The sequence below is a fragment of the Amborella trichopoda genome, chromosome 4 (genome assembly GCF_054954075.1).
Source record: "Amborella trichopoda isolate Santa Cruz 75 chromosome 4, AtrichopodaSantaCruz75HAP2 v2.0, whole genome shotgun sequence".
Lineage (NCBI taxonomy): Eukaryota > Viridiplantae > Streptophyta > Magnoliopsida > Amborellales > Amborellaceae > Amborella > Amborella trichopoda.
This window is the reverse complement of record NC_142339.1, coordinates 5,869,110-6,013,288: the sequence shown is the minus strand read 5'-3', so window position 1 is coordinate 6,013,288 and position 144,179 is coordinate 5,869,110. Positions and strand designations below refer to the sequence as shown.

General features: G+C 35.1%; 9 protein-coding genes and 1 long non-coding RNA gene across 31 annotated transcripts; 7 read left to right on the top strand and 3 right to left on the bottom strand.

The window, feature by feature from the left end:
- The first annotated feature begins 1,561 nt into the window (after positions 1 to 1,561).
- LOC18439214 (uncharacterized) lies at positions 1,562 to 5,120 on the top strand. The gene is made up of 3 exons (XM_006849386.4): positions 1,562 to 1,801; positions 2,423 to 2,760; positions 2,842 to 5,120. The coding sequence occupies exons 1-3, from the start codon at positions 1,754 to 1,756 to the stop codon at positions 5,015 to 5,017; spliced, it is 2,562 nt and encodes an 853-aa protein (XP_006849449.2). The 5' UTR covers positions 1,562 to 1,753; the 3' UTR covers positions 5,018 to 5,120.
- A 5,068-nt stretch (positions 5,121 to 10,188) lies between these two features.
- LOC105421063 (uncharacterized) lies at positions 10,189 to 14,066 on the top strand. Its single transcript, XR_016053923.1, has 2 exons — positions 10,189 to 11,718; positions 11,814 to 14,066. It is a non-coding gene; the product is annotated as an uncharacterized LOC105421063 (long non-coding RNA).
- A 9,696-nt stretch (positions 14,067 to 23,762) lies between these two features.
- On the top strand, positions 23,763 to 27,303 carry LOC18439216 (uncharacterized). Of its 2 annotated transcripts, XM_020670430.2 has the most exons (3): positions 23,763 to 23,838; positions 24,633 to 24,976; positions 25,087 to 27,303. In XM_020670430.2, the coding sequence occupies exons 1-3, from the start codon at positions 23,788 to 23,790 to the stop codon at positions 27,050 to 27,052; spliced, it is 2,361 nt and encodes a 786-aa protein (XP_020526089.1). In that variant the 5' UTR covers positions 23,763 to 23,787; the 3' UTR covers positions 27,053 to 27,303. The 2 variants fall into 2 exon arrangements, with proteins under 2 accessions (XP_020526089.1, XP_020526090.1); XM_020670431.2 differs by lacking the exon at positions 24,633 to 24,976.
- Positions 25,241 to 36,543, top strand: LOC148782222 (Acyl-CoA N-acyltransferases (NAT) superfamily protein). 4 transcript variants are annotated; one of them, XM_020670432.2, is made up of 8 exons: positions 25,241 to 27,306; positions 30,044 to 30,146; positions 34,277 to 34,356; positions 34,711 to 35,031; positions 35,470 to 35,546; positions 35,680 to 35,722; positions 36,052 to 36,120; positions 36,278 to 36,543. In XM_020670432.2, exons 1-8 carry the CDS (start codon positions 27,259 to 27,261, stop codon positions 36,299 to 36,301), a joined length of 765 nt encoding a protein of 254 aa, XP_020526091.1. In that variant the 5' UTR covers positions 25,241 to 27,258; the 3' UTR covers positions 36,302 to 36,543. The 4 variants fall into 4 exon arrangements, with proteins under 4 accessions (XP_020526091.1, XP_088720670.1, XP_020526093.1 ...); XM_088864544.1 differs by having other exon boundaries at positions 27,219 to 27,306; positions 34,277 to 34,306; XM_020670434.2 differs by lacking the exons at positions 25,241 to 27,306; positions 30,044 to 30,146 and adding an exon at positions 33,901 to 34,170.
- Positions 36,544 to 40,216: 3,673 nt separating this feature from the next.
- On the bottom strand, positions 40,217 to 48,992 carry LOC18439217 (calmodulin). The gene is made up of 4 exons (XM_011626945.3): positions 48,885 to 48,992; positions 42,074 to 42,231; positions 40,803 to 40,883; positions 40,217 to 40,573 (listed from the first exon to the last, which is right to left on the bottom strand). Exons 1-4 carry the CDS (start codon positions 48,958 to 48,960, stop codon positions 40,439 to 40,441), a joined length of 450 nt encoding a protein of 149 aa, XP_011625247.1. The 5' UTR covers positions 48,961 to 48,992; the 3' UTR covers positions 40,217 to 40,438.
- A 7,940-nt stretch (positions 48,993 to 56,932) lies between these two features.
- On the top strand, positions 56,933 to 67,016 carry LOC18439218 (uncharacterized). Of its 7 annotated transcripts, none has more exons than XM_011626946.3 (7): positions 56,933 to 57,046; positions 57,151 to 57,219; positions 63,197 to 63,263; positions 63,633 to 63,730; positions 63,854 to 64,008; positions 65,194 to 65,275; positions 66,711 to 67,016. In XM_011626946.3, exons 3-7 carry the CDS (start codon positions 63,215 to 63,217, stop codon positions 66,822 to 66,824), a joined length of 498 nt encoding a protein of 165 aa, XP_011625248.2. In that variant the 5' UTR covers positions 56,933 to 57,046; positions 57,151 to 57,219; positions 63,197 to 63,214; the 3' UTR covers positions 66,825 to 67,016. The 7 variants fall into 7 exon arrangements, with proteins under 7 accessions (XP_011625248.2, XP_088720667.1, XP_088720665.1 ...); XM_088864541.1 differs by having other exon boundaries at positions 63,197 to 63,441; XM_088864539.1 differs by lacking the exon at positions 56,933 to 57,046 and having other exon boundaries at positions 57,093 to 57,219.
- Positions 67,017 to 74,084: 7,068 nt separating this feature from the next.
- On the top strand, positions 74,085 to 77,885 carry LOC18439219 (uncharacterized). 2 transcript variants are annotated; one of them, XM_006849391.4, is made up of 3 exons: positions 74,085 to 74,260; positions 75,562 to 75,735; positions 77,486 to 77,885. In XM_006849391.4, exons 1-3 carry the CDS (start codon positions 74,195 to 74,197, stop codon positions 77,696 to 77,698), a joined length of 453 nt encoding a protein of 150 aa, XP_006849454.1. In that variant the 5' UTR covers positions 74,085 to 74,194; the 3' UTR covers positions 77,699 to 77,885. The 2 variants fall into 2 exon arrangements, with proteins under 2 accessions (XP_006849454.1, XP_020526156.1); XM_020670497.2 differs by having other exon boundaries at positions 74,246 to 74,466.
- Positions 77,886 to 83,454: 5,569 nt separating this feature from the next.
- Positions 83,455 to 95,609, bottom strand: IAR1 (ZIP metal ion transporter family). Of its 2 annotated transcripts, none has more exons than XM_006849392.4 (11): positions 95,017 to 95,609; positions 93,220 to 93,303; positions 93,073 to 93,122; positions 91,834 to 91,885; positions 91,123 to 91,239; positions 87,847 to 88,085; positions 86,742 to 86,897; positions 86,431 to 86,538; positions 84,857 to 84,958; positions 84,717 to 84,761; positions 83,455 to 83,723 (listed from the first exon to the last, which is right to left on the bottom strand). In XM_006849392.4, exons 1-11 carry the CDS (start codon positions 95,330 to 95,332, stop codon positions 83,571 to 83,573), a joined length of 1,422 nt encoding a protein of 473 aa, XP_006849455.1. In that variant the 5' UTR covers positions 95,333 to 95,609; the 3' UTR covers positions 83,455 to 83,570. The 2 variants fall into 2 exon arrangements, with proteins under 2 accessions (XP_006849455.1, XP_011625249.1); XM_011626947.3 differs by having other exon boundaries at positions 86,817 to 86,897.
- A 10,666-nt stretch (positions 95,610 to 106,275) lies between these two features.
- LOC18439221 (hikeshi-like protein) lies at positions 106,276 to 117,041 on the top strand. 10 transcript variants are annotated; one of them, XR_966840.3, is made up of 4 exons: positions 106,276 to 106,904; positions 108,413 to 108,943; positions 109,113 to 109,162; positions 113,048 to 113,244. XR_966840.3 is itself a non-coding variant. In XM_088864535.1 (4 exons), exons 1-4 carry the CDS (start codon positions 106,802 to 106,804, stop codon positions 116,520 to 116,522), a joined length of 717 nt encoding a protein of 238 aa, XP_088720661.1. In that variant the 5' UTR covers positions 106,324 to 106,801; the 3' UTR covers positions 116,523 to 117,041. The 10 variants fall into 10 exon arrangements, 4 of the variants coding, with proteins under 4 accessions (XP_088720661.1, XP_088720664.1, XP_088720663.1 ...); XR_016053920.1 differs by having other exon boundaries at positions 106,282 to 106,904; positions 113,061 to 113,244; XR_016053918.1 differs by lacking the exon at positions 113,048 to 113,244 and adding an exon at positions 109,505 to 109,579 and having other exon boundaries at positions 106,324 to 106,904.
- A 1,783-nt stretch (positions 117,042 to 118,824) lies between these two features.
- ATMAP65-6 (Microtubule associated protein (MAP65/ASE1) family protein) lies at positions 118,825 to 129,986 on the bottom strand. The gene is made up of 12 exons (XM_006849395.4): positions 129,591 to 129,986; positions 128,552 to 128,755; positions 124,586 to 124,846; positions 123,786 to 124,001; positions 122,865 to 123,020; positions 122,588 to 122,747; positions 122,360 to 122,511; positions 122,001 to 122,088; positions 121,840 to 121,913; positions 121,648 to 121,722; positions 119,688 to 120,032; positions 118,825 to 119,364 (listed from the first exon to the last, which is right to left on the bottom strand). Exons 1-11 carry the CDS (start codon positions 129,660 to 129,662, stop codon positions 119,697 to 119,699), a joined length of 1,794 nt encoding a protein of 597 aa, XP_006849458.2. The 5' UTR covers positions 129,663 to 129,986; the 3' UTR covers positions 118,825 to 119,364; positions 119,688 to 119,696.
- Positions 129,987 to 144,179: the final 14,193 nt, after the last annotated feature.

Sequence of the window (144,179 nt, the reverse complement as noted above, 5' to 3'; positions counted from 1 at the left end):
AAAAAATTAAAAAACTTGAACCTTAAATAGACCACGTGAACATATAGGTGAATATTCCATCATTGTTCATTTTAGTTCTTCACAGATTATCATATATACATAATTTTTGAGAAGCAAAATTATGGATCTAAAACAGAAATGCATCTAAATCTAGAGTGACTTAGGATGTACTTGAGACCCTAAATTCATATCTAGTATGGTTTTTTTTTAAGGCGGCTGCATTTGAATAGGAGGACCTTATACAATCATGAGAAAAGTTTAACTGATTGGGAAAAGTTTTAAGTGAGGTTTTGGTCAAATGTGGTTTCATATTAGGTATGAATTTAAGATATAAAACACATCCCACATTACTCTAGATGTATTTTCTCCACAGATGTATGCTATTGGAACTTAAAAACAATAGTGCATATGATGTAAAACACATCCCACATTACTCTAGATGTATTTCCTTCATAGATGTATGGTATTGGAACTTAAAAAAATAGTGCATATCTGATGATATACATAGTTAAAATGAAATAGTGATGAGTGGTCCACAAACAAAGCTCAATATAATCTATTTTAAAAATGCGTTTTATTTTGAGATTTGCAATTTTTGGCCGTCGAGATTATCGACGTGTGAAATTCTAATTCAAGATCCAAATCTAAGATGGGCTCTCAAAAGAGACCGCATTTGAATAAGTGCAACGATTTACATGCCAAAACCCACTCCATTAAAGTTTTCCCAACTTTTTAATGCCATATACTTTTTCCTTCCGCTTCCTTGTATGTGTTAAGGTAAAAAATTATATACAGTGTAAACTTTATATTATTGATGTAAGGCTCACCTCAAAAATCCTCGAAAAGAAAGTGTCCAACACTAGAAAAAATGGATTTCAAGTTTTGAACATAGTGCATCTTGTAATGCATTTTTGAGTCGTCAATTATTAAGATTTGCAAGTTTTCATAGATATGCTCGAATTAAATTATTTTTTAAGTTTAAAATTTTGTAATTAGAGATGAAAATAAATTTTAAAGCTATCACAAGTATTGAAACCACATTCCTTGACACTATTTGAAGGTACGACTTACTTTAATGTTTAGGGCCTCAGCCTTATAGAAACGACACCCTTATCTAGATCATCCATTTTCAAGATTTTCAAATGTTTATAGATTTGCTTTGAATACACTAGTTTTTAAACTTCAAATTTTATAATTAGAGATAAAGATAAATTTTCAAGCCATTATAAATATTTTTAGTACTGAAACGACATCTTTAAATACTATTTAAAGGAAAATTGTTCCCTGCGGCTTGGACTGCATTTATACAAGGGGTCAAGCAACCATCTTAAAGATAGATGCAAATAGGTAGTCCATTTAAACACAATTGTAACTAACGGTCAAAATGTTTTTTTTAATATAATTATTATTTTTAATTTTTAAATTTTTTTATATTCATGATCTCCATATTAAAGATTATATATTCTCTAAAAATTAAGATCAAATTATATTAAAAAAATAAATTTATTTCCAAGCCCACATTTCTACAATATGCGGGCTGGACGCATAGAAACCTGTCCTTATTTAAAAGTTAGCCTTTACTCTGATCTTTGAGGGCCCTAGCCATATACAAACCCAACCCTAACATCAAAAGCACACTTCGTATATAGACGATTTTACAGTTCGCTCTTTTCGAAATCTTGCGCAAAACCAGCGACTTTTCTCAATGTTCTGCTGCAAATCTAAATAATGGAGTGAGACAAATATTGGGAAAATGGAGTCTGAGAAAACACAGAAGCAGAAGAGGGCCAAGAGAAAAGAGGTTGTACACCACCATCATTTCCCTTCCACTCCGCTTTTTCTTTTCTTCTTTATTGTAAACTTTTGGGGCCATTTTGCATTATCATGACTAAATATATTCCTGAATATTAGATGAAATTTTGGGCAATTTCTTGCTTTTTGTCGGTGCAATTAATTGATTTGTACGTCTTATTGGTTTTTATTAAGAATGCCAGAAAATAGAGCAGATTCAGAGAAAATTTTGTGAATTGAGCTTTAGTGCTCTTGATTTTGCAAATATTTCATGCCAGTGATTTATGGGGCTATCTATATTTGGTTATGGAGGATATCGGATTTTCATCCTATTCCTGAATGTTTTGAGAAATTTTGGATTAGGGTTTGGTTCCATTGTTATCTGAAACTAGCTTCATTGTTAATTGTTCTGAGTTGTACTTTCATGATCGTTTGTTATAAATGAAGAAAAATGAAAGAGGAAATTATACAATATTGAAAATACATAAACTCTGAATATATATTCGTTCGGTTAATAGTTCTTTTTTTTTTCCTTTTGGCCCCTCCACTTTCCTCTTCATAGTACTTCTCTTTTTCCCTTGAGTTGTCTTCCATTACTACTGTCACTCTTTAATATCAATGTTTATTTCAGAGCATGGTTGTAGAGAAAGTGTTCTTGTTATGTCACTTTGGGGGACAATTCATTGGAAATACGAATGGTGGGAACACCTCATATGAAGGCGGAGATACACGAGCGGTAATGATTCCTCGTGATATAAGTTTCAGTGAACTCCAATCAAAATTGGCCACGATTTCCAGCCTAAGAGCGGGGTCGTTTTCTATCAAATATCAAGCCATTGGTGCATCTTGCTTTGTATCTATTTATGAAGACAATGATGTCGAGACCATGCTTTGTCTGTTGAGCAAAAGCCCATGTATATCAGTTTATATTTTCAGGACTCATATTGGAGATACTGCGAACACCAACAGGTATTATCTATGTGTCGCATTTTTTACTTTGCATCGATGGAATGCGCTTCGTTTATGAACATATGAATTTTCATTGTACAGTGTTGAACAGAATGTGGGTTATGAAGATGGTGGTGTCACTGGGGATATTGAAAATCCACTACTATTGGCGCCAGCAGTGTCTAGCATTCTGGATCTTGAAAATGCACAAAGATTAACACGAGGTATGTCTAGCAACCAAGATTTTGAAAATCCAGAAAGAGTGACACAAGGATCCTCCAGTGTTGAGGATCTTGAAACACCTCAGAGAGTGGCGCAACGTGTGTCTCGTACTCGTAAACGATCAGCAAAAGGACTGTCTAGTGTTGGGGAACGCATTCAAGATTCTGAAAGTACAGAAAGAATGAGAAAAGGATTATCTACCGTTGAGGATCTTGAAACTCCTCAGAGTGTATTGCAGGGTGTGTCTCGTACTCGTAAAAGATCGACGCGAGGAGTGTCTAGTGTTGGGGATCTTGAAACTCCTCAGAGGGTGACGCAAGGAGTGTCTAGTGATGGGGATTTTGAAACTCCACTAACAGTGTTGCCTTCTACATTGGTAATTGGAGCAGAATTTCAAGATGCGCATAGTTTTAGAAAAACCTTGGTATCTTTTGCTATTGCAGAAAATTTCGCTTTAAAGTTCATAAACAATGAAGCTAGTCGTGTCACTGCAAAATGTCGGGCAGAGGGGTGTACATTTCGCATTTATGCATCTCTTGTCTCTGGCATAAATTTATTCAGAATTAGAACGATGAACCCCTTGCATACATGTGACAGATTGCTAAATGAAAGTCATCCTCAAATCCAAAGTGAGTGGATAGCTGATAAGATAAAGCAACACGTCAAAGATAATCCCCGATACAAGCCAAAGGAAATTATGAAAGACATTCACCGCAATTATGGTGTGCAAATAGGATATTCACAAGCTAGGCGAGGAAAGGAGCTTGCGATGAAGATTCTTCATGGATCATATGACGATGCATATCACATACTTCCATCGTATTGCCAAAAGCTAATAGACAAGAACCCAGGAACCATTGCCAACATTGAAGTAGACAAAGAAGATAAGAGCTTTAAGAGATTGTTTGTAGCCTTTCATGCAACAATATCTGGGTTCTTACAAGGATGTCGACCCCTTATGGCCCTTGATGAAATGTTAATTAAAACTAAGTATTGTGGGTACCTATTGGCAGCAATAGCTATGGATGCTGAAGGTGTAATGTTTCCTGTTGCCTTTGGCATATCAGTGGCGGATGATGCCGAGAGTTGGGAATGGTTCTTAACCCAACTACGAGAGGCTTTGGTTGGTCCTCAAAGGAATAGATTGACATTCATCTCAGACCTACAGAAAGGGTTACAACCAATTTTGGAAACAGTCTTTCCAAATGATTTTCATGGGTTTTGTGCACAATCTTTAGCTGAGAGCTTTAACAATGACTTGAAGAATTGTGAGCTGACAAAATACTTCTGGAAAGTAGCTCGTGCTAAGACTCTTTTAGAGTTTAATTCTCGGATGGCTGAAGTTCGAGCTGTTTCTTCGAGAGCAGCAGTTTGGATCGAGGGAATTCTGGTAAAATTTTGGGCTGCTCCTTATATTGAAGGGATGAGGTACAATCACTTAACATCCAAGCTTTTGGAATCCTTTAACAATTGGATTGGGGAATCGCGTCATCTACCCGTTGTTAAGTTTCTAGAGAGCTTACGTATGAAGCTGATGGAACACATACAGAAACGACGAGAGCTCGGTTCACAATGGACTTCAAAGATTGTTCCTAGTGCCGATGAGAAGATAAAAAGGAGAATGGCAAAAGCTGATTGTTTCCGAATCTTTCGATCCAATGGAACCCAATTTGAGGTTTTATCAGATCAGGTGGATGTGGTTAATTTGGAGTGCCGTGAGTGCACTTGTCGGAGGTGGCAACTTAGTGGGTTGCCTTGCTCTCACGCTTTGGTGGCTATAAATTCGAAACAGGAAACAATTTCTGATTATTGTTCTCACTATTTCCATGTAGAGACTTATCGAAACACCTTTATGGAGACCATACATCCGGTACCCGATAGAACTCCAATGCCTGAGGTTCAAGATTTTGAAGTAAACCCACCTCGTATTCGAAGACCGAGTGGGAGACCCAAGAAGAGAGGGATTAAGACAGGAAATAATGAGGTTCGGCCTATACATTGCCGGAAATGTGGGGGCCTAGGGCACAACCGACAAGGATGCAAGCAGTCTGATTAAGCACATGTTATGTGTGTAAAGCACATGTCATGTGGGTATTCTTCGAGCCTATGTAAATTAATGATCTTTCGAAACCATAATAGAAAGGAAGGAAGTTTACCTATTTGGTTGTCTATATTAAGTTGTGGAATCTCTTTCCCTCTCTGTTTGTGTTACGTGAAAAGGATTCTTTGTAGAACACCTAGATATGTTCATCCGGTGTAAAGGATTCAGCAGATCTGACATGCACTTCCCAGTCATGATTCAATGCTTGGCCCGGAAACATATTTTTCGGTTTTTCCTTCGCTTACAATTTTTACGCTTTTCTTTGTTTTATCTCCCCATAATTCATGGCAATGTTTTTAAAATATTCATTATATATTGTATCCATATCACAATGTTAATTTTGATAGTTATTTACACAATGATTGAAGAAAGCGGCCATACCTATTGGCATTGTAATTATTGAGAAACCTGCTAGGTGTCTCTCTGCACTTTCTGTTCCATGTTTTCCAATTGATTATAGGGCTATTTAAATTTTTATATATCCATGTCATTATTTTTTTCTCTGGAACTAGGCACTCTTTTTAAATTTATCCATTATAGATTAAGTGCCCCATCGAATGGGAAATGTTAGAACAGATTTCTACTTTAGCGCACATAGTTTTCTTTGTTGCTAGCGGGCACTATGTTTTTTCGCAGCAATAGCGCTATGTAGTTTTCTCGCAGCTAGTGCGCTTAGCACTACAGCTCGAAAGCAAAAACAATGGCCAGCGTGAAAGCCTTTGCACTAACACGCATCTGTTTCCTTACGTATTTTCACTAGATCGAAAGCCAACAAGCAACAGCTAGTGCGAAAGCTGTTGCGCTAACACATATTGTTAATGAGGAAAACAGAAGGTTGAGATTTTACCTTAAACAATGGACGGTAGTGATCTCAAATGCATTGAGAGATGACTGCTAAAAGTTAAATATGACACATCCTTTCAAAATCTCTTAAAAAGAGAACCGGTAATCTAAGGATTTTTAAGTTTTTTCGGGGTTGCATACACTATACTCATGCTTCCTATCGAATATCCAACATCAAATCAAATTTGAACAATGGAGAACGGGGAAAACATGGCCTGTTTGTACAAGCAGTCTGAAGACCCCTTTACTGGTTCGATCTTAAGTTGGAAAGCAAATGCACTCTAGAGAGTGCAGTATAGAATGCACCCTAGTGAGCATAGTATATCGTCCTATTTCTTTTACAAAAATCATCCCATTTAAGCTCTTATTATGAGGGCCAAGTCAAAGGATATGTGCCACATATTCGAATAGCCTAGAGTTATGTACACTATATTGCCAAAAATTTGATTTTATTAGGCCAAATTGTTGGGTTTATGTGGCCTTCAATGCTTGTAAAATGAAATGATATAGTAGAACCTGAACTCAGTGGGAGTGTGGTCCCTCTTGGATCATACTAAGTAAACGATGGTTTGTTGATACTGATCTGTGCTTAACGATCTAAGCCAGTCGGTTGGGAAAAACTCAGGTTACCTAGGCATGAAGAACAAACCGATGATGGTTTATGGGTTAGCCTTTGATGAGGTCGGAGAACATGCCCGGATGAGTGAGCCGAGAGACTGTGTGACATTTGTGTATGATTATGGCCTACAGAGACGAGGGCCAAAGCTTCATCCATGTGCCATCACATGGCATGCATATTGATAGATCGTTCGGGAACGCCAGTTATCCACCTTTGGGTGAAGCGTATGCATGTGCGAGAGATACCCTTATGCGCCATAAAGTTGTGGTCGCATCAGGTCGTGTGACCTTGACTCGCCTCTAGGGGAGGACCTGTAATCTACAGACTGGGATTGTGACCCCTTGATTCATCGACCTGACTTTGGTGACCCGCTAATGGGCCCTTGCTTGGACTGGGGGTCATGAGAAACACTGGGTCGGTTTGATAAAGCTAGTGCACTCTATAGTCCACAGTTGAAGGTGGAGTATCCCGTTATTACATATTAGATTCCTAAAACCATATAGATCATTTTCCCATTATATTAATTTAATTGTGCTCATTTTATTATTAAAATGATTTTAGTTTTATTATTTGAATTTTTATGAATCTCTCAATATTTTATTTGTGATTTTTGGACTTATAAAAATACAGTTATTGTTCTTACAAAATTATAACAATTCAAATATATATTTTAAATTGTTTTATTCAATTTTAAAAATAATATTTTTTTTATAATATTCTATGGGGGCCATAGTGCACATGGGCCCACCATGTGGCATAAAGGGTAGCACGCCCGATCCTCTTTGGATTCTCTTGTTTGCTTTTAAGATAAGGTTAGTTCGATTTGTGGCATGTGGTCAAATCTTGGAAGGGATATATTGATTATGGCTTTTTATATTTTGTAGCAAGTTTGTTTTAAAGAGATATGATGAATTTGAATTGATATGGATCTTATCTTATTTATATTTGGTAGTATTTATCTACTTGATATTATTTGATATATTCTTATGGAATATGTGACATGGATCGTACAATTTTATAGAATGCATGATATTTATTTTATTTAAATATATTGATGGGAAAATGGTTTAAGAAATGGGGCTAATGGTTCATGTACCTTCCATAATGTTGATGGTCCATCTATGGAATTGACAACTCAGATCTCTCACCTCACAAGTCACCCTTGATCGACGGTCTATGTTCAATCTCACAAGAAGAGACAAGCCAAAGAAAACCCTAAGAAACCCTAATCTTATTCAAAGCCTATAAAAAGGGATTGTCTGTACCAAAAAATCTCTACACATTATCTTTCTACTTCTTTCTTAAAAAAGTTTATCTCTCTCTCTCACATTGTGAAAGAACCAAATGGTTATGAAGTTCTTCTCTCCTATCTCTCAAATATGGATTTACGGCTAAAGGTTTTCGAGTTTAGCAAAAAAAGAATCCATCTCTTTCAAACTAGATCCCTAAGAGCATTCACCTAGGGTTTGAGTTGGTGATCAAAGGGGCTCGTGTTCTATTGGTGTGGCTTGGCCAAAATTTGCTTTCCCAATTCGAGATTGAAGTTAGACAGTTGATCCTGCGCCATCAGATGATAGTGCCTCGATGTGGGGTGTAATAAGCCCAGTTGAGGTAATCTTCAGCACTCTTCTTTTTGTTTCTTGCAATCTTATCTTTTATTCTTAAACATAGTGTATAGTTGTTTCAATAGCATCAAGTTGATATGATCTTGGTTTTATTGTTATGTTGATTTTATTTTGAAATTTATCTTATTATAATAAAGACCACTTGTAAGTGATCTTTTACCAAAAAGAAAGAAAAAATATATATATATATATTTCTTGGTAAAAAATCACATAGATCTTTCTTTCACAAACTACAATTGTTGGAGACTTTGCCATAGCAAATGAGCCACCAAGCAACTTCTTTAACCAAACTAAGCAAATATATTCTTAGGTAAAACCAGTCAATCCCAAAACTGAGTTGGTGGTGTGGCTTGATTTCCTGAGCATCTGGCTTGATACATTTGAACAAACTTGAGGTTTAGGGATTGTTCTTTAAACTAAAATGTTTATTCTTCGACTTCAAACAATCCTGCTGAAATTGTGGTGCTTTTAGAAACATGAAAATATTTGACAGTTAGCAGTTGATTACCCATGTTTTAGTGACATCAATGGTTTGGAGTGTCTTGTCGAGCAGTCCGAGCTTGTTGCCGAAACACGACTCTTGGCCGAATCCTAATTCAACCATAACAATTCAGATTGCCTTGAAATCAAGACAGTGAATGATTCTTGGTTACAAAATTTTTTCTCCTTTAATGGAAAAATGATTTTTATTTCCTGGTAGTCAGGATAATGTTGAAAACATATAAGAAGGTTTTGATTCTTTGACACTTTTTACCTTTTAAATTTGGCATGTGCCAAACATAGGAAGGAAAGCCAGAGAAAAGAGTATTGAATCTGCTGATCCTAGTACCTGCTCATTATTTCAGGATTTTAGAAGGAAAAAGTTTGAGTAAGGTTGAGGCCCTAAACAATCAAATTAAGGTGCACATCAAAAATTCGCTATAAAAAATTGCTTCAATGCTGAAAAACTTCAAATCCGATCATCTCAACTTTGAGAGATATGGATATAAAAAACAGACTTCAAGTCTTAAAATAGGGCATCTTATAATGCATTATCTAGCTCGTCAATTTTCAAGATTTTCAACTGTTCATAGATCGGTTTGATCCATATTATTTTTTAAACTTCAAAATTTATGACTAGTGCTGAAAATAAAATTTTAAACTATTATAAAGATTTACGGTATTGAAACCATTGTTTGAAAACACATGGCGATTTAATCGGTAACCCCCCGGTTAGATTGGACTGGCCGGTTCCAGTTTTGGGCAGTTTTGGTAATCGACCGGTATTATAAAAAAAACAAAATTTCAAAATAATGCAGATAAATTTTCAAAAATAAAAAATTTGGTATTATTTACATTATGGTAAAGATTAAAAATTGTTTTGATAATTAATACTCACTTTTTATATTTTTCCATCTTTTTCAGAAGATTTTAGAAATACCCTTAGGATTCTGTAAAATCCATTTTTTCATTTAATTTTTAACTTCATTTGAATGTGTTTTACTTTAATCGTTTTTTATATGCCTTTTCATATTGGAGTAGTTTTTTTTTTTGAACTTATCCACACAAAAAAATGATTTTTCTTAATTTTTTTTATTTTTTTCAACACTCTTTTTACAGCTTAGGACTTGCCTCGTTAGAACGATTGAATGAGCCGGTTTTCTAGTTGGGCTAGTTAAACCGCTTCGGGGCCTTGTCCACTTAACTATTCCGGTTCAATTTTGCGAACACCCATTGATTATTTAACAGTGCGATTGTTTTAGTCCTGGGTGTGGTTTGTATAGAGCCTAGGCTCTAAACAATCAAATTAGAGCCTACTTTCAAATAGTATCGAGAAATGTGGTTTCAATTCTGAAAATCATTGTGATATTTTCATCTTTATTTATAAAATTTAAAGCTTCAAAAACAGTGTAGAGCGATAGATCTATGAAAACTTGAAAATCTTTAAAATTGACAATTTAAAATGTATTACAAAATACACTATTTCTAAAACTATTACAAAATACACTATTACTAAAACTAGCACAAAATATACAAAATATACTATTTCTAAAACTATTACAAAATACACTATTTCTAAAAGTTGATGTCGAGATGATCAATTTGAGGATCAAAACGACCCCTTCTCGCGAAATTTTTGAGGTAGGCTCTAATTTGATGGTTCTAATTTGATGGTTCAGAGCCTCGGCTCTATATAAACTTTTCCCTTTAGTCCTCTGCCTTATACAAACCATACCCACAGTTCAAAAGTACACTTCATATACACAATTTTACGGGTGTCCCTCTTCAAAATCTTGTGCAAAACCAGTGACTTTTCTCAATGTTTTGCTACAAATCTTGTTTTGCTACAAATCTAAGTAATGAAGTGAGTGAGACAAATATTGGGAAAATGTTTTGCTACAAATGTAAGTAATGAAGTGAGACAAATATTGGGAAAATGGAGTCAGAAGGGGGCCAAGAGAAAAGAGGTGGTACACCGCCATCTTTTTCCTTCCTCTCGCCTTTTTTATATCTTTTTCACTGTAAAATGTTTGGGCCACTTTGCATTTATCATGACTAGATATACACCTCAATATTAGGTGAAATTTTGGGGCATTTCTTGCTTTTTGTTGTTGCAATTAATTGATTTCTAGAAGGTCTTGTTGGTCTTTACTGAGAATGCCAGAAAAAGGAGCAAATTCAGAGAAACTTTTGTAAATTGAGCTTCAGTGCTCTTGATTTTGGATATATTTCATGCCAGTGATTTATGGGGCTATTTATATGTGGTTATGGAGGACATTTGACTTTCAGCCTATTCCTGAATGTTTTGAGAAATTTTGGGTTAGGGTTTGGTTCTTGTTTATCTGAAACTAACTTCAGTGCTCTTGATTTTGCAAATATTTCATGCCAGTGATTTATGGGGATATCTATATCTGGTTATGAAGGACATTTGAATTTCAGCCTATTCCTGAATGTTTTGAGAAATTTTGGTTTAGGGTTTGGTTCCTTTTTTATCTGAAACTAGCTGCATTGTTAATTGTTCTGAGTTGTACTTTCGTGATCATTTTTATAAATGAAGAAAAAAGAAAGAGGAAATTACACAATATTGAAAGTACATAAACTCTGAATATGTAAACATTAGGTAGATGGTTTTTTTTTTTTATTTTGGCCCCTATACTATCCTATCCTCTTCGTAGTACTTCTCTTCTTCCCTTGAGTTCTCTTCCATTACTACTCTCACTCTTTACTATCAGTGTTTATTTCAAAGCATGGTTGTAGAGAAAGTAGTCTTGTTATGTCACTTTGGGGGACAATTCATTGGAAATACGAATGGTGGGAACGCCTCATATGAAGGTGGAGATACACGAGCTGTAATGGTTCCTCGTGATATAAGTTTCAACGAACTCCAATCAAAATTGGCCACGATTTCCAGCCTAAGAGCCGGGTCATTTTCTATCAAGTATCAAGCCATTGGTACATCTTGCTTGGTATCTATCTATGATGACAATGATGTCGTGACCATGCTCTCTCTGTCTGTTGAGCAAAAGCCCATGTATGTCATTGTATGTTTTTAGGACTCATGCCATTGGAGATACTGCGAACACCAACAGGTATTATCTATGTGTCGCATTTTTTACTTTGCATTGATGGAATGCGCTTCATTTATGAACATATGAATAAGTCCATATGAATTTTCATTCTACAGTGTTGAACAGAGTGTGGGTTATGAAGATGGTGGTGGCACTGGGGACATTGTAAATCCACTACGATTGGCGCCGGCAGTGTCTAGCATTCTGGATCTTGAAAATACACAAAGATTAACACGAGGTATGTCTAGCAATCAAGATTTTGAAATTCCAGAAAGAGTGACACAAGGATCCTCCAGTGTTGAGAATCTTAAAACAACTCAGAGAGTACCACAAAGAGTGTCTCGTACTCGTAAAAGATCAGCAAAAGGACTGTCGGGTGTTGGGGAACACATTCAGGATTCTGAAATCCAGAAAGAGTGAGACAAGGATTATCTGCCGTTAAAGATCTTGAAACTCTTCAGATTGTATCGCAGGGTGTGTCTCGTACTCGTAAAAGATCGACGCGAGGAGTCTCTAGTGCTGGGGATCTAGAAACTCCTCAGATAGTAACGCAAGGAGTGTCTAGTGGTGGGGATTTTGAAACTCCACTAACAGTGTTGCCTACATTGGTCATTGGAGCAGAATTTCAAGATGCACATAGTTTTAGGAAAACATTGGTATCTTTTGCTATTTCAGAAAATTTCGCTTTAAAGTTCATAAAAAATGATGCCAGTCGTGTCACTGCAAAATGTCAGGCAAAGGGGTGTACATTTCATATTCATGCATCTCGTGTCTCTGGTTTAAAATTATTCAGAATTAGAACGATGAACCCCTTGAATACATGCGACAGATTGCTAAATGGAAGTCATCCTCAAGTCCAAAGTGAGTGGATAGCTGATAAGATAAAGCAACACCTCTAAGATAATCCCTGATACAAGCGAAAGGAAATTATGAAAGACATTCACCACTATTACGGTGCGCAAATAGGATATTCACAAGCTAGGCGAGGAAGGGAGCTTGCGATGAAGATTCTTCATGGATCATATGAGGATGCTTATCGCGTACTTCCATCTTATTGCCCAAAGCTAATAGACAAGAACCTGGGAACCATTGCCGATACTGAAGTAGACAAAGAAGATAAGAGCTTTAAGAGATTGTTTGTAGCCTTTCATGCAACAATATATGGGTTCTTACAAGGATGTTTACCCCTTATGATCCTTGATGAAATGTTAATTTAAACCAAGTATGGTTGGTACCTATTGGCAGCAATAGCTATGGATGCTGATGGTATAACGTTTCCTGTGGCCTTTGGCATATCCATGTCTGATGACGCCGAGAGTTGGGAATGGTTCTTAACCCAACTACAAGATGCTTTGGTTGGTCCTCAGAGAAATAGATTGACATTCATCTCAGACCTACAGAAAAGGTTACAACCAGTTTTGGAAAGAGTCTTTCCAAATTATTTTCATGGGTTTTGTATGGAATCTTTAGCTGAGAGCTTTAACAATGACTCGAAGAATTGTGAGCTGACAAAATACTTCTGGAAAGTAGCTCGTGCTAAGGCACTTTTAGAATTTAATTCTTGAATCGCTGAAGTTTGAGCTGTTTCTTCGAGAGCGGCAGTTTGGATTGAGGGAATTCCAGTAAAATTTTGGGCTGCAACTTATATTGAATATGAGGTACAATCACGTAACATCTAAGCTTTTGGAATCCTTTAACAATTGGATTGGGGAATCACATCATCTCCCCATTGTTAGTTTGTAGAGAGTTTACGTATGAAGCTGATGCAACACATACACAAACGACGAGAGCTCAGTTCACAATGGCCTTCAAAGATTGTTCCTAGTGCCGATGAGAAGATAAAAAGAAGAATGGCGAAAGCTGATTGTTTTCGAATCTTTCGATCCAATGGAACCCAATTTGAGGTTTTATCAGATAGGGTGGATGTGGTTAATTTGGAATGTCGTGAATGCACTTGTCAGAGGTGGCAGCTTAGCGGGTTGCCTTGCTCTCACGCTTTGGTGGCTATATATTCAAAACAGGGCACAATTTCTGATTATTGTTCTCACTACTTACATGTAGAGACTTAACGAAAAACATTTTTGGAGACTATACACCCAGTGCCTGATAGAACGCCAATGCCTGAGGTGCGAGATTGTGTTGTGAACTTACCTCTTGTAGTTAGGCAAAATGAGAAGACCAAGAAGAAACAGATCAGGAGTGGAAACGATGAGGTCAGGCCTGTGAATTACAGTCAATGAGAAGGTGTACAATAGGCAGACTTGCAAGGGAAAAACCTAGGTTCACATATGCTTTATTTGTGTTTTCTTTTGACCAAATATAAATCAAGGATTGTCTAAACTGTAATGGAATGTGAAAAGTTCCCTCTCTCTCTTACACGCACATCTTTCTCTCACCCACACAAACAGAGATTTCTCTCACCCACACAAACAGAGATGTGTCCATGGCACTCAAGTCATCCACATTGTATTGTAACTGCTTTTGTTTTTCCTCTCACTTAAAATATCTATCTGGTTCTTCTTCTACTTCTTTTTTCCAAATAATTCAAGGTAGTTTATGGGTTCCATTTTCTTCTGTTTTTTTGACGTTCTCACATATGCCGTATCAAATTCGTAATGTTATTTTTTGGTAAGCGCTTCACCACAATTTCTTTTGTGTGTTTCTTGGTTTCCACTTATTGTTTATTGGGGTATAAATGTTTAGATCCTAGTTTTAAAATCGTCTATCCGGATTGGAAACTGGTTGGGATTGATCTTGTTTAGCCGGAACCAGGAACCGGTCTGGTTTTGAGACTCACCTGGAGGACCGGGCAAATCTTGTATGGAACCAAGCAATCTAGATGGGTTGAAATGCCCCTTTTCACCTATTTCATTTTAAAAAGCTATTTTATTTTTTCAGATCTAAAATTAAAATTAAATTATTTCGAATCGATTTCTACACTTGAGATTGGTCAAATCCAGCCTGAATCGGCGATTTGAATCTGTCCAATGGGTGACCGACCGATCTGGCCTCCCCGTCTTGTTGGAAAACATTCTTTAAGAGTTCAGATAACTAGATCATTATTTTTGCTCTGAAACCGGACTTTTTTTACATTATCCATAATAGTTTGAGGAATAACTGCTCCATTGAATGGGATAATATGAGAAATATATTTCCTTGTAAAACATTCTAAGAGACGGACACGGAAGGTTCGCATTTTTTCCTAATCCAAGAGCACTAACGATTTCAAATGCATCGAGAAATAAAGTTTAGGAAAAACTTTAAATAAGGTTGGAACCTAAAAATGTAGACTTATACGAGCCTCAAAAATTTATTGGAAAATGTCGTTTTAATGTTGAAAAACGCTCTAATTGATCATCTCAACATTGAGATGTATGTATATAAAAAGTAAAAAAAAAGATTTTGAGTCTAAAAAATAATGTATTTTGCAATATATTATCTAGACCATCCATTTTCAAGATTTTTCATATGTTTATAGATCTATATGATTTTAACCATTTTTAAAATTTAAAAATTTATAATTACATATGAAAATGGATTTTCAGATAAGCCTAAGAATCTTTTACACTGAAATTATATGTTGTGATAAAATTTGGAGGTGCGCCTTAATTGAATTGCTTAAGGTTGCAACCTTATAGAAACCACACCCTCAAGTTTAAGGGATTGTCAACATTTATCTTTCGAAAATTGTGAGTGCAAGAGCCCCCATTTTTAAGATGGATATTGTATAAAATGCATGGGTCAAATCAAATATGGATGGTGTAAAAATCATACAAAAAAAAAGTACGTTTTAAAGTTCTATCTTTTTTTTTTTCTTTTTTTCTTTTTCATATTTATGATTGTCTTGCATTAGATGATGAATCTATAAAATTTTAAATCAAAAATCCATTTTTAAGGTGGATTTTAGAGGGGGGAACACATGTACATAGGAGTCAGTTGCCTCATGGAAACGCCATCATTTATCTCTTGTACATAGATGTCACAATCATTCTTGTCTCGGTGGTTATAAGAGTGTCATTGAATAGACACATAATTCCACAAAAAAATTTCTGAAACTTCGTGACTCATTCCAAACAATCCAATGTGACATCTAATTAGTGGGAATGATTATGACCTCCATGCACAAAAGATAAATGGTCTTTTTATAGATAATCTCGTTAAGTTAAATACGAGGCTTCCTTTCTAAATCATTTCTATTTCATTGAAGGAAAAAATTTATATAAGGCTTCCTTTCTAAATCATTTCTAATTCATTGAAGGAAAAAGTTTATTTTCATCCTTATATTGTACGAATAAGGTGCAGCTAAAAACTCCACTAGAAAAGGTTGTTTTTATCCTAGAAAACTCTCAAATCGATCATATTGTTCATCTTCTAACACATCATATGGACTGTCCACTTTCACGATTTTCAAGTATTTATAGATCTGCTTGATCATCACCAGTTATAAAATATTTCATAATTGGATGCAACAATAGATTTCATATCATCGTAAGGCTTAGTGGCACGAAACTGCATTTTCAACATAGTTTTGAAGTACACCTTATTTCAATATTATAAGGTTGACACCTTAAACAAACCTCACCCGTCATTGAAAAAGGGATTAGTCTACTATTGAGTCCCTTGACTCAAGGAGTCTACCTCGGTTGTTTACGGATTTAAGATGTAAATGACATTTTAAAGTTCTGGAAATATATGTTTGCTATGTATCCATTTTTTTGTAGCTCCAAAAATAATGCATATTTGATGGTTTATGAAGAAGTAAAATGAATGGTACAAAATAATTAAAAAAAATACCATGTTTATATTTAAAATATATTTATTTTTCAATATTCGTAATCACTGTATTCGAAATTATTGAAAAAAAGACTAATATGATCTTGCAGGAGAATATATTTATTTATTTTCGTCCATTTTTTTTGGGCAAAATATCACTTATAAGTAGTCTTATTACAATTACTATTTTGCTTCAAAGAAAATAAAACCAACAAATTAAAGATCTTAGAACCTTGATGCCACTAAATCAATTTTTTTAAACAAAGAAAACAACCAATATTTACTATGCATGAGAATATACATATAATATAATTAAATGAGGAGAGAAATTTTGGTTTAGAGATTTCATAGGGAGATGTCCTTTATATATAAAGCCAGAATAGAATAAAGGTTTTTTAGGACTTTGCATGGCTTGCCTCTTTAGTGAGATTGAACATGAACCATTGATCTTGGGTAATTTGTGGGGTAAAGGATTTGAGCCCTCCATTCCATAGATGGGCCATCAACATTATGGAAGGTACTAGAACCTTTATTCCACTTTCCTAAATTATTTTCCTATCAATAGAAATTAAATAAAATCATTCTAAATATAATATAGTGCATACCATAATGATGCATATGCCTTCTCATGCTTTCCAAAAATTCCATTCAAAACTTCCTCAAGCCAATTCCTTTCCAAAACACGTAACACTTTGACCACAAGTTAAAATCTCCTTTCTAACAAAATAGAAAGCTCCCTAAATGGGTGGGGTGTGCCACCCATGAGAGGGTCTCATGGGCCCCACCATCTAGGCCATGGTGGGCCCATGTGTATAATGGGCCCCCATGCAATTTTAACTATTTTAAAATTCAATAAAAGAATTTTTAGAATTTTTTTTAATATTTAAATCAATGTAAAATCAATATCTCTGATTTTATAAATCCAAAATTGATAAAATATTCAAAGATTTATAAAAATTCAAATAATAATTCTAAAATAATGTATACCATAAAACAATTATAATTAAATTCATTAGATGAGAAAATTAGCCATATGGTCTAATAATTAAATCAATAAACACCGAGGCATTCCACCTTTAACTGTAGACTACATACCATATTTGCTTTATCAAATCGACTCAATGTCTCCTATGACCTACAGTCTATGCAGCGGCTCATTAGTGGGTCACCAAAGTCTGGCCAATGAGCCAAGGGGTCATAATCTCAGTTTGTGGATTCCAGGTTCTCCCCTAGCGACGTTCTAATGTCACCTAGATTTGACCACAGCTCTTATGGTGCATAGGGGTATCTCTCACACATGCATAAGCTTCATCTTAAAAGGTGGTTCACTTTCCCGAATGGCTATCATTATGCATGCCGTGTGATGATACATGGATGAGGGTTTGGCCTCTGCCTTTAAAAATGACCATCACATATAAGGGTCACACAGTTCTTCGACTCACTCATCCAGGCATACTCCGGCCTCATCAAAAGATGACCTATTAAAACCATTATCGGATAGTTTTATATGCCCAGGTAACATAGGTTTTTCCCAACTGACTGGCTTAGCTTGTCAGCTTGGTTTGGTAGCAAACATCATTTGCTTAGTATAGTCCATGAGGGACCACACTCCTACTGAGTTCATGTTCTATTATATCAAAATATTTCACTCATAAGGCCTTTAATGGCCACACGTGGGATTTTCTACTCATAAGCACGACATCTTGGGGATTCTCTACTCATAAGCACGACATCTTAGGGATTCTCTACTCGCTGGTTCAGCTAGTTCATTGTCTTCCTTTACAATTTGGCATAGTAGAGTAGGTTATATTTTTTTTCCTATGTTGAAATATTTAGTGTCAACTGGCAAGTTGGGATTTGTACAAACCACAAACATTGTTGGTAGCATTAATTGTAAATTGGCAAAACATATTGCACTACCATTTTCTAATAATGAAATTGTTTATTCTTCTTCTCCTTTTGATTTCATACATTCTGATTTGTGGGGTCCTGCTTCTGTTCCATCCATGGGATGTGCTCGTTATTATGTTGTTTTTGTTGATGACTATTCTCGTTACCCCTAGGATTAGTCGTTACATTCTAAGTTAGACTTTTATCAAATTTATGATGAACTTTCTACCATGATCAAGGAGTTTTCAAAAACTATTAAAATATTATGTTCTGATTCTAGTGGAGAATCTTTGTCAAAATCTTTCAAAGGTCTTCTCAAGTCTCATGAAACATTGGCTCAACTATCATGTCCTGATATATCACAATAAAATGGTGTTGCAGAACGTAAACATCGTCATATCATTGAGACGGCTCATACCTTATTGCTTTCCTTTTTTGTTCTGCATAAATTTTGGGGAGAGGCAGTATATACTTCTATTTATGTCATCAATCGTATCCCATCCTCTATTTTTGGTGGCTTGTCTCCTTTTGAATGTCTTTATTCGTGTAGTCCTGATTATTCACAACTTCATATTTTTTGATTAACATGTTTTGTTCTCTTACCCAAATTTGAACAAAACAAGTTGTCCAAGAAATCATCCATTTGTTTATTTGTAGGTTATGGTCTTCAGCAAAACATTTCACAGAAACTTCGTATTTCACGCCACGTGACCTTCTGGGAAAGTATACCATTTTATTCTCCTCCACGATTTCTTCATCTTTCTCATTCATCTCTTGAGTCCAATCAATATTTTAACCCCTTCAGTGACTCCTCAGTTGATCTTGTAGTATCTAATGTCCCTCTTGTCAACTCTCAAGAGAACTTTCAAGAGAATAGAGAGATTAGTCCATGTATACCATCAGAGCCCAACCTAATATGCCATGTCCTGATTATGTGCCTCCTGAGAGCGATCTGCAACCTCCTCTCCCTGAACGTCGCTATCCTACACGAGAGCGTTCTGCACCTCAGCATGTTCATGATTTTCATTGCTTCATAACCATTGTTCTTGCTCTTCATGAGCTTAAGACATACACAGAAGCTATATCAGATCCAAACTGGTATAGCAACCTATGGCGGATGAATTAATTGTTTTACATAAAACTCGTATCTGGGATCTTGTTGATTTACCCCTGGAAAATCTGCAGTCGGTTGTCAATGGGTCTACAAAATTAAAATTAATTCAGATAGTATAATTGACCGATACAAAGCACGATTAGTTGCAAAATGCTTTACTCAATAGTATGAGTATTGACCATGAAGAGACTTTTACACCAGTTCCTTGGATAACCTCAGTGCAGACCTTAATTGTTGTAGCTTCTATTCGTGATTGGCCCTTGTATCAAATGGATGTCAAGGATGCCGTCTTTCATGGCGACCTGCATGACGAAGTTTATATGAAACCTCCTCCTGGTCTCCCCCATCCGCCTCATCAAGTTTGCAAGCTTCGACAATAATTTTATGGTCTCAAACAAACACCCCGTGCTTGATTTGAGAAGCTTTACTATGTTATCACTATATGGGGGTTCATTCAAAGTGTTCATGATATTTAACCCCAACTGGAATCTTGGACAAGATTTACAGGCACAGGATACGTCTTTTCATTATGGGAAAAAACATTACGTTAGTATTTCGTCTTCTAGACGCCGATTCTCTAGAGGATATTGTGGGAGTTAGATGTTGGTATGCATGCTTGGAGAGAGGTCTCGAGACACCCTGATGCTCCTATGGACCAGGAAGCTGAATTTGTTGTAGACATTGGTCGAATATATGTGGTCGAATGTTCAAAATATTTGGGCATTTGATTTCCTAACTTCATGTGATGTTTCATATTTGACAATGAAGAGGAGCCATATCACTAGAAAGCATGAACCTGTTGTTGTCGGGCTCCCTTCTGATGTCGGATCCTTGTTTAGCCAAATCTGAAACACGTCTCTATATCCACCTTTGAAAAAATGGCCTATGAAAAGAGCCTATCTACCTCATCTAAAAACCACCCTTGTTCCTTCTTTTGCCTCTAGATCTTGATCTAATGGTTCAAATCTGTCTGAAAACGCATCGTCTAATACTATCATTGACCCTCTAAAACTCAACTTGAAAACACCCCTCTGGAATGATTTTTTTTTTATGATCGATTTTTCTATTACTCTTTCATGTATGTTCTCTGTATGATCGAGTATGTTGTCATGTTACTTGATCATGTCTGAACTGGTCTGCAAGAGCTACTAAACTGGTCTAGAGCTACTGAATTGATCTCGGATTTAAACTAAGTTATATTGGCTCTTCCAAGTACCATTCTGTTTTCTCAACTGTCTCGACTGTTGTTTTATCTCTGGTGAAGATCTGGAGTTTTTTGTCTGATTGCTCAAGCCTACTATGATATGATCATCTGTTTCTGAGGCTTGTTGATCAAGCAATCTGAACATGGTAAGATTAAGTGCCTAGGCATATCTTGATTATGATAAGATTAGTTAGTAATTATCAATAATTGTTGGTATCTATCTAGAATTGTTATTAGCCATATATTTATATGTGGTCTTGTATATTCTTTATCAAGCCTTATATTTATATGGGGTCTTATATATTCTTTATCAATCAATACACAAAGTTCTCTGTGGTATTATGAAATTCTATAAAGAGATTAATGCATTGGAATCATAGGAGAGACCTTTATTGAGTTTCAAGTCCAGATCATAGGTTTCTAGTGTACTTAGAATTAATCCTACACTTAAGCTCCCCTAGTCCATATAAAATACGACCTTGTCCACTCAAAGCACACGTTATTATTAAAAGGGTCCACCAACAAAACTTTTTCTACCTACAAAACTTTTTCTTTCATCACTAATTTTTAGTATTTATTTTCTTTCTGAATTATTAATACAAAATCCCTTTAAACTAAGTATTTCCTAATTTTTAATTTATTAACAATAATCTTAAGGATTACATCAATAGCGCAAATAGATTCATAAATCAAAGCCTAGCTTTCGAATATCTTGGGGCCTTTGAGGTAGTACTACCAAGCTCCATGATGAAGTTTCGGACTCTATTTTCACTCAAAAGTAGAGACCCAAATCCCCACTGACTTACTTTTTTTAAAATATTCCCACCTAATTTTTTTAAAAAAAACTATTCCTTCCTAAACTGAAAAACATTTCCCCCCTTGAATGCTCATTTAAGCTTTGGAGAAATAATGAGCAGATTGGATGAGGTCCAGGTAGAGAGGACAATTAATTTTTAGATTTGGTTAGACCCAATATTTGGTTAATTCGAGACGGACACACATGGCCCTGTTTTTGAGGAGAGCGAGGCATCCTTTTACGAGGATAGAAAGGTGAAGATCCCTTGCCACCATTCACTTTTGGCCGGCCGGCCGGCCACAACTAAATTTGGGGTTGGATACCATTTCACTATTCTCTATCTTCATTCACAGCTTTTTTATAGCGAGTGTTCTCTATTTTAGTAGATTAGTGGATAGGACGTAGAGAACAACAAATATAGTACATGCTTCAAATCTCAAAAAAGTGAAATAAAATGGAAGAAAAGAAGAAAAATTACCTGTATATATTAAAAAAATATATATTGCTTAACCATATGACTGAGGGTGGATACTCATATCAACTGAATTACCATGGATAATTGCCTTGATTGTTGGATTTCATATCCAATTTCTTATGTTTGTGAAAATTTGCAGCAATTACTTACTTTGAATAGGGTGGCAATGGACCCAATCAGACTCAAGACCCGACGGGTAGACCCGACCTCGGGGTCCGGGTATGGGTCCAAATTTTGGATCCGAATACTATTTGAGTCCAGGTCAGGGTCCCCATACCAGTAGTCGTAGGGCATATGATGACAATCATGTGTCTTTAGGTGTGTGTCAAATGTTTATATTTTCACAATATCGGCAACATTTACATTATTATTGGAAAAAAAAAAAAGCTCATACTCATAAGGTATATGATGATAAAGAAAAAACTCATAATCATAAAGCGGGAATGGATCCAACCCGAGACCCGTCGGTCCGGGTATGAGTCCAAATTTTGTACTCGAAAGCTACCTCTAACTTTGAAGCACATCCATGGGTGATTTCCGACGAACGAATGTATTAAGTAATGTTATCTAATTTTTCCTCTTAAGCTCGCCTGATATATATTGTTTTCAGCTACTTAAGCCTTCTTCGTCATCGGCTTGCGGTTATCCAACATTGATGAAAATATTAGAATGGATGAATATAAGATGTGATTATGACTTTTGAAATAAGTTTTTTTTTTTGGGGGGGGGGGCTAATATTAGAATGGATGAATATTAGATGTGATTATGACTTGTTAAATAAGTTTTTTTTGGGTAAGTAAAAGTGGTAAGTCAGGAGATTTTTTTTGGCCCGTACCCTTTGGTGATAATGGAGTATGAAACATCATCATGAGGTTTGGCAATACTACCGTCAAAACCCGAAACCATTCTCAAACTTGTGAAATAAGCTAATCTACATTTTTCTTTTAAAATTTCCTATATAAATATAAACAATAAAAAAAGGTTATATAAGGTTACAATTTTAAAATGTAGAATTAAAGATGCACCCCAAAAATGCAATGAAAAAATGTTATTTTAATGTTGAAAAACGTCAAATTGATCATCTCGACATCGAGATGTAGAATAAGGGAAAAAAAAAAATTTGAGTCCTAGAAATAGTGCATCTTGCAATAAATAATCTAAGCCATCTATTTTCAAGATTTTCATATGTTTATAAATCTACTTGATTTTAACCATTTTTGGAATTTAAAATTTTATAGTCAGAGATAAAATAGATTTTCAAATAATCCGTCTATTTTCAAGATTTTCATATATTTATAGATCTACTTGATTTTAACTATATTTGGAGTTTACAATTTTATAATTAGAGATAAAATAGATTTTCAGATAATTCTAAGAAGAATTTATACCAAAATTATATGCTATGATAAAATTTGAAAGTGTGTTTTAATTGGATTGTTTAGGTTGCAAGGTTATAGAAACCGCATCCATAACTAAAATAGTAATTTTATGAATAAAATATTTAGATTAATTTTAATTTTTTTAATTGACCACTTTTTTTGGATGATGAACTAACCCTAAATAATTAGAAAAAAAAAAACAAAAAAGGGCTTTAATGAGATGATTTGGATCATGGATGTTACATCAAGTGCGGGTCCCTCAAAGCATGCAACAATCGTTGTTTGTGATATTCTCGGGGCAGTGCCTGTAATATAAACTTCTAATATCAAAAGGATACCTTCTGAAGACTTTGAATTCCCAATTCGCCCCCTCGCAACCCTAAGCAAAAATTAGTGGCTTTCCTCCATGTTTTGCTGCAAATCCCTGTGAACGAGAATTATTTAGAAAATCTTGGGAAAATGGAGACTGAGAAAACCCAGAAGAAGCAGAAGGGAACCAAGAGAAAAGAGGTACACCATCTTTTTCCTTTTCGTTAATTTTTTTTTCTTTTTTTGCCTGAAAAATTTTAGGGCCATTGCATTCATTGTGGCCAAATATGTTTGTATTAGGAGAAGTTTTGGTATATTATTTGCTTTTTCGTATTCAAACTGGTTAAGTTTTAATAGATCATGTTAGTCTTTAATGGGAATTCTGGCAAAAGGAGCAAAAGAAGAAAAATCATGTGAAATGAGCTTCATTTACAAATATTTCATGCAAGTTTTTGGGGCTATTTGTATGTGGTTATGGTGAACATATGGCTTGCAGGCCATCTCTGAATGTTTTGAGAAATTTGGAGTCAGGTTTTGCTTCCTTGATGATGTGAAAGCTTTTATTCTTAATAGTTGTGGGGGCTTCTTTTTTATGATCATTTGCCATAACATAAGTGAAGGAAAAAAGAAAGACGGAAGTTACTAGATTGTAAAGTACATGTATTCTGCGTATGTAAATATCAGTTAAATAATTATTTTCTTGGGGGGCTATTGAAAAAATACATTCATAGGAGCTCTTCCTCAGAAGTCCACTTATTTTCCTGACCCATATATGAAATTAGGTAAATTTCACACTGATACCTGGAGAATTCACCTATCAAAATTGGGTGCTCTTGAAAACTGAAATATCAGCTATCTTCCTACACTGAAAACTTTTCTTCCTCTTGACCCCACTCTCAGTACCTCCTCTACTGTTCTACTCATGGTACTTGTCCTCTTCCCTTGAGCTATCTTCCATTACTACTCTCACTCTTTACTACCATTATTTATTTCAGAGCATGATCGAAGAGAAAATATTCCTGTTATGTCACTTTGGGGGACAATTCATTGGAAATACAAATGGTGGGAGCAATTCATATGAAGGCGGAGATACACGAGCCATTATGGTTCCTCGTGATATAAGAAGTTTTAGTGAACTCCAATTGAAATTGGCTGAGATTTCTAACCTCAGAGCCATATCATTTTCTATCAAGTATCAAGCCTTTGGTGCACCTTTCTTTGTATCTGTCTATGATGACAATGATGTTGAGACCATGCTCTGTCAATTTAGCAATAGTTCATCTATATCATTGTACATTTCTAGGACTCTGGCCAACAAAGATACTGTGAACACCAACAGGTATTGTCTTTATTTCACACTTGTCGTTGATGGAAATCAATTCATTTTATAAACATGTGAAAATCCTCTATAAACATATGGATAATCCTCTATGAATTTTCATTTTACAGTATCAAACAGAGGATGGTTGATGAAGATGGTGATGCTGCTGGGGATATTGAAAATTCACTAAGATTGACACAGGGAGTGTCTAGCATTGAGGATTTTGACAATCCAGAAAGATACACACAAGGATTGTCTAGTGTTGAGGATCTTGAAACTCCGCAGAGAGTGTTGCAAGGGGTATCTAGTGATGGTAATTTGGTAACTCCTCTGAGAGTGTTGCAAGGGGTGTCTAGTGATGGGGACTTTGAAACTCCAGTAAAAATGTCACAAGGAGTGTTGCCTACATTGGAAATTGGGACAGAATTTGAAGATGTGCGTAGTTATAGGAAAGCATTGGTATCTTTTGCCATTGCTGAAAACTTTGCTTTGAAGTTTATAAACAATGAGTCAAGACGTGTGACTGCTAAATGCCGGGCAGAGGGGTGCACTTTTCGCATTCACGCATCTCATGTCTGTGATTTAAAAAAGTTCAGGGTTAGAACTATGAACCCCTCACATACATGCAAGGGATTGCTAAATGAAAGTCATCCTCAGGCCCAAACTTACTGGATAGCTGATAAGATAAAGCAACACCTGAAAGATAATCCCCAATACAAACCAAGAGACATTGTACGAGATATTCACCGCGAGTATGGTGTGCAAATAAGATACACACAAGCTTGGCGAGGAAAGGAGCTTGCCATGGAGGATATTCACGGATCGTATGAGTATGCTTATCGCATGCTTCCATCATATTGCCAAATGCTAATAGACGCAAACCCTGGGACTGTTGCCAATCTTGAAGTACATGAAGAAGATAAGAGTTTTAAGAGATTGTTTGTTGCTTTCCATGCAACAATTTCTGGATTCTTACAAGGATGTCGACCCTTTATAACACTTGATGAAACATTATTAAAAACTAAGTATAGAGGGGGGCACCTGTTGGCAGCGATCACTATGGATGCTGATGGTGTAATGTTTCCTGTGGCCTTTAACATATCAGTTTCAGATGATACCGAGAGCTGGGAATGGTTTTTAACCCAACTACGAGAGGTTTTGTTTTGTCCTCAGACACATAGACTGACATTTATTTCTGACCGACAAAAAGGGTTACAACCAGTTTTGGAAACAATTTTTCCAAATGACTTTCATGTGTTTTGTGTGGGATCTTTAGCTAAGAGCTTTAACAATGACTTGAAGAATGGTGAGTTGACAAAATACTTTTGGAAAGTAGCTCGTGCTGAGACTCTTTTAGAGTTTGATTCTCAGATGGCTGAACTTCGAGCTGTTTCTAAGAAAGCAGAAGCATGGATTGAGGGAATTCCGCCAAAATTTTGGGCTGCACCTCATGTTGAAGGGATGAGGTACAATCACTTATCATCGAAGCTTTTGGAATCCTTCCACGATTGGATAGAGGAATCATGTTATCTCCCTATTGTCAAGTTTGTAGAGAACATACACATGAAGCTGATGAAGCACTTAAATGAACGACGAGAGCTCGGTTTACAATGGACTTCAAAGCTAGTTCCTAGCGCAGATGAGAAGATAAAAAGGAGAATAGTAAAGGCTCGTTCTTTTCGAATCTTTCACTCCAGTAGCAATCAATATGAGGTTTTATCGGATAAGGTCGATGAGGTAAATTTGGAACGTCGTGAGTGCACTTGTCAAAGGTGGAAGCTTAGCGGATTGCCTTGCTGTCATGCTTTGGCAGCAATACATGCTAAACAGGATGCATTTGCTGACTATTGTTCTCCATATTTCAATGTAGAGACTTACCGAAGCGCATTTTTGGAGACTATACACCCAATACCTGATAGAACCACACAGCCAGAGGTTCAAGATTTCGTAGTAAACTTACCTTCTATACATAGATCAAATGGGAAGCCCAAGAAGAAACGGATCAAGACCGGAAAGAGTGACGTCAGGCCTGTACATTGCAAGCATTGTGGAGGTATAGGGCACAATAGGCAGACTTGCAAGGAAAGAGCCTAGGCTGGGATATGTTGTTTCTCTTGTTCTCAAGCCAATGTTAATCAACGATCGTCAAAACTGTCATTGAAGGCGATAAGTTTGTCAAATCGCTCTCTCATGTGGAGGATTGTGAATATTTCAGCTTTCATTTCAGTTTTTCATTTTATTTAACTTCAGAAGGTTGATGCCGGACTAGTTGAACCAGTAACTCTTCCATTAGAGTGTACATGAATGAGACATGGATCATAAAAAGTGCGAGCATTTTTCTTCTACTTGTAAGTTACTGTCGATAACAAATGTTCACAGTTACTATAAGTAGAAAGTTACTTAGCTAGTAGCAACCAAGATGCCCTCCTCTTGAACCCCTTTATGTTCCTTAGTTTCATGGATAAGAAGCTCTTTTCTTCCTCATCTCCACCTTGTAACTGTTTCTGTTTTCACAATTTAACCTCACATAACATGATATGGGCAGATCGGGGAACTGCTAATCAAACAATAATGTTAACTTCTGATTGATGATATTTTGAGTACAATAATGAATAAAGAGGGTTTGACTGAGTAATGTGGTCGGATGATTTGAAGTGATGCTCTACGTTTTGCTGACTCATATGAATATTGCTTTTTTTTCTTTTTTTGGGGATACAGAGCCAACTTGTTATGTAAATTATAAAAATACCAGGTTAATGTCATAACTAAACATTGACGGTTGAATCAACATGTCATTTATACAAATGGAAATTTTGATTCAACAAATTGCAACGAGTTAGACAATGACATCATCATCATCATCAGCAGCAGCACTAACACCAGCACCAGCAGCATCAGAGCCTTTTCCCAACTATTTGGGGTCGGCTACACTACCATTTTGCTCTATCAAGGGCCATACCCTCAGTGAGGCCCGAAGTTCCCATATTTTTTTCTACTACTTCCAAACCATGTCCTTTTGCCACAGTAACATCCTATGGCAAATTGGTGACCTTTGTATTTCCTTTGGGGCCCCTTTTTTTGTATTACTATACAATGTTAACATCATTAAAAAAAAAAACATCCTATGGCAAATTACCTCTTAACTGGTGATGCTCTAAGTGTAATAATAACAAGTAAATTGGCCCTGATTGACTTATTTGTTCTTGTAATGGGAAGTACCGCTGTATGTTCTGCTGACTTGTATTTGGGTACTTTTTTTATTTTCTTTTTTTCATTTATCAAGGTAAATTGAGATTCTACTGCTGAACATCTATTGTTGAATCAACATGTCAAGAGTCCATTTTGAAATTCTCTGTCCTATGGTAATACATGTGGATGATCACCAATGCACATATCATGCTAGGCAAAGCTTTTGATAGAGCATGTTCAAGTTGCAATTACAGAGAAAGGCATTGTGGAGCTCTCCTATGTTCATTACTCATTGCTAGGTCTAATTGGGAGGCTTCCATGCCCCCGCTTTCTAGGTCTCTACCGGCAGCAGTTATGGACATTCATCTCTCTCTCTCTCTCTCTCTCTCTCTCTCTCTCTCTCTCTCTTTATATATATATATATATATATATATATATATATATATATATATATAGTGATTTTGCCTACCTTCATCACCGTCCAAAATTCATCGTACGGTCATGATTATCCGGTAGTGTTTCATTTTTCATTTATTTTTACAAATCGGAATGACCTGAAATTTGGAGCGTATGTTCATCAAAAATAGGCAAATCTACGAAAAATATCAAAAAAATATTTTACTTGAAAAAAATTGACCAAAATACCTCTGAAAAGTTTCGAGGGTATTTTTTTTCACGAATTAGTATTTTTATATTTTTATTAGGTGCATCTCACTAAGATGTACACACACTCCAAATTTCAAATCATTCCGATTATTAAACACTACCGGACAATCGTTTCCGTACAATGAACTTTGGACGGTGATGAGGGTTCATTTTTGCCTATAGGCGTTGGGAAGACTTTTCTATATATATATATATATATATATATATATATATATATATATATATATATATATATATATATATATATATATATATATATGAGGAGTGATTTCATGCAATAGTTCTATAGTAATATACTGAAACAATCTTCAAAAATCATTTTAGGGCCATTTGTTTGACTCCAATTTTTAAATATATATTATTTTCATTCTAATGAAACAATCTACAAAAAGCAAAATTTAAAAATACACCCTAGAAAATGCTCTTTTAACCCAAGTAACATAGACTGTCCATTGTGCTAAGACGCTTAGAACAAGGCCTTATAAGTATTTTTTTCCTTTACAAAACTTCTATATGGCTTTATTATCATTAGACGAAAAATGTTAAAAAGGAAGAAATGATTTTGAGTTCGTAAAGGCGTAGATCTTAAAATTCATCAAATGGATGGTCTAGCTTCATTGATGGAGGGGACTCATTTTGACCATTTCTAGGGTGTAAATTATTATTATTTGTTTAGAAATTAATTATTGGGATGAAGAGATGGTATGTGCAATTTTTAGGGTCATATACATGCTACAAATGTGGTTTTCTAGAAGTGCAGTTTCATTATATTACAATGACACACGACATGAAATCATCCCTGCCACCCCCCATTATATATATATAAAACACACTCAGAGTCTCGAAACCACAAAGCACCCACTTGAGCCTAGATATATTGGACTTTGAGAATCAATTGAGGCCCACTTCATGAAATGTTTATATCGGTCATCGAATTAATACAAACCCCTCATGCAACGGAGAGTTAAAAGCTCTTTGAGATTGCTTCTCATGCATTGTAAGATATGGGTTTGTTGGAGTGTTTACTTACTATTTAAAGGTTGGTTCTTATTACTTCAGATATTCTCCCCATGGGTAAAATGAAGTCTAGAATGTAGTGTATTTATTTACTGATAAAGAAACATATTTTTTGTTGTTTTGTTGTTGCTTTTATTAGTATTAGTATTAATATTAATATTGTTAGTATTATTTGCTATATTCAAAAGAATATTTATTTTAGTTTTTAATTAGGTTTTGGAGAAGAAGAAAGCCATCGATGAGATCATTAAAGCTGCTTCCACTGCAAAAGACCATCTAGCTTGCTTCCCACCATTCCGTGTCTATGATAGAAATGGTAAAGACAAGCTCTCTACCCTGTAATATATAATCGAAGTGAATTTTATTTTGTTGGGTGTTTTAGAGCTTAATGTGACTTACTGGAGCATGTAGCTTCCTCTTTCGTTTGTCCTTTCCTCTTTTTTCTTACCAGTAAGCCAACAAATCACCATTATTTTGTCTTCTATGCCAAAATGCAGACTGCTTTTGTTTAAATCAAATGAAAATGTGATTCAAAATTCACACTCTTGAACTGCCTACTGTTTTTCTAACCAAACATGAATTGCGTTTAGGTGGTCACCCTTTTGAGCCGCTTGCTTTGTTAGCCAACCATGACTATTGAACCACACCCCAAAAAAAAAAAAAACCTTAACTGTGTTGTGGTTTGAGGGTGCAAACTTCGAACTGAATTCAAAACAAAGAGAACTTCAGTTTTCTTTTGAGCAGTTCGAAAGTAGGGACATCAAACCGAAACTACGTTTGAATTTGTGGTGCAGTTCCAAGAGTGCAAACTTCAAACCACCTTAATTTCAGTATTGAGTGGTTCGAAAGTAGGAATATTGAACTGAAACTAGGTTCAAATATGGAACCTTCAAACTGCCCTACAATAAGGGCCAACAGCCATTTGTACGACCCAAGTGCCCTTTGAACCAAAAAGGCCAATTCAAAACTACCAATTTCGATCCTTGTTTTCAGTTTGATGTTTCTGCTTTAGAACTAGGGGCCAAATTCGAATAAAAAAACTTCTAAAAACTAATACCTCAACATAATTTTTTAAAAAATTTGGACCAGTTTTGTACTCCAAAAATTATTTCTATTCTCTGTGTAATTTTCTCAATTTAATAAACAAATAAAAATGTCTCCCTATATTATTCACAGGAAATAGAACTCTTTAATATTTGGGGAAAAAAATAAGTTGGGCTCGGTATTAGTTCATTGGATACTGTAAAAAAAAATTTAAATATTGTCAGGGCTCATCTGCAATTTCCTTTAAATTATTGTTATTATTATTATTATTATTATTATTATTATTATTATTATTATTATTATTATTATTATTATTATTATTATTATCATAGCGTTCCTGATAGAAAATGACGACTCCTTCAGAAAAACGAAGTTATTCAAGTTCTTTTTCCAAAAGAAGTCCCGCTCCGGCGGCCCGACGAGTAATCTACTTGTAAGGACCCTCCCTGCAATGCACCCCTCCTTGAATTATTGGGTCATGCAATACTTATTGAATACAAAGAACCAAATGAATTTCGTGGCATTATTGTTGTTTTTATTATTATTATTACTATTATTTCTATTATTATTATTATTATTATTATTATTATTATTATTATTATTATTATTATTATTATTATTATTATTATTATTATTATTATTATTATTATTATTATTATTATTATTATTATTATTATTATTATTATTATTATTATTATTATTATTATTATTATTATTATTATTAACTATTTCTATATTTCGTAAAGCCGAAGGCTTCGCCAAATCTGCTGAAGCCCCAAAGTGGCTTCGCTTTCCTGGCCAAACTGAAGAAGGCTCTGAAGGAAATCTGATAGCACTGATGATTAATAGGATGGTGGACAATGGGAACTTTGGTGAAGCAAAGGGGGAGAGATAGGAAGATGATCTAGGGGTTTACCATTTGAATGTATTGAGATGAGTAAGTTTCTTGGAGGTCTAAGTCCCATATGATGCAATTAGAAAACAGGATCCAGATACAAAATTCATTAATTGAATGGCTAATGTTGTTAAATGTGACTGCCGGTTTAACATGTAGACAGTTTCGTTTTTCTACCTTTTTTTTGATAGCCCCAATCTTTTAATTCCTTTCAAGAGGTACAAATCAGTGATTGACTCTTTGACTATATTTATAGCTGCATGGTTACTTGTGGGAGTCTTAGATAAGTTGGGTTAGGTCTAGGATATCTCCAGGTTTCTAGAGTTTAGTGGTTTACATAGACAGAAAGAAATCTTGGACTATTTTCTGCAATTTAAGGAAAGTTAAGTATAGAGATTGAAACCTGCATGAAAATGCTAAGAATAAGAAGGCCCGTATGAGAGATCTTAAGGAGCATTATTCACATTAGTAAAATACTGTGGAAAGAGAAAAAAAGAAAATTGTGGTGATCACAGGGTTGGAAAAAAGCAGCGATGATCATTTTTAAATGTGTGACAAAGCAGCCCATAATTAAATAGCTTGGGATAATAGTCCAAATACTGAATGCTTCTAGGCCGTTGTTTCTCAAATAACTTGAAATTGGTTTATGAAGCTAATTGATGGCAGTTGAGTATGGCATATAGTACTAACGGAGCATCCACCATATATTCCCAATGATGATGGAGAATATCCTGGTGGGCCCTTTGACCATCGTCGTACTGTCATATTCCACTTGATTATGGTATACCTTCCCCTTCGTCAGAGCCTTGGTTCGATAATGGGGTCTTGGTGGCTTGTGAATTATTGGGAATCTGGGATCATTTTCAAAAGGGAAAGTATATAATAAGACCTTTTACCTTTGGTACAAGTCACAATTAATCTTTGACCATTAGATGTGAAATTGGGTGGCTGTATTTATTTCATTGACCAAGCTCAAAGTTCAAATGAAATTTTCTCGAACTTTGTGTTGCACTCAAGCAATCTGATTTCACATCGGATGGTTGTAAGAAATTGCGACCTCCCTATACCAAAAGTAAATGGTCTCATTGTATACAATCCCTTCTCAAAAACTGATCTTTAAGAAGGCTTTTTTTTTTTTTTTTAATGTGAGAAATAAGCACAAATTGTATTAATATGAGAAATAAGCACAAATTGTAAATAGAAGAAAACAAAATTTGCGTAAGGAGTTTCCATGTAAAGGTATCCTCACCACAACTCTCACTCAACGCTCTTGATTTGAGGAGGAAAAATTTTTTTTTTTTTAATATGTTTACTGTTCTAGTTCTAAGAAAAAGGATTACAAGGGAATATGTTAACTGTTCTAGTTATAAGGAAAAAGATTACAAGAGAGCGTAGAGGCACACCACAAGCCGGGGCTCTAGCCAAAAAAAAGGTTTACCAAGGACTGGTAGCCCTATACAAAAAATGGGGTTACAACATATAAGTTAACCTAGGTAAATATAGATAAAAATACATAGAGATAACTTTGAAATCTCAAAAAGTCATGTTGTGCTGTTGACGGCTCCATCCTTAGCTAGGGTGTCCGCCAGGGCATTGGATTCCCGTCAACTATGCTTCCAAAAGATGACCATATTCCTGCAAAGGTGAGTAATTTCATCAAATATCGGTGCAAGGTACCACGGACAAGGTGAGGAACCAGAAGCCCAGGAAATAATATTTTTAGCATCTCCTTTGACAGTGAGGTGTTGAAGAGCTTGAGTTCCAAAGAGAAGGGCCAAAGACTCATCGAGGTGGGAGTCGGCGTGGCCAATATGGTTGGAAAAGGGAGCCAAACTGCATCCTTTTTAGCCAATATGATTTGAGGAGGAAAGTTCCCATCTCTCATAGATAAGTCTTTAACTATCATTCTTTGGGAGTGGTATTTGAGTATCTGCAATGCTGTTTCATCACAGTTTCCAAGTTATTTCTCTCATCACCACTTGAATGGATTGATTTCGATTTTCTTTGGTTCCTTTCTTCCCAAGTTACCCATGTGATAATGGGGAGAACTACCTTGCACATTTTATCAAAGAACTTGTTAGAAAATTGCTTTTTGAACCAATTGGCTATGAGGTCTTGGGTAAATGAAGACTATTGAGCATTGAATCTCCACAACAATGGAAACTTCTTGAGTGAGTATTTAAGAAGGCATATAGTGGGGCCCTTTCGAACTTATTGATGAGGAGGATGCAAAATGGTTAAACATGATCGTTCATTTTTAACTATTTGACCTAAGAAACCTCTATGTTCCTTTGCCTGACTCTCACATTTTTGCTAACAGGGGCTGTCTATCGGGTCAAGTTGACCCAACACGGGTCTGGATCTGAACCCACCCGGGCCTTGCAAATCCAGGACCACCCAGGTCCGTGTCGGGGTTAATCTGACACAAACCCAGTTATAGCGGCCCCATTTCTGACTGATTGTTATCTTCATGTTTGCTTGATTGATGAAGCTTATCATATGGACAGGTTTGTCAGTCTACTTGGAGTCGGGAAGAGGTGAGAGACTTTTGCCTCCTGTGAAACATTATATCCAAAACCTTCTAAAGGTAGTTGGAATTGCCTGCAACTCTTCAGCTTTCTCTTCTTGATACCTTAATAAACAGCAAAACTTCCATGGATTTTAAATTTGCTAAGAAAGTCCCCACTAATTCTAGAAGATTTAAGAAACTATATTTCATATGAAATCTTTTGTTTTTTTTGGGTGGGTGTGGGGGTGGGGTTTGCGCACCAATTTTCATCATGAAGCTATACTTTTCCTTTTGACACTACCACACCTCAGATTTGAGAAGATACATACAATTCATTCATTTGGAAGATAGGAATCCAGGCATTTGGAATTGATTATAGCAGATATGCAAGTATTGTATCCTTAAAAATTAAACTAAAATAACTGTTTTCAGGTTAATATGGAGGGTCCATATGGACTTGAGTGGCCAGTAGAAGAGAAAATCAAGCGCAGGGAGATGGTTGCACCTGAAGCACGTTATATATTTGTGCATGAAAAACCTGGTAAAAGACCAATCACTTTAAGGGATGGTGAGAAAGAAGCTCCAATTTGGAATGGTGATGGAGACCCAATTGTCGGATTTGTACACTATCGGTTTGTTGTTGAAGAAGAGATGCCTGTTCTCTATGTTTTTGAACTCCAATTGGAACCATCCATCCAGGGGAGGAGTTTAGGGAAATTCCTAATGCAACTAATTGAGCTTATTGCCAGAAAGGTATAAATACAATTTTCACTGGTTTCTCATATCGTACCAGTCTTATTTTGGTGGTTTATGAATGTATTGATATTCTACAAGTCGATGTGTGTGTGTGTGTGTGTGTGAGAGAGACAGAGAAAGATCATGGCATATTTGTATTGTGTGGAGGGAGGTCGTTGATTGGTTTCTATCTCTTCATAGTCATTGTTTGACAGTTTATGAATGCCCTTGATATTTTATGTGTTCGTGCACTTGATATGTTTGTGCGAGAAAGAGACAGAGAGCAGTTTGGAGGAACACAAATCAACATATGATGGTCTCTTGCATCCTGCTAAACCTTGTATTCCGTTTTCTGTGAAATAGCACGCGTGCACACACACACACACAGATTTGGTCAGAAACAACATTTGATTCTCTCTGTGTCGCATCATTAACCTTGTTTTCCTTCATTCATAGAACCAAATGGGTGCTGTGATGCTGACTGTTCAGAAATCAAATTTGTCAGCCATGAACTTTTACAGGAACAAGATGAGGTAAAGTGCCCACTTGCTGTTTGGCTTTAATGCATGTTTAAATGCCACCAAATTTATAGGATATGCTGGCTCGGTATACCATAATCTTATATTTCTTCAGAGACTTAATTGAAAAGAATGTCTAATAATGCAGATTTTCTATTTCAAGCACTTCACCATCGAGTGTAGATCCCTTGGTATGTGTATTTTTTTGCCAAAATGTCTTTTTCTTCTACTTGTGAAATGAGGAAGATCAGAGTTTTGTTCATGGTAACTGTAATCCATGAGAATGTGGGAAACCATAGCCCATTTTAGTTATGGTCGTTCATATGTTTGAAGTTGATGGAGTGCAAGGGACCCACCTGTATAGGGCGTGGCCAGAATGATGGCTATCACTCTATCCATCAGTTCGTCATGTATGTGATGGCTCCAATGAATGTTGGTTTCCCATAAGCCATTTGATCATGGTATTTTGTCCCTCCTGTTTTCCGGTGTCCTCTTTGTTTTCACTGTTACTAATTTGCAGATGGGAGCTGAGAAGAGTTACGAGATTTTATGCAAGACATTCGATGAAGAAGCCAAAGCGAAATTAGAGGTAAAGCTTCTTGGCTTGTATGCATAAATGCAGAAAGCAAACCCATCACTGACTAAAGGATGTTCTCAAGTGACTTTCTATAATAAGACCAATACGAAAAGCAAATCTCTTTAAGAGTTACAGTTCATCTAGTGAGCATTGTTTTGATTGGCTGCAGGAGAGCTGTGTGGGAGACGAGTAAAGCTTCTTTTGCATTGAGGTCTTAGAAGACCATTTAAGCCTTACTTGGCTATTAAAACTAAAAGTGAAGGTCTGTTAACATTCTCAAAAAAAACTAAAATTCAAGGTCACTTGTGGTTTGTAATTCATTGGCATCCCTGTTCTTCCGGATTATCTGCACTTCTCCATTTTACTTTGACCCATTTTGGAGTACATTGTCACTGGAACAGATATTTGAATTTTAAGCCCCTCACCGACAGCTGACATATTTCCCAAGAGAGAAGCTCTCAGGGAAAATAACCTGCCTGCCATATTTCCTGAGAGCAAATAACAAACCGACATCGCCTCCCTCTCTCTCTCTTATGTGGTCAACATTTTGTAATGACAAGACCAATTTCACCGCAAAGATCTTAAAGAAATGGAGTAGCATACTAAAATCCTACAAGAACGTGGCAAAACCAAGCGGTGTGCCGCACTCTTTCCATCACCATTCGTTCATTGATCGCATGGTGGCAATGACCCCATCAAAGTCCTAGGCATTCTAATATAAGTACCATCAAGCAACATGGCCGCGGAAGTTCAAACTAAAATGCGACCATTTGAAAGTAACAGTATAAATAGATTCTGTTCCATTCCATTATTAAGCATTTCGACAGAGGCCCCGCAGTCCCTTTAACATATTTGCTGCCTTGCAATCACTAACATCGAGCACAATCGTCATTGATCCTGATCAGCTAACCAAAAGATAGAACTTCCACTCTCCAAAGTCTCTCTCTCTCTCTCTCTCTCTCTCTCTCTCTCTCTCTCTCTCTCTCTCTCTCTCTCTCTCTCTCTCTCTCTCTCTCTCTCTCTCTCTCTCTCTCTCTCTCTCTCTCTCTCTCTCTCTCTGTGCATGTGTCTGAAAACAACAAATAATTCATCTCCACAATTTCACACAGCTACAGAGCTTCAATCAATTTATGTGTATGTGGGTCATCAAATAATTAAATTCATGGTGGATAAGCTTTCTAAATTACATGTTTTATAACCCTTTAGAATCTCGTTGATTATTTATATTCACAGAAGGAGAAGCATGCACTAAGACTTTTTATCGTATAAAAAAGGTTTCACCATTAACCATTGGTTGTAAAGCGATATCCGAAGTCCATTTTTATCAAACTTTTTAGGCATCTATAGCCACTTGATTTTACATTTAACAGCCATCAGAAATTGAGGCCTTCTTGTAACAAAGGTAAACAATCCTATAGTGTGTAATCCCTTAATATAATCTTAGAGCTACATACATGGGCTCACTGTATAATGTAAAATACATATTTTTTTAGCATAGATTAGTGGACGAGATATAGTTGCTTATTATTTTTAAAATTTGCAAATAATTTTAGATATATTATATTTGAAAAAGTTTTATATAAGTTGCCAGCCTTATACTGTTGAAGCAAAGCGTACCTTAAATATCTATTAGAAAATTGCTTCGGTGCTGGAAAACCATCTATTTGATCATCTTGAACTCGAGGTGTATGTATAAGAAAAAACGATCTCAAGTCCTAGCATTAGTGCATCATGCAACACTTTATAGGGATCGTCAATTTTCAGGATTTTCATGTGCTCAGAAGATCTGCTCAATCTGCATCCTTATTTTAGCTTTAAATTTCATAATTAGATGTGAAAATGAATATTTAGACCATTGCAAAAGTTGTTGATATCAAAACTGCATCTTTTGGTACAGTTTAGAGGTGTGCCTTACTTTGATTGTTTAAGATTGACATCTTATACAAATCGTAGCAATTATATTTTTTAGCTTTTTATTTTGGTCAATATGAAAACACTTGAGTTTGTCACACTAATTATATTTTGGGAAAGTATAGAATGAGACCATTTTCTTTTGGTACAAGGTGGTCACATTAATCTTGACCATTGGATGTGAAATTGGGTGGGGATCAATTATTCCATTGACCAAACTCAAACTTCAAAAGTAACTTTTTCATACTTTGTGACACATTCAAGCTATCAAATTTCACATTAGATGATTGTAAGTAATTGTGACCGCCTTGTATCAAAAGTAAATAGTGTCATTGTATACAATCCCTTACATTTTATAACTTCTTATTTTGGACAAATACCAAACAGATGCATCATATGTTCTATGGAGGAAGAGATCAATGCCCATCTCTTTATTCACTCTAAGATAGCCAGCACCATTTGAGGGGCCTCAAGATTGCCTGCATCTCTTGAGTCTCACACTGGAAGCCACCTGAGATGGCCAATCAAAGCTAAACTTTGACAATTGCTCCCTCGATAACCTAAGCCCCTTAGGATTAGGGGGCATTTTCATAGATAAGGATAGCACCACCCTTTTCTCCTTCCCTCGCTTCATTGGTCACACTCTCGAACACTACACAGACACCCTTATCTTTGATCATTGAAGTTACCAAAGGGCTGTGTAACTTCAACCCCAATAACACTTTGATCATTGAAGGGGATTCCATGAATGTTATCGCTAGGGCTAACAATTGGCCCAATAAGGTGGCCCAAACCGAACTGGTTTGCCCTGCCAACCCTATAAAATTAGGGTCTGAGCCACAAAATGTAGCTCAAATGGCGAGCTAGGGCCAATGCGAACCCAGTTGCCCAGCCCAATCCTCTTTTTTCTTGTTTTTTTTTTTTTTTTTTGCTTTCAGCCCAGCCCAATCCTCCGTATGTGGACAAGGGCTAGGCGAGGCTAAAGCTGGCCCGATTGCCACCCTAGATGTCACCAGGACTGCAAGATCCTCCCCATGCCCATAGAGAGAGGACCGCAGTTTTTATGAAATTTTCCATATATGCAGGGATACTCACATTGTTTGGCGGCATATCTGAAGGTAAGCGTGCAGCAAAAACCCTTGCCAAGGAGGGAGCCACACAACTCAGCACACGGGACTTTTGGGCGCCTTTACTAGAGCCCCCATATGTAAATCTCTTTCATGGACTTTTGGGCGCCTTTACTGGAGCCCCCATATGTACATCTGTTTCAGGCTTGTAAATATAGTGGATGTAATTATATTTTGGGGGCAACATAAGAGTTTTTTGTGCGTAGATCATTCTGTTTTATGCTCTATACTCCATACAACAGTTAAAATTCCAAAAATAAATAAAAATTCTCTCACTCCCTCTCTCTAGAGGGGCCAGCCTAAGCCCGGTAAGAGTCCCAGCCTAAGCACTTTCAACTTTTCCTAGCCGGTCCAGAGCACGAACCATATGGGCCCTAGGAGGGGATGCCAGGTCTACCCTTCCTCAGTGGTCGCAACTAAGGCCAGTAATCAGGCAAAGTCGACTCGACATAGATTCAGGTCTGGCTCTTACTTCTAGGAGGAGCGTGTTGGATTCAAGTCCACAAGCATGAACCCAATTATGAATTGGGTCGGGTCAGGTTCCAAGTCAACCCAACCCAACGTAAAAATTTTATACAAACTAAGAAAATCACATTTAGCTTAATTCCCCAAAAACTATAAAAGAAATTCATTCAAATTTCTCAATAGTCGATGTCAATGATCTAAATCAATATAACTAAGAACTAAAATTGTCAAAATCAACCCTCTTAGCCTTCATACCATGGTGGATGACAATCTGGCCAGAGCTGGGTTGGGTCGATACCATCGACTTGGGATTCCAAGTAGCGTCTAGGTCAGGTCCAGGTCCCTGCACACCCCATCAGGTCCAGGTCTAGATAAAGTGGTCTGGGACCCAGTGGAGTCCAAGTTCAAGTCCATGTCCAGGTCCACTCTATAAATTATTGAGTCAGGTCGGCCCAACCCAGACCCGACCAGACCCAACCCATTCCCTGCCCTAATCGCAACTTGCAACCATCTCATTTTCCATAATAACTTGAATCTTAATAAAAACATAATAACTTTCATCTTGGTAAAAAAAGCAAGGTTCCCAATCGGCATTACACCCATGATTAGCAAGCAAACAAACAAACACAACTTTTTTTGGGGAACGATGAAACAATATTCAAGGGCATTAGATGCTAAATATTAAGAAAACGATTTTGATAGTCAACTCAAAGGTCAAAAACATACTGCAGCCATTTTATATGCAAGACAAAGTGTGATGTATGCCTTCATGCTGAATCCAAAACAAGTACATGTGCTTTCTAGTGACGATAAGACACTCTTGCAAGTCACTTAGCAAGCATCATTCTGACAAACTCTTCATAGTTTACTTGGCCATCACCATCCGTATCGGCCTCTCTAATCATCTCATCGACTTCCTCATCAGTCAACTTCTCCCCAAGATTTGTCATTACATGCCTCAGCTGCCAAAAGATTCAATCAAGCATATATCCATCAAATTGATTGAATCCAGTTTCACCTCTCTCTCTCTCTCTCTCTCTCTCTCTCTCTCACACACATCAAAAGGTTATGTACACCAACATCCCCAACTGTTATTTCTATCATGCGTAGCACTTCTAAATCAAAATTAAGTATAACAATGAAAGTACAGATTCAAATGGAATGTAGAAACCGATTAGGAATATAACTTACCTCGGCAGCAGAAATGAAACCATTTTGATCCTTGTCAAAGACTTTGAATGCCTCTTTCAATTCCTCCTCAGAATCAGTATCCTTTTAAAGATGAAAACATTAAAATTGCACAAGATTGGTCACATAAAATCCATCACAAGATCGGTCAAATAACAAAATCCATGATTTTCTTTTTCTCTGTACCGGTAAATTGCAAATTGTCTTTGACCATGAAATTGTTGACAAGAAACTATTTTTTGTCAGCCAAAATTTGAAAAGGTTTTCATTTAAGGCTCAATTGAAATTCTGAATTCATATCAAGTTCAACACTGATCCCTTTCTAATTACGACAAAAACCAATGAGATAGTCAATTTCACCGGATAGTAACCTCACCTCTCTACAGACCAATTTTGACTTTGAAGAACCATAGTCCCAAGTCCCTCGAGGTGATGACCAATCTGGCCAAGTTACTCGGGCTTGGGCTGTGAGTGAGCCCGTGTTGTCCCAAGTTGGGGGTCCAACTCAAGGATATTAAAAATAATTCAAAAATTATAAAAATTCCAAAAAAAAAAGAAGTTTATTTGTAATATGTTTTTTTATGTTTTCTATCATTCTGGTAAAGACTAGAAAGTTTTTTGGCCATGAATACTTATTTTTACATTTTCTCATCTTTTTTATAAAATTTCAAAAATACCCCCATCACAAACTCATTTTTCCAAAATCTATTTTTTTCTCAAATTTTTTAACTACATTTAGATGTGTTTTGCTTAATTTTACTTTGAATATATGTAGCATATTATTTTGGATTTTTATATTTTATTTTTATATTTATTTTTTAACATTTTTTTCCTGCTACAGTACTCGGCCTACTCGGGCCAAGTTACTTGGAATCGAGCCGAGTTACTTGGACTCAGGCAGAGTACTCAGCTCATGAGTAGTGGTCTCGAACTCTAGCAGAAAGAGTAAAACCAAACATCAGCCTCTTTGATTTTTTATTAATTTAATTTGAATTGAATTTCTTTTTATTTCTACTTTTTTTGACAATGGTTTTGTAATAGTCCATTGAACTTCAGTACACTTCCCACGCAAGAAACACAATCATGACTTTCATTCATTTCACTGGACAGTCATGACCACGATGGACAATGATTTTCAATGGTCAATTGAACCATAGCATACTTTCCAACAAAAAATTCCTTGAAACGTACTTTGACCCAAATGGACTATGACTTTCAATGGTCAATTGAAATATAGCATGCTTTCTCATGCACAAAACTTCATGGAAACTTACTTTCATTTTGCGGGCCATCAGATTCAAAAACTCAGGGAAATCTATAGTTCCATTCCCATCAGCATCGACCTCATTGATCATATCTTGGAGTTCTGCCTCAGTTGGATTTTGCCCAAGGGACCTCATCACAGTTCCCAGCTCTTTTGTGGTGATGCAGCCTGTGCAGGTCAAAAAGGAATGTGCATCACTGATTAGGACACTATAGATAATATGCTCAGATAAAAGTCAAAGTGAACCGAAGTTGCCTTCAAGGCCTCCTCATAAAGAGTGAAATTCTATATGAATTTGTGTGAGTAAGGTATGACCCACAAAGTGTGCCATGTGAAGGCCTAAAGATAGGAGAGCTCAATACCTCTAAAATCTCTATAAAACGGTTATTTAAGTCATAATACCTCTCCAGAAGAGAAAAATCCTTGAATCAAACACCAGATCCCTATGATAAAAAGTTCATCATCCTAAAAATAAGAACAACAACAATTCCTAAACATTCAATTCTGCTAAGCAAATTATAACTAACATTGTGCCCTCTAATCCCTAAGGGATTGATAACGAGCTTTGCTTAGACCCCCTGAATCTCAAATTTGGAAGGAAATCTACTCATACATGAGATACTCTGGGAATACAATCCAAATCCATATTTACCAATTAAGTTGTAATATTCCTCGTTCAAAATTTGCCCTTAGCTGTCTGAGATAAACTACTATTATAACCTCTCATGCTCATGATTCTGCAACATTCTTGAGTCTTGACTTGCTACAGAAAATACCTAACATTTCACTATGAGGAAAAATAGCTGAAGCTTTTCCGAATTCCAAATTTGCCTTGATATGATATGAACCACTCTTCAGTCTTGACCTGCTCTAGCAAATTCCAAACATTTCTCTACGAAGAAAACTAGCTCAAGATTTTCCAAATATCCCTTGAAATAAGATAGCCATATCCCCTTATAAGGAACGACCTGTTTGAGTGCTACTTGTGCTTAATTGTCTTCTTCAGAAGAGCTTGCATGTGCTCCTGATCCTCCAAACCAACTTTACAAAGGTCTCCTTTACCAATTACAAGTTGCATCAACTATACCAGTACCATAGAAACCAATAACAGGTATCATTGTACTTAGAACAAAGCTTGCTTACTCCATGACATTTCAAGACTGTAAATTTCACTGAAACAACAAGCCCCACCACACTGTCTTACCAGAACTTTCTCATGGATTTGGAAGTATATAATACGACAGAGAACATTATAGCAGACAGATACATCTCTATACATTCTTCAAATCATTATCCACTCAAAACACAATGGTCATATCAAAATTTAAGCGGTACACCATACTTTTTGACAAGTACCAGCACAAAACGCATGTGAGGCGCAAGTAGAGAACGAATAATATAGATATTTCTGTATGTTACCTTTAAACTCATTTAGCCAATATTTTGAATCCATTACTTATTGATAACTTGATTTTGTTGACATTTTGTTTACAAATTTATATCTATCTTGGAATAATTTTGTAATATTTTAAAAATGCATATTTTTATTTAAAAACTTTGAAAATTTGGAAAAGGAACTCTTTTACAAACTCTCTTATGTGGGGGGGTAAAAAAGGAAATAAAATGTAAAGGAATTTAAGGAAAAGGAAATTGTTTTGGAAGTGACATGCTCGCTCATGCCATCAAATAGAGATTGGTTTTCTAACAAGTCTCTAATTCGGGTAAGGTTATAATAATATTTACATTAACACACAAAAATACCATCCTTATGTAACACTAACACATTTAAGGAGGGGAACTTTGGGCACATATTTTGACAGGAGAATAGGAGAGAGTATGCTGGGTTTAGGGAAGATGGACGATAAAGTGTATTGGGTTAGAGATCGCGTGATAGAGAGAGGGTATTTGGTTTGTATTTCAATTGGCTTAGTATTGTTGCGTGCCATTTAGAAATTCCCAGAAGATTCAAGAGCAATTTCAATTCTAACAGACACAACCACCAACTAGACCCAAACTTAGCATAATGGGATAGATAAACCCAACTTTATCCTCAAATTTGGCCATGAATGAAAATATTTGCTGTACTGTAACTCTGACGATAAAAATATCATCCTATTGTTTACACTACTTCGAATTGGTAGGCCACAAGTATCCCATCAAATTGCACACATCACGCTAACCAAATGGTCAAAAAGGATAGCTACACATTGGCCGCTAATTTCAATAATGATAGCAATACAGTTAACTAGTCCACAAGGATTATACCAAGTTATGCATTGAGTGATCAGAAATTATGCATCGAGTGATCAGTAATCAGTTTGAATTGAAAAAAATACCGCCTGCTACTTGTGTCTCCCAAAGAACAATAAACAATGAAGTCAAACTGCAAACTCCAATAAACTTCTAAAAATTAATCCAAATAAAAAAAAAGTAGGCAACCACAACGTTCAAATACCATGTTCTAATCAGACACATTGAATTAGCACGACTTCTGTTATACCACTAACTTGGTTACAATCAAATTAGTTAAGGAAAAAAAAACCTTGGTTTAAGCAAAATGTGAAAATTACCTTGTACCTCTTTCAAAGACCATCAAATAATATGATGAAATACTTTAACTAGGATGTATAGGCCAGAAAGGCATACACGAGGAAGAAAAGGTATGCCTCAGGTGCACCAATAAAAACCTCTATTGTTCCAAATCTAAAACCAGCATTCGCCGAATTAATTTCCCCCTTCCAGCTCTAAAGTAGTATTGTAGACCAGGTGCAATGAGTCTTTGTGATTATAACATAGTATTTGAACATTGTGGTTGCCTAATTATTTTTATTTGGATTAATTTTTAGAAGTTTATTGGAGTTTGCAGATGGACTTAATAGTTTATTGTTCTTTGGGAAACAAGTGGCAGTCGGTATTTTTTTCAATTCAAACTGACTATTGATCACTCAATGCATAACTTGTCCTTGTGGATTAGTTAACTGTATTGCTATCATTATTGAAATTTAGTGGCCAATGTATAGCTATCTTTTTTTACCATTTGGTTAGCGTGATGTGTGCGATTTGATGGGATACTTGTAGCCTGGCAATTCGAAGTAGCGTAAACAATAGAATGATATTTTTATCGTCAGAGTTATAGTAAAGCAAATATTTTCATTCATGGCTAAATTTGGGGATAATTTGGTGCATTATCTTATAACCAGTAGTTTCTTTCTTTTCTGTTTTTTATGGTGACAATAACAATACTACTTTATTGGTATTTAAGCAGTTGGAATATAAAAAAGATGATATTTTAATCACGGTGTATGATCTATTGATTACTGCTATATTCATCATCATCATCATCAGAACCTTTTCCCAACTAATTGGAGTCAGCTACACAAATCTTGGTCCGCCATTATGTTCTATTAAGGGTCATACCTTCAGTGAGGCCATAAGTCCCCGTATCGTTTCTCACTACTTCTAACTATATCCTTTTGGGCCAACCCTTGGCCCTTTTTAGCCTTCCACTTGAACGAACTCGCACCTCCTAACATGTGTTATACTGGGTTTGGGCTGCACATGGCCAGCCTACCTAAGTTTACCTTCTCTCATCTTATCGCCTATTGGTGCTACACATAAATTCTCTGAAATGTATTCATTTCGACTTCTATCCCTCCTTGTCTTGTCACTCATCCATCTCAACATCATCATCTCAGCTACACTCATTCTAAGGGTATGTTGTTTCTTGTCTGTCCAATATTCTGCCTACAAAGCAAAGCTGTCTATATCCATCAGGTGCATTTTTGTTTTTAACTCCAGCAAACAATGGAACTTACATGCTTGAATCTATTGAATTGTTAGAAGATGAGAATCAATTGAATTATCAAAACTTCAGAGCTACAAAATTAGATTTGACCTCATCTTTGGGTTTCCTTTATCCGGATGCCAAAAAGGGTCCTTCCATCTGCGTTTCCATAGAATGTCAATTCTAAACCCCAACATTGCTTCAGATGTGCACCTCATATTTAGATTTGCAAGTCATATTGTCCTATTTTTATGTAGAAGCAACAAAATCCTTGCCCAAAAATTGAATATCTCAAATTAAGAACGTTGTCTTGCATGTATGCACATGTCAAACAAAACCAAAGCACGCATGTGTACACATATAATCATCTAAATAAATGTGTGTGTTTGTATGTATATTAGTGTGTGGACGTGTACAGACATTCATGCATGCTCATATGCGTGTTTTTTAGTATATGTGTGTGTATGGATGTGGATCTATGTATGCATGTATGCACATACTTTTGTATGTAGTAATTAGCTGATCAAGAATTATATGTATGTAAAATGTATCTATTTGTTTCTGTATATATAAACATACAGAAATGCATGTGAGCACATATATAGCAATCTCAAATCCTTCTCTACTTAATTGTGTCACTTTTAGAAATTAAAAAGAATACGTAAAGAAAACAATTTTTTATTTTTCTTACGAGCAGATAAAGAGAAGAAGAACAAGTTGATAGTGATCATCACATAGTCAGAAACAGAAAAAATGCAAAATCATGAAATACAAATCAAAATGGCATTTAGATATAATAGAATCAAATCCAACAACTCTAAGTCATCAATTCGCAATAGAGAGCGACTGAACCAAAATCCAAAATGAGTGGTGTGAAAAAAAAATTGAGAAATAGTCGTGTGAAAAATTTTCAAAAAAAAAACAATTAGTAGCAAGTGTTGCCCTATGATAGGGTTGTGACATGAGATGCATGTAATTTGTCTAATCTTTTTGTTTTTTCTCTAATAGAAACGGGTAGGTGCCCAAATCCCCACTAATTTACCCAAAAAATAATACTATAATAAATCCAAGAGACCGAGAATACATTATCTAGCAGTAGCAAAACAAAATCATATCCAATTAAAAAAAATGGCCAATAAAACAAGAAAAAAATAAAGCTTCATTGCAAAACCAAGTTGAAAATATAAAACTTTAACGCGTCTATCATATGCAAAATGTATTGCTCAAACATTCCAACCAATCAAAAACTGAAAAAATATGTAAATAAATAGCAGAAGGCAAGAGCAACAACCAAGCTTCCAGAAGTGCATAAAAAAAAACTTACATTTTCTCAAAAATGGATTGCAAAACTCATCTAGAGGTTCATATACTTAAGGAAAAGAAGCTTGGGGCACAAATGGATCAACATAATGGGATAGGAAAGAAAGTACAAGACACAAGATTCGAGTAAAAAAGACCAAGAGCAAACGCAATCCAGATTCACAAACAAACCGATCACATCAATTTGAAAAAAGAAAAAAGACAGGACATAAAGAATACGCTCCACATAACCATAGAAGGAGAGTGGAATGAGAAAATAAAATAAAGTCAAGAACAAAATAAAATATAGAAACACATGAAGAATCCTACGACCATGGATCACACCACTCCACTAAGATTTCCAATTTTCGGAAAACAACAAATTCAGGTTGGAAACAAGAAGCCTCAAGCAAAAATAGATAGACAAAGTAGAGATGATGAAAAGATAAATGAGAGAGAAACAAAGAGAAAACAAATACGGTTCATATACAGCTTGATCACAGCGCTCATCTAATATTCCACATTTTCATAAATAACAAACATAGTTTAGAAAGAACATGCTCAGGAAAAGAAAAAAAAAAGTTCAAGATGACGAGAGAGAACAAGAAAGAGAAAATATTGCCTGAATCAAACAAAAATGAAGCACAGCACCCATCTACGACTTCAGATTTTTAAACAAGCATTCAGAAAGAACGAGCTTCATACAACAATAGAGAAAGAGAAATAAAGGATTGAAATTAAAAAAAATGATGACAGACAAAGAGAAAATACATCAAGAATCAAACAAAATTGATAAGAGATAAAAGAGAAAATACGTCCAGAATCAAACAAAAATGGATCCCAGCACTCATCTAAGCCTTTGTATTTTCAAAAAAAAACAAAGGCATCTCGAAAACAAGCCTCACGTCACGAACAATAGAGAGAGAGGAGCTAAACTAAAAAATGATGAGAGAGAGCCTTTGTATTTTCAAAAAAAACATAGGCATCTCGAAGACAAGAGCTAAACTAAAAAATGATGAGAGACGAAAAACGGATCACAGCAACAAAAGTTTCATATTTTCCAAAAAATAACAGAAACATGCCAGAGAGAAAGATGAGCATGAGAGAGAAAGAGGGAGAGAGACTACATCACGATCAAACAAATAATGGAACACAGAACTCATCTAGGGTTTCAGATTTTCAAAAAGCACATGCTTTTAGAATAAAAAAACTTCTCATGAAAATAGAGAGAGAAAGTGAAACGATAAGAAAAATAATGAGAACGAAAGAAAAAAAAGGAGACAGATAATACATCTTGAGTTACACAGAAATTGATCACAGAAATCATTTAATGTTCCAGATATTTATACTCATATCAAAAGGAGCTTCTTCACACAGCACGAATGGAGAAAGAAGAGAGAGATGAAGAGACTGATGAGAGAAAAAAGAAATAGAAAACACATCTAAAATCATACAAAATGGATCATAGAACTCATCCAAATTCTAAGGTTTCATATTTCCAAACACATTTATACAGAACAGACGGTTCTTCCCACTAGAGAGAGACAATAAAGTCATAAGAGCGAGAGAGAAAACACACCCAGAATCACATAAAAATCGATCAGATAACTCGTATAGGGTTTCAAAGTTAAAACGCATCTACGCTTCTTCACAAAATAGAGGAATAAATAAAGAAGAGAGAGGAAACGGAAATGATGAGAGACAAAGAGTGAGAGGAGAAAATGCGTAGATTTGTTACCATCTCCATCTTTGTCGAAGAGGCTGAAGGCCTCCTTGAACTCAGAGATCTGCTCCTCTGTGAGTTGTTCTGCCATTTTTTCTTTCTAAAACTTGGAAGCGATCAAAATTAATTTACATTGTAAAAAAATGTCATTTTATACGATTCCTCGCTCTGGTCCTGAGCGCAGGAAAATGACTAAAACACCCCGTTGTTCTTTTCAGAAATATCGCTGAGAATATCACTAGAGAATAACATATAACGGGCCCGGCAGGTTTATTAACAAAGTGTGGTTTGGATAAGGGTGTAACTCTAAACATTGATAGTAAGGTGCATCTCTGAATTCTATCATGGGATGAAATTTTTAGTTTCAAAAATTTTTAGAGTAGTTTGAGAACTAATTTTTATTTTTAGTTATAAAATTTTACACTCTAAAAGTAATTCAAATCATGTAGATCTATAAGCACATAAAAATCTTAAAAAATAGACGGTTCGAATAATATATTGCAAGAGGCACTATTTTTCGGACTCAAAATTGTTTTTTTCTATTTCCATACATCTTAACATCAAGATGATTAATTAGAGGGTTTTCCAACCACCGGAAAAGTATTTTCCAATTGATTTTTGAGGTGCATCTTAATTCTAGAGTTTAAGGTTACAACCTATATAAACTTTTTCCATTAACGAAAGCTAAATTGTGAAACAATTATAGTTTGAAATCTGTGTAAGTTTACTTTTAAAAATAAAGAGGATTCAATTGCAATATTTTATGATTATAAGCACCTATATTTGTAAGAAAAATGAGCACCTAGATTTGTAAGGGCACTTTAAAAAGCGCTCTCTCTCTCAGTCACATTTGTTTTTAAAGTTAACAATTTTTTTTTCGCAAGAAGACATATCATGATTAATGACAATAATCACCCATTGAAAAAGAAGAGATAATTACTTTTGGTTTTTACGATTTCATTTCAGCATTGACCAATAATCAGCCCTTGAAAAAGAAGATTACAATTACTTTTGGTTTTTAGATTTCATTTGAGCATTGACCAAGATCAAACGTTTAAAAATAATAATCTCAAACTTTATGATATATCCCAAGCAAGGGGTGACTGTAAGATTGGTAAAGGAGAAATATTTATGCGTTAAGGACTGCATGCATCCACTGAGCATTATGACTCTAACTTTAATGTGGACTGCAAAAAGTGGCCCAATCAAAAATTTAAAAATAACAGTCCAATTTTTTTAAAAAAAATATCGGTTTTTAATTTTCACTTATTTATTTATTCATAATTGTAATCCCATGATAGAGATTATGGATTTTGGAGGGAGGATTTGTTGAGTTGGTGATATCAAATCACCACCAATAGATTTCCCATTGTTAAGTGATAAAAGATCTCTCTTGATTTCATATTATTTTTGCAAAATTTATTGCACCAAAAATTGTTTTAAAGTATTTAATTTTCTTAAAATTAATTTGCAGGTGAGTTGGTTTTGAGATATTGTAGTGGAGGGTCACCACAATTAGGAGCAATCAAACAAGTTTAGGCTCCAAACAAGTGGTATTAGAACTCAAAAAAAGCGTATAGTAATTAGGAAAAAACAAAAATTACAAATTTGAAGAATAGATGTTTGATGGAATGAAATATTTTAAACTTTGGACAATAAAATTTCGTGATTATTGGTACCACAAGGCTTTTATTATAAGGAAAACCCAAAAAGCCGGGTAGTATGAGTGATGATAATTAAAAAGAAATGGATAAGAAAGACAATATCCACCATTCTCTTGTGCTTAGCAAACGTACTACTATTTAATATAGTAAAAGAATAGGTGTCGGTGGATTTATAGCAAAAGTAGAAAGCTTGTATCAAATCAAATCCCTAACAAATTCTTAAAAAGAAATTTGTATTATATGAAAGTGTCGGGACACTCAACAACATAGCTTATCAACTCGAGAGTAGATAGAGATAGAGATAGATAAGAAAAGTAAGGTAATTTTGTTGCTTTGTTTGTTACTAGAGTCTAATAATAATCTTGTTAATACGTTCTAAGAAGGCTGAATCCCTCAAATTGGATTTTATATGCAGTGCTCTCCTTGTCGATGAACATCGAAATAAAATATAATAGATAGCTCGATGGATTCAAGAATGGATCCTCTTGGAACAAGAGTCCGTCCCTTGGGCATCAAACGCCTAGGATGGACATCAAAAAAGGGTGAATCCACTAAAAGTGAAATAGATGGTGAAAAAGGAAATTCAAAAAATACTTATTATATTTTTCAAAAAAAAAAATCAAATGCGAGATATCATCATAGTTGAGATTACCAAACCCTAAATTTTTTTATTGAAAGTTAATATTTGAAATCAATTTTAGAAGGGAACAATAGGTGAGTGGGGGGTGACTCACTAATTACTTTTCCTTTTTTAAATACAGCTAATTGGGAATATTGATGAAATTTCCTTTCTCCTTAGATGATAATTGATGCCCTAGTAATAAAGAGAGTAAGAGTCGATTCCATAGCACTAAAAAACGTGGAATCTGCTGGGTCTTTGTGGTCATTAAAAGTCTTATGAGAGCATGTAATTAATATATAATATAGCTAAACAAAGAACTCCAGTGGGAGTACGGTCTTGAGGGACTAAGAGAATACGGTCGTAAGGAATTAAGAGAATATGGTCTAGAGGGACCAAGAGATTGTGGTCCAAAGGGACCACATTAGGCAAATGCTATTTGCGGATACTCAGACTTGGCTTGACATGCTAGGATAGTCGAGTTGAAAAATCCCTATTTCCTGGGCATAGAACACAACCAATGAGGGTTTTATACGTCATTTCTTGCAAAGATCAGAGTTGCTCAAGGGTGTGCGCCAAGGGACTATGTAACCCATGTGTGTGATGATTGGCCTCTAAAGACAAGAGTCGCCATCACACGGCATGTGCATATGATAGTTGCATCAAGAAATAAAACCATCATTGAGGGTGAAGCATGTACATGTGCGAGAGATTACCCTTATGCACTATAGAGTTGTGGTTGCATGAGGTATGTATGATTTTGGTCTTGTCTCAAAGGGAGAACATGTATTCCATATACTGGGATTATGTTATTTTGCCTATTGACTAACTTTGGTCGCCCAAACATGAACTGTAATCGTGATTTGTGAGTCATGGGAACCGTTGCGTTAGTTTGAGAAAAAATTGTGGATCATGGTCCACCATAGAAGATTGAGTGCTTCAGCGATATTATAATTATTAGGCCTAATTGGATCCGATTCCCATCAAAATTATTGGAAATTAATTATTTTAATGTTAAATTTTTTTTAGACTGATTATTGATATTTTATTTTTAGAAAATGGATTTATAAATTAAGAGATATTATTTAAATATTTAAATATTCAGAGAAAAAAAAAATTATTTGCGATATTTTAAAAATCATTTTAAAATAAGTTGATAATTCATAAATATTTTAGAGGGCCCATGGGCCCACCAAGTCCACCATTGTGATATGTGTGGGGCCCATATAGGGGCCCATGGGTGGCACACCCCACTTAGTGGGGGTACTTTCTTATTTTCTAGCCTTGTGAATCAAGACAACAAATAAAGTTGAAAATTTATAAAAAGTGTTTTACAAAAATTTTGATTGAAACAACAATGGATGGTTGTGAAATTAAATATATTTGATTTCAATAAAAAAATATGTGTAAGAAAATTATGAAAAATAAAAATAAGTATGATATTATTTTTTATATTTTATTATTTGATGGGATTAGGTTTAGAAAGCTAAATGATAAGGTTCTAGTATTTTTTTAAAAATCATGATAGCTGATCTAAAGACTTGATAGTTCAGATCTTTCACCCCACATGTCTCCTATGCTTATTGAACTAATATCCATGATGATGACTAACCTTAAGAAAACTCTAACCCTTGGAAATTCTATAAATAGGGACTCTCTCCTATTAATCTCTATACCGCTTATCTCTCTCTCTTCTCTCTAATATCTCTCCCTTAGAAAAATATGTATATTGAATTAGAAATAGGGGCACTCCCCAAGCTATGAGGAGAGAGGGGGCACGACCCCACACCCCACACATGCAAGGTATTTGTAGTTCATGTGATGTTCATATTACTCTCATATTGATTAAGGGTTGTAGCCAAGGCTTTCCCATGCTTCAAATATATGAGATAGACCATTGAGATATACTATTGATCTCGGGGCATTGGAGGTGGAGACATGGTGTGGGGGTATACTAAGTCCGGTTGATGTAATCTTCTAACATCTTACTTTATAGTTTGTATTATTTTATTTCTTATACTTTCTTATTTCCATAAGCATTGTGTTGGTTTTATTCATTGAATAAAAGAAGTTGTGATTAGTGGCAACAAGTGAAAACTGCTTTTGGTTATTTATTTGTTTATTTCGAGTTAGTTTTATTGTACTCAAGCCTTTGTAAATGTTCTAGTTAATGAAAAAACGAAGAATTAAAATCTATACACATTGTGCTAAATCAATTTTAGAGAGGGACAATAGGTGAGTGGGCTTACTCACCAATTACTTTTCCTTTTCAAAATACAACTAACAGGGAATATTGACAAAATTTCCCTTCTCCTTATATGATAATCGATGCCCTAGTAATAAAGAGAGAGTAAAAAGAATTGATTCGGTAGTAATAAAGAAAGTGGAATCATGAGAATCATACTTTGTAACATGGCGGGTCAATAAATCAAGTCAGGGTGTTGAAGCATTAAATCACTTTAAAGTTTAAACCAACGCGAACCAAATCCACCTTCACGGGATCAAGCACGATATACAAGAAAACTTTGATTCTCATGACCTCAGCATACATAAAAAAGTATTCTCATTTCTTACTTTTTCAATGAAGATTTTCCTACCTTTAAGCAAAAAAAAATTAGGATGCGGTTAGCATGCCGCTAAGCCTGCCCACGTAGAAATACGGGCTCGGCAATGAATATATTTTTTAAATATAATTTGATCCTAATGTTTAGAGAAAATATAATTTTTAACATGGAGATCATGGATATGAAAAAAAAAATTGAAAATAAAAAATAATTATTATATTAAGAAAACTTTTAGACCGTCTGTTATAATTGTTTTTAGATAGACTACCTATTTGCATCCAAAAAACTTTATATCTTTGGACCACATATTGTAAAAAAGCAATCCAGTCAGCACGAAACAATTGTTAAAAAAAGTATATCTTATTTTTTATGCATTTGCTAGGTGTGTTGGATCTCTATAGAGAACTGTTTTATTCGATCTCTATGGAGAACTGTTTCGTTTTATATGATTAGCACCCTACATAACATCTTCTCAATTTGCTAGGGAAGTTGATATTTATGTCCATAGCTTCTCGTATATTGATTCACTCATGTTACGTATATACTAGTGCCAATTCTTAATAAAAAGGTACGGTTTGTTTAAGGTTACAACTTTATTTGTATAAATAAATTTATTTTATATAGATAATGTAGATTTGACACATCTTTTAAAATAATATCAATATATAATACGTCATTTAATATGATATATAATCTATACCTTCCAGATAAAATAGACGGTATAGATTAATATACCATTATTCTATAAATTATATTACAACTTATATAAATATTTCCTTTAATGAAATATGGGTGCATTATGGCAATCCTCAACAACTAACCCCTCAAGCCCAACCCCAACCCCAACCCCAAATCTTATAAGATATGAAAGCTCGAGTATAAGTTGCACCATTCTTTCTTTTCTTCTTTTACATCCGCTATGGGTATTTTCTACGTCCATAGATTTGTGAGGCCAAGTTGACCCCAAGCTAGTACGTAAAGAATAAGAAGGAGAGCCAGTGGGTTGGGTTGAGGTCCCGTCCAGTTATACCAATGTTAGAAAAAATTGGGCGATCTAATCGGTAACCATCCGATTAGATCGGAACTTGTCGGTTTTCGACAGTTTTGGTGATTGACCGGTAGTATATATATATATATAATCTTAAAAATAAGAAATTTGGTCTGTAATAATTTTTTAATATTCTTTACATTATGGTAAAGATTAAAAATTATCTTGGTCATTAATACTCACTTTTATATTTTTCCATCTTTTTCATAAAATTTTAAAAACCCTTTCGCACAAATCAATTATTTAAAATACATTTTTTGTTATTAATTTCCAACTTGGTTTGAATGTGTTTTAATCATTCTTTATATGATTTTAATGTTTTAGTATATATTTTTTTGTATCTCTTTTATTTTTTTCAACAATGTTTTGACTACCGAGGACTTGCCAATTAGAATGGTTGAAATGGCCGGTTTACCGGTTAGGCCGGTTAAACCGCTTTCGGCCCCATGTCCAGTTAACTGTTCTGGTTCGGTTTTACGATATATATATATATTCTATTTTAAATATCGAGTTGGGTTGAATCAAGTCGACCTCATCTCGAACCCGATTTAATTTGCTAAGGTCCAAGATGGACCTAGACCTAGATCTGACTCAGGTTAAGTTTAGGGCATATGAAACAAAAATTAACCTTTAGGTTCAATATATGGGTTAAGACCTAGACTATATTAATTTGACGGTTCCTACCCGACCTAATTGCGACCGAAAACAAAAAGTACCTCGTGTGACCATGACTTTTGACGGTTCCTACCCGACCTAATTGCGACCGAAAACAAAAAGTATCTCGTGTAACCATAACTTTACAAAGTTGTACCACAAACAGTTCTGGTATTGGAAAGCTTGCAAATTAATCATTTGATATGGACGATCTAGGAACTTTAAAACATAGATTTGCCTTAATAAATAGTCTATATTATAATATGTTTTCCGGATTTTTATTCTAGGAATCACATGGCCTGATCAGGATCAACTTTTGAGTTTCAAATTACACAGTCGAGGTCAAATTTGTAGGATATCGTAAGAACTTTTTACCGTAAAAATTGCATTTTCTTCGCGCGCTGTTGAAGAGTTTGTACAGTATTTACCTATATTGTATGAATTTTCAATATAATATCGCTTAGTGCAAGTCCTACATCGAAAAATTGGAGAAAGCCTATAACATATAAATACTTTTACAAAAGCATTAATGCCAGCACGATGGAGAGAAAGGGTAACCTGAAACAATATTTTGAAAAAAATTACTAAAATATCACTAAGCGGCTGCAATCGTGATTTGTGGCGTAATAGGCACCATTCACAGTTCAAAGGTGCCCAATTCCCATGTTGACTCGGGCGAGTCCATTGCGACTCGCCGATTGGGCACCCTGTGTCGACTCGGACGAGTCCGTTGCAACGTACCGATTTTTAAAGATTTTTAAAACCCTGTAGAAGTGATGTTCACATTAAAAATCTATTTACAAAGGTTGCTCCAATGTCGAAAAACCTATAGTTGATCATCTTGACAGGATCATCTTGACCATATCTAGAAAAAAATAAAAAAAGGATTTCTCAAATTCTAAAATTAGTGCATCTTGTTACACAATATCTACACCATCAATTTTTAAAACAAATTAAGTGTATTAAGTGTTTAAGCTGAGTTACTCAATCTACATCATCTTTATGGCTTTAAACTTCATAATTAAGAAGAAATAGATTTTCAAACCATCCTAGAATTTCTAGCACCGGAAACACAATATTTAGAAGTTTGCCTTACTTTCATTCTTTAATGTTGATACCTCTTTCAGCCCTCCCTCATACAAAAATTTTATTGCTTTGACCTAGACTTCATATATGACTCATAAGGTACATGGGATTTTATACATTTAGCTTTTTATTAATCTACTTCCTTGCCATTAACTTTAGTTTACAATGTTCATGAGATGTCTAATGACATTCAACTTTGATTAATCAAGTTGCCATTAACTTTAGTTTATAATGCTCTTGAGATGTCTAATGCCATTAGTTTTCAACCTTTTTGTTTCTTTATTAATAGGAAAAAGTTTGTCAATCTTATACCGTAGAAGTTATTTGCACCTTCAAAATCTAACCAAAAAATTTGTTTCAACAAAAAAATTATAATTAATTATTTCAACCTCAAGATATAAAAATATGATAAAATTAAAGGATTTCATGTCCTAAAAACAGCGCATATCGTCGTTCTAAGCAGCCTATTTTCATAAAATTTAAGTGCATATAGATACGTTTGATCTTAAACTATTATTGGACTCTAAATTTTATTGTTAAAGGTAAAATATCCCTTTCAATCGAAAATTTTTATTTCACTCTTCCTTTGCACGTATCATATCATCTCTCTATTGTAATTAATTAATAAATAAGTTTTGTTGAGCAGAGCGTCCTTTTCTTCCTCTCATGCTCGTCTCAAAACCTAGAAGAGCATCATCACAGCCTATCTTTCCTGGTAAACCCTAACTCTTTTCTCTCTAAAGCTCTCTCTCTTGATTATTTGTGGAGTAGTTCCATTGCCCATCACTTCGACTCTGGATTAAAATTCGTCCATGGCTTGATTACTTGTGGAGTAGTTGCCAATGGTGGGAAAATGGAGAATTATCCAGCTCAATCCTTTTTTGTTTCCCACGGACTGTTTTTGTGTGTTTTTGTTCACATAAATAGTAAAAACTCCTAAAAAATATAATAGACATGGAAAACAATAAATCAGATTCTCCAATGTTTCATTGTTCATTGGAAAGGTTTATTTATTGACTTATCATGATGAACTTCATCACGGTCATATACTTATGTGGTTAATTTAATTCCATTTCATTCTCATGATTTGTTCGAAATCCATATGAGATTGGGCAGTGCCGAGCAAATTCAATGTCATTTGATGGGGGACTATGGACTGCTGTTGATTGATTGCAGTAATTTCAGTTCCATTTTCCATGAAGATTGGTGTAATATGATAGGACTTTGAGTTTTCTGAGACCGTGCTTTCCTCAAATTTTTACTACAGTGAAGTGTTTTTCTGGTTAGGATTATTGTATGTATCGTTGTACTTGCAAACCTTGCACCTTTTGCAGCCGGTTTGAGTCAACCCTTTCTCTTCCCTTCCTGGGATCGTCTATGAATTATAGAATCCTAAAGCTATTTGTTTCTTTCATATGTTTGGCTTTAGTTGCTGTTTTAATTGTTGAACATGTATTTCTTATTAGACCTGTGTTTTAGTTAGTTCTTGACTGTCTTATAATTGCCACATTGGTTTTAATTAGTAGTTCAATGTAATTGCAGCCACTGATATGTCTGGATTTCAATTAGAATGATTATGTATGTCTATAGTTGGATGTCTTATTAGACGTGCTTCGGTGGATAAATTTCAGTTGCTGTGTATACCAGTCATAGGTTATCCCTTTTGTTTTTTTGGTGGTAGCTATAGTAGTCTTGTAGCCAAATCTATTGGGTGCCATTACATCTTCTCCATTAGTTGGTTTTTTTACATATCCCTCATAGAGTTGTCTGTAGATTTCATTTTGGCCAATGATTCTCTGTCATCAGATACCAAACTATCCATGGGTTTTAATGGCCTATTTATGTGGAGAAAAAAAGGGGATGGAGTACACATTGATGATCTAGGGAATAAAATATTTAGCTTCTTGGATCTCTTTTATGTGAGACCTTGCAGAACACGAATCTATTTTATATGATTATGTGAAATTCTGAAGTCAAAATAAGATGTGGTAAAACCACATCAAGAACTGATTCTTGCACCAATTACTACTTGTACATTCATGTGCTTTCCAACTATTAGTACACTCATTTGTAATTATTACTACTGATCTTGGGCAATTATTTTTTTATTTTTTCTAAATTTGCTGGACTTTTGTGATTGTGTTCTATTTGTTTTAGTTATTATGGATCAATGCACAATAAGAATTGAATGTAATCATAATTACTCGCACATAATCATGCATAACAGGTCTTGACATAAATGGGAAATTGGTAACGCCATTCATTTTCACATATTAGTAATCTAAAAATAATAAAAATAAATAAAAAAATAATAATTAAAATAGAAGTTTATGAGTTGAGATTTAGAGGGAACCTAAAAATATATTATGTAAACAAATAATGTAACAAGTGTTTCTAACCGGCACCCAAAAATCGTACTACGACCTATACCATTATGGAACCGGTTCATTCCCACCCATCCGAATCCGAATATTCAAAATCGCCGTGGATACTAGATTAAGGAGTAACCGGACAAAACCCAAACCCTTCACCATATTTTCCGTTTTGAGGGTTTTGTTCCCTGTGTATCAGGGTTCTGCTAACAAAATTTCACTGACCTCATTAATCATTTTATCCTAAAACAATGTTGCCCTAATTGTGGTAAGTGCCTTCAGCCAATCTTCTTCACCATTGAGGGTTTTGTTCCCTGTGTATCAGGGTTCTGCTAACAAAATTTCACTGACTTCATTAATCATTTTATCCTAAAACAATGTTGCCCTAATTGTGGTAAGTGCCTTCAGCCAATCTTCTTCACCATTGGAACATTAGAGCAAACCTTCTTGATTTTCAGGTACGAATTCAGCCTGTTACTGAGTTTTGATTTATTGGAAAAACTCATTCGTGAATTACTCACTTTAGCCCTTGTTATTGTTTATGCGATTTTTGCTGAGGTTTTATGCATTATGTCTGTATCGGTAGAAACATTCACTAAAAATCATGATTTTTATATGATACATAAACTTATTGTAACATAGTGTTTTTTATCAATGGATAGATGGCGAACCTTTTTATCTAAAAAATGCATTTTGCTATAAATTCTCTGTTATTCAGTTTTTTATGCTTATTTTCTGATTTATTCTGCTTTGTTTCATGGAAGAAATCGTTTGAGAACTATTTGTTCTATAAACCATTACCATCTATTAACTCATTGTAATGCTACTAGCTCTTTCCTTCACTTGTCCCCTTCCCATATATTCTTTTTGCCAAGAAAAATTATGACAAATTAGCAATTGTTTGACAAAGGATAGCCAATTCAGACGATATTTTCTGGAATCTGCAGATCTTTTGTAGTGGGAAAGCTTGAAGCTAATGAAAATGTTAGACTTTTTGTTGAACTGATATGGAAGGAAGACCGATTTGGTTTTTCTAACTGTTGCCGGGGAAGGCTTCAATGCTCTGCAGTTGTTCCATTACCTTCTAGTTGGTTTAACAGAATTTTACTTGTATAATTTGTTTCAAAATCTGGATTTCCTTTTTTATTTAGAATAACTATTCGTTTTGCGGTTATTTTAGATGTTTGTTCTCTTGGTTTGTTGAAATTCCTTTGCTCAAGTTAGTAAGGTTTTGTTTTCAATCATAGAAAGTAGATGGATAAACCTGAAAGCTGTTTTTAAGTACCTGAGTCCTATGTGTTTCTTTAATAAACTATGCAGAGTAATGAGCTGCCATGTTTATGCATACAATCCACCACCATTTTCAAGAGGAAGAACATACCATAGTCTAATTGCTTATGTAAGGAACATAATCCATTCGGTCATCACTGTCCATTGAAATAATGGACAGTTATGGGGGGAGGGAGAGAGAGAGAGATAGAGATAGACAGAGTTTGACACTCGTTGCACAATTGTTTTGGTGATTCCACCATCCATCAATTCAAGGGTGTAGTTTGTGTAAGGTGTCAACCTTAAACAATCAAAGTAAGGCACAACTCTAAATCTTAATAAAAGATGTACTTCCAGTGCCATAAACCCTTATGATCGTGTAAAAATCTATTTTTATGCGTATTATGAAATTTAAAGCTCGAAAATAGTGTAGACAAATCTATAAACACTTAAAAACTGTAAAAATGGATGGTGTTGATAATGTGTTACGAGATGCACTATTTTTAGGACTTGAAATCTTTTTTGTTTTTCATATCCATACATCTCAAGGTCGAGATGATCAATACTAGGATTGTTCAACATTGGAAAACCTTATTGGGTGCATTTTGAAATGCACCTTACTTCTACAGTATAAGGTTGATACCTTATATAAACTTTTTCCTCCATTGAATCCATGTTGATTACCCAGAGGACTATTGTACAGTGCTTCCATCATTTATTTGGTTACAGTAAGGTTTCCCTTTTCAGTAAATAGATGACATTATGGATGCAGATGTAGGTGTGATATTATTTCCTGTTTTTTATATTTTGTTAAAGAAAGGGTTAAGTAAGCTTGTTTTATTCTTGGGATAAATTTCCTTGGTCAAACCTATAACCTCCCTCATGCAAACTGGATGTCTTGCCACCAAGCCAGAGCCTTAAGTTCATGAAACAGTGAATGTCAATATACTATAGTATTTATCACATATAACAGCAATTTATGTAAAAACATGTTCTTAGTATGTTTTACTAATATTTTTCTCCATATGTATTTTTTTTATCAATCCTACATAGATTTATTCTATGTCTATGTATGTGAGGGTTAGTGGATTCTCCAAAGATGCGTACATAAGGTGACAAATGTGGGCCAGACCAATTATTGGCTCTCTTCTGTACTGGTTCTTCAATTTTATTAACCTGTGCTTTTCAGAGCTGCTTGAGAAAGTTAAATATCTTATTTTTTTGGCTACGTTTGTTTGGATAGAACGCAATTTATATACCACATTTATGTGTCCTGGTGTCAAGAAGTTTCAGATGCAGTTGATATTAATGCACACTCACAAGTTTTTTCCCTTTTCCCAACAAGGAAATGGCTAAGGAATTGTCTGGATGCTGCTGCAAAACACATTCCACACGCATTTTGGTGGCCCATTTGGTGATTTGGGGAATGCACACACGAGGATTGCCACCAATTGGTGTGAAAAATTTATTTTATTTACCCATTTTATCCTATACACAAAAACATGTCCTCTCTATGGAATTCTATACCGAAACTGACCAAAGCACATGTAGCAGTCAAATAAAGATTGTCATTGTTGCTTTGTTGTGGATGTAGAGGACTGATGTTTCTTATTCTAGTAATCACCTATGTATGGAAAATCTCGTTGGACTCCCATGTTTGTTACCTTAAACAATAATTCTCTCACAGATTGTTACTTTAAACAATTATTCTCAGATAGACACATGTGTCTCCATGTACCTAGATGTGTGTGTATTCCATATGCTTGTTTTATATATGTATCTATTTGTGAGCATAAGGCGTTCATCACTGTTTTTGTGTGTGTGCGCACTCGTGCGTGTGTGTTAATGCCTACATAGTATATCTACATAATTACGAACATAACACATGTATATATACCCTTGTTCTTCTCGTTCGTTGTTACATGCACGTACGCAAGTATGGAGCACATTTATGGAGCTTTACCCCTTACACTAGTACTTTGGAGTTTGCTCTTTTACCGTAGTTTATTGTGTTGAATCCCACTTGTTTTGGTTTTATTGTATCCACTTGTTTTAGTTTAAACAAAAATACAGGAGAAAAAGTGAAAGAGCATTTATGGCCCATGAGATACCTGTTTTTTACATTGTTATTTTATCTGTCTATATGTCTAGCGAGATGTATCTGTATATCTATATGCATGTATTGTAGTTATTTGTTCATAAACACCTCATTGTTTCCATTGTTACTTGTAGTATGTGTTGAATAGTTTCCTCTTTATGTCCAAAAGAGTTTCTGGTTGTTGGTCACTTGTACATTATTGGGGTCCTATCCCAAAGTTTCGAAATGGAAGTTCACATTCCCAAATTTGGGTTATCATAGAGCAAATAGGTCTTTAAAGCTTGCATGCTCAGGTTAGACCTATCATGTCTCTTGGATTTTCTGAATACTACTATAGATCATACATGTGCCATGCTCTTGTTGGCCCATATATAATATGTAAGAAGAAAGGTGATGCAAGGCTGCCAGATTTGGTTAAAATGGCAATGCTGTGCTGATATGCTTCCTAAAATGGAGTGGAATTATATTTGATATTCTCTGTCATGGAGAAGCATTTGAGTGGCTAATGAAATGTACTATCATAGTAATTCACCCAATATTTTTGTTGTAAGACTGATTGTCAAATTATCGAACAAAGGTCTTCTTCTAACATGAATTTAGGTTTTTGCCTCCTGTCCTGTTGTGCTCTTCATGGAATTTGGATCTACTGAAATATCATGGCCATAAAATCGGTTGTGAAAGCTATTGGGATGCTCTTCCAATATATGCTTTGACAGACCAATATCCATATGAAAGCTCTAATAGAACACTAAGTCCCTTGAATTCTTGATGAATGAATTTGTTTCCAGTCATGAGTGAACATGATTCCTTTGCTTTTTAGTAGACACAGAAATTGGAGAATTCATAGATGTGATGCATGATTGTCGTAATGTTTAGTGACATATATCTTTTATATTGTTTTCGGCTGTTTGTTTGAACGCCTATGAATTACTCATGTTCTGATTTTGCAACAGAGTAACCCAACCTTGAGGATGCTCTCGGGTCTTGGCATTCGCATTCGCCATGGTCCTATTTATTCAGGTTCTCAACCTTCTGCTTCTTAAAATTATGAATGATGTGGTGCATGTGAATGGCAAAGGGAAAGTATACTCTAATTGAATGATCTGTGGGAAAACCATGGTCCATTGGACACCATCCTTTGTATTGACTGATGAGGGAGAGGCAGTGGGGCGAACCAAACCATGAGATGGCCCAAATGGTAGGTCTCGCTCTATCTCCATCACGTCCATTTCCATGGATGTTGATGATCCAATGAGCCATGGTTTCCCATGGTCCATTGGAACAGTAAAATGGTGTAAATAGTAAAGAGTATGGTGATCGTTTATTTGTGTAATCTATCTCTGTATGTAACATTACTTACCGTCATTGTTTGATCGTTTACTTTGATAGGTTTTACTCAAATAAGGAAAAAGCAATCCTTTAGCATAGGGAACTGTAAGGATACGGAGACAAAATATGATGGTAGACTGCAACATGTATTTGGAAGGGTAGTTTCCTTGTACTGTATTTGCATTAATTAAAGAAGAGAGTTTTTTTTTTTTTTGACAACGAAAAAACAAAGAGAAAACTTCTCTTTGTTATTCCTCAAATTGTGCTCTTACATCTTGCAGGTTTCTGTAATGCAAAGAATAACTTCTTATTCTAGGGGCTTGGGAATTGCAAGTATAAGAGCTGCTGCAGCTGAAAGGAATATAAGAACTGTTCCTTCAGATGATGCATATGATTCAGAGCCTCTTTGGTTATCATTAATCAGGGAAACTTTCAGGTTTGAATTGTCAATGCTATTTTTCGATATTTTATTTCTTTATTGATGTTTGTTAAGTGATGTTTATAAGTGTTTCTTCCACTGAATTCGACACTATAAATCCAAAATGGCTATCACCTTGAGAGCACCTTATTGTGTAAAGAAGGTTCTGAGTTACAATCTACTGATATTGAGGTTGAGAGGCATGGCTAGCGCCAAATAACAATTAAAATTTAGTTGAACTAGGTGGACATCGTGTGGCAAACAGCTCTTTGGGTCATGGGATGATGAATTGAGAGTGTATATGCTCTTTTTAGGCATAATCTGCATTATGGGTCATGAGATGGTGAATGGAGCTAGTGTATATGCTATTTTTAGGCATAAATCTGCATTATGGATCATGATAGTGTGAATTGAGCTAGTGTGTAATTGTATATGATTCTTTTAGCCATACATCTACATTTATAAGTCATGGGATGATGAGTTTAGCTGGTTCCAATACTTGATTTAGGTGTAAATCTGCATCATGGAGCACTCTATTCCATCAATATGATGAAATATTCTCCATGGGGGGGATTTCACTTTCAGTGCCATTTATTTATAACATAGTTGTTGAAATCAATGTACATACAAAGGGAATTGCGGGAAACAAGATTCCTACTTTATATGAATCGAGATTTGACCCAAATGAATTTAAGATTCCATCCTTTTTGGAATCTAGTTTCTAACCAAAATGTAATTGAGATTCTATCCTCTTTGGAATTAAGATTCCATCCTCTTTGGAATTGAATTTCCGATTTGATGCTTCTCATAGGTTCTGAATTGTTTATTTTGTAGTTCATGGCGCTATGTTTGTGTTTCTAATTTGATGGAGAAAGTATCATTTTATATGAAATCCATATTCAACAAATGTAGAATCAAGATTCAACAATTGCGGAATTGAGAATCAATAAATATTAGAATGGATATTCTATGAGTGTTAGAATCGAGATTTTTGACTTCACGGAAATAAATTATGTGAAGATTCCTTGTCGAAATCGCTACCTTAGGTGAGAGATTCGAGTAACTACGATTTTGTAATACTTTTTCACCTTCTTGTTAATCAGCTGTGGCTATTTTGAGTGAATTAAATTTTGGTATGAAGAATCTGTTAAAGTTGCCAAGTGGGATGACTAAAACCTGATATTCTCTTATGTTAATTTGCAGTGGTCTAAAATCACTGCTTATGTTTCTATTGGAGCAACCAGGTCAGCTGAAGTATATTGAGTGGCCATCTTTTAAGAGCACGGTATGTCCTTCAATCTAGTTTAAGCTTTTCATTGTGAAATATTCCATAAGAATTTCTGTCAAAAAACAAAAAAATATTCCATAAAATTTCAACAAAAGCAACCAGGTGCAAGTGCTTTATTTAAACGTTAATGTACAGATTTTATTGAGTAGGGGAATGTTCTTGAATCGCAATGGAGAGGTTCTAAAGGGATGCCTTTGAAACTCAATTCCAGGCAGTTGGATATGGACAATCTTTTCATAGAAATAGGACCTCAAATTTTGGGGCTCTGACCTAGTTTCTATGACCTCAAATTTTGGGGATCTGACCTACTCAACTAGTGACTAACCCCTAAGGAAAAAAAAAAAAAAATCATCCTCAATCTACCTGAAAACAAGAAAGAAAGAAGCACACCATATAGGATTGCACGCAGACTGTCCCAGTTTTTGACAGCCAGATCTAGATGTTACATAATAAAAAACCTTCCTTTTTTGAAAGGGAAATGATTCAACTTTCTAGGGCCCCAATACTTTTTAAACTACATGACAAACACCCAAAGACTCTTTTTTTTTGCATGCACCCTCCTAGAGTATAAAAAAACTGACTTTCTTTCAGGAAAATGCCCCTTTTCTTTGTATTTTTGCCTATTGAAGCTAATCTTGTATGTTTTGTGCCGGATTGTCTTTATTATAGCTTTGATCCCCCAATTGAGGCCGGTCTGGCATCCTTCATTATAAACAATGAAGCCGGTCAGGCACAAATTGTGCCAGACTGGCTTTAATATGGATTGAGAGCCGATCTGATGCGTTATAATGATGCCGGTCCAGCACACATTATGTCAAGCTGGCTTATATAGGGACTCAAAAAAAAGAAAACAAAGAGAGAGAGAGAGAGAGAGAGAGAGAGAGAGAGAGAGAGAGATGAATTTAGAGGGGAATTTTCATTAAAAAAAAAAAGTATGCGGTTGGGTGGTTGGGGGGAGAGGGAGAGGGAGGGGAAGGGGAAGGGGGGGGGGGGGGGGGAGGGATTGGGTGGGTTTGGATGCAAAAAATAAAAAACAGTTTTGGGGTTAGTGATGATAAATTTTTTTAAGGGGCGGCATATAGAAAGTTGGATTGGGGATGTTGTGTGTGTGTGTGGGGCGGGGGTTGTTATAATTTTCCATTTTTGTAAGGAGTATTGTAAAGTGGATCCCAAAATTTGTCTCAAGAAAATCCTTCTGAGCAGATCATTTGGTGAGGTTGCAAATGCATTCTTCCCTCCCTGGGGAGCATATTGCACGCACTAATTTTATATTTGGTAGATGTAACTTCAAATTGGTTGTGATGATTATATGCAAGCTGGTCAAATCAACTATGTGGAGTAGGAGTTAATGGGAATTCCCACTTCAACCCCCAAAAGCCTCTCCCTCCCTCCCTCTCTATCTCACATTCATTTTTGAGCCTTCTGCTAACAGCTGAAGACTGCAACTCTTACTCTTGTTCTGGTAGCTGTGCTCGTCGTTATTCTCTCTTCAGTTGACTCTGTCCTCTGGTTTTTGCTGGCTTTGGTGCTCCGAAAATCTCCATAATCTTTGCACTACCCATGACAAAAATGAAAATGCCTGGCCCCATTTACTCGGTGGATTTTCCTTCCTAGCATATTGTATGGCTTGTACTAATACATTGGAAAGCAGATTGCTGTAAGAAAAGAAATCTTTGATGTTCCAATATTTTATCTTTATAGAGATATGTAATGAGCAGCATATGTGCTTCAAGCCCAAGGATTGTACAGTTCTATGGTACTTAGTTTTGCATTTCTTATTTCAGTATGGAAAAAGTTTGTATAGAGACGAGGCTCTAAACAATATTAGAGCCTACCTCAAAAATTTCACTAGAAGAGGTTGTTTTCATGTCCCAATATCCTAAAATTGTATGGACATGAGAAAAAAATGGATTTCAAGTTTTGGAAATAGTACATCTTGTAATGCATTTTTTGACCGTCAATTTTCAAGAGTTTCAAGTTTTATCAACACTATTTTTTAAGTTTTAAATTTAATAATTAAAGATGTAAAATATATTTTAAGGCTATCACAAAGATTTCCAGTATTGAAACTACATTTTTCGATACTATTTGAAGCTGCGCTTTACTTTGATTGTTTAGAACATCGGCACTATACAAATCGCACCCTTAACCACCCTTTGGGTATTGGAGTAGCTGTTACATATAATCTCAGTTTTTATTGCACTTTGCCTATTTTACCAACATCCATTATATGTTTTTAGGAAAAAGTTTAGATATGGTTGGCACCTTGAAATGTAGAATTAAGGTGCATTTCTAAAATAAAAAAAAAATGTTATTTTGGCGTTGGAAAATATCTAATTAATCATCGTGATATTGAAATGTCTAGATATGGAGAAGAAAAGAGATTTCAAATTCTAAAAATGAGAGTCTTAAGACATATTATATGAACTATACATTTTTAAGATTCTCAGGCTTTTATAGTTCTGCTTGATCTGAACGTTTTTGGAATTTAAAGTTTTATAATTATAGACAAAAGATATTCTTGCACTACCTTAAAAATTTTCAACATCAAAATTGGATCTCATGACAAAGTTTGGAGGTGTACATTAATTTAATTGTTTAAGGCAGTAGTAACCTTGTGTTATCAAAAAAAGGTTGTAAACTTATGTAAACCACACTGATATTTTTTTTTATAGCGTACCAATATAAAGAAATAATAAAAGTACTTAAAAATTAACTAGATTCAATTTTTTATTAAGTTATAATAAAAATATGAATCAAAACTTTCAGCATTAAGAAACTTACAGTGAAGCAACATAATCCAAATGCCGCAACAAAGTAAATACTAATGCATCTATTATCATCTTACCATTTGTAATGTAATTTGTAAAAAAGGATCTACAGCTTTTTGTTTTAAAAATAAAATGTCCCTTTGGTTTTTAGGAAAGCACACCAAGGGATTATGGCATATGGTACTCCATAGAGCCACACCTGTCCATACATGATGATGATCAATGGGGAGTAGTTGCAGTTGGTGAATATTGAGGTGGGTCCCACTATAGCTTCGGCTTAGTGGTAGACATTGGTAAACATTGAGGTGGGTCCCACTATGGCTTTTGCCTGGGGGTAGACATCTATCTGGTGAGGTAGATCAAAGGTTCGAACCTTATTCTTTAAAGCCCAAACAAGCTGATCTAGTCTTCTTTTTTTTTAAAAAAAATTAATTAATTATTTATTTATTATTTTAAAGTGTGGTTTACGTAAGGTTGTAACCTTAATATATAAGGTTGCAACTTTAAAATGTAGAATTATATATGCACCTAAAAGTCCATCGGAAAAAGTTATTTTAATGTTGAAAAACTATGTAATTGATCATCACAACATCGAGATGTTTGAATATGAAAAAAAAAAAAAAAAAAAGATTTTGCCCCAAAAATAGTGCAACTTGCAACATATTATCTAGATCGTCCATTTTCAAGATTTTCATATGTTTATAGATCTACTTGATTTTAATCATTTTTGGAGTTTAAATTTGTATAATTAGATATAAAAATAAATTTTCAAACAATTCTAAGAATTCTTTACATCTATTAAAGAAATGGTTTCTTAAATGTGATAATGCTAGCTGGCAATGGGTGGGACTCGGAATTGGAAATGCACTCGGGCCCGGACTTGGCCAATGTTCTTGTACCAGGTTTTAGTTTTTTTTTTAGTTTTCTTTATTGTGTCCGATGTTTTACGACAATTGATGACTAATCTGAAGTCATGATCCCTAGACTGCCACTATATTATAGGCGGTTTGAGGATGGAGATCTCGAACTGCTCACTTAGGCTCAATCCAGTTAGTAGTCTGAGGTCCCCATCCCCGGACCGCCCACACTGTGGTGTTCAACCACATTATAGGCGGTCCAAAGATGGGGACCTCGGACCCATCGTCAACTGTCATAAAACATATGACATAACAAAGAAAACTTTAAAAAAATAGAAAAGAAAATTAAAATTGGTTAGTGTCATAAAACATATGACATAACAAAGAAAACTTTAAAAAAAAAAGAAAAGAAAATTAAAATCGGTTTGAGGATGGTATTATCTGACCAATGGGCATTTTAAAATAATTTAAAAAAAAAACATTATTTTTGAGTCAATTCAACTCGTTTTATATTTGGCATATATATATATATATATATATATATATATATATATATATATATATATATATATATATATATATATATATATATATATATATATATATATATTGTGTATACATAATTGGCTCAAAAATCAATTGGGTGAAGTGGTGAAAAGAAAAATTTATATGCAATCTCAGACTTGGCAAACGAAATGGTGAAAGTTAAAAAGGAAAAATGACCTCAATCTGCAACTTGGGTAAAAAGAGCTTTCTCCCACATAAATCTCTCTAGGGTTGGCTATGGGTCGGTTTGGTTGGTCCCGGACCCAAACCCAAATGTATTCGGATCCAAAAATTGAACCCATACCCATACCCGTTAGGTCCCAAGTCTATCCCATTGGGTCATGGTTCTAGTCGGTTCCATTGCCGCCCCTACTTCTCTCATGCGTTGGTCAAATATTGAAAGAGCCTCTTTCTCTTTCTCAGGGTGGGTCAATGGAGTCTCTCCCATTCATGTGTGGATCAAATATTGAAGGAGTGAAGCAAATGCCCCTGCATGGGGCGTCGTTGGTATCTCTCTCCCATGGGTGGAGATATGCTCAGTTGAAATAGATCCTACTAATTCATGTTGAAGAGATCAGTGGAGTTTTTGCAGTGGAAACCGAGAGAGAGAGAGAGAGTGAGAGATATCCAATTTGATCAATGGTGGCCATGGGATTTTTAGTGTACGTCCGTGGTGAACCATGGGGAGGTCCATGAAAAATTCAGTGACCATGATGAGAAAGCTCACTTGCGGCACGAGCCGGTAGATTTCATAATTAGGGTTGAACATCTTATCAAGCTGCCGTAATGTTTCCAACACTGAAACTACACTTGGCAAAATTTTAGATGTGCAAGGTGGGTACCTTGTATGAACTTTACCCTTCAATAAATTTTGTATAGTTCTCAACTTCTTACCGTAAGAGAATTGGAATGCTGATAACTTTTCTGAATTATCGGGAAAGTATGTGATGAGGCATTTATTTTTGGTATAAGGTGGTCACAATTAATCTCGACCATTAGATGTGAAATTGGGTGGTTGCATTTATTTCATTGACCAAACTCAAAGTTCAAAAGAATTTTTTGCGAACTTTATGACATATCCTAGCTATCAGATTTCACATTCGATAGTTGTGAATAATTGTGACCTCCCTTACCAAAAATAAATAGTATCATTGTATACAATCCCTTAATTTATTTAGATGAATTTGTTACTTTAAAAGTTCAAATAAATGAAACAAGCAATGTTTGGTGCCTCTGCCTTCCCTTTGAGAGAGAGACGATGTGGATTGTGCACCCGACTAATAATACATAGACGCTGTAAAACAAATCCCCGAAAAATATATATTTTAGATGTTAAAATTTTATTTTATTTCATATTTATGATCATCTTGGTCTAGGTCATGAATCCCTAAAAATATAAATAAAAATCCATCTTTAAAATGAATTTTAATAGGAAGATGAATGTGTACACGAGTCGGTTGACTCGCGGAATCCCGGTCCAATAGTTGATCTCTTATGTGTTTTTTGAATAAATTTTTTATACTGAGCATTGAGACAGGTCTTGTCGTGGATGACACTAATGAGAAACCAAACTATGCATTTAAACTTGCATCCTTCATTTAAGTATGGAAAAAATTTAAATAAGGTTACAACCTTAAATATAAAATTACAAATGCACCTCAAAAATCCATCGGAAAAAGGTTGTTTTAATGTTGAGAAACCCTCTAATCGATCATCTCGACAACGATATGTATGAATATAAGAAAAAAAAAAAAAAATGATTTCGAGTCCAAAAAATAGTACATCTTGTAACACATTATCTAGACCGCCCATTTTCAAGATTTTCATATATTTATAGATCTACTTGATTTAAAGCATTTTTGGAGTTTAAATTTTATAACTAGATATAAAAATAGATTTAAAGATAATCTCAATAATATTTTACATCAAAATTACATGTTATGATAAAATTTGGAGATGCCCTTTAATTGGATTGTTTAAGGTTGCAACCATATAGAAACCACACCCTTTGAGTATTGCCATATGTCGATCTGGTGACAGGAAATTTAGAATAATGATAACTTGCATTTGTGGGTGCTTCGATCACTTTTGTAGAGTTCATGATAATTACACCCCACACAACAAATCAAGGGAATAAATCATCATCAAGGTTTAATTAAGGAGATAAAAATTATTTTCGCTAAACCTACCCCTCAACTACTGAGAAGTTCTAAACCAATCTGATTTTTTCATACAAGGAGGACTTTTGTAGGTTTTTTTTTTTTTTTTGGGTAAATGTACTTTTACGTACTGATAACAGAAAACACTTTCTAGGGATCCTACTGATATAAGAAGGTTGCAATTATCTCTAATGGTACACATGAAGTCTATGGTTAAAGATGTATAACAAATTTCGAGAATAACATACCTACAATGGCTTGTCTTTATATTAATGGTTAATAGAGATTGCGATCTTTTTTTATTAAATAGAATAATGGTGATATACTTTCTCTTCCTTTTTTTTAACCTCAAGTTATGGGGAGTACAAAGGGGTGGTTTAAGTGCCCTCAAAATTGAGCATGTAAATGTATACAATGAGACCATTTACTTTTGATGTAATTACTTACAATATGAAATATATAGTTTAGGTGTGACACCTAGATCTAGCTCTTCAAAAATTTGATGGTCTCTATTTATTCTTGAGGCATTATCTTTTTTCTATTACACAGAGAGTTTATTTTAGATTTTTTTTATTTTTTTTATTATTGAGATTAGATTATGGGTTATAGAGATTAGATCCCCAAAATTTGAGATGCAGAAGGTATTTCTAGCTTGTGTTATACTCGAGGGACTAAATGAATAGTACACTCTTGCAAGAGTAAGAAATCTTTTAGCTGCTCTTTATCACGATAAAATAAATCTCTCAAAATTCACTTGGCTCGTTTTTCTAACCGAATGGATTTAAAATTTTGTCAAATCCTTACTCTCTGATAGATCTACAATAGAATTTTGGGTGAAATAGGCAAATCATTTGTTTGAATTTGAACTATGGAGGAAAACTAGAGGCTGAGGCTTGAGCTTTTGAGTTTCACCGGTGAAACATAAAAAAGGGGGCCGCCGACCCGGATCAGTTTAGTCACCTATCCGTGTTTTTAATCTTTGGTGCGGATAATTTGATCATTGATAAGTTGAAATATGGCCATTTTTGTCATTTACACAAATGTTCACAGGCACTAGTTCACAATTCACACTCAGCAGTACTGGGGTGGCAATGGACCCGAAGGCTGGACTCGACCTTGAGTCTAGGAATGAGTATGAATTTTGGGCGTGAAAAGTTAGGTCCGGCTCCAAATGGACACGACTCGAATACTATAGGTGTATGTAGGTGTTCATAGATGTTGTCAATAAGTTTGTTTCTTAAGAATTTCCAATTATTATGAAAATAGTGTGCAGAGTGAGAGTATACGTGGGGGGTATTCATAAAGGAAATAGTTTATATAAAGTTACAACTTTAAAATATAGAACTAAAGATGCACCTCAAAAATCTATCGAAAAAGATTGTTTTAGTATTGAAAAACCCTTTAATTGATCATCTAGACATCTTGATATATGAATATTGAAAAAGATAAAGATTTTGAGTCCCAAAAATAGTGCACCTTGCAAGACATTATCTAGACCGTCCATTTTCAAGCTTTTCATAAATTTATAGATCTACTTGATTTTAACTATTTTTAGAGTTTAAAATTTTATAATTAGATATGAAAATAGATTTTGAGATAATCCTAAGAATAGTTTACACCAAAATTATAAAATTTAGAGGTGCACCTTAATTAGATTGTTTAAGGTTGAAATCTTATTGAAACAACACCCATTCATAAATGTTGTGCAATACAGTAAATATTTTTAACAAGTACACGATCGCAAAAAAAAAAAAAAACTCATAGTCATAACCCAAGTGTCTGAGATAAACTAAGGGTAGCAATGGACCGAACAAGACTTGGGACCTGACAAGTACACCGGACCTTGGGTCCAAATTTTGGAGCTGAAAAGTTAGGTCTAGGTCCAAAATTTAGACCAAAATGCCATACAGATCCGGTTCCTGGTCCGGGTCCGGGTCTTACTAACCCAACCCGTTGCCCCCCTATTCCGCACCTCACACTTGACGCGTCTTGGCACCTTACCTTTTGAATTTTTTTTTCTTTTATATTTGAAATATATCTTTTTCCATTTCCCTCCTCCCACCAGCGGTGGGAGGAGAGAGAGAGTCCAAAGTTGAACGGAAACCACATGTTAGGAGAGAGAGAAAGTATACGTACCGTTGCCACCGCAGGTAAAGAAATATCCTACCGTTCAAAAAACGTGGTTAGAGAAAGGATTTCCAAAGCTAGAGAGAGAGAGAGTCTCCAAAGTTGAACAGAACCACGGCTGAGGAGGGAGAAAGAAAGTAGCTACAGTTGAGGCCGCAGCTGGAGAGACACCCTACAGTTAAACAGAGAGCATAGTTAGAGAGAGAAAGAGAGGATCTCCAAAGCTGGACAGATACCGCAGCCTGAGAGAGAGAGAGAGAGAGAGAGAGTTGTACGGTTGAATAGAAGCTCCAGTTAGAGAGAGGGGTCTACCTCTAAAGAGAATCCGCAGTGTGAGAGAGAGAGTGTGTGTACAGTTTTAACAAAAACCGTTACAGAGAGAGAGAGAGAGAGAGATGGCGGGCCTGGTTCTTTAGGTCCTGTCAGCTGAAAGTATTAGAGGGACAGAAAGAGAAAATGGTGGGAATATTCTCGCGTTTTTCAGGGCAAAGGTCCGCCCATAGTCGAACACAAAGCGCCCTGGTAATCTCTCTTTTTCTTTTTCTCCTCCTCTTTCTCTCTCTTACTTTACCTTTTCTCTCTTTCACACACACCTGAAAACTAGGGTTCTTTAAATTACACACTTTTCCACTGTTTCTCTGATCTTTAAAGGCTGAATCTTCTGTTTGAGTGTGTTTCTAAGCATCAAAATGACGATTTCATTGAATTACTCATGCGTCGATGAATTGGTAAATTTTTCTCCCTCTCTCTTTTATTTCTGGGTTCCTTTTGATCAAACGAGAGAAATTTGGTTTTAGCGTTTCATGTATAGTCCCTCAATTTCCAACGTTTCTTACTTGTGAATGTATCAGTGATCTCTCTTTCTCTCTCTAATGGATGATGAGAAGAAATTTGTCAAGATTTGATTTTTTTTTTTTTTTTTTTTTCCTTTTCTCCTTCGAATTTGGATTTCATTTTGTTGTAACAGGAGAAAGATCTCTATTTACAGACTAGTTTTATGCGGTTTTCATGTTGAAGTGGATGATGGGTCTTCCTGTTAATTAATTTTATTTATATTGCTTCATTACTGATATGGATCTTTAGAGAAAATGTTGCTTTTCACATTTTTCCCTTTTTTTGGGTTTGGAAGTGTTTAATTTGCGTCGAAGACTCCAAGTATGCTATAAGGATTGTGGTAGTTATTGAATACTACTCACATATTGATGGGGTTTTTTTCATTTTCAGAACTGCATTCATGTAAATTAGTGATGATTAAATTAGTTTGAATTTGTTAAATGTTTGCAATTCCATGTATTATGTGAAAGGCACACAGTGAGGAACTTCTCATTTTGTGAAACTTTGCATTTCATAAATAAATGTATATAGATGCAGGGTGTTTCCTGGGTTTGTCTTGAAGGGTTTGCATGTTGTTGTTGTCTCAGTAGGACTTTTCTTATTTCATTGGAATAAATGTGCCTAATCTATGATCAAATGTCAACTATTTCTTCTTCTTCTTCGTGTTTCTTCATTAGTTTCAGTCTCCATCTTAGTTTAGGATGAGAAAGATGGTCTTCTTACTTAACATTCCCTGATCTTCCTTTCCTTCTTCTTGCCAGTGCAATAGGTGTTTTCTCTCTCTTTTTTTTATTTTTATGCTGCAACTTAGAAGTCCATGGGCTCTGCTCTTCTATGGGATATCAGCCAGTGGGGTTCTTTTTCCTAAGAAAAATTGAATAAAGAGAGAACAACAACACAGAGAGAGGATGCTCGGTTCTTAATCTAAGTGTGTGTGCGTGTGTGTGTTTTTTTTGTTTCCTTTTTCGGTTGTGTTGCTGTGGTTACAGGATGAGAAAGATGGTGTGGGTCTTAATAGAGAGGTAGTGGTGGTGGTGCCTTCTCCTGCAGGTGGGCACGGGGTTGAGTTGGATGTGGAGTTCAAGCCCATAGACCACCCTCTCGAGCCACATGACAATGAGCAGCCTGTAAAATGCCCGATGCCCGAACCATCTATTCTCAATGTAAATCTCTCTCTCTCTCTCTCTCTCTCAAGTGTGTATACTATAGAAGCCTTTGATTTAGTTGTCACTTTTCAGTTACTTGATAATTGGTTAGATAACAAGATCGTTTAGTTGGAAATATAAGCTAATGTCCACATTCTTGTGGTTGCAATTAAACTAATTGAGGTTTTTCTATTATGTTAGAGTGTCTGTTGATTGCTTTTCAGCTTCAACTTGTATAGCACATACAAGCACATTCCCAATTCCAAAACTTGCCGAGTCGATTCAGACTCAGGCGAGTGCGCCAGTCTCTGCCGCCTGCTATGGCAGGAACAGGGAGCATAGTGTACTCTGTACAATACTCTGGACAGTTCTGTACAGACTCACCCAAAAACTGCAAAACTTGGGCTCACCCACCCAAGTTTTGTACTTAATTTTGTATTTTATTTTTTTGTTTTGAAATATTTTTATTTTCTGATTTTTTATTTTCTTATTTTCCCATTTTTTTGATTTTTCCCTATTGTTTTTCAAGTCAGCGGCATCAATCGTTTTCATGGTTTATACTTTTTTTTAATTCTACTATTTTTCTGAGTTTAAGGGATTTTTTCGGCAATTTTCTCTGCTCTTTTGGGGCTGTCTAGGGGCTCAGGCTAGACTTGGAGAATCGCCTCGGACTTGACCTAGTTACTCGGCAAGGGCTAGAGTACCTTGCCCGAGCCGTGTTTGAAAACACATTGCTTAATAAATAGATGTAAAACACATGACAGGTCAAATTCACCAACCCAAACAAAAAAGAAGAAACATCATATTCCATGTAGGGCATGGTCGATTGGTGCAATGTTTTGGGAGTGGAAGGCCCAAGTTCCGCGAATCACGCAGGACGTGGGAGCCGAAATATGGAAGCACGGCCTTCCATGCCCCTCTTTTGGAAGGTGTCGGTCTCCCACAGTAAAAAAAACACTCAGTAATGTGTAGAGCTAACTATGACAGGTTTAAAGAGGACTACAAAGCAATATTACCCAATGTATGTTTTGAGCTACATGAAATGTCCTTATTTTGTTGCAAACCCTCTATGAAAATATGCTTGGGACTAAGTCAGAAATAGGAGATTGAGAAGTGCAGGACTTGGGATGTTGGATATCTAGGACTTCAGGTTTCTATGTAAGGGATGATGTTATGGGTTGGTGATGGGGACGATAAGTGTGGAGAAATAGTACACGCTGCATTGGTGAAAGTGGGAAAGAGAAAAGGTTAGGGGGGAAGGTCACTACATTTGAAAATTGAGTTGCAACAAGTGATCAAGAAATTTTGCAGGTAATTTTAGAAGTTTCATATAAAATGTGTGCACTGAAGTTCCTAAAGTGCTTTAACATCACCCCAGCCGTCCAATGTCGACAACAGATGGCTACAGTGTGGCGTCACTTTGCTTAAAGCAGTTACTTTGCAATTAAAATGTGTGCACTGAAGTTTCCTAAAGTGCTTTAACATCACCCCAGCCGTCCAATGTCGACAACAGATGGCTACAGTGTGGCATCACTTTGCTTAAAGCAGTTACTTTGCAATTTGCTTTTTCTCATCCAAATGTTCTCTGTTCACTTTTTCAGAAAATAACTTAATTCAACAGTTCCATTTTCTTTTCTTTTTTCTTTTTTTTTGGGGGGGGTTGGGGTTGTGTGGTTTTGGGGAGTTGGGGTGGGTGGATTTGAACCTTGGGTATTGTGTATGTGTGTGTGAAAGACAGAGAGAGTTTAGTTTTTCTTTTTGTGCTCAGGATGGGAGAATATGGAAGGAAAGGCTTGCAGCAAGCGTAAGGAGGAGAGGAGAGTTGCCAGTGATGAAGGAGGACAATGTGGGACCTGCGGAATCCCCCACATACAGCTCGAGGAAGCGTCACCAGTCGCACCCTGCCAACCATGTAATTCTCCCATCCTTTAGCGCACCAGAGCCCAATCTCATTAAAATGCTCCAAGAGTTTGAATCTTAGAGAGAGAGAGAGAGGGGGTTGATTGAGGCAGAGCATGTCTCATTTCATTGTTGTAAACATGAGAGGGAGGGAGAGGGATGGCTCATTTGGTGGTTGTAATTATAAGAACCAGTTGTTCAAACACGAGTCCGCGGCTTCCGTGTACATTATGAATGCTTTCTACTGGAATGAATTGTAATACTGTCTCTATTATGGACTATTCTTTTTAGCTCTTCTGCCGGTTCTTTTCCTCTCACTTTAGTTCCCAAATGTGAAAGTGAGGGAAAAATTGCATTATACTTCCTGTTTGGTTTCAAACAACATACTTGCAGCACCTCTAAGTGACTGATGCCAGCAACCGATGGTTGACGGGCCGCGAGTTTGGTGTCTGAAACCCAACAAGTAGTATTGTTTATGGACTCCAAAAGTAGTGGTATTTACGTTTTAAGCCTTTTGAGATTAATATTTATGAAGGCCAATATCTCATGGGCAAGCCTTTTTTTGCTTCTTCTACAGCATAAAATTTATATACTTCCCTTTATTCAACCGTCCATTTTGAATGGACCGCTAAGATTGCCCCAATCCCAATATCATGTCTCTACACTATTTTATTTTTAATTTTTTTCTATAAATTATTTTGACACCAAATTTTGGACATCCATTCTTCTATTAAATTCGCACTAGCGAAATATATATAAAAAATAAATTTTCAATAAAATAAAATGATCAAAATACTTTTGAAACATACATGAGGTATTTTGGTCATTATATTTTATCGAAAAATTATTTTTAATATTTTTTATAAGTGTGCCCCAATTAGGCGATGGCATGTACCAAATTTCATATTCATACAATTTGTATAAAAAAAAACTAAAAATAAAATACTTTGAGACATCGGATTTAAGATCAAACGGTGGTGAGTGGCTCTCTTGATCAAAATTGGACAGTTGAATGGTAGGGGAAGCATAGATCTTCTATGCTGTAGGGGAAGTATAGAAACCTTTCCTATATTTCATAATGTATTCAGACCAGTGATTTAAAAAATGTCGGTTCGGCACGGAATTGCCCCGTCCGATCCAAAAATCGGTCACCTGTGTCGATTTTGTCGATAAATAGGAAATTGACTCATGTCGATTCTGTCAATATATAGGAAATTGTTGGGCCTAGAAGATAACCGGCGAATTGTTATAGTAAAACGGCGTTTTGCTATAGTAAAAACGTCGATTCACCGATCCGAACCGATTTTTACGATGCTCGATTCAGGTCAACAATATGTTTTTTAAATCACTGATTAAGGCCAAAGTATGGGTATTCCAAATATCAATATTTCACGTGGCTGTTCAAAGAACAAATTTTGTTTGATGGAGCAGCAAAACTGAACATTGACCCTCCTTGATTTGTGACCATCCTTAAAATGTGACCCAAGTGTAATGAGCTAGGGCAAGAAAAAAAGAAAAACGGTGAAACGTTGAATAGTGAAACTGAGTGTGGTCTAATTGGGCCTTCTTATTTGTAACCTAGGCAAGAATCCATTAGAATTTTTGCTGCCAAAAAAAGCTATGCTTTTGCAAAACCGCAAAGAAAGTAAAACGACCAAAAGCCATTTGCATGATGAAGTATCCAAAAAAGAAGATTGTATCTCATTTTTATGGGTGTTCATTCTTTTCCTTTTTGCTTTTGCCCTTGCCTCCTTTGTGTTTCACTTCTTCTACAGTGTGCTCTCTCTCGCTCTCTCATATTTCATTTAGAATTTTGGTAAACCTAGGGTACATTAGTTTGTCTAGAGAATCCTGATGTCGATTATACTAGAATATACATGCATACCGTATATAGGGGTGTTTTGAACAGCTTATTTTTCAGTATGTTAAATAAAAAATATATCGATAATTTATCTTTGGTACAAGGTTGTTATAATTAATCTTAACCATTGGATGTGAAATTGAATTAATGCATTTATTCTATTGACCAAACCTAAACTTCAAAAAAAAATTTATTTAACTTTGTGACACACCCAACCTACTAGCTTTCACATCTGATGGTTGTAAATAATTGTAACCTCCTTGTATTAAAGATAAATATTTTCATTATATATTGGTTATATAATATACAATAGAATCGTCCACTTACACCAAGGGATGGCATGCCGTAGAAAACAAGAATTAGCTGGAAGTACATATGTTCTTTTTTTTTTTTTTGCCTTACCACCGCGAGTGGATTGCAAGGGCAGGCCTGAGTAATTTGGAGTTCAACTGAGATTCGGCGTACTGTACTTGTTTCACTATAGCCATCAATTACAAAATCGGAGGGAGCTTCTATATTTCACGATTACAAGGTCATTGCCTATATGCAATTATTTGCAGCCAAGTTTTTTTCTCTTGAGGTTTTCATTAACCATGTTTATAGAGAAGCTAATCGCTACCTATGGCCAAGTTTGTTTCTCTTGAGGTTTTCATTAATGATATTTATAGAGAAGCTAATCGTTAATCATGTTTATAGAGAAGGTAATTAAGCCACGGATTTTTGGCCCAAACAAGAACTCTCTTGTTCTGAATTACTTGTAGTGATTGTTTAATACACCTCTTTTATGCTTTGCGTTATGGAAGAAGTTTATAAAAAGCCGGGGCTCTAAACAATCAAATTAGAGCCCACCTCAAAATCTTCACTAGAAGAGGTTGTTTTGATGTCCAAATATCCTCAAATTGATCATCTCAACATCAAGATGCATAGACATGAGAAAAAATTGGATTTCAAGTTTTGGAAATAGTGCATCTTATAACATATTTTTTGACTGTCAATTTTCAAGATTTTCAAGTTTTCATAGATCTACTCTATCTACATTATTTTTTAAGCTTTAAATTTTATAATTAGAGATGAAAAAATATTTTAAGGCTATTACCAAGATTTCCAACATTGAAATTTTGAAACCACATTTCTCGACCTATTTGAAGGTACACTTTATTTTGATTGTTTAGAGCCTCTGCTCTATACACAATTGCACCCTTGTGTTATTTGATGGAATCAAATGATTTAAATATAAACAGTAATTTCTTATTTTTTTAAAAAAAAAAAAAAAGAAGAAAGAAGAAGATATCACCACCTATATGCAATTATCCCAGCTTGTGTGTAGCCTTGAAAACCACACTAGGTAAGAGAGAACTTCTACAACCCTAATCATGTCAAACTGAGATCATTCTCAATGTTCTATATGTTTTGAAATCGTGATGAAGCTTTCCTCCACTTTCTATTTTTTCCATAATTAACATTCAATATGATAATGTGGTCTATGTTTTGAAATAATAATACAATATTTTTTTCTTTTTTTGTAATTCACTTTCGATATGATATTGTTTGTTCCTTTATTCCATCCCGATATTATTTGGGATCCTAAAACTATTTCTAAATTCAGTTGTAAGTTTCGATATGAATGGTATGGTCCTCTGGAGGCATGCTGTACATTCTCTCTTTGGGGAGAGAGGATACATCCTCAATCAAAGCCTAACATACACTTAACATACACTTAACTACAGTATAAACAAACCTTTTCTTTTTCTTTTTTGCTGTTGGATCAAGGTCGAATAAACATTCCTATTGTTTTTGGACCTACAAACACTTCTTAATGAGGTTTACCCCAGGGATTGAATGGAGAAAATGGTGCCATGGGAGGGTGGAATCTTTTGACTATAAATATAAACTTGCAAAAGTAACGAAGTATTTTTACCTGGTGTTACTGCATTAGGAGTAGCAAAGGTAATTGACCAGGTGCCTAGCCCTAGAAGACCTGCCACATGCCTCTAAGTTTAGCATGATGTCGAAGCCATCTTGGCTATACTTTAGCCCATGTTACATTATCAAATTTTGATCCAAAAGATTTTGTCCTCCCACAAGAGTAGCTCGTCGATTTTACCATTGGGAGTCGCTCTTGTTCTGTATGTCTAATCTATCAAAAGTCATACCCTCAATCATATTGTAAATCACTATATCTCTTCTCACTACTTTCATCCATGTTCTTTAATATCTTTTCACTTTTTTAAAACTCCCACTTGCACCAATTCAGTGCTAAGCTTATCCATTTAAAAAAACAAAATCTAATATAGGATTTTTAAGACCCCCAAAGTTTTTTTGGAGTTATAACCTCTCCAACGTTGTGACTAACTTAAAATAAATAAACCAAAAAAATAATGAGAAAATGACCTTTACCCCCCTCCCTGAAACTTCCATCCCTATTAGCTCATTGGGTTCACCAAAATCCCTTGTACCCCCTTAAATTATCCCTTGTACCCCTTCAAATTTAAAATTTTGCTACAATTAAACTCCTAATTGTGTATTTCTTTAGATTTTTTTTTTTTTTTACAAATTTGATCTTTTTATTTTACAAAATTTTCCCTTCCCATTCTCTTTCATTGCCTAAAACCAATCTTACCTCACGGATCCCAATCTATAAATTTAGAAATGAAAATAAAAATGAAATTTTCTTTAACATTGTGACCTATTTTACAATTATATCAAGAGTAATGATACTATTAAACCCCCCTCCCCCCCCCCCCCCAACACCCATGTGAGTAAAACCCCACAAAATCATCATTAATTTTTGACACAGATCTCTAGAAAAACTATCAATAAACCTATTCACTCAAATTCCACACCCATGTCATAACTTTTCTAGATATCTATTTCAAAATTTAATGATCCTTTAGAGGCATACTCACATAGGTGGGGGAAGATCTCATAGTGTCATTACTCTTATATCAATATTGTTTGAACTTGAAAAATGATTAACCAAAATATTTGTTACTATTGTTAATGATTATTATCGTTTATTTATTACAAACTTTATCAAAATACCTATAAGAGATGAAATATTTAACAATTAAGATATTATTGTTATTATTATTGTTACTATTATAATTATTAATTAATTATAATAATTATTAATATGGATGACTAATGTATGGGTTTGACATTTTGTAAAACAAAGAGATCAAATTTGTAAAAAAAAATAAAGAAAAATATAATTATAGGGGCTAATGGTCCCAAAATTTAAAACTTGATGGGATACAAAGAATTTTGGTTAACCCAAGAGGTTAATAGGAATGGAAATTTCAGGGAGGAGGTTACAGGCCATTTTCCCAAAAATATTAAATCACATAAAATATTCATATAAGAGAAATAATATCCCAAGATTGAACTCCAGTTTTGGATTGTGAGATCCAAGTGCTAAAAAACTCAAAATCTAAATTTGTTTTTTAAAAATAATTCTCTACTGATTTTTAGGTAGATCCTAAAATTTCAAATTGAACAAAGAAAAATTTATCAGAATATACCTAACTTTTTAACAATTTAACAATTTACCCTTCTCCAACTATTTCAACTCAATGGGCACATATATTTTGATGGGTAATATGAAATTAACTCAAACGATATAGGGAAAGGTTAAATACTCGACATCGAATCCTGCAGAGTACCTCACGGCAATAAGGGTACAATGTGCTGCAGGAGCATGGTATACGTGCTCAATTTTCTAACACGGCTCTGTAGAGATCAGCCACTTTTTTATTTATGCCCCAAGTGAAGTTTGATCGGTAACTGCATGAGATTTTTCTTATAAAGAAACTGATAGTAGATAATTTTTTCCTCTAAATTTTTCGACCTTTTGCTCTATGGAGTGATGCAGTCAGCTTGTGAAATGTTCAGAGGGAGAGAGAGAGAGACTACGCGTAAATCATGAATACAAGACTAACATCTGCAGCTGTGGTCATCTCACCACCTCTCTCCACTCAGATGATAAATCTTTTCTGCTTCCAGAATACCATATTCATACAGATAGCAATTTAAGGAATCTATATGAATAACCTCCCATAAAATAAATAAAACATGCACTACTGTGAGTTTTCACCTACTCCAAAAGAGAAATACAGAGGGCAACGGCCATCCCCATGATAAGGAAAGATAACTGAACAATTGTACCTATAACTGTTGAATTTCCCTTATTCATCTCAGGAAGCACACCAGCAACTGCAATGTAGATAAATCCACCCGCTGTGAAACCCTGCAAAAGAAATGCAAAACACACTAAATTTATTCTTTTTTTAATATTCAGTCAATACTACACCAAATTACTAAAGGAAAAGCAGACTATAATATTAAGGAAACCTTGCTTTATGGCCTTTGCTATAGAAAAATTATACATGCATCTCCTCTCCCAGCTATCCGATCTAAATGGACAGCTGGGATAGCTTCAGTCATGTGACACGCCTAATATTATTTTATCTTAAACTTTTTTTATAAATTATCTTGACATGAAATTTACGACATGTCCTATATCTATAAGGGAACACCCAACAAAAATAAAAAGAAAATATTCTTGATAAATCAAAATACCAAAATACCCCTGCAAGTTACAAGGGTATTTGGATTATTTATTTTATCATATATTTTTTTATTTTTTTAGAGTGCCCCTATAAAAAGAGGGTTCACCTTAAATTTCATGCCAATATGATCTATAAAGAAATAAAAATAAAATATATTGAGCCGTCCAATCAAAATCAGACACTCAAAGACCAGTTGTTACAATATGACTAAAGCTATCCCAGCCGTCCATTCAAATCAGACAGCTGAGAGAGAGGTGGAACATATAATTTTTGTATAACACGAGACATAAAAGTTTCCCATAATACAATGCAATATGCTAAATGGTACTCCAAAAGGGCATCCACAATGTAACATCAGGGTGGCAGAGTGCCACATGACATCTTGAGTTCCACTCCACCACTTGTAGGGAACCGCTTTTCCATTGAACTACCCCACAAACTCCAAAAGGCATCCACCATCCATGATATAGATGCTTGGTGGAGATTACTAACACTGGGTGAGCCCTGCTATAGTTATATCTCCACTGCCCATCATTAGAAATGGGACAGTGCATGCCGCTTTAAGGTGCCATATACCATACATCATTAGATTATGATATGCTTTCCCATTATTAAATCCTTGTCCATAGCCAAACCAAGATGCACCAAAAGGATCGCGTCCTCTCATTCACCTCTATCAATGAAGAATGCCCAGGATCTTGCCCTAAGAGCAGAGCCTGTGTAAAAAAGTAACAATCAATATGAAGTTTTTAGTTTTGTTTATGAGGAGAAAGAGAGTAGGCTTAAAATACTGTGGGGCCAAAGTACTCACTAATGCAGTCCCAGCCAATGCCACCAACGCTGATAAGAAGTTGAAGAATAGGGCTTCAAAAACAGTGAAGCCTGATCTTACTAGAATTCCGAAATCTCCAATCTGAGCGAAGCAAGAAAGAGAGTTGCATAAGGGTAGTTTTCTATTTTGGTTCAATATTGTACACGAACATTTCGAAGAGGCCCTTGAGTGACAATGCAAAAGACTGTCACAGTAAGATGAAGCGTCACCAATCACCAGAGCAAATGTCAAATGACCTTGATGCCCCAAAAATCTAAAACAACATTTCTTTTTTGGCAATTGAACCATTTTCTATATCAAAACAATTTGGGTGCGGTTTGTATAGAGCTGAGGCTCTAAACAATCAAAGTAAAATGCACCTTCAAATAGTATCAAGAAATGTGTTTTCAATACTAGAAATCTTTGTGATAGCCTTACAATATATTTTCACCTTTAATTATAAAATTTAAAGCTTCAAAAATAGTTTAGATCGAGCATATCTATGAAAACTTGAAAATCTTGAAAATTGACGGTCCAAAAATGTATTACAAGATGCACTATTTCCAAAACTTGAAATCCATTGTTTTTCTCATGTCTTTGTGAGAAATGCGTTTTCAATACTTGAAATATTTGTGATAGCCTTAAAATATATTTTTACCTTCAATTATAAAATTTAAAGCTTCAAAAATAGTTTAGATCAAGCATATCTATCAAAACTTGAAAATCTTGAAAATTGACGGTCCAAAAATGTATTACAAGATGCACTATTTCCAAAACTTGAAATCCATTGTTTTCTCATGTCCAGGCATCTTGATGTTGAGATGATCAATTTGAGAATATTTGAGTATCGAAACATGAAATTTTTGAGGTGCGCTCTAATTTGATTGTTTAGAGCCTCGGCTCTATATAAACTCTTTCCAAACAATTTAGGGCTGCAGGGGAGCCAACATTCTTTATCAGCATTTTAGGCTTGGAAGCAATTGGATCATTTTATATAATCAAAACAACTAAGGGCTACAGGGGACCAACATTCATTGTCAGCATTTTAGGCTTTGAAGCATGAAAATATAGAGATTCAACCCATTCATATGCCATTAACCCATTTAATAGAAAAGTGGTGGAAGAAAGAGCACATTTCATGAGGCTGGTCAAAATCCTCCAATGAACTAGTTGAAATTTTGAAATAATTTGCAGTGCCAAAGAAAGGATTCAGCTGACAGTGTTAGAAATGTAAGCTCAAAAAATGTCACTTAAGCTCCAAAAAGCAGTAAAGTACATCACATACACACATGCACCGCATATAGAGAACCACGCCCGCCCACCCACCCACCGAAGCGGTTACTGGTTTTTACTATTAACAACATGGTTGTCATCCTTGAGTATTCAATTGCAAATGCAAGGATGGGAGAACATACTAAAAGAAAGAAAGGGCCACATTACAACCAACAGGTGAAAATTCGAGCAGAATCACCATTATCTAAAGAAATAAATAGATTTACTGATTTATTTGCTTCCTATAACTTAATTCAACTAACAAATGCAAAACTCAAAAACAACCAGAGTCTAGAAAGAACCTCCTGTGGTAGCTCATGCGCAAGCAGAAAAAGAGTTCGAGACCATCCCCCTACTGAACCATAAAGTAGAAAAGCACTTCCTAGAGCCATCCCATCAGTAAAGTTGTGCTGAAACAATCAAATGAACTGCATCTGAATGCATCAAATACATCATGGAGAGAGAGAGAGAGAGAGAGAGAGAGAGAGAGAGAGAAAGGGTTGGAGGATAGGGAGGGACATGCAAGGTGACATACAAAGACGGTCTAGAGCATTCACATAAAGAAAAGGAGCACAGCAAAGTGATTGGTATTCATTGGAGAACAAAAACTCACAACACCATCAGAAAAGAGATTCAGATATCCAAAGACAATGTTAGAGGAGGGTGTGGCCACTTCTTTTCGACTCACTGGCACCGTCTTTTTGTCAGGGATAGCTAGATTATTGGTTTCTTCTTTCTTATCACCACCAGCTCCAGTAGAAGTGCCTCTCTGCAGAACAAATCAAAAACCTTGTAAATATAACCAGATTAACACTACATGTCAATGTCTGCCTTAACATGCCTAACTTTTCATTTCCTTTGTGATAGATATCTTTTCTTTTAGTGGTAAATAAAAATTGCCTGAACCGCAATTTATTTCTATTTTCTCACAAAAACAAGATTTTTTGGAATACATAACACAAATAATGCCCATAGAACCTGATTGCTTGCAAAATGATTGCCTGCTGCATCTTTTTCAGAATGCAGAAAATGGGATCCTTTCATAAAACAGATTACATTTGACATCCCATATAATGATCTACTAAACCGCACTTAGAATGCAAAGTGCAACTACCAATTGAATACACAAAAATATCAGGCACAATAATCTTGTAAAGACTTAACCACTTAACCACTATGATGCCAATATATTCACACATTAAAATAAAACAAAATAAAATAAGATGAAAGAGACAAAGCTCCTTAACCAGAACAGTCCACAATTTTGTAAAGGAATAATCAGATAAGTCAAGCATTTCAGGTGGAATTTGGATACAACTCAGAAACATACAAAAGAGTGTGTGTGTGTGTGTGAGAGAGAGAGAGAGAGAAAGAGAGAGAGAGAAAGAAAGAGAGAGAGAGTACCAAGTACCAATCATCCTTTCGATCAGAGCAGTAGGTTTCATGAAATTAAATAGAAAAAAAGAATCATCAGTTTCTACTTTACATAAGTCATCAATAATTTTAGGAATGAATTCTAAAGATTTGGGCAAATTTAAACAAAACCAAAAATCCACTATAAACATCAAGCCAATAGAACAAAAATAAAAAAACAAGAAAACAAAGTCGTAGATTTATACAAAAAAGACATCACCGCATAGCAAAAAACAACGTTTGACCACAACAGTAATAACAACTCTATCAAAGGTTATTTTTTATGGTTACAATCCCATTTGTACCTTACGAAGGTGGGCCTCATGGGTAGTCTGATTTTTATCCTTCTGACAGTCATCTACCTTCCCATTGAAGGTTTCTTCTTTGTCACTCGGTCCAGAGTTAATGCCAGTATTATGATCCTCATCAATCTTGGACTTTGAATTGCTCTTACGGTGGTGATGGTGAACATGAGCTCCTTTACCTGAGTGATCCTCCACATACCTCACAACCATTTCAACAAGAAGAAAGACCACTATCCCAGCTGCAACCACCAGACTGCAGATACATGAATAAGAAATCAAAGATTCACCACAAAGATAATTTTTTCTAACTAGTATGTTCTAGAATTTAGACCAAAGACATTGTTTCTAAAAAATATGTAAAGTATAAAATAGACAGAGATGATGGCAAGTTTCTAGGTCAAAGAATAATCTAGAAGGTCTATGATTGAAGGAAATATAGGAATTCATTTCCTAGTTTTAGGCCTTTCGAGCTTCTAAAACGCACCATGTGCTCAAACTCATTAAGTAGCAGAGGAAAAAAAATTAAGGCGGAAAGTGAGGATAGCAGGATTCTAAGTCACAATGGTAATGGACTTTGACTAGAACAAAGGAATAAAATTATTAGGACACATGTGAGATGCACATTATAAGTCACTTATTTTGCAAGCTCCAAATCACTACATACACCATGGTGTGTTCCAGTTGTATGCATGCTAGAGATGGTAGTGATGTGATGCTTGATATCTTCACCATGTAAATTACCAGTGCCTACTTGTGTAGCTGTTAATATATTTCAGAGACTTTCTTTTGCATTTGCTATTCTTTGAATCTTTCACTATTGAATTGAGAAGTTAGATGATTAAGATAATTCCAGTGTCATAGAGTGCTTACTACAAGGACTAAGAAGGGTGAGGACCTTAAACTCTCCCTTAACCCATCCCAACCCCGGGTAAACGAGGTGAGTTGTGTTAGGTAGGCAGCCAACGTAAAACTTGGCCAAATTTTTACATGAATCCTAAAAAAATGGCGGATGAAGATTCATGTAGCCGACCCCAATTAGTTGGGAAAAAGCTCTAATGATGATGATAATGAGAGCGCCTACTGCAAAGAGCCATCATCTTCAGATCGTTATATGGAACCAAAGCATATTTTAGACACCCAAACTTAGAAATAAAAGAAGAGCTAATAACTTGATATAGCTCAATTCCACGTATGGGAGTATAGAATGTCAGAGTTATTCAATCCAAGGTGGAAAGGCACGCCATTTTTCCTTCATCTTAACAAAAAATTTCAACAAGGTTCTTGATAGATTTAGATGATCTTTTAACATGAGAAAACTTTTGGTGATCTTGCAGGCTTACCAAGGTATCTATGATAACCTTTTGTTTGCAATGGATAGTGGCCAGGGTGGGTGCCCCAAATCGACATCTAGAGTTTGATTTTCAACAAGTCCCAAGTTGCATTTGAAAATAAGGAAGGCAAGTAGAAAGACAGAGAAAGATAAATAACATCTTCCTCTAAACACAATCATCATCATCATCCGAGCCAAGATTTTATAAATCGTTGATCCAGATCAGAATCACCCGATCCAGATCGGGAATCGGTGGGACCAGTCCAGTGGGAATTATATATCGGGAACAAGCCGGTTACCCCCATGAAACAACCGATCCTTTGACAAAACCGGCTGATTCTGTTAGGACAGGGCCAGCCTATTCTGCCCTAAACCACCCCACCTTGTTATGTTATTATTTTAAATACTTTTTTCCCAATTTTCTCTACTGATTATGTTATTTCACTATGTTTTCTTTCTATTCCCAATACTTTTGGATTTCTTAAAAGAATTTTTTTTATCGTGGTCCACACTTCATGTCCATGAGCCCATGCTCAACACAAAAAGAGGAGCAATCACCAGTTTAAAATGCATCCATTGCCTCCTTTTATAAGGCTTGACCTCTCAACAGTTAAAGCAAATGGCCAATGTGCGATTAAACCTCTATCTATATGATAGTCTAATAAGGTAAACCTTCCTGGTATTTGGATTCTCTTTCCCATGTACGAAAATGACAAACTTGCAAGAAGACATAATTTACTGCTCTTTCTATCCACACGGCTTATTGAATGCAAGAGTTCTTCTCTAGAAGCCTAAACTTTGAATTCTTACTCTCTCTCTCTCTGGCTTATTGAATGCAAGAGTTCTTCTCTAGAAGCCTAAACTTTCTCTCTCTCTCTCTCTCTCTCTCTCTCTCTCTCTCTCTCTCTTTTGAATGACCTCTCTCTAATCTCTATATTCGAATGACCACAATGACTTCTTTCTCTCTCTAGCTTTGAATGACCAAAATGACCTCTCTCTCTCTCTCTTTGACAAAAAAACACTTCACAATATTTCACTATTTTTGGTTAAAAATAAAAAAATATAATGAAATACCAATTTTTTTTTGGAAACCTGAAAAGCTAGATTTTTAAGAAATTTAAATTATTTTTTGAAACTGTTTTAAGGCCGGATCTGGCTTATTCCGCTGGTCCAGATCGCTGATCCACCATTCCAACCCAGTTTTCCGAATGGACGATCCGGGTCACCGATCCTTTTTTAAAACCTTGAGCCAAGCCTTATCCCAACTATATGGGTTGGCTATCTTCTAAGGGAAAACTTGGCTATCTTCTAAGGGAAAACTTTCTATGTAACCACACCCACATATAAATTATATGTGACCACACTACTTAGCCATTTGATCTGAACGGACAGCTAGGATTTGTCATGTCACAATGTCACGCCAAAATACTGTTTGCTTTTTAATTTTTTCTATACAAAGAATTTTTTAGCAAAATTTGGGGTGTCCCATATTCTTATTGGGGCGCACCAAGAAAAAATAAACAAATATTTCTCGTGAAAATAAATGACCAAATTGCCCCCAAAAGATTAAGGGATATTCTGGTAAATTTCCATCAAAGAAAATACTTTTTATTATTTTTATCATTTGTGCCCCTGTCGAATGTATGCATGCCCCAAATTTCACTACAATATGATTTATAGAATAAAGATTTAAAAATAAAATGCTCTAAGCCATCGGATCAAGAGCCAACTTGTGACATTGTCTCAAGCCATCCCAGCCATCTACTCAGATCTGTGGGCTGAGAGTAGGGGTTAACATATACTTTATATGTGGGTGGGGTCACATGTAAAGCTTTCCCATCTTCTCAATACAATCACAAAGTAAAAAATGCTCCTTTGAAGTGCTTGATGAGTATAGTTAAATGGAAATTTCAACAGAACAGTATCTGTAACAAAATTTCACTCACATAAAACCGAAAGCCCAACAGAAAGGTCATTGAGGGAATGAGAATGTGACTCTTTGCGTCCATGATTGTGCCCATGGTCCATATGCTGATCAGGTGAGTGAGAGTGACCATTGCCACCTGAAAGAAAGAACCACACAATAAATGAACTCCTTTTAAAAAATAATCAGATAATCTCACGTGTAACATATGCATCAAGTTGCACACAACGTTGCAAACAAACCATGATGTTTAAGCAGTGGGGGGAGAAAAAGAGGCATTGGGGATTATGGAGGGAGTGGAGCAAACCCCAAAAACATACGACAACTAAGCATATACATAAAGAGAAACCTCCATAGAAATAATCTCTATGTGAAAAGGTTTAAAGGTTCAAAAAACAAATTTGTTATATATATATATATATGTGTTTGTGTGTGTGTGTGTGTGTGTTTTAATTTAATGAGCCATATTGAGAGAAGAAAATAGGTTAAACCAAACCACCTAAAGAAAATCGAGTTTGTATCTCCTTCCGCAAGCCATATCACCTTCAATTTCTACTTAATGTATTTCATCACAAATCCACACCTTCCTAAATTATAAATTGGATCATTACAAACAAAAACACTCCAGATAAAAGCAGCATTTTTTTTCTTGAAAGCAAACCACCATTTCTCTCAGAAAAAATAAAAGCAGCATTATAAAAAGCTATAATCTCATAAATTATAATGGATATACCAAGGGCATGTGGTAACTGGTGAAGAAAAGAATCTCCCAACATTGCTCCTGCCTGTAAATTGAAAGTTCCATTAGAGCCAAAATCTAAGACATACATAAAATTTATGAGCCTGCAGAACAGAAAACCCAAAGGAAATACGATCAACTGTATAATTATAAATGTCTTACTTCATACAATTTTTTTTTTGTTTTTTCCTTCTTCTTTTTTTGGTATAGTGTCTACATCAAATCATTATGACTGTTTGCTCAAGTCAGAACATCACATTAGATACTCAGTTTAATAACTCAAAAGAAGAAAAAAAAAAGCAAAATTGAAAATCCATACCATGTGAGGAAGAAGAAACGGTGAAGAAAGAAACCAAATAGACCTATATTGCATTGGTAGCAAGAGGATGAGAACTCTAAAACATATTTCGTGCAGAACAAGTTAGGGAGAAGTGTAGGTTCACTAAGCTCTAGCTAAAGAAAACCAAAAGATGTAAAACAAGCTCCTCGAAATGTACTGAAGTTACAAAAGGTTACATTTTTTCTAGTCACTATAAAGGGTTCACAGGGTAAGCAACTAAATCTTCTTAGTATCGTAATTCTTAAAGCTACAAAAAACAAGGTCTCATTAGAGTATCTAAACTATACAACACATAGGAGAAGCCTTCCATAAAATCCATCGACTTGATTAGAGGGAAACTTTCAAAAAATGGTGCAACATATCATCACTTAACAACAGCTACTTGCTCAAGGAAACAAACTCTATTGTTATGTACTTGCAAGGATATTAGCATAAAAATAATGGTGAAGTAAAGCAAGCACGACAGCTTTCCCATATGGCAATTCACTTCAGCAATCTGATAACTGACTATAACTCTTATATTATGCAAATCAGTGATCTAATTACAATTGAAAACACCTACCTAAAGATAGCTCACTAGTTCACCCACACAAATTCAATTTGAAATAAATTTTAATAGCATATACCAAAAAACAGCAACACCATTTTCTGATTAGCTATAAAATCCATTCATTAAAATTTCCATCTTCAATCGATCTTTTAAGAAAATAATTTCTTACGCCTATGAACCACATAATAGAGTCAACTTAATCACCAGATTGTAGTATTCACAAAGGGAAACAAACCCACTAGAATAAACCTCATACAGAAATAAAAGTAGAAGAGCTGACCTGCAAAGTTATAAGAACTCAGACAAAATAAAACACATCATTAATACAAGAGAAGAATCTAACCCCAAATGCAGCCAAAGAGTCAACAATTATCTCCGATGGTTTTCCTTGTACTGCAATAGTTTCACAAAACATGTACCAGCTAAGTACATAACGAAGCTCACAAAATGGAGTCAAATCACAATCAGTAGATGGTATCCTGGTACTTACAAAAGAAAACAGGCAAAATGATTAGGCATATAAGTGAAGCCATGCTCACCAACAGTGAACACCCCATTGCGTGTACCCAGAGACCTTCATAATCCAGCAAGTCAACATAATCAAAATCCAACTCGTGGTAATTATAAGAAAATATAATGATAATTACAAGGGAGAAGATACCAAAAAGAATCACATTTACATATAAACTTCATACATTGTCCAAAGATGAAAACATCTTCAAGCATCAATGCCATCTTTCCATGAAAAGAAAATAACTTTTTAAGATAAATGAACTTCCATACCTTTAAAAGAAGAAATTATAAGAGATTACAAAAGGATCCTAAATTCTAAAATGCAAACAAAGAGATCAGAGGCCATAAATAACCAAAAGAACCATAAGTGCTAAACCACACAAAAAATATCAAAATATTGATACTATATTGTGAAAGAAAAAGAAGCAATAGAATAAATATGGTAAACATCTACACATTAAATTTGATGCATGTTTTGCTATAAGTTACACTCCACAAAGTCTCTGGTTGTACGTTTGTTTTATCTTTTATTTGGCATCCTGCACAATGAATCATATAACCAGGCAACAGCTCCTATAACACTCCACAACCTTGTTTTTCATAATATCAACCATTCTCTTTGTAACTTGTTCAAATCATTCATGGACAGAAGAAAATCTTCCACATGATCTTGAAGTACATTAAACAAGGCCCAATTCTCCCAAATCATTCCAAAATTTACTACAGAAAACACTAAATCATCAATAGAAGTCTTACAAAAAAAATATCAATAAAAGCCACACTATTCTATTATGAACAAATTAGTTTGTTGATTGATTTTGCATTACAAAATTAACATTTTAAAGATCTAAAACAATTGTATGCTGATCATATTTGGGTCTGACAAGTATTGGGTTCACATTAACTGCATCCACAATAAAACAAATCATTAATTCACAAGACACTTTATTAACATATTGTACTTGTTCTTAATTACTTTTTTTGAAAATTATGGCAGTATAAACTACACACATTCTGAATAAATGGCAAACCATATAATGAACTTTTAAAGAGAATCCCAATTTGAAAACGAATTAAACAACAATGCAATTCAAATTTGCATATCTTTTAAGGGTGCGGTAACTTTACTCGCAGAAGTATTTAGTTGGAGATGTAGATTTGGCACATGTTTTTAAGCCAATGTCATATCAGGCATATCTTCTAAGACTCTACCAAATCTACCGCCGTCCAATTAAAATGGATGGTGTAGCTTACTTCAATCCCACTTCCACAATTAAGGGTGCCACCTTATATAAACTTTTTGTCTTTTAATGAGCATTATACCTCAAGGTAACTAGAAAATAAGCTTCACTCCTAGTTAAAGATGAAATAAAGATCGGAAGTTCACCATATCCACAGGGGCATCCTCCATCCATTCCCGATGATGGACAGTTACATACCTAGTTGAACGGATGTGATTGAGAACTATGATTAATCTCCAGCATCCATCATTGGGAATGTACAGTAGATGTAACTGTAGTGTACCATATATCACACACCACCGGCGTATGCTCTAAAAAGCATCTTTTGGGGTTCTAGAATCCAGATCACAGTCAATCTTAACCAGTTCACAGAGAGAGAAAGAGCGTAAAATGAAAATAATAAGAGTAAAATTCGAACGAATTTGAGGTTGTTTAGTAAGATTTAAGCATCAAGAGTACGAGTACGAGTTAAATGAAAGCAAATTCAAGGGTGCTTTACATATGGATTTCAACAAAATACAATTAATTTTTACCTAGCTTAGAAAGATGCAGAACACTATGAGAGTGATCTTCACCGTGAGACGAGTGGAGCCCAAATCCATACAGTTTGAGATCCTCCTCTTCAGCCAATTCTTCTGGTAATTTACGCTCAGGCAAGCTCTTATGGTCATTAACATGGTGATCGTCATTTCTGTGATCGTGATGATGGTCATGACTGTGATCATGATGATGATGATGGCATCCATGATGGTCATGGTGATGGCCATGACCATCGAAGCCATGGCTGATACAAGGTCCAACCAGAATTAGAACCATGAAGGCAACAATGCTTGCCCTAACTGGTGCCATTTTCCCTTTCTTGCAGGGTTACAAAACCGTAACCTTAGAATGAAAACCGGGTTTTTATTCCCCAAAACCCTAACCCTAAAAACGAGATCCTGGTGCTGTGAGGACCGTTAGAGTTTTACAGTCTTAACTCCTGCGATTGCAGGTCCCTTCGATGGTGATGACTAAGACGAGGATGAAAAAAATGAGAATGATGCCTAGTATCACTCCAAATGTTAGGATATCCATCTTAGTAGGAGTGGAAGCACTGACACGCTCTCTCTCTCTCTCTCTCTCTCTCACTGGAATCTTGAAATTCGCGTAAATATAGCGGGGTACGAATTAGGGCGCAAATTCAGATACGAGTAGTGATAAGAGAAAGGTTTCGATCACCAAAATCCAACCGCAACGGTTAATCGGATATTGGCTTGGAAGCGGTTTAACCTGGCAAACCGGTAAATCGGACGATTTAACCACTCTAATCGGATAAATCCCATATCATTAAAATAATATTAAAAAAAATAAAAATATAAAAATAAATTTATTAAAATAGAAAAAGCATATAAAGAATGATTAAAACAAAATGCAGTCCAAAGTTGAAAATTAATAGAAAAAAATAGATTTTTAACCTATTTTATATTTTTTAATGGTCATTTTTAAATTTTTTAAAAAAGATGAAAAATATAAAAATGAGTATTAATGACCAAAATAATTTTTAATATTTACCATAATGTAAAGAATATTTAAAAATGTATTTCAAATCAAATTTTTTATTTTTTAGAATTTATATGCTTTTTTATTTTTTATTTTAAATACCGATTGATCACTCTAACTGCTCAAAACCGAAACCAGCTAATAGCCGATTCTGATCTAACCAGGCGGTTAGCGGTTAGATCAGGGGATTTTACGAACAATAGTTTCAATACTTCCCATACATAAGAGCTATGCTTTCCCTACCATCCAGTTGTCCTATATTGATCAAGAGAGCCACTCATCGTTTGATTTTAGATCTGACATTTTAAAGTATTTTATTTTTCATTTTTTTATATAAATTGTATGGATATGAAATTTGGTGCATGCCATCTTCTCATTAAGGCGTACCTATAAAAAATATGAAAAACAATTTATCGATAAAATATAATTACCGAAATACCTATTGAAACTTTCAGGAGTATTTTGGTTATTTTATTTTATTTGAAATATTGTTTTTATAATTTTCACAAGTACGAGTTAAATAGAAGATTGGACGTACAAATTTTGGTGTCAAAATAGTTTATATAAACAAAAATTTAAATAAAATAGTGTAGAGAGGTGACAATGTGATTGGGGCAATCTTAACCCTCCATTCAGAATGGAAGGTAGGATAAGAGGAAGCATATAAGTTTTATGTTGCAAGGGAAGCATAAAAGCTTATACAATATGGATCACTAGTTTGCTAAGAGAGATTTTTTTTTGGATGCCATTTGTATAGAGCCGAGGCTGTAAATAATCAAAGTAAAGTATGCTTTCAAATAGTGTTAAGAAATGTGGTTTTAATACTGGAAATCTTTGATATAACCTTAAAATATATTGTCATCTTTAATTATAAAATTTAAAGTTTCAAAAATAGTGTAGATCTAGTAGATCTGTAAAAACTTGAAAATATTTAGAATTTACGGTCCAAAAATGTGTTCCAAGATGCACTATTTCCAAAACTTGAAATCCATTTTTTTCACATGTTCATGCATCTTGATGTTGAGATGATCAATTTGAGGATATTTGGGCATTAAAACAACATCTTCTAATGACATTTTTGAGGTGGCTCTAATCTGATTATTTAGAGCATCGGCTCTATATTATTTTATTTTATTTTTTTTGAAAAAATGGTTTAATAGGCTGAAGCCCTATCAAAATAAGAAAAGCCTCACCTCATAAACACATCGAATTTTACAATTCAAGCATGGGAAAAATCTTTAAATCAATCATCTCGCCTTGTTACTATGGTTGTGAAAAAAAATTAAGATTTCAAGCTTTAAATATAGTGTAGTATTGTAACAAATTATCTAGACCATCCATTTCACCCTAAAAATAAGTGTATAAAGATCTATAATATTTGTATCATTTTTTTAGTTTCAAATTTTATTGTCCATGTTGGAAATTGATTTTAGAACATTCGTGGAGATTTATGTTGCTAAAAGTGCTTCCCAAAAGGTAAGGCTTTATTTTGATTTCACAAAGCCTAGTCTTTATAGAAAATTCATCCTTTTATTATTTGGAAAAAGTTTATATGGCTCTAAACAATTGAATGAGAGCCCATCTAAAAAATTTCACTAGAAGAGGTTGTTTTGATGCTCAAGTTGATCATCTTAACATCATGACGCATAGACATGAGAAAAATGGATTTCAAGTTTTGGAAATAATACATCTTGTAACGCATTTTTAGATCGTGAATTTTCAAGATTTTCATAGATCAGCTCAATCTACACTATTTTTTATGCTTAAACTTTTATACCTAAATATAAAAATATATTTTAATGCTATCACAAATATTTCCAGTATTGAATTCACATTTCTCGACACTATTTGAAGGTTGCGCTTTACTTTGATTGTTTAGGGCTTCGGCTCTATACAAATCGCGCCCCTTATCTTTTGGTACTCGGAGATGAATGTGAAATGGATGGGGCAATAGTTCATTTACTCTCGTGCTTGACTTTCGAGTGTTTCTAAACTTTGGAAAAATGTTTTATGAGTCCACCGGCTCTTGCGCCCGCTGACTCTTCAACCTCCATCTCTAAGATTGATGTTGTGTAAAGCGCATGGGGTTAAATGAAATATGGACGGTACCAAAAATATCTTAAAAATATACATTTCAAAGTTTAATTTTTTTCATATTTATGATAAACTTGCCTTAGATGATAATCTATCTTTATGATGACTTTTAAAGGGGGCTGCACATGTACATATGAATCTGGCTGACTTATAGAAACCCATCCTTTTACTCTTCTACTATGAAACGGCCATCTCTGTCTCCCTCTGCTTAAATTTCAAGTGTTTTCATTTTTTTTGACTATCAAACGGCACTCTCTCGCTCTCTTACTTGTTTTGGAAACAGAGCTGTGTCTCTCTAGACCAATTTTTTGTCCTCTGGGATTTTTTTTCCCTTGTGCTTTCTCAATCTCTCTCCAATTATTGAGTGCTTTTTGTACTTGTCGTGAGTAAAATGATCCCCTATCTTAACATTCAAAAGAATTTTTAACCACTAAAATAACTTTTTGATAGTGGGTAGTTAAGAACTGACGAAATGTTTCTTAAATATGAAGCAAGAAATGGGGCATTCTCTCTTTATATAATATTCATTATATAGGTTTCTATAACGTTGTAATCTTAAACAATCAAATTAAGGCGCACTTCCAAATTTTATTATAACATGTAATTTTGGTGTAAACAAACTTAGGATTATTTGAAAATCTATTTTAATATCTAATTATAAAATTTTAAAATCCAAAAATGGTTAAAATCAAGTACAAATATAAATATATGAAAATCTTGGAAATGGACGGTCTAGATTGTGTTGCAAGATGCACTATTTCTGAGACTCATAATCTTTTTTTTTGATATTCACATATCTCGATGTTGAGATGATTAATTAGAGGGCTTTTCAACATTGAAACAACATTCTCCGATGGAATTTTTAAGTGCACCTGTAATTCTACATTTTAAGGTTGCAACCTTATATAAACTTTCCCCTTATATGATAGGTGTGGTTTCTATAAGGTGGCAACCTTAAACAATCTATTCAAGGCCCACCTCTAAATTTCATCTTAACATATAATTTTGGTGCAAAAAATTATTAGGATTATCTGAAAATCTATTTTCATATCTAATTATAAAATTTTAAACTCCAAAAATGGTTAAATTCAAATAGATCTATTAACATATGAAAATCTTGAAAATGGACGGTCTAGATAATGTATTGCAAGATGCATTATTTCTAGGATGCAAAACCATTTCTTTTTTCATAATCATACGTCTCAATGTCCATATGATCTATTAGAAGGTTTTTTTAACATAAAAACAACTTCGATAGATTCTTTAGGTGCATCATTAATTCTACATTTTAAGGTTGCAACCTTATATAAACTTTTTCCTTATATAATATACAACATAATATAGTACCATATATAATATACAATATTATTAATAAATACATATTATATGAGAAAAGGTCCTAGAACAGGTTTGTGGGGTCCTAGGATTTTTCCGTGACCTTTGAGTCTGAGCGACACAGGTGGTGTCTCGCACGCAACATAGGTAGGGTCGCCCTAGACAGACAGGGTTTCGCAGCCGCAGAAACCTTGGGCCATTGATAACAACAAAATTTTGGGTCTTTTTTTTACTCAGAAAAAATGAAAACAATGAATTAAAGAGATGAAATAAAATAAAACAAAATCGAAGCCTGCAAAGGTTAAAACTATTTTGGTTTTTCTAAGAAAATATTTTTTTGGTATTTTTAAATATTTTATTTTGATACAAAATTTTTTGTACAAGCAAGGAAAGGGTCCAAGGACTGAACTATGGGGTCTTGGGCCTTTTCAGAGATCTTTGAGTATGAGTGACATAGGTGGTGTCTCTTGGGCGACACAGGGAGTGTCTCTTGGGTGACACAAGTTGTGTCTCTCCAAACAGACAGGGTTTCGCTGCCGCAGAAACCTGGGTCCTATTTATAGTCGAACTTAGGAATATTTTGGACGACAAAAAACCAGTGAAAAATAGTAAACAAAAACATGTATTTCGAAGCTCGGATCAAACTCGAACTGCCCCACGATGGGCACCAAACTGTTTACGATGTAGATCAGGATGAGAATCAACCTGATCCGAACTTCAAACTGATTTTAAAAGTGAGTGATAGAGAGTGGGTTAATCAAATTATGATATGAGGCCAGATCTCTCAGAAAAATGAGCAGATCTGCTCTCATATCAGTGGCAGAGCTAACATCGATCCGAAATGATAAATATTATGTAAAATGCAATAAAAAAATTTTAATTATAATAAAATAAACAAAAATAATAAAAATAATATAAGAAAGAGTAACAATGTACTTGACCAGACCAGTTGGCCTAGGCCTCTCGAGGATTCGAGGCATTGCCCGTATCAAGACCGGCTGAGTTTATGTCGCGTGTCTTTTTTGTTCTCTTCATGTTTTGATCAAGCCTTGGCTTGGTTGGATAGAATTCTTAATCTAAAGGCTGTAGGTGGCTTAAAGCTAAGGTTTTACTATACCTAGGTTTTTCTCAGGTCTCACAATTTCAAAGTTTTTTTTTGGGCACACAAGCTAATGAGGTCTAAATAGTCTAACCTAAAAATAAGTCCCGAAATCATCCTTTTAAAGGTGAAAAACAACTGAAAGGGTAACAACCCGTAACAAAGGGATTTCCCAGCCTGGACTGCCATTTTTGCAGTCAAAGGCTTGGGCAACACTACCCATGTCGCCTAGACTTTCCCAGCCTAGATTGCCATTTTGGTGGTCCAAGTTCAATGAACCTGGCCAAAAATGATTTGAGAGATGAACTGGGTCAAAGATACGCGATTCTAGACGGTTTTGGTTGGGCGACACTAGGTGTGCTCAAACCAAATCTGCCTAGAATCGGTAGTTTCCGATTCCAGGGTGATCCAAAAGTTTTTAAGATATCACCGGTCACAAATCATGTGATTATGGATAGTTTTGGTTGGACGACACTAGGTGTGTCAGCCAAACCAAATCTTCCCAGAATCGGCAAATTCCAACTTTGGGGTGATCTTTGGGCTTTTGGGATGCTGCATACAAAAAATCAGCCGATTTGGACCAGTCTAGGTTGGGTGACACTACTGGTTTCTCCCAGACCAAATCTGCTTAAAATTGGCAGATTCCAGTTCAGGCTCTTGTGATGTTGCATGTCAAAATTTAGGTCAAAACAATGTGTTTTGCTAAAACAAGGTGTTTTGCTAAAACAAGGTGTTTTGTAGGATTCTGGATCACATGGTAAGCAGTATGGACTATGGTGATCTATGGTCTGGGGGTTTAATGGGATAATGTGGTCCTAAGGCGGTCTATGGTTTAGAAAACTATCAAATTTGCCTACCTACATTGCCATCCAAACTTTATTGCACGGTCACAGTTATCCGTTAGTGTTCCATTTTTCATTTTTATTTTACTAATCAGAATGATCTGAAATTTAGACCGTGTGTACATCTTAGTGAAGCGTGCTTAATAAAAATATGAAAAATGTAATTCACAAAATATAAATTGACCAAAATACTACTTATGTAATAAACTTACGTAGGGTGTCCTCGAGAAACACTTTCCTAAATTCTTTGGCACCCTAACATAAGTTCAAATGACAACGAAAATGATTATTTCAAAAGCCAAACATAGAGACCATGCTTGATATGATCAAATCGTATCAAGATAGATCCAAATAACTATCCAATATCTGAATTTCAAAAAATTCAACTATGAGTTGAAATTTCAAAAATAATAAAAAGTATTTGGAAAATTCAACTGAGTTAAAATTTTCAAAGATACAAAATTGTATTTGGGTGCTATCCTGGACGCTCCATGCCCTCTCTCACTCTTCTCTAGTAAAGCCTACTTCTCCTTCTTCCTTCCTCTGCAATGCCAAGCTCTCTCGAACCGAGTTTCTAAACTAGCCGAGCTCTTCCTCATCTAATCTAGCCGAGTTCTTCCTCTACAAAATACTATCCTAGTATTTCTATGAACTAATAAATATTACAAACCTCAAATTGTAGCTCCTAAAGAATACCATCAAAATGAATTGATCTAGAGAGAGACAAACATAAACTGGTAGCGCCTAAAGAGTACCATTAAAATTTGCATAGACTAATTAGCTCCTAAAGAATACCATCAAAATTTACCATTAAAATTGACATAGAATAATTCTATGAACTGATAAAAATTAAAAACCCTAAACTGGTAACTCTTAAAGAATACCATCGACATTAACAGAGAGAATAGCTAGAGAGAATAGAGAATTGATCCATAGAGAGACGGTAGAGCATTGATCCAGAGAGAGACCATTCTAAGAAGAGGGAATGATAAAAATTAGAAACCCTAAACTGGTCGCTCCTAAAGAATACCATCAAAACTTATCAAGAGCATAGTGAAAGAGATAATAAAGAATTAATTCAATGAGAGAGACGGTTCCAAGAAGAGGGAATGATAAAAATTAGACTCCTTAAATTGGTAGCTCCTAAAGAATACCATCAAAATTGACAGAGAGCATAGCGAGAGGGAAAATAGAGTAAAAAATACGTGGATAGGAATTTAAAAAATAAAATCAAAACATATATATATATATATATATATATATATATATATATATGGGAAAGGTTTCTATACTTCCCCTACATCATAGAAGATATATACTTCTCCCATTTAGCTGTCTAGTTTAGATCAAGTGAGCCACTGACCATTTGATCTAGAATCGATGCCTCAGAGTATTTTATTTTTTATTTTTTTACAAATTGTATGAATATGAAATTTGGTACGTGTCATCTTCTCAATAGGTTGCACCTAAAAAATATATATTAAAAAGAATTTGTTGATGAAACATAATGACCAAAATACCCCTTGAATTTTTTTTGGGTATTTTGGTCATTTTATTTTATTGGGGATATTTTTTTATACTTTTTACAAGTGCAAGTTTAAGTGAAGATTAGACGCCCAAAATATGATGTCTAAATATTTTATATAAAAAATTTAAAAATAAAATATTGCAGAGACGTGGCATTGTAATTGGGGCCATCTCAGTCGTCTATTCATAATGGACGGTTGGATAGGGAAAGTATATCTACTGCTACATTGTTAAACAAAAGTTAAAGGGGTGGACAAGTAAAAAAAAAAAAAAAAAATTATGCCTAGAGATAATATATGGCAAGTGACTTTAAATAGGTGTTAAGGGTGGGCATTATATGAAAAAATCGAGATCTCAGATATAAAAAAAAAAAACAAAGGTTAAATATCCTTGTCATCCTAGACAGTTTTCCTCACACCATTGAGTCTCTTTGCCAACCAAAAAACAATCGCAAACCAATCGTTACTATTTTGTAAAAAGCACATTTGAGAGAGGGGGAGGGAGAGAGAAAATAATAAATAACGTTTTTTAAAATTCGAACACCCCATAACCACTACCAAATAAACATTAGAAGCGTAATATCAACATTATTTTCTTTCCTTCATTTTCTATTTCATCATTATCTCTACGCTCACTCAGCCTCACCAAGCTCTCTCTTATATCATTTATTTCCCAACATCTCTCTCGTTCTTTATTAATAACAATTTCCATTCACACTCTCTGAAAACCTAAAGTTTTTTCTACCAATTACAATTTTCATCCTACTCACTTTTCCTCTCGCACTCTCTGAAAGCCTAATTGACCATGGGGAAAAATTGAAGGGACAAAGGTACTCTTTTATCCCTTTCTTTTCTGTCGGTATTTCTAATACTAATTTTTTATTCCTTAGTTATATCATAATCGTTAGGTTTTATATTCATTGTTGTTTTAATTGTCTGATTCTTTATTTGTTTATTTTAAAGTTTATATTTTTACAGTATAAAAATGACAACTTTTACAAAAAAAAAAGAAAAAAAGAAAAAGAAAATAAGAAAGTCAAATTCATGTTATTTATTAATATTTATTTCCAAATATACAAATTTTATTATCATACTTTTAAAACTCATATTTTAAAAAACTATAGGTGATACTAAATATAGTTATATATTAAAATTTACAATTAAAAATAATAAGAATTAATAAACCAATTTAACTTTGAGGATGCTTTTAGTAGTTATAATATATTATTGATAAAGTAATACCAAAGTAATTATGATTTTTTTCATGAATATAATGATTATATATTTTTAATTATAAATATTATAATATTTATTTATTTTGATTACAATTTTTATTAATAGTAATATAGTAATTCATGTGTTACCATTTTCATACGTAAATTTTCATTATGAAAATTAATTTCTAGTGAAGTAAATCTATTTGTGAATCATCAAGGAGAGGAAAATTGAGGTTGACCGTCGAAAAAAAAGTAAACATATATTTACGGTGTATGGGAAAAATATTATAGGGGATATCTGATATCTGTTTTTTACCAGGTGAATTCAAATATACCTAACATTAATCTCCTCCAATGTTCCAAATTAAAGTTAAAATTAATACTGAATCCTTTAGCTCTCATCCAAGTTCCAATGGATCATCAACTCTACTATTTTTTTGTTTGAGGAACTCTAAAGTTTGAAAATTGAAGTTAAAATTGTATTTGAAATAAGACATTTCTACTAGGCACCTATGAAGGCCTATTCACATTCAAAGCATGGACCTAATCACACATAAATAAAGTATGAAATAAAAATGACATCTTCTACAAAATAAAATTCCAAGAGCATGTTATTTTTTTAGTATTTATTTCAAAATATAAAAATTTTATGACAATACTTTTAAAAAACTCAAATTCTTTAAAACTAAGGTAATATTAATCACATAAATAAAGTATGTAATAGAAAGAACATCTTCTACAAAATAAAATGCCAAATGTATGTTATTTTTTAACATTTATTTTAAAATATACAAATTTTATGACCATACTTTGAAAAACTCAAATTCTTTAAAACTATATATAATATTAAATATAGTTATATATTCAAATTTGCAATTAAAAATAATAATTAGTAAACCAATTTAACATGATAACATATTACTAATAAAGTAATAAAAAAGTAAATATGATTTTTCATGAATATCATAATTATATATTTCTAATTATAAATATTGTAATATGTGTTTATTTTTATTACACTTTTAATAATATTAATATAGTAATTAATATATTATGACAATAGTAAGTATAGTTTCATTAATTATAATTATGAAAATTATATAGATTTATTAAAATTAGAATTAAATATTATTAATATATTAAGATAATAAAAATAAAATTATATGAATTTATTCTGATTAGTTTAAAGTTAAGATAATCATTAAAATTGTTATCGTTAAATGTTTTTATAGTAATACTAGAATCAACATTAATAATGCGATCGTAATATTATAAGGAATATTAAAACAATTATGTAAATATAATTCGAATCATTGATAAATATTACGAATTGTTTTACAAGCAATGCATTTTCCAATTGGAAAATCATGCAATTATTTAGGTGATATCAATATACTATTCCATCGCATATTTACAAAATTATCACATAAATGCTTGAAACATATCTACATATTATTGATTTCATATTTACGTAATTATTTATGTGATCGCTTATTCTATTTCTATGTACAACACACGTGATCCCACTTGTCTTCTATATTTTAAGCGAGAAGAGGATTTGCCATGTTTTTATGTAATTATTTATGTGATTGCTTATTTCATTTCTACTAGCAACGCACTAGCCTTCTATATTTTAAGCGAGAAGAGGACCTGCTCCATATTTATGGCACATGTCAACTCCATCACTCTTTACAATTGGTAGTTATAGATATCTTCTAATTATTTTGACATGCGTCCTCTCGTAAAATTTGAAAATTTGAAAAGGTGCAACTCTTTAAAACTCCCTCATTTTTATCCATGGTTAGCAAGTCGGGGAATAATAAAATATCAATTAACCAAAACATTGGTAACAAATCGATTTTATTTAAAAAGGTTGGAGGAAAAAATTGGGTAAAAAATTACGAATCACCAAAAAATAAGGTAAGCTTTAGAATCATGAATGTTTCGGATTTGATTAAAAAAAAACATAGTGAAAAAGTCGGATATGTATAGATGACATAATATGGGATTATAATTTACAGCTATTGTATAAAGGGAAAAGTTTATATAGAGCCGAGGCTCTTGGTAAACTAAAGTATCTGTCCCCTGTATTGTATTAAATTTTTATTCTTTATTTTGCCCCTAAAATATCTCATTTATCATTTTTTCTTACTTTATCGAGAGTAAGGGCATCAAATGAGAAGTCGAGTAAGTTGAAGGAGAACATAGGCGCATGGGTGAGCACCCGTCAGCTTTCGCACATAGCATGCATCTCAATTCCGAGGGGGTTCGTGACTGACTCGGTCTCCAAGTCATTGCGAATCGGACCGACCCGCAACTATGCCCGAAACCAAATCCGCGGGACTAATAACGGGCCATGGCCCATGAGGTCAGCATGATCTTTATAGGGTCTCGATCCCACCAGAACTTTCTCTACAGGGCAAAAAAAACCCCAGATAACTTCCAGTATCGACTCTCACTCTAGATGACTCTCACTCTAGATGACTCTCTCTCTCTCTCTCTCTCTCTCAGAAACTGAAAAATCCATATATTTATATTTACTAATCAGTCGTCTGCAACAGGTTTTAAGTTATATGGATCTCTCCTAGAAACGAACGTTTTAGGGCAAGGTTGTTTTGAGATATTAGAGTTTCGCCTTAGATTTTTCAAAACCCTGGAAAGTGAATATGTTTGGTGTTCTCTTCCCTAATCGGAGTTACCCCATGGACATATCCAGCTTTGCGCAGATTGACACTTTTCACTGGATTCTTGACATGAACACCTTTGTAGGTATGAGACTCTCTCTATTTTAATTTTCCCATTTTGATGTGTTTTTTATTGGTTATGTTTTCATTTTTGTTTTGCTGCTTCTGCATGTCTCTCATTTAGTTTTAATTTTCTGTTAGATAAGTCGTTCTTTTGTTTGCTTCATATGTTAATTCTTCTTAAAATTTATGAGTTTCATTAAATCTCAGTTCGTCATTTTCACCCAGATTGAGTTAACTCAACTTTTTTAGGGATGAAAAATACAATTTATACGATGTAATCACTATATGTCTCCATGTTTATTGAGATGGAAAATTTTGATTTTTAACATATGAAAAAGTGGGATATTTATGACAGTAACCAATGTATATGTCTTTTTCTTTTGTTTGAGTTTTATTATTTCCCTGATCTTGAATCATGAAAAGAAATAGCTCTAGTTTTACTAGCTCTATTTCATTTCCCACTTTTTTTTTTGGGAGATGAAAATGGAGTCCTTATTTTTGAAGTGAAATGGACATTGCTATAATTGAGTTACATTCTGGAAGGTTAATGCTATGTTTCGCTACTGTGCCTTTACTACATTAGTACCTTCTGTTCCCAATGAACAATGGCGGATTGTGAAAATGAACCATTGCTCCACCATTGTAAGCTCAAAAGACTAGTATAGGCAGCATGTAGTGCCATTCCTTTTGGGCCTTTTCCGATTGGGATTGGATACCGCGGTAGATACATCACACCAACAATATGCTACATGTTATCTCCACTGTGCATTCTATAATGGACGGTGGAGATGAGCCCTGCTGCTTGAGCAGAGAATAATATGGTTCCGAGTAACAAAAGGCTAATATCTATAGTTCATTTGAGCATGGACAGTCAAGGTGACATGTGGCGTACTGCCAATATGCTGCATATATGAGTAGTATTCTATCCCTTTCTTATATATGCTTAAAGGTGTATTGTTTGGTAAGCTTAGATCATAGGAGGATAATATTTTGAACGCAAGAATCAAGTTTGGATACTTATAAAACCCTTGCATGTTTTTTTCATTCCTAGAGAAGTTAGGTGTTGTATTTCACACTCCCTAGAAGACCGTAAATATTTTCTTCTTGTAAAAAGCAAGCTGGTGTTTTTAAGAGTTGAAATTTTGGATTCCTGCTGTTGAAATTATTTTAAAATTTGAAAAAAAATGATTTTATTTTATTTTTTAACTTAAAAGTTTCACAAAAGAAAGTGTTTATATTGAAACAGTGAGAGGAATTTGTAGTTTCTTTTCTGAAATTTTGGATTCGATAGTGACCAAAATCACCTTTTGAGAAAGCAAACTTTGAAATTTGAAAATTGGTTCCAGTAAACTTAATATGAAATTGAATATCAGAATCTCGGAAAATTATTGCTCAAACTTGGAAGGATTTTACAGAAATGGGAAGCGACACTTACTTCTTCACCAAAAATTCTGGGTTAAGTACACTGAAAATTGTTATTGGTTAAACCCAAAACAAGAATTGAACCCATCTTTGCATGGTGGTTTGCAGGTGAAGCCTATGATCAGATTAGAGAAATGTGCATCTTCCTTCTTAATGGACTCTCTCTCCCACCAGACAAGGCTCTCGCAGTCTATATTCAATCCCCTGGTTCTGCCTTTGAGTATTGTGGGGCCATCTATACAGGCTGCCCCTCAGCTGTCCTCGCCCTCCAATGGCCTGAACCTGGTGGCCAAATGCAACTGTCTTCTGCTGATTCTCCCCCTCTCTCTGCTAAAATTGGGGTCTCTGTCGAGGATTTGGCAAGCCTTCCTGCCTTGAACGTTGGTCATCAAAGGCGCATTGAACAATTAGCGATGAAAGTGGGTGAGAACCTCTTTAATTTTATGCAATCATTTTGTAGCGTGGATGGGAATCGTCTGGTTGTGCCTATGGATATTCTGGATCGCTGGTTTAAGAAGTTTCAGGAGAAGGCTAAGCGGGACCCTGAGTACCTGAAGAGCTTCATGTTGTGAAAAGTGTCTCACCCCAATCACTTTCTTGAGAGACCCTACCTACTGGATTTGATGTGGGTTTATTTATGTGAGTTTTAGGTTTTAAACCTTTCATTTATTGGAATGGGTGGTTTGGAATTTTGGTTAGGGAAGGGCCAAACCATCCATGAAGAGGGGGGTGAGGTTTACTGAGAATTTGGTGGGATTGTATAACTCTTATTTTTGCTGATGGATTTTGATGGCTTTGCTTTGTGTAGTAAGTGGAGTTGCAGGGGAAGATTGTATCTGTCTCAAGAGGGATCAATTGGTACGAATCCTTTCTTGTATCATGGAAAGAAATTATTTTGGTGGGTGCAAATGAGTTTGTCTTTGAATGCTTTGTTCTTTTCTTTCGTTGTGAATGTGGTTGTTGTTGTTGATCATCCTTTTATAACATGTTTCCGCATCAGCAAGAAACAAAATGAGGAAAATCATGGTGTAACCTTTAAAATCCTGATATTTGTTTGCACCAAGTAACATTTGCTTATTGTAATTCTTTATAGTTCACCTACAATGAAATGGATTTATTTGGGTAATGGAGAACTTCACCATCACACCTATTTATCATTGTGAGGGTTGTGATGATGATATCTGCATCATTTTGTTTCAGAGAGTTGGATGTGCGTGCATGTTGACGAACCTGAAGAAGACAGTAAACTCCATAAAAGATATTTGTAGGCTCAAAGTTACGAGGCGATACATTTGATTAATATAATTGAATTGAGCAAGTAATCCTCACATAGCCTCGAAGGACATTCCAAACTTTGCTTTTTTTATTTTTTTTTGGGGGTAACGGGTGAATACGTAAACCTGAAGGAAACCTTTTTAATACTTAGAATTTGCCCAACATGACCTCTGTATACCTTTGAAGTTAGCTCCCTTTAGTCTTAACATTAATGCTTCATAGCATTCCTACTGCCTTTGCATAAAAAGAGTTGGCTCGCCTAGATTTTCTTCTATTATTCAATTAAAAGCTAGCTTTATAAACGATGCCTCTGGGGGTTGCCACTTTTTTCTTGTGGTCTACCTCTTGGCATGCACCCTCTAATTTGTTTTAGTGTGTCCCTTGCTAGGACCCTCCCTGTTTGCTGACCCTTTTTATCAGCGGATGCCTCTTTTTGTTTTTTAATTTTATGTTCATGATCATGCTCTCGCTCTGCAACTGAAATGTTGAAGAGATTCTTTGTGGTGGCAATTCTAAAATTCATATTGTTGCATGGGATCTATGCGTTGGCAATGTCTGAATTTCGTACACACATGCTTTAGGGCCTCACATTTTTTTTTTTTGTTTTTCTCCTTCGGTACACTCCTACGAGGGTTATTCATCATGTTCACATATTTGCATGTGAGGAACTTGAGTGCGGCTTTACTATTGGTGATATATCCATAATAATGCCACATTTTACATGAAAAGTAATAGTTTTGCATTGAAGGATTAACCTGAAGCTGTTGGTTCCAACTGTTTTCCTACTTGTATTTATTTCTGATAGCGATTTCAACTTAATTTTCCTCCTGACTACTCTGGCCTAGTTGTTTGGTCATTTATTCGATACATAACACCCACCACCCACACCCCAAAGAACGAAAAAAGAAAAAGTAATAAAAATAAAAAATAAAAGAAAGGAAAGAAAAGAGGGAAGCTGGGTTTTTGAAGTGTGGAAAAACCTTGTGATGGTGTTTTTTGATGGGGGTATGTGACTGGTAAAATTAGGCACTTGCTACTAGGAAGGCCATGTAATGAAGTTCAAACCATAATTGCAGATACATGATACTTATGGACACTTGTTTTGGAAAATGATGCTAGAGAAAAAAATTACAATGCATTTTGTATTCCACCATTCCCCTTTAGCATGAACCAGGTTACTGTAGAATCTCACCATCTTGGGTAAGCACATGTGGTGGCAAGGCTTCTTGCGTAAATCACATTAAGGGGCTTGATGGATTGAATTTCATATTTTTGAATTTGAAGTAGGGGTGTGATTGAAATTGCATTATTTGTTAAGTTGGACGTGTTGGAATTTTTGTAGTTGTTATTTACTCTTGGGTACTTTGTTGTTTACTTTGGGCTCATGTTTCTAATGTGGTGCCAAAAGTCAAATGAGTTATGATTCTCAAGGTCAAGGTTGATGGGTCGCGACGCATGGGAACTTGGACGCATTGGAGATTTGCATGCGTGAGGATTTGCATACATGGGAAATTGGTATGCTAGGATACTTCGAGAATTTTCCTCATCTCGATGGAGCTGTATGTGCATAATTTGCACAAAGTTTGGAGGAAGAAATTGCTCCCGCAACATCTTCTCATCTTTGCCCTTCCATAAATTCAGCTCTTGAGTTTGATCGCACTAAACGGATGCAAGTCCCTGAAGCTTGATCAGAACTACCTTTATTTTCTTTGAATCTGAGGACTCCTTCCATTCAAAGGAGTGGGTAGGTCCATTTTATATTTGGGTTTTCATGTTGGCATCGTTGTGCTTACTTCAACTAGATTGCCCGCTAAGGTCATCATCGGTTTCATGCCTATGTTGATGCAACCGTGCATCAATCTTGACACTACAAACAGATCATGAAACCAATCCATTTGTCGTCGACTAGGCTTTGGCTCATGTTGCTTACCAAGAAATCCAAATGAATTGGTCCCATCAACCAAGCCTTGGATCATGCATCGGCTTAGATGCTGATTGCATTAAGTCATTCATGGTTTCCACCCACCTATTCAAGTCATGAATGCCAAACCTTTGGCCATGACTTCTACCTCATCCAGCCATCACGATCGTTGACTCTCACAACATAGGCTCTTATGCCAAATGATGCAAATCCAACACTCAGAAATGAGATCAAAGACAGATTTCTGAGATCAAAGACAGATTTCATAAACAAAAGCTTCAAAAGATTGGTGGTCATGCTAGGCAACGATTGAGGAGGAAACTCCCTCAACCGGTGTCTAGGAAGGAAAGGAACCAAGGGACTTTTAACCCTCTACATCTCTCCGCTACAACCAGCAGGGGCCTCCCAGCTCACCAGTTGGACAATCTCTTTCTCTATTTACACTATTTCATTTCATTCATCCAACAGAAAAACCCTCTTAGTGTAGCGGTTCATTCCTATGCTGATATGTGATCTAGATTAGCGTGGGCAAGGTCCCAATGGCCAAAGGGCTCGGTTGATGGAACCAGCTCGTGTGAGTTTCTTTAATGAGCAATATAAGTTGAACCTTGAGTTGACAACGAACTATGGTAATGGCAGCCCAATGGGTTCTTGTCTTCTTCAACCCAGGGAGGGCCGATGCAAATCAATCACATCTTGGAAAGAGGGGTCTGAATACCAATATTATGGAAGTATGGTGAGAAAAGGGGTGCTACAACACTTTGGACTATTTTGGGATTTCTACAAACATTTGTGGTTTTAAAAGTTGAGGTCAAATCTATGGTTGGAATGGAACAGTGCATCTCTTTAAATGTGAAAAGATTTCTCATTCCAAGACAGCTGGTGTTTGTCCCTTGTTTAGTTGATTTTTCCTTCGTGGTGAATATGCCGAGGTCATCGGAAGTTAAAAGGAAATTTAACCAGAGGCTCCCCTAATATACTTTGCCATTTCTCAATTTGTTTTTGGTGGTTCATATTTTCATGATGATATGTCAATAATCTCATATATTAATCTTTTTCGCCTGTGCTTTCATAGTGACCTGACCGTACCTATTTCACTGATGGTGTTGCTGTTTAGGGTGTTCATATTTGAAGCTTGTTGTTGAATCCCTTTTCTTACGTTGTATACTTGTTTAAAATACCACTCTGTTTGTTGCTTCTCTGTTTTTAGATAATATTGTTTCAATTGGTAAACTTGTTGAATTAGTAATGTATTTTGGGCAAAGTGTAGAATAGACCTGTATTGTGGCATAAAATGTACAAAGGCACATCCATCATCTATGGTTCACCTTTTTTCATAGCTAATTAATGGTGGAGGTGCACTGTTTGTCTGCTTGATAGTTCATCATTGTGTATCGGTGGAGCAAAGGTGCATGTTTGCCATCCCTTGGGGGGGGGGGGGGGGGGGGGGGGGGGCGGTACTGTAGATGACCCTTTGTATATGGTATATCAATACAGGTTATGTGCATTAATATACTTGTACTAGAAATGTTTGTCGTCAATGCCAGGTGCGTTGTGCAGATGCATTGTGTGGATTGAACGACTCAGGAGACATCCGAGTTGCTTCGCTCTTTGTCCTAGAAAAACTGTATACTTGATTTCACTTTTTCTTACCTACCTTGGATTTCATACTGAATATATAAGGCATGTTATGGAAGGAGGGAATTCTCTCTTAATGTATTATTAATTATTATTATTTTTTCCATTTTTTGGGTTACTGATGTGAGTTGGAAAAATACATTTTTCGCTCTCTTACTTTAATAAGTCTTGTTGCCCTGTTTTGTGCACGTTGGGTTTAGGAATAAAATTGGATGAGGTTTTATAAGGCTGTGGTTCTACGAAGTTTGGTAAGGCTGCATTTTAAAATCCTGCTGAAAATTCAGAACTAATGTTGAAAAGTCTTATGTCCTTTAAATCCACTTCCGCCTTATTGTGGAAGAGTTTGATGGTAAAAAAATGGTGGATTTAGTAGATCTGTGTATGCTTGAAATGGATGGTCTACAAAATGTTTTGCAAGGAGGACCATTTTTCGGGTTCGAAAATATTTTTATTTTTTCCCATTTACACCCCCAGTAGGAAACAATGCACACCCTCAATGTGCAACTGTACTTCAGCTATGTTCCATCATGGTGCTAAAAAAGTTTTGAAATCCCACAATTGGCTATCCACTGTCAAATTGCATAGTAAATGCTTCTTAATCATTAAAAGTCAGCATACTCCTGCAGGAGCAAGTAATGTACTTGCTGCCTTAAGCAAATCGCTTACTAAGGAGGCTTTCATCTCAATCCAACATGAAGGTGTGCATGTGTACTGCTGGAATACGTATAATTCGTTCGTTCACGGGTAAAGACCCGGGAGAGTTTTCTAGGTCAGGTGTTTTCGGTCCTCTTTGGAGTCAACATATGAAGATGAAAATCACAGTTTTAATTCTTAAAATACTTGTATTTGATGGTTAAAACACTGAACGATCGATCTTAAGAAATTACTGCACAGAGTACAGTTTTCTTTTATGAGGCTGGTCGCTGGATTGAAGAGTTTACATTCCCATAATTTAGTAATACTGAAAACACTAATAAATAGGGTTTACCCGAGGAATTAAATATATATCTCTATGTCCCCATGGGAGCTGTATTCGACCAAAGAGAACAAAATTGGAGGTAGAAATTTGCAATGGTGCCTTGCATCTTGAAGAGGGGGAAAGTAGATATTAAGGATGTTGTGGGGAAAATTTTTCATATAAATGAATCTCTTTAGTTTCATGTGCATGGTGGGTGGTATAGCATATCGGGTGTCCGAATATCTTAAGGTGGATTTTTTCTGCTTTTGGTCTAGTTTTATTTATCTCATGAATGCTTCCGGAAAAATTTGCATTTGAGTTCTTCAACACTTAGATCTTATCATCCATGTTATGGACGTCGCAAAAGTGTTTCTCTAACGGCAACAATGGAGCATTCTTACTTGAGGGTGATATTCCATATCGAGTATCGAAAAAGTTAATTTAGATCCAACTCTATCGCTTATATTTATCTAATGAAAGTGGATGATAAGCTTAGCCGGAGCCCAATTGCCAGTTTCTTGTTTAAGAGTTGACTCACATCCATGGATGATCATGTCCCTATATTTGTGTGAACTATAATATGACCTGAATTCTAAAAGACGATAGTATAATCTTGTGATGTGGATGCTAGGTTGCCATGTAATGCAAATTAGGGAATTACAAACACTATGTTTGTGTCACAGAAGGAGAATGCTCTGCGGTACTATGTTTTAGGGGGAAAAAGAGATATTCACGTGCAAATTCTAATTTTTACTAGTGTAATGAACCAAAGAAAAAGAGATATTCACGTGCAAATTCTAATTTTTACTAGTGTAATGAACCAAAAAAAAAAGAGATATTCACGTGCAAATTCTAATTTTTACTAGTGTAATGAACTAAAAATTGAAACAAGAGAGATTTATTATTAGAAAATAATCCTATTTTGATTAGATGGATAATGTTGGATTTGGTGTTATCCAAAATCACCGCATCAGAAAATCCCAGATTGAGATATTCTCATATTATGTGGGATTCAGATTAATATTGATAAGTTTATTAAAAGAAATAAAAATCCATAAAGATGAGGACTCTTTGGATTTATCTGGTTTTGAGATATGTATAACATCAATAGGCAATTTCCTATATAGTATGAACTTTTAATTTAATATATATGGGATGAAAGTACAAAGAATTTGTGTGCCCTATTTTAGTCACCATATGAGAAATGTGGTTTCTCTATGTGTATATATATGGTTACCATATAGGAAAGGTGGTTTTTCTCTTTATATATATGTGATGAAAGTGTAAAGAATTTATGTTTCATATTTTGGTCACCGTATGGGAAAAGTGGTTTCCTCTAGAGAGGGAGGCAATGCCTCTTGTGCATGAGATGCAATGTATTCTTTTAGAAAGAATAAAGTTTCCTAATGTATTCTCTTAAAGAGAAGAAAGTTTATGGTGCCTCTTGCAGATTCTTCAAGATTGAGAGGCTGGCTTCTTATAGAGAAGCGGGTTCTCATGAAGATTTTGGGTGGTTTCATCTTTTAGTTAAAGTTTATAGAAAAACGGGTTCCCATGAAGATTTTGGATAGTTTTCTCTTTTAGTTAAAGAGAAAAAAGCTTCATATGTAGAGAAACTTGGCAATAGTGCATCTTGTAGACTCGTCAAGATTGAGAGGCTGGTTTCTTGTAGAGAAGCAGGTTCTATGGAGATTTGGGTGGTTTTTTTTTTTAGTTAAAGAGAAAGTCAGTTTTTTATTGCTCTCGCTTTTTTATCTAATATTGTTAGTAATAGTTACCTAAAATAAAAGAGAGTGATTTAAAAGGGTTTGCTCGAACGTGTTTTTGTAGAGAGCTTCCGCCCACAACAATTAACACCTTCCAAATGAAGCTCAAGTTAGAATCCTCAAAAATGCATATTAAAATCCATCTAGAGAGCAAAAACAGAAAGGACAGCCTGCCAAAAAAAAAAGACAAAAAAAGAAAGAACAAAAAAAGAAATGCAAATAATAAAGAGCATGCTTGTACAGCCTGCCACAATACAATCCACACATTAATTTAATTTTTACTTAATTTTGGAGGGAAGATAAGAACATACTTTGCAATTTTCTCCACATTTATTTAGTTTTACTTAATTTGGGGGGGGGATAAGATCAAATTTTCACCATAATGATCCTTATTATTATTCAATAACGCAGAACATCGAGGCCCAGTGGAAAAGTTTTGAATCCTTTAAATACCAACATCCGTGCCCTCTCCTCACCAGCAAGGAAAGGAAAGGCTCACAAAGAATCCAAGAGAGAGAGGGAGAGAGAAAGAGAGGGAGTATTGAATATGAGCTCAAACAAAGTATGCGTTCTTCTTCTAATGGCTGTGCTCGGTTTCACGGCCGCAGCAGGCATCCACAAAGAAAATGGGAATGCAGAGGTGGCGGTGCCCGCAGCTGAGGGTGCCGTCATCTTCTCAGAGTCGACCGCCAAGTGCAGGGCAATCATCGACAAGTCGCTAGATGACATTGTGGCTTCCATGGTGAAAGTGCCCTTTCCGAACAGAGACTTTTGCAGGGCGTTCGTAAAGATAGACCCATCTTGCTACCCCTACATGCTCACTGCTTTCTACTTCAGCGTTGACGATTGCCACAGGTTCAAGGCCTATTGTGAAAGTGGTGCAATGAAGCCAGGGCTTCAGCCCTCTGCTCCTTGAGTGGGCTTAGTCACTTTTGTAGGAGGTCAATCTTGGCCTTGTCTCTTATATTGTGTTCCTTTTGTTTTGTTTTGTTTTGGTTTTTGTGTCTTGTTCTTTTGGGTGGTTGTTTAGTTGTGGTTTTAAGTAGCAATTGAGTGCGCACTTTTCTTGTGCAAATTGTGGCCTCTTGTGTGGTTTGTTTGAAATGTGTATAGGGATGGGATTGTATACTACGGGTATATTTATTTTTGAAATAAAGAGGTCACAATTATTTTTAGCTATTGGACGTTAAATCTAATAGATTGAAGCGTCGCAACCCTCAACCATTTTTCACATTCAATAGTCAATAATAACTGTGACCTCCTTATATCAAACGTAAATGGTCTCGTTATGTACAATTCTACAAGGGACCTTGCCCCTATTTCTATGTCATCAAGAAAATTACAATTTCACCAACAAGGGAAAAAATGGACTAAGAAAGAGAAATATATCAACCAGATCAGAAAATAAAACAAATAAAAAAAAAGGACCACGATTTACATTTGGGAACATTTTGAACTATATCCTTCTTCACAAAAAAAACTTTATCTAAATAATTGCCATTATCTATGTTGTTTTGCAAAGAACAATTGTCATTTCATTTATGGCATTATTTAAGAATCAGAAGTGCAAACCAGTGCTAGCGGTGATAAGCTTAGTATTGGCAGTAGCACTACTGGTAATGATAATACTAGCATAATAAGCATTTGTATTAGTAGTATCAATCTAGTAACCGACTCCAGTTACTTAGAAAAAAGCTTTGATGATGATGATGATCAATCTTGTGCAATCACCTTGGATTCCGTTTGGGTGTGGAATGGATAACCCGCATGAAGAGAGTTTGTAGTTGAGCTATCTCCCTTATAAACAATTGGATAAAGATGGAGCCTGAGGCTCTCTCGTTGCCTTCCAACAGTTGAATAGGGCATGTCGCTAATAAGTGACAATTCTGTGGGTGTAGTAGGTGGGGCAGGCAGCAGCTCGGAAAAGGGAAAGACTTAGGACTCGTTTATTCTGTAGAAGCACGGCTTTCACAACTGTAGCACTTCGTATGTTTTTTTATACGGAAAGTGAGAGTGGTTTTTTTTTTTAAGCCACTGCTTTCAACAGCTCCTAAAACAATGTCAATTGTTGTTTTTTGAAGCCACCACTTCCATGGTTATCCTTCTTCCACAAAACAAACGACCCTAGTTTATTGGCAGCTTTCAACTTAAGTTTTGTGAAACAGAAAAAAAATCAGTCATATTTTAGACACGAAAACTAAGGCCAAGTCGGACCGATTTTCCTAACACCACATTAATAGGTCAGAAAATCTCGATGACCTTTGTGATGGCTCCAATAAATTTCGCAGGACCTACATTGCACAGAAACCCAGAAAAATAAGGTGGAAAGAAGAAGGAAAAGTCTAAATATGGGGGCTAAGATATTGTTTCAAATTGTCATAAAGAATGATACATATCTTCCACTTATGTTTTTGCAGAATGTTACACAAATTGGAGAAGAATATCCCCGTGATTCAATTGCAACGCTCATTGTCTAGATTGAATTTCTAATGTTCATAAAACGTGAAGGGGCCACCTTCAAAATACACAAGTTTATGAGTTCGGGAGAGAGCAATTTTATCAGTCTTGAGCAAGTTAGTTAAAATATCCGTTCTAGACCGACTCTCTGTCTCTTTTGCTTATACCAGGTACGAGATCGAAAAGGATTACACCAAATCTCCCTCCACTCTCTCTCTCTCCACCCCTTTCTTATAAATAACCAGAAAAAAACAAGTACGCCTTTTTTCCAACAAAGAAAAAGTATACTCACTCTAACACATAAAACCACACGCATGTAACCATTGCGGCACATCCAACCAAGGTACAAGAAAATCTCCAATCCATGCAGGAGTTGGAAGCATTGAAAAGTGTAGAACATTAGGAAGCAAGTCCCTCAACGTTCTCTCTCTCTCCCCTCTTGTACTGCACTTGAAAAGTACTGGATGAGTGCAGCAATCAACTATCGCAATCTCACACACAAACATGGAAAATATGTAGCCACTAGTCATTGTCGGTACAAGTATTGAGAGATGTTAAAACAGGTCTACAAGCAGCAGCTCCTACAGTCGATGTCCCACTATAATCAACATGACTTTTACAAAGAAAACCTACCTACCAACCAACAAGAGATTAATTCAACACAATCACCTGTACATGCCTCCCAAGCATTCATAATACTTTAGGTTTGCTCTCTGGCAACTCTATCTGGTCGTGAACTTCCCCTATAACAATCTGTTCAAAAAAACCAGTCAAACTGTACCTGTTAAAGCTTTACCGTTTATATTTAGCAGATCTCCTACCAACTTCAAGCTTAGAGGTCCCCCACCAAGTTCTCGGAACTCCTGAAACCTTGCTACCCAGTAGAGACTTTGAAGAGTCTATGGGTAAAGTGATGTCAATTACCTCCATGCCCTACTAAGTGAACCACCCACAACGTGAACATGCTAATTTACAAGTCTTTGGCAGAGAGTATATCTGTTCAACCCTATCATACACTGTTAAAGAGAAGGTTCGAACACCGCATCTGCAGCAATGGAGGACAAAACTTCACTCATTGGTAAAGAAACAAAGCAAAAAATTGAAAAACACAATATTCGTGAATGATAGGTGTGTGCACAGTATTCTAGAAAGAGAGCGACGCTGTTCATATAGGAAGATCCCTACAGGAATGGACTGCCTAGACACTACAGGGAAACTTATCCAAGGAACAGTAGACAAGAAGAAACGAGAAAGAGAAACTTATCGAAGGAACAGTGGACACGAAGAAAGAGAGAGAGAGAGAGAAACTTATCCAAGGAACCAATGACAAGAAGAAACAAGAGAGGGGCCGGGAGATACTATACATACCATATTCAATCAGCCTTGAGGAGGTGAACCAGGTTCAGAGCCACATATGGAAGCTAGTGAGACAGCATCCTCTTTCGTTAGAGCCACAAAATTCAGAGGAGCAGTCGAAAGCCTTCTTGTTTCCCTGAAGTACCCATTCTGGCGTCCAGAGCTACCATTGGAACGAGGAGTGTGAAGCTCTGAATTGCCATTGCCAACAGAGAGTCGACGTGGTGTTGGAGTTGAGGCACCATTTGTTTGAAAACCATTGGACTTCTTCAAGCTACTCATCCTTCTTGGGCTTGGCTTGGACCCATACATGGTTTCCTTCACAGTAAGGAGGAGATCCTGTAACTTCTTCTGATCCTGCAAAAACAAGAACTTGAAGAAATCACTTGTGCTCTTAGGGTGAGGATTTCTATTTAGTTTTGTTGTCCAATGCATGTATTGTGATTATGAATGTATTAAGGGGTTTGTATGCTAATGTTTTGCTCAGTGGCAATTAGCTTTAGTGAAAATGATAGATGATTGCCCACAGCCAGAGAGTAAAACCAAACAGAAGCAGCCTACCAAACTGGACTGGGAATATCTTTGAAATTGGTCCCTCCAAACAGTGAAGCGGAAAAACTTCACCAACGAAGATGAGTATTTTACTGATGTTGATGATATCTCCATTAAAAGAGAAGGAATAATCGTCATCTCTAATCTAAAACTATAACTGGGCCACATTTTCGGCCACATTTTCACTCATTTTTACGTAAGGTTTGGATGTTTGCAGTATCTGTTGGCGAAAGACATTCCATGGATATTTTGTATCCTATAGGGAGCATCTACAACTTTTGTGACAGATCACACAAACACCAATAAGTCCCTCCTGAGCTGAATGTGAAATATTTCGCATCAGGAGGCGAACATTTAATAAATACAAAGGCTTATTGACAGCTAATTATTCTACTTAATGGATCATCAGACTGGATAGAAGCCAAGTATAGTCCATATTACACAAGTCACAACAACACATAAAAAAGGGAATGTCAATTTGCATAGGTATGCAATCAAAGGGCCACAACCACCACCGAGAAGAGGGAAACAAATAAATAAATAAAAGGAGAGAAAACATAATATCTAAATCAAAGGACCCCACAGATCTTCCCTAATTGGTAACGCCAATGGCCTGAAGGACCTTATTTTTGAGCCTCAAACGTCAATGACACACAATAATACAATAGAACTGAAAACTAAAGGCTCTTGTATAGAAATTCTGAATACATTAACTAATTATATTGATCGTCTCAGAACAATACATAGAATGAATGGATACATTTCAGCATCTACAAGAAGAGTTGAACTTGTTGCTAATGTCAAAGTTCAAGTTGATGGCCTTTTAAATGCTAGGATGGTTTCATCCAATGCTCAGAAAGTTAATCCAAGTTGAATTGAGTCACACAAGTCAATTCATTTTGGCACATGAATGAGTTGTGTTATGAGAAACTCAAATGGATTTGGCTTGAGTTTTTTAGGTCTCAGACAAAATAGTATGTCTGGATTTCGTGGTAGTACATGATTCCCTCTTTCGATTTGGAACTAATTTTGAAATCCTACTGTTGGATTTCATGGCAAAACCTTTTCTTTCCACATTCAGAAACTGGCATTCTTTGCCCCAAAACTCAGGAGAGTTGACTAGTTTTCGACAGTGCCAGAGGAGGGGACTAGGTTTTACACTTCAATCTTTTTCCTCAGTATAGATGGAAGTTTTCTGTGTATTCAGAGCCAGCAGTTATTTTGGACTACCATTATTTGAAATCAACAGCATCACCACAATCTGCCTCCCTCCTTCCCGTCCCCCACGACCCTCTAAAAGCAACCCCACCACCCAATTTTAATTTGTTTCACAAGAGGAGATACAGGACATCCATGATGGACAATCTCTTACTTGGGTAGGTATAACGGATAATCTCAAATCATAGAAACTAACAAGTACCTTGAATCGCTTCTTCTCCTCCTCTTTTTGTCGCCTGTTACGAATATAATCCTCCAGGTTAGAAACCAGTCTCACCTGACAAACATATAGAAGTAAAACATAAGGAAACATTAGAAAAAAAAAGAAAAAAAAGAAGGAAAAAGAGGCAAAAAAAAACTTTTGGGAATGAATTGAAAGGATAGTCTAACTCACTCCATCATACAAAAATTGCATTTTTCTTTCTTCCTCCCATGCAAATGCCTTACTCATTAGATTATCTACCATACCTGCATATAAAGCAGCCCATATAATTCTAATACTGCATTGTCATTAAACTGGAGGAATCAAAACAAACCTCATATGCAGACAAATACCTGGGATTTTGGTTATAGTGATTCGTGCCCGTTCTGCACGTTTTAGGTTCAGGTGGCTACCCCTTCCAGCAGTATACCTGTTCTCATCCTGCATTGAACATGCATATGCTCAACAGTTCTAAAACCAGAGCAATTACGTATATTTCAGGAAAGCCATCACAAGCCTGCTGTGTGTGTGTGTGTGTGTTGGGGCATATATCTGAGAAAAGCCATCACAAGCATGTCCTCTCTCTCCCTCTCTTATACACAGACATACACAAAGACAAATGCAAACTGCACACATGCATACACAGAAATTTGTTTCCTTGCTGTTGAACGAAATATAAAAAAATGCATAAGATCAACAACACTGAACTTACTTGGTTGTAATCTTCCAGCCAATTTTCCTCTTCACAAGCAGCAAGCCATTTATCTATCTTGTCCATTATCTCCTTCCTACTCATAGCATCTTCCTTTGCCTTCACTATTTGTGTCTCAATGTTGGCCAAAAGCTCACATGGATCCACAATACCTAAAGAGAAGGCAAACAACAGTCAGGCATGCTCTGAACACATGCATGGACATGGTATATAGGAAAAACTTAATACCCAAATCAATCAATGCAATGGACTTTTCAGGAGCCGTGCTCATGTCTGGTTCTATATGTGCCTTTTTGCATATCTCCTCCAACTCCGACCTTTTCTTCAGAACCAATTCTTTCATTCTGCTGGATTTCAGTTTTCCTAACCCCCCAACTTCTGCTTCAGCCTAATGCCATTAAACAGAAGTAGGTTTACAAAAACAAAAGAAAGTCACCATAAACAGTAATGCGAGACATATAAAATCAATTCAGATATAAAAAAATCCAAAGAGCGTCAAATCAACCTGCTCAATAATCTCAAGTGAAAGCATGCCAGATTCTGCAATTTTGTTTTCTGGCAATCCCACAATGGAGGTAACCTTTTCAAACTGCCTTCTTTCTTCTTCCGCTGTATCCATCAAGTTCCATAGCTCAAACAGAGAAGCCACAATGCCTTTCAACTACAAAGAATTAAAAGTAAGAGAAAATCTGTTAGTTGAATATCACAAACTAAACCAACATAACCATGGATTGAATTTGGCCTGGCTAGGAGCTTATGCGAAGTTATTGTTGTGACCCAACAAAATATGTAGGTAAAACTTTATTAGAAAAAAAATTGATGTGCTTTGCATGATAATTTTGGGTCCAAATTTGTTTCAAGGAAAAGTATATTATAACACCATGTTGGTTTCAAACAGGACTAACAGCACTCTCAATCATCAGATGTCAACAATGGATAGGTGAGGGGCATCATTTATCAGGTGAGGGGCATCATTTATCAGACTTTGAGGAAAGGAACAATCATCATCACCTGACCAATGGACAGTCAGAGGAGCTCTTAGTATCTTGTTACCAAACAAGCAGGTACTGTATTATACAGATCCCAGATCTTGTCCTTAAATAACATGTTTTCTAAAATTTCTTGTGTAGGTTAGCTGGGATAGAAAGCTGAATGTAGTTTTTTTTTTTTTTTTTCTTTTGCCCTTAAAATTGCATTTTTAATGGGTCGAAATCCATCCAATAACAAAACATGAAACACGATAAAATAAACAAATAAATAAAAAATAAAAAATAAAAAGAAGAAGAAGAAAACTCAGAAAGCCAAAGTGGTATCTCAAATCCAGAATTTCGGATAGGATCCCACATAAAAGTTAGAACCATGGCAAAGTAAAAGATTTCAAGTAACTAAGATAAGCACATGGCATGCACATGGCATTTTGGATTACCTTTTGAATTCGTGTTTTCTTTTCCATTTTCAACTTCTCAATGGCTTGGGAAAGACCTTGTAAAGTGTCATTGCTGATGATCTCGGATTGTCCTGCATTTGTCTCACGCAAACTCGGGTGCACTTCACTCACTGTCTTTCCAAAGTCCAAATTAAGAACAGCACAAAGGCCATGCACCTCATTCACCGATTCTAGAACTTTGTGAAGGCGGTCAGACTGCATGAGGCACAAAGAACGTAATGCGCAACGTGACCAAAATTCCAAAGAAAGAGGGTCCGCATTTTTATTTCTAGGAAACTTAGCATTAATTCATTAGAAATAATATCATCAAGCTGCGCCAGATGATGCAGATGACATGCAAACACTGCATGAGGCACAAAGAACGTAATGTGCAACGTGACCAAAAATTCCAAAGCAAGAGGATCTGCATCTTTATTTCTAGAAAACTTAGCACTAATTCATTAGAAATAATATCATCAAGCTGCGCCAGATGATGCAGACGACATGCAAACACTGCAAATTGATGAGAAAGAGGGGGACTAGCGACAATTGAGCGAGAGAGAGAGAGACAGAGAGAGAGAGAGAAAGAGAGAGAGAGAGATGCAGTCAAATGCAAGCATTGTGACCCAATGAGAAAGAGGAGACTAGCATAGATTGAGAGAGAGAGATAGAGAGAGAGAGAGATGCAGTCAAATGCAAACATTGTGACCCAATGAGAAAGTGGGGACTAGCATAGATTGAGAGGGAGAGATAGAGAGAGAGAGAGAGAGAGAGAGTAGCACAAATAAGAAGTTGCAAACCTTTTCTTTCTGCAGAGCACGAAGATGGGTTTGATATTCATTTAACTTTCTCAGGGACAAGTCATGTTCCTCTACATCAACCGAATTGCTTAATGTGTCATTTAGATGAGAAAATCCAGATATCTCCCTGCCGATCTTTTCAATTTGAGCTTGAACATCTACAAATTGCTTGAAACGCTCCTCTTTCTTTGCTCTCAGATCTTCCAGCAGTGGTGTAACTGATGCAAGTTGCTCTTTCAAAGATATCGGCCTTTTCTCAGGCTGCATATGCATCAGAATAAGGTACCACCAAAATGTAATACAAACTGCAAACTCAGACCAAACTAAGAAATATTTTTTCTTTTCTTGAATGATACCTAGGCAAAGACATACCACACCTAGAAAGATAGTGAGCAACATTCGAGACATCCAAAACATACATGAAATTTATCTGTATGTATATAGTGAGCAACACATTCTACCTCTCTCTGTGGACAAGCATGCACATGTATACATCCTCTAAAAGACTCAAAATAGTTAAAAATTATCTCAGTGCGAATTGTTGAACAAAGTCAAACTCATATTATGGGCTCATATTATGGATGCTTACGAACTCCAGTATAGAAAGATATAACAGAAAAAGCAAATGCAAAGAGAGATGTCATAACATTTTATACAATCACTCTGTATAAATGTGTACAGGTGGTCAAGCACATATGGACACACACAGACACACACAAAAACAAAAAGACTTGCATGGTGCAAAGTGTTTGAGTTTGACACATAGTTGTTGGGAAGGGAGCCTGCAGCCTCTAATATATGTACCTATATGTGTGTATATATGTCTGTATATGCGTGTCTGTATGTTTTATATTATTTTATTTTTGAAGTGATTTAAAAATTATATGTATAATCCACTTCTTTAGCATTATTTATTGATATGTGCAATAAGACCTCTATAGCAACAAAGTTCCATAAAATTTGAAATGTTGGGCCATGCTAAGAACATGCTAAGAACCACACTTAATTTTAACATTCAATCACCATAGTTAGTGCATATCCCTTGGGGGCACTCTTAAAAATGAGCACCCACTTAACCAAGGCAACTCGCCAATTCCCAAGTTGCCTTGCCGTTTCCAGGTGGGTCAGCCAAAATGATGAAAAAAAGTATGAAAAAGAAAAAGAAAAGGAAATAATAGCCATGGGGTTCAGGAATTCTTGAGTTCCTTCACTGAAATACTCACTATACCATTATTGCCAACCACGACCATGAAAACAGAAAAAAGACTTATAGGTGGTCTTTAGCTAGAAAATCAGCAGAAACTGAAGATCGCAGGTTCAAATAGAAAAGCTTCGAAAACTCCTATTTAAATTGAAATCCCTTCAAACCAAGATCAGGCCCCTGCTTCTGTGGGGTTGTGATCCCCTACCATAGGGACATAAATTCCTTGCAGTCAGGGATCCAGATCCTCTATAATTCTGGATTGAGATCCCTATAAGATGGGGACCGAAGTATCTTGATGGGGGTGAGCGAGCTCTGCTCGGGCTCTGACTCCAGGATTGTTGGAGCAAGACTCCATCGGGGGATAGCCACTCCCCAACCAATTTGCTTGCATCTGTGCTTTGAAACCCATTCATGCAATTCAGTGTCATGTTTCAAGTCAAGCAAGTAAAGAGCGTCTATTTTGGAGAGGTGCATCATTCCTATAATTATTGTGGTGTTCATTTAATTGTAGTTCTTGATATTATGGAACTTCACATTTTTTCCTCATGAATTTTGTGAGTCCAAATTGTTCATTCTCTCATGTCTTCATAGAGCCAATAAGATTCCCACACTTTTAGTGCGAGCGATTAAATGAGCGATTAATCCCAAGTGTGAGGTTTTGTTTCCTTGACATCCTTCCTACTTTAATGAACTTTTGTTACCCATCACCAGAAAAAAAAATTAATATGCTAACTTGTAGCCAACTGGCTTTGAGCTGCTTGCCTCAGCTGTTAGTTGAAAGAAAAGAAAAGTATTCTCTTCAAGATGTTTCTTGAGCGCTACTTCCATGCATTTCAAGCCAAAAAAACCTGATGTAACATGGAAGAAATAAGGAAAATTGTTTCATGCGGGCTGGACCTCATTTCTACATATGCAGTCCAGAAAGTGTAAAGAATCCATGTTTAAGATGATGTAAGTACATGTTCCATCTAAAAACAATCGAAACTAACGGTCCAAATGTTTTCTTACTATAATTATTAATTTTAGTTTTTAAAATTTATTTATTTTTCCAGATTCATGATCTCCATGTTAGAGAATACATATCCTTAAAAATTAATTCTTAAAATCCATCTCAAAAATAGATTTATTAAGAGGCCCGCATTTCTACATATGTGGGCTTGGCCACATAGAAACCGGGTCCAAGAAATAATGCCACATATCTAGGTTTCCTCAACAATTTGGAATATGTAAACATTTGTGTCTTCCTTGGTGGCCCATTTCTTTCCTTTTCCACAATAGATACTACTTCTATCAATCCATTTAAAACTCGGGAAAGGGGCTAGGGTCGTGGTGGTAGCACCCCACACCTTAGTTACCACGTTGTGGTTTCCATTCCCACCTCTAACACCACCCCACTAATACCTTCAAAAAACCTAACCCTTAATCTACTTGAAAAAATGGGTAGAAGGGCCTGTCTTCCCCACTGAATTACCCAAAAAAAATTCCATTTAAAATTCTGTTTGATAATATTTAAAATTTACTGCCAATAATGAAAAAAAGAAAGAATATTTTAAATTTTCTCATAGCTCAATTCAATCAATTTAACCACATAATTAAGTCCATCTTAGTTTCGCGTGCATGTGTGTTAATTAGCAACTTGCTAGCTAATTAGCCAATCCAGGATGCAGAGCCACCTACCAACTTAGGATGGCTTGAATTAGTTACTGCAAGTACCATCTTATAATTAGAGAAATTTTATCTGGACAAGAAAGTCACTAGACTTCAGCTGCATTCTTTTGTCTTCTATCACACAATCCAATTTCAAGAAGACACCCTGAAGTAGCTTTCTTCTTGGGTTTTAGTTTATCCATACAAGAGCCTCTTTTATGTTTAATAGGTACAAAGAGTAGCTCAAGATAAGGGTAAAATGCTCAATAGAAACCCCGACATCCTCCCCTTATAGCCTACAGAAAAAGAAGCCTTAACACAACTGAATGGTAATTTGGTGCAATTAGCAGCCTATTCGCCCTGGTGGTGTCCAAACAATTTCCAACAACTGAAAACAATCGTTGGCAATATGTTTAATCTGTATAAATTTTTTGTTATTAAATTTATTTTTTTACTGTTATTTTTAATTGTTAATATTTTTTATTTGTAACATATAATTTTGTGACAGTTATTTATCAACATTCTTTCGATAAGTACTGTAACATATCATTCGAAACAAGATAACAACTTTATGTTATCTGTACACAATCAAGAGAAACAATTTTTCTTAGGTTTGGCTATCGTGGAATTTGGACTCCTGCATGAAATTTTTAGAAATAATATAAGAAGCTTCTCAGGAAAGCTAATTTGATTTATCCTCGTTCTACCCAAAAATGTAGTGAAAAAGCTCATAAACAATACAAAAAATGCATAAAACGAAATCACATTGCTTAGAAATAAATATTTGCCAGCATCAATCACAAATACCTTAACCATAGCCTCTCATTTTAAATCAAAACCACAGTGGCACAAATCCACGCATTTTCTATAAGAAGGTGAAAGTGGCTAAAGTTGATGTCTCAACATTATTTTCCGCAATTGAAACAAGCGAAAGTCCCCCAAATTTGCACATAACAACTAATGTATTATCACCCAAATTATTCAAGAGAATTTCTGTATTGTAAACCCTTTAGATCACGAGAAAAAGTGGTGTATAGAAAATGAATTAAACTCACATATGCCCAATTTAGTTAGGAGAATCATGATACCATGATCAATCAGACATGAAATATTACCTGTGAATGCAAACTGAGATCCCCAATTGCAGCCACGAGTGCTGCAAGCTCGGCTTCTTTGGCAGCAAGAGATTGATGGAGGCGAGCCTTGGCATGGCTAGCTTCATCAACCTTTCGCCGATACACTTCTAAGCATTCTCTCTCTATCTCTAAAAGCATTCTGTGCTTATCTTCTTCGCACTCTCCTATTTCATCCCAAATATGCTGCTCAACAATACCCATTGGTCAAATTCTTTGATACCCAAAAACCCCAATTGTTCTTCTTAGTTTTTTTGTTACCCAGAAAACCCAAATGAATATCAAGGTATAAACAGATATATAACTAGGTTATCTCAAGTTTCAACAGCCGAATAAACCCCAACAATTTCATCCAAAAAAAATAGAAGAAGAAGATGCAACAGAACAAGCCATTTCATTCAAAAAAAAAAAAAAACAGAAAAAGACATTTCTTTTTTAAGTCTGGGTAGACCGGAAACTATCAAGTGCGCATTGCAGAAGGAGATAAATTACAAACCAATTACACGATATTAAACAAAAAGAAGAAAAGTGCATGCTTCAAAGTTCATAAACTGGGAAAAACAAACAACAACACTGGTTTAACAGGCAGCTGAAAGAGACCCAAATCAACACTGGTTAGCCTACACCCAAAGAAAACTATGGCCTTAAATAATCAGCCATTTTTGGTGTTGTTACAGTAGTAGCCGCAATTGCCATTTCCTTATAATAAACAGATTTATTCATCTTCAAACCCTTAAACCGAAAGGAGAAAGGGAAAAAGGGTAAAAATAGAGAAAATAACTGAAAAGAAAGGAGAGATGTTAATTCCATCTAAACCCTAACTCTAGAAACCAAAAAACTAGATCCTCCAGAAAGAAAACAAAAAAAATCAAAAAGAAAATGTAGTGTCAAAGAATTGTGAGGAAGTTTTTACAGTGAAATCCCTCACCATATTTCGTTTGCTTAAAAAACTAACAATAAACCCTTGAAAATTCGAAAGTGAAATAGACAAAAAGGGGCCAAATGCAAAGGCGAAAAGAACCTGAAGTTCCTTGAGAAGAACACCACAACCAGTGTCCACCCGGACACTCTGCGGACTCCCCAGAACCTGCATTTCTGTCTTTCTCTCTCTAACCACTCTCTGCCTCTCTCCACCCTTCACTCTAGCTCTCTCTCTCTCTCTCTCTCTCTAGCCCTTTTTCTCTAACTGTAGGGCGTTAAACACAGTGCAAGCTCCTGCACAGAAAGAAGCCAACTGGTTTCACACAACTGAAAAGCTAAGGAAGTTCAAAAAGAAGAGAGAGACAGGGGATAAAAAGTTTAGTCAGAGAAGAGAGAGAGAGGACAACAAAAAAGGTTCATTGCACAGTGGATTAATGGATATAAGCAGAGCAGAATTCATGGATTGTAAACCCGTGGGGTTCCTCGTTCCCCTATTAAATTCCATCAATGGCAACAGAATTGACTTATGCCGCACCAGATCTAGAGAGAGAGAGAGAGTGTAAGAAGATGAGAGAGGATTTTGTTTTTGCACCAGGTGAGCAGAGCGAGTTTAAGACGATGAGAGAGAGAGGAGATCGTTTTTGCGGCAGGCGAGTAGAGTAAGAAGATGAGAGAGATAGGGGATTGTTGTTAGAAAAAATTACAAAAATACCCTGCGTCAACTTTCTTTACCAACTTCTTCCTAAACAACTTTTTTTATCGTAGCTTTTATCTTAAAATTAATTTTTAAAGTAAATATCTACGGGTAAAAAAAAAAAAATTGAGAACAAAAATACCCTTATTTATACATGTAGGCACCACATTTCCGTAGATGCTAAATCACAAGAGATGGTTCGGCACATATTACTGTTCGACCGAAACCCTTACTACATTAATTGTCAGACAACAGCAACAAGATGGCGAACTGCATGTAACTTATGTCGAATCGAGTCACCATAGTGCCAAACGACAAAATCATCGAACTATAACATCAATTTGCCAGACTGCATTTACAAGCTCTAGACTAAAGCTCATAATTGCCGGACTGCAACAACAATATGTCGGACCGTATTTACAAGTGCCAGACAAATGGCATTCAATGATCAAAAGGATAGTAGAATTATAGCTTTAAAATTAGAAGATATTTGTAATAAAATTAAGTTTTGAGTAAAAGTTGCTATAAGAGGTTTGGTTAGTGGGGGGTTGTAATGACTGTTGAGGCAGGGGGTTTTTGTAAATTTCCTTGGTTTTAGGGCAGGTGAATAAATAGAGAGAGGGAATATAAGAAGGTGAGAGAGAGAGAAAGAGAGAATTGTTTTTACGGAAAGGTAAGTAGAAAACGGAATATTAAACGTGATGAGGACTGCTAATTTAGATTCTAAAGGAGAGAGGAGAGAGAAATTAGAGAGAGAAAATAAAATGGACACAAATATTTAGTGAATGCCAACTTAGTCCTCTTTGTGACAAAAACATCCAATTACTTATTGAATACCAACTTAGTCCTCTTTGTGAAGTATATGACCATTATGCCCCTGGGTGCTTGTTTCTGACAGTCCTTATCGACGGTCCAGATATTCTTGGGTGCGGAATGTTCTTTGGATCAACGGCGGGCATGTAGAGGGCGAGTGCTTTGGTAATTAAAAGAAAATAGGGGATTATTTGGTCAAAGTGGAGTTTAGGTCTTTGGGAATCTGAAGTGTATCATTACCGTGATATTGGGGTAAAGTATAGTACATAGAATATCTGCCATTTTTTATCACAAAATTGCCCTTCAAGTGCTTGAAGGGCATCCTGCTGTTTTTTCATAGAAAATTTTCCTTTTTGCTTTGTAAAACAAAATATTGTGAGATTTAAATACAATAATAGACTACATTAGCTATTTAATATTGGGTGAGGTTTAGAGAGGTTTTCCTTTTATACTTCAAGGTGCACTTTTAAATTTTGTCTCGAGATATGGTTTTGATTTCAAAATTTTATGATGGTTTGAAAATTTATAGTTGACCCTTGTTATAAAATGGAAAATTCAAAAAAATGGTACAGATTGCGTAGATCTTTGAACGTTTGAAAATCTTGAAAATAGATGATCCAGATAATTTGTTATAATATGCATTTTTTAAAAAATAAACAATCTTATATATATATATATAGATATATCGAGGCCGAGATGATGGATCGGAATGTTTTCCAACTTTAGAATACTCTTTTCTACTAGATTTTTGAAATGCACATTACTTCTACATTATAAGGTTGCAGATCTTATATACATTTTTTTCTTTAAGATTTTATTCATCTCTTGATTTAATTTCAGATTTTTATTTAACATGCAGACCTCGTAAAATGTTAAATAGTTAATGAATTGGATGTATTTTGATAAACGTTCCTAATATTTATCCAAGCACATAATAGAAATATAATATATGATCAATATCACCCTAACGTGTGTAGATTCACAAGTATCATCAAAATCCAACTATGGATGGACGGTGATAGAAAGAGAGCCAAGAACCACCAATACCGACTATTGGTATGTCAATTGGGATCTAAAATGGATCCATCGACCTACTAGACCTAGCAGGGCTCCCCAACTCACTTGACTCGAACCCAACAAGGTCTACCCACGACATAACCAGGTTAGGTAGAATTAGGTCGATTCAACCCAACCCAACCCTACAGCCACCCCCAAATCCTGCTATGTCAAGGTCAATCCAAGCTAACCTCACTCGTCGATGGGCATGATAAAAAATTCGACGTGCACGAAAAAAAAAAAAAAGAAAAAAAAAAAATGTATGGTGAATCTAGGGGACATATGTGTCCCCTTGATCACAAAACATTAATCCCATGGTTGGATAGTTAAATTTTTTCAAAAGCTATCACCTTTGACTTTTAAAGTTATTTATGTTTCCATATTCACAATTTTTGTGGTCAAAATTATTGGTCCCTAAAAACTTGGATTGCAAATCCTTCTCTAAATTGAATTTTGGAGGGGGACGCATGTGAATAAATGAGTAAGCTCTCTCACCAAAACCGGATCCGAAAAATAAACCGTAATTGTGGATTGATTGGAGGATAGATTAGTTTGGCCCAAAGGAACCATCTAATAAAAGAGTTGGTACAAAAAAAAAAAAAATTATAACATTTTTTTTAAAAAAAAACCATATTAATGTCCAAAAAAAAATAAAATAGTAAGCTTATTATGTGGCTTTTTGGTGGTTTTATACCTGAGTAGGACAAAACAGCCCATAGCTATGCATATTAATTAACTTATAACTGAAATCCATTTATTTCCATTTTATTAATAATTTTTTTTGTTGGAAGTTTGTTTGGATGAGTCTGAAGGGGCTATGGCATGCATGCATGTGTCAAGAGCATGCATGCAAGCATCCACCATGAGCATGTGTGGCTCCCACATGCATGCCACGTCGGACACAACTGATGGTTGGTGGGCCCCACCGTGGATTCTCTCCCAACCTCCAAAGGAGAAAAGAAATTTAGCTTTATTATGTAACAAAAAGATATTTAAATTTGACCACAAAAAGATATTAGAAATTTGGAACTTTTTAACTTTTTTTTCCAGCAATTATTTGGCTCAAAGATGTGACCTCGCATTCGCCTTTTTGGGAATCTTTTTCAATTGCCATTAAACAATCCAGTAATTACTATAATGAAAGAAGCTTATTTATGCCTTTAATGTGAAAAAGGACTTTTGTAAGGACAAGTATCCACATAAATAATGAAAATTTTACTTATTAACGAATCATTTGAGAGTGATGTTGAAAAAAGGAAGGGCGAAAAACATATCAATTCTCAATAGTCTCAAACACGAAAGGAAAGGCTCAATTTAGAGCATGTGAATTATAGGTAAAGATATTATCTCTCTCTCTCTATATTTTATCTCTCTATGTTTTTCTCTTACACTTGCTCAGAGTGTATAATGGAAAAAGTTTGCACAAATTGGGGACTTATAGAAGCAAAGGCTGCATAATAAAAAGAATAGGGGAAAGAGCCCGACTTAGTTGGTTAGCGCTTGACGATCTGCAACGCTACAGGCTCAATTCCTACCAAAGGAAGAGTATGGGCCCCCTCCCCACGAAATCAGCCAAAAAAATAAAAAAATTATATAATTTAGAATAATAATTTTAATTGAATAGTATAGATTTAATATTATTTAAATGAAGATAAAAGTTTGTATAGAATTGAGGCTATAAACAATTAAATTTGATCCTACTTCAAGGAGAGGATGTTTTGATGCCCAAATATCTTCAAATTATCTCGACATCCAGATGTATGGACATGAGAAAAAAAATAAATTTCAAGTTTTGAAAATAGTGAATTTTGTAACGTATTTTTGGACTGTCAATTTTCAAGTTTTTATAGATATGTCGATCTACACTATTTTTTGAGCTTTAAACTTTATAAATACATATAAAACTATATGTTAAGGTTATCACAAAGATTTTCAATATTGAAACCACATTTCTCGATACTATTTGAAGATAGGCTCTAATTTGATTGGTTAGAGCCTAGGTGCTATACAAACCACACCCTTAAAAGAAACGTTTGATCTATAGAGCAGTGCAACCTTACTTGTACAAAGTGTTTTAAAACCTAAAATGAGTTGTCGAATCAGCTGGACTGATTTAGATCGACAATACATGCCAAACCAGGATTGTTGCATTGTGTGGGAATAATTTCCAAAAATATAAATATTTAATTTAATTAATAAATTAAAAATTAATAAAAATAAAATAAGCGGGAACCAAATGATTCACACAATCTCCATCACTCGGTTCCTTGATAGATTTGCCCATTTTTCTAACGAAACTAGGTGAATACCTGTAAAATGGATTGAATCCTGGTTTCGTAAATGGACCACGTCAATCCCCAACAATTACCGATCTCATTAGTGGTTGCCAATCTAAATCACGGTTTTTGAGATACTATTGTTACTAGTAAGACGGTGGCCTTCTATAAAAACCAGCACCCCTGTAAACTATACACTATTAATTGGAAAAACTATAGAGCATGATAATGGTATGAAGCACGAATTGTGTTTTGTGATGTAAGCCTTTTCACAGGCTCAACCACATAAGGGGTGCAGACTACTAAGGTTGGGTCGACCAAGACCTGTCCGGGACCATTTTAGTTCAAAGTTCATGGCACTTGGGCCAGGTTGGGTCTAGGACAGAATATAAAGACTAAATTATATATGGGATTGTCTATAAAGAGGTAATTTATTTTTTGTATATGTAGGTCACTATCGTTCGTTCTTGTACCTTAAATTTTCAAATGGGTGATCGCAAGAGTATCATTGGATAGATACAAAGTTCCAAAAAAACATTTCAGACTTCATGTCCAATTTTACATTTAATGAGTGAGAATGATTGTGGCTTCCATATATAAAAAAAATACATGGCCTTTTTGTAAACAATCCCACTATATATATATATATATATATATATGATAAAAGTTTATATAAGAATCCATTTATAAGATCTATTATGTTTTAAAGTAGGAAAACCTCTTTTCTATTTTGCACAAATGTTCCCTTTTTTTGTTATTTTCTTATCCAAAATTACCATTACTTTATCTATTAGATGTCCAAACCGGGGGTTCATTTTTCTTGAACGGGAGGTGATTCAGACTCCCAATATTTGGATTCAACCATTTATGTTTTTTGAGTGGGAGGCAACTGTAGAATCTAGAAAATGGATGTCCGAACCCATCTCCGGCTTAAAAGACTAGCTTTTGACATTAGGTGTCCAAACTCACCCATACGTAAGGTTTTCGAGACCATATCCAAGATTATTTTTAGGATCCCAAAATTTGAGGATGTAACATCTTCAACCTAACAACTAACTTAAAAATAAAAAAATAAAAAAAAGGTGAAAGAAAAAAGAAAAAGAAAAAAAAAAAAAAAACGTTCTTTGTATGTGCCTAAAGAATATAATGTATCAAAATTGAAGGAATGCCGCCCAATTCTTGGAAGGTGGGACTAAGTGTTGAATAACTTAGACTCCTAACATTTTTTGAGATTATTCTTAGGTGGATCCCTAAATTTGATATTGAAAAGATCCTCCCAAGTATTTTTGTCACGCCAAGGGAATAAGTGTACAATATGCTTAAATGAAGAGTAAAATCTTTTAGCTTCATAAAACCTATAATTGGAGAGTTCAGATTTCTAATAATTGAGCCCTCCTACTTATACTTTTTTATAACTGGGAAATGGATTCAGACATTCGTGTTTGGATGGACGATAATATGGAGATAAAAATAATAAAAGAATGGGACCTCTACTTCAGATGTGAAATGGGCTGTCCGCTTTCTAAGTATAGATATTATAAGGGCTTCTCAATAATTTTTAGTATTATATAAACAAAAAATTTAACGTAAATATCCTCTTATAAGATCTATATTTAAAAAGGGCTTTTTCTATATTTTATGCAGAGGTCCCACTTATGTCATTTTTCTTATACACAAATTACCTCTGATTCATGTATTGGATGTCCGAATTGTTTTTTTTTTTTTGAGCATGAGATGTGTTTGGACTCCCAATATCCAAACCTGATGACCCTTGTGTTTTTTTAAGCAAAAGACGGTTCAGACATCCATCCATTTCCCTCCCCACCCTCGCACAAAAAAAAAAAAAATAAAAAAAAAAAATAAAAAAAAAAAAATAAAAAAAAATAAAATATATATATATATATATATATATATATATGAAAACTAAAAACTTGGTGAGTTTGTGGATTTGGAAACCACCCATATAACAAGATTTTTAGTATATAGGCCAAAAGATTTGAAGCTTATGTAGAGCATAGGTTCATTTACTTTGATAAAACCAAATCTAAGAGTACTTTTAGTACCTTAAAGTTTGGGAATGTTAACCTCTTCAACCTAACACGTCATTCAAGTTTTATCCCAATTATTTGGGGTTAGCTCTATTCAACAATGAAGACCGACCAGTTTTTTGAGGGTGAAATGTGAGTATTGAAGAGCTCAAAATTTTACATCATTTTTTTTTCTTTGAAAATAACCATTTCACTATTGTCAAGTGGATCAAAAAAATCCTCCCGACTAGCTCTTTTGCTCAAGGGGGGCAAGTATAAATCCCATGGGAGCACAAAATCTTATGGCATTAGATAAAACCTTGTTGTGGGTGGTCTCCAACTATCTAAGACCACCCACTTTGTTTGTTATGAAGGAGATGGGTTCGGACATTGAGTCAAAACTCACCTCTTATTGAAAAATAAAAGACCTCGATGTCTAAATAAGGGGTAATTTGGGGATAAGAAAAAAATGACGGAAAAAATATGAGACTTTGTCTAAAGTAGAAAATAGGTAGTCCTTTTGTGAAATATAAATCTCATAAAAAGATTTTTATGTAAATCTCCTATATAGATGGACAAGCCTACCAAACAAGTGGCCACCTAACCATCACACTAGTTTCAATTAAGCTCTCAATTGTCTAATCTTGATCAAAAGATGGGTAATGCATAAGACCTTTTTATAATCTCATTATCCTAAAATTTGGGGTATTTATAGTTTTTTGGAGGGTCATTATCGTCAAAGCCTTTTCTCAACTAATTGGGGTCAGCTACACGAATTTTGGTCTGTTATTTTGCTCTATTAAGGGTCATACCCTCATTGACGCCATAAATCCCTATATCTGTTATCACTACTTCCAACCATGTCCTTTTGAGCATACCCCATACCTTTTTTTAAACTTCCACTTGAACTAACTTGCATCACGTAACAGGTGCTATATTAGGTTTGCGCCATACATGACCGCCCTTTTAAGTCTACTCTCTCTCATCTTATCGCTTATTAGTGTCATACTTAAATTTTTCTGAATGTATTAATTTCAAATTTTATCCCTTCTTGTCTTGTCACTCATCTATCTTAACATCCACATATCCGCTACACTCATTCTATAGGTGTAATATTTTTGACCATCCACCATTCCGTCTCATAGAGCAAAATTGGTCTCATAGCTGTCCTATAGAACTTACCATTTAGTTTTGTTGATATGCAATGATCACATAAAATTTCAATTGCACATGTCCACTTGGCCATCCAGCTCTAATTATATATGCGACATCTTCCTCAATCTCTTCATTTTTCTAGATTATCGACTCAAGATAAATGCCCATATACCCCAATCTTAACTACTCCTACTATTACTAAGCTTGTATTTCATATGCTCCGTTTTAGTCTGGCTACTTTTAAAATCTTTAAAGTATAGAGCATCCCTCCAAAGTTCTAACTTTGTGTTGATATTGTTTCAGGTATTATGATCCATGCATTTTATTAAAATAATTTTTATAAAAATTGTAACTGGTATGCCTTATTCACCAATAGGTGCAACCTACCTATAACTCTCTCTCTATACACAAATATAAGTTAGTTTGAATTAATCCCAAACCTAAATTGAAGTTTATATAAGGTGTCAACCTTATATTATAGAATAAGGCACACCTTAAAAATCCATCAAAAAATATAGCTATACTATCGAAAGACCCTATAATTAATCATCTCAACATCGAGATATATTGATATAAAAAATAATAATTTTGAGTTTTAAAAATAATGCATTTTGCAACATATTACCTAAACCATCTATTTTAAAAATATTTTAATATTTATTGATCACCTTGATCTAATCCATTTTTAAAACTTGAAATTTCACAATGACGGGTGAAACTAGATTTTTAAGCCAACGACTGGTTTTATAGTTTCCCAAAAGTTTTGCAAAAATAGTCGGAAAAATGATTATAGAACGACTGGTATTTTTAGTTTCAAACATTAGTAAATTGAGACAACGACCATCAATCATCCTTCAAAAGACCAAGACCCTCACTATTAAAAACCTAAAATGAGCTGTCCTCCACCACAACAGGCATGAAGGCCGACATCTGTACTCTTGCCACGTGTCCTACTCCATACATCATACTGATGCATGCTACCATCATACACAAACATGGAGATGTATACTGTACATGCATGACATGGTAACATACATGCATACACATATGGACTCACCTATAATTCCTACACAGCAAAGAATGCATGAGATTATCATAGCAAATGCACATGCATGGACTTGTATGGCATGGCATACATGCATTAGTGAATGCATGGACATGATTATGACTGCAATTATCTTTCAAATGGCAACAAAACAAGAACCTTCCCCACCGTTTATCAATCAGGTTTAGAGAGATTTTTTTTTTCTTTTTTAGTATATTAGTTTTGCAAATTATGCCAAGGATTATCCAGTTGTTTGGCTAAGACAAGACATATGAACTATAGATATCAGTCATGATATGGAGGATAAAGTTCTCAACCACAGCCTTTTATATTAATGGTACAAGCTTGATGAGAGCATAAAGTATGAGCATTTTTGGGACCCATCTAGTTTTTTTTATTTTATTTTTCACAACCTTTTATATTAATAATACAAGCTTGATGATAGCATAAAGTATGAGTATATTTGGGACCCATATAGTTTTTTTTTTTTTTTCCCTTTGTTCTCCCCTTCCCCTTAACAATTATAACTTTATGTAACCACCAAATGCTTAGGTCACCACCTTGTTGTAATTTTATTCTTTTAATGGATATATTTAATGCTTCATTTCATTGAAACTTGACATAATAATTGTGTGCCCCAACATACCTAAATTCTCAAGTCTAGGCTCACAGGGATTTCTCAATAGTTTGCCCAAGAACATTCCAAAACTGACAACCCTACTGTGTCTTCCAATCATCAGAAGGAAATGACATGCTTAAATCTATTTACCCCATTTTTGTAAGTTCTCATCCCTATCTTTCTTGGGATGGGTAATGAATTTAAAGAAACAAACTGTAGTTTAACCCAACCAACCCCCCTTCTCTACCCTAATATTTTTTTGCTCTTTATGTTTTGTTGGTGAGTTGGGCATGGCCAATGGAGCCCTTTGTGCTAGAACCCTATGTGACAAAGGGGAAGCCTAAGCCTAATTTAGAACCTCTAGCCTCGATAGATAGAGAGAAAATAACAAAAAAAAAACACAACTTGCCACACCCAATTAACACCGGGTATCCTAGGTGCACCCTCTAATTGACCTTGTCTTAGGGACAAACTTACCTCAAGAAGAGGGGCAAAACCAACCATTGCTGAATAAGATTGATAGCTCCAAAGTCGTAGTTGTGGTCAAAGTAGACCTACAACAATCATGCCAAGGTAGAGAAGAGGGAGGGCCCCCTTGCTATCCATATTAGTCAAACAAAATAGCCCAATTTTAGGACTAACCCCAAGAAATAGAAAGTTCTAGTGCTAAACTATGAGCAAAGGGTGTGGTTTGTATAAGGTCGAGGCCTTAAACAATCAAAGTAAGACGCACCTTGTTAAAAGATGTCAGTTTATGATGGGCTAAAAATTTATTTTTATATTGAATTATAAAATTTAAAGCTTCAAGTAGATCCATGATCACTTGAAAATCTAAAAAATCGACGGTCTAGATAACGGATTACAAGATGCACACTATTTCCAACACATGAAGTCCACTCTTTTTTTTTTTTTTTACCTTTATGTATCTCAGGGTTGAGATAATCGGATATGATGGTCTTTTGGCATCGAAACAACTTCTTCTAATAAATTTATGAGGCACACCTTCATTTGATTGTTTAGGTACTCAACTTTATATAAATTTTTTCCATGACAAAATGCATTGAATGCATCAAATTGTTTCAAATACCGGAATCGGGCTTTGACTCAATGGTGTTATGTGTCCAAAGAATGTGGCTGACTCAAGGCTGTAGTTAACAAAACAAAAGTTAGAAAGCTAGATATCCAGGATGTTCGGCCGATTCTTGAGTTTTTAGTTTTTTATGCCCAAATTTGCCAACCACCCCGATCTGGTCTGATTAAAACGATCGGGGGTCGGCTAGGCGATCTTTGAAACACAGCTTGAATATCACCAGTAGCTTCAAATGATAAGAATGTTTTCTTCATTTCCCTGTGGGAGTTATTGGCTGTAGGTAAATGAGACGAGTCTAGGTCTAGCATCATTTAGCAGTCCAACCATGGTTAATTTAAACAGTAACTTCTTCTTCTTTTTTTTCCCTAAAATGGAGAAGTTAAAGGTCAATGAGCTGAATCACTAAACTTTCACAAGAACAAAACCATCCGTACTTATTGGATTGACCTAACTGTCATTTTCTACTCAAATTTCAAAAGCTTGTCAAGTTTAAGTTGAATCCATTGAGAAGCTGATTCTCACAAGTGGTGATCATCAGTCATATTTTAATCATTGAGAAAAAAAAAAACATACATACCTGACATCGGTCACTTTTCAACTTGTATTATGTAATAAACACGCATAGTGAATGGAGCTTGTCATGTCAACCCTTAAGTTTGGGAATCAAACTTTATGACACTGAGAATCTTACCAAGACAAAAGAAAGATATGCAGTGGAAATGTGAATCTTTGAAGGTGCTTTGGTTATACGAGTGTGTAAGGACTCGGCCGAGTTACTCAGCCATGTTTTCGGCTGTGAGTTCTAGGGGTCAATTCGTCGTTGTTAAATCTTATTAAAAACTCGTAAAATTTTGTTAAAAATCTTAAACATGTGATTCAATAGTATGTTTTTATGTGATTCGGGGGCTTTTCTTATTACATGATCTAAATTTTTAATTTTTTTCCTTTTTTATTATTTTTAAATATTTTAATATATAAATCAAAATTTTCAATAATCCATAAATTTTATAGACTTTTACTGATTTCTATTACATATTTTGCTTTTTGTTAATTTAAATTTATTTATAATAAACTTTTTCACTTTTTTTTCTAAAAAAAAATTGGCACATTTTTTGGTATTGTAGCCGACCTAATCAAAACATTGGATTACACAAATTTCAGGTGTGATTCAAGTCTAGAGTAGCACGTGTCTATGTAAGTTTTGCATCCAATCAATGTTTAGAAAATGAGATGTGGTCCCAATGAAATAGTCACATAAAGAGCAAAGACGACTGAGTCTTTGTTATCCCAGGAAAGGAAACATTTTTTAGGGAACTAAATGAAAGTAAAATATATATTAGAGGGTGTAGTTTGTATACACCTTCAAATTTATCATAAATATAAATTTGATATAAAAATTTTTTAGGATGGTTTGAAAATCTATTTTCATCTCTAATTATAAAATTTTAAACTTCAAAAATGGTTCACATCTATAAACACTTGAAAATCTTGAAATGAATGTTTTAAATAATGTATTGTAAGATATACTATTTTTAGGACTCGAAATCTTTTTTCTTGTCATATTCATATATCTCGATATCGAGATGATTAATTACATGATTTTACAACATCAAAACAACCTTTTATGATGGATTTTGAGACGCACCTTAATTGTCCTAACCTTATATAAACTTTTACAAATATTAAAATGAAAAAGTCCCAACTAAATTCCCCTAATAAAGACATATTTTTGAGAGACATAAGACACATTTTTATGCCCCCTTTGCAATTAGAAGAGTCATGGTTGTGCATTTGTCCTGTTTTGACAACTCTCTCTCTCTCGTCTGTGTACTTGTCAACAAATCCCATCACTCACTCTCTCTCTCTATCCTGTATTTGTCCTATTTTGTGTTTTTGGCAAATCCCATCTCTCTATCATTCTCTCTCTTCTCTCTCTCCTGTATTCGTCCCATTTTGACAAATTTCATTTTCATCTGTCTCTCATGGCCTCCATATTGGAAAGGTGATGTTTCTTGATTTCTTAAGCATCCATGAAGCACGCAATGCCATTAATTGGGCACTATCTTTTTTTTTTATTTTTTTTGAAATCTTAAAAGGTTTGAAACGGTGTTAAACCAGTGTGTTATTTGAGTATTCATGAGAAATGTTTTTCAAAATTGAGGGCACTATCTACATATATTTAGCAAAGTCTCAAAAATGGCAGAGATGATTTTGGACCACTCCGCCCCAAGCAAAAATTGAGATAATGTCGATATTTTCAAGGCATTCAAATCTCAATTTTGGAGTGGACTCTCAAATTGTGAGAATCAATTCCTTAAAATCTCTCTCTCTCTCTCTCTCTCTCAGTTTGAAGATCAGCTGTTGTTCAAATGCGAAGGGCCTCATTAACAATATAAGATGAGTGTTATTAGGATAGGATCAGTAACTTAACTGCTGAAGAGTCTAGTTCAGCGTTTTAAAAAACGCCGAGTCGAACCGGACTCGCCCGGTTCGACTCGGAAATAGTGAAAATGGAACCGGATCGCCCAAAAATCGGAAATCGTCCGGTTCTAGAGAGAACCGGACGATTCTGTACAGTGAATCGCCGATTCACTGTACGGAATCGGCGAGTCCGAACAGTGAATCGGCGATTCCGTACGGAATTTTTTTTTTTTTTTTTTTTTTGGTAATCCATGATAGATTTTTTTTGTAATCCATGATCGAATTTTTTGGTTTTTTGTAACCCATAATAGAATTTTTTGTAATCCATGATCGAAATGTTTGTTTTCTTTTCTTGTAATCCATGATCGATTTTTTTGTTTTTTTTTTTTTTTTTGTAACCCATGATAGAATTTTTTGTAATCCATGATCGAATGCTTTGTAATATATGATCGAAATGTTTTTTTTTTTTTTGTAATCCATGATTGAAATGTTTGTTTGTTTTTTTTTAATCCATGATTGAATTTTTTGTTTTTTGCTTTTTTTGTAACCCATGATAGAGTTTTTTGTAATCCATGATTGAATTTTTTGTAATCCATGATCGAACTATTTTTTTCTTTTTTTGTAATCCACGATTGAATTTTTTGTTTTTTTTGTTTGTTTTTTTTTGTAATCCATGATCGAATTTTATGTAATCCATGATCGAATTTTATGTAATCCATGATCGAATTTTATGTAATCCATGATTGAATTTTTTGAAAATTTGTGATTTTTTTTGTTTAATCCATGATCGAATTTTTTTTTGTAATCCATGATAGAATTTTTTGAAAATTTGTGATTTTTTTTTTAATCCATGATAGATTTTTTTGAAAATTTGTTTTTTTTTTTTTTTAATCCATATTATTCAAAGAGAAAACGAGAGAGATGATGATTCTGAGGCCACCCTATCCCAGCCATATTATTCACATATCGAGTCCCAACAGCAATAGTGTAGGGATGAGCACGAAATACTGTAAATTAAATGCTGAATGGCGGTTCATGCAGGGAAAGAACATATCAATATTCGCATATTCATTCAAAAACATGAAAATTCTTAATGGAGTACCCTCATTTTTTATTGAATTCCTAAAAACCAATATTTATAATGAATTTTAATAATTTTTTCGGATTTTTTTGAAGCTTTATTCTGACCGATTCACCCGATTCCGATCCGGATCGCCGATTCGCCGATCCGGATCGGTTTTTGAAAAGCCCGATCCGGATCACCGATCCGGTTTTTAAACCATTGGTCTAGTTTAATTAAAACTGGTCCTGTCATATCAGTTGATCAAATTTTAAAAATATAAAAAAAATATGAACAATAATGTAAAAATATATAATATTTTTTTAAAAAATTTGCACATTTTGTTTAGACGGTTGAACCGGTTGAAAACTGCCATTCGGACCAAGCCAAAACCGTCGAACATCAATTTCGACTTATTTTTTGGCAAATTAGA

Bases quoted from the DNA above. Each gene is read 5' to 3' on its own strand.
- LOC18439214 (XM_006849386.4), top strand. From the start codon at position 1,754: ATGGAGTCTGAGAAAACACAGAAGCAGAAGAGGGCCAAGAGAAAAGAG. The intron at 1,802-2,422 runs GTTGTACACCAC...TGTTTATTTCAG, and splicing joins AGAGGGCCAAGAGAAAAGAG to AGCATGGTTGTAGAGAAAGT. The intron at 2,761-2,841 runs GTATTATCTATG...TTCATTGTACAG, and splicing joins GATACTGCGAACACCAACAG to TGTTGAACAGAATGTGGGTT.
- LOC18439216 (XM_020670430.2), top strand. From the start codon at position 23,788: ATGGAGACTGAGAAAACCCAGAAGAAGCAGAAGGGAACCAAGAGAAAA. The intron at 23,839-24,632 runs GTACACCATCTT...TATTTATTTCAG, and splicing joins AGGGAACCAAGAGAAAAGAG to AGCATGATCGAAGAGAAAAT. The intron at 24,977-25,086 runs GTATTGTCTTTA...TTCATTTTACAG, and splicing joins GATACTGTGAACACCAACAG to TATCAAACAGAGGATGGTTG.
- LOC148782222 (XM_020670432.2), top strand. From the start codon at position 27,259: ATGAATGAGACATGGATCATAAAAAGTGCGAGCATTTTTCTTCTACTT. The intron at 34,357-34,710 runs GTAGTTGGAATT...AACTGTTTTCAG, and splicing joins ATATCCAAAACCTTCTAAAG to GTTAATATGGAGGGTCCATA. The intron at 36,121-36,277 runs GTAAAGCTTCTT...GATTGGCTGCAG, and splicing joins AAGCCAAAGCGAAATTAGAG to GAGAGCTGTGTGGGAGACGA.
- LOC18439217 (XM_011626945.3), bottom strand. From the start codon at position 48,960: ATGGCAGAACAACTCACAGAGGAGCAGATCTCTGAGTTCAAGGAGGCC. The intron at 42,232-48,884 runs GTAACAAATCTA...TGACCTGCACAG, and splicing joins CTTCGACAAAGATGGAGATG to GCTGCATCACCACAAAAGAG. The intron at 40,574-40,802 runs GTAAGTTATATT...ATCTTTTGGCAG, and splicing joins GTTTCATTTCTGCTGCCGAG to CTGAGGCATGTAATGACAAA.
- LOC18439218 (XM_020670425.2), top strand. The intron at 63,731-63,853 runs GTAGTTTCCTTG...TACATCTTGCAG, and splicing joins TGCAACATGTATTTGGAAGG to GTTTCTGTAATGCAAAGAAT. The intron at 65,276-66,710 runs GTATGTCCTTCA...TTCTGCTAACAG, and splicing joins GGCCATCTTTTAAGAGCACG to CTGAAGACTGCAACTCTTAC.
- LOC18439219 (XM_006849391.4), top strand. From the start codon at position 74,195: ATGGTGGGAATATTCTCGCGTTTTTCAGGGCAAAGGTCCGCCCATAGT. The intron at 74,261-75,561 runs GTAATCTCTCTT...CTGTGGTTACAG, and splicing joins GTCGAACACAAAGCGCCCTG to GATGAGAAAGATGGTGTGGG. The intron at 75,736-77,485 runs GTAAATCTCTCT...TTTTGTGCTCAG, and splicing joins CCGAACCATCTATTCTCAAT to GATGGGAGAATATGGAAGGA.
- IAR1 (XM_006849392.4), bottom strand. From the start codon at position 95,332: ATGGCACCAGTTAGGGCAAGCATTGTTGCCTTCATGGTTCTAATTCTG. The intron at 88,086-91,122 runs GTGAGTGAAATT...TGGTGGTTGCAG, and splicing joins TGTTGGGCTTTCGGTTTTAT to CTGGGATAGTGGTCTTTCTT. The intron at 86,539-86,741 runs GTGAGTTTTTGT...TGATTGTTTCAG, and splicing joins ATCTCTTTTCTGATGGTGTT to CACAACTTTACTGATGGGAT.
- LOC18439221 (XM_088864535.1), top strand. From the start codon at position 106,802: ATGTTTGGTGTTCTCTTCCCTAATCGGAGTTACCCCATGGACATATCC. The intron at 106,905-108,412 runs GTATGAGACTCT...GGTGGTTTGCAG, and splicing joins TGACATGAACACCTTTGTAG to GTGAAGCCTATGATCAGATT. The intron at 109,163-116,273 runs GTACGAATCCTT...TCAATAACGCAG, and splicing joins GTCTCAAGAGGGATCAATTG to AACATCGAGGCCCAGTGGAA.
- ATMAP65-6 (XM_006849395.4), bottom strand. From the start codon at position 129,662: ATGCAGGTTCTGGGGAGTCCGCAGAGTGTCCGGGTGGACACTGGTTGT. The intron at 128,756-129,590 runs GTTCTTTTCGCC...ATTGTTGAGCAG, and splicing joins TTCTTCTCAAGGAACTTCAG to CATATTTGGGATGAAATAGG. The intron at 120,033-121,647 runs GTACTTGTTAGT...TTGTTTTTGCAG, and splicing joins AGGAGAAGAAGCGATTCAAG to GATCAGAAGAAGTTACAGGA.